Below are 125,745 nucleotides of genomic sequence, written 5' to 3'. Positions count from 1 at the left end.
GCAGGGCAGGTCACAGAGCCTCTGTGCTCAGGCCTAAGGGGGACCCACGCTCCTGAGGGAGATGCGCTGCCTACAGGGGGCTGGGTTGTGGCGCGACAGGGTGGGCACCCATGGGTGCCAGAGGGCCCACCCTGCACACTCAGCAATGTAAACCCACACAAAATCACCGGGAAAGTTGGACAGCATGGATGGCCACGAAAGCTCTGTGCGCTCACATGAGGACAGTGGTGTCACACACGCGCGAACAGACAGATGACAGGGACCAACAGCTGATGGCACGCAGTCAGGAAGCAGAGCTCACGCCGCAGCCGACGGCCGTCCGGGGGGACGGGGGAGTGCGCAGCTGGCAGCACAAATATTTAATCACTAGAAAGGCCCCTGTGGCAGCAGCTCTGGCTCGTCTCACTGTTTAGCCATGTAATGCTTTGTTTTTCCAGGTGCCCAGAGGTGGCCCTACTTGGAGGGCAGGCGTCCCCACCTGGTCACTCCAAAGGAATATCCACTGTTGACAGTGGACGGATTGAATTCCCAGGACATGTTACACGTACTTGAGCATGACGGGTGAGGATCCAGGTTCCCAGAGACCGGTCACTTCTGGGTGCCCTGACCTGGGGGTTTCTGACCAGATGAATGTCGAGCTGGGAAGGTCCCACAAGCCATCAGAGACCCAGCTAGAAACTAGTCCACTTCTCCTCTCCCACCTCCCACTGCCTCTCATTAACTGGATTTCCACCATGCTGTATCTGTCTAAAAAACATCTGGTCGTTTTTAGTGTAGGATGTAGAAAGTTGAAAAGGCATCAGCAGGGGTGCTGGGCATGCCCAAGAAATGACAAGAAATCCTGGGAACTGGCTACATGGAGACTGTCTTCAGCTGGGTGGAATGAGGATACAGCCGTGGGTAGAGGGAAGACACCCCAGCTGTGGAATGGGAGGGCTGTAAGTATCTGAGAATCCTGTCCTAAGGCTGGGTTTCTCCCCTCTTTTAGGAAAATCAAAACTTGGGAATAACTGACCACTCTCAGCTCAGCTCTGCCCTCTCTCTCTCCGGGGGTGAGCAGTCACAGACTGCCCGCGCGTCCTGCCCTGTCTCTCTGACGCAGTGCTCCCCGCGCCCTGCCCATCCTGCACACACATATGGCGGATGTCACATGGCTGAGTGCACTTGCTACTAGCAAGCCCACCTGGTTACCAGACCTGATGCTACATCCTCCAACCTGGCCTCTACCAGTAATAAAAATGACACTTAAGACTCAAGTTTTCTTTTATTTCTCAACTTACTGAGAATCTGGACAAGGAAGAGGTACGCTATTTATTGGGGGATCTCAACAGCTTTGGTGGAAAGAGCATAGGGTTTGAAGCCAGGAGCCCAATATCGGAATCCTGACTCTACCTCCTGGTTGTAACCTGACTAAGTCATTGAACCCTGCAGATCTCCAAGGGTGGCCTGTGGATCCTTTCAGGGCCCAGAGGAGTCAAACTATTTGAGTAACAGCACCAAGCTGTTCTCGTCCTTGTGCATTGTGTCAGCACGCACACCAACGGTGCAGAAGCAGTGTGGGTAAGCCGCAGGTGCCCTGGTGCTGACCTGTCCCATTGCCACCGAACCGCATACTCTCATCATGTTCTTCCCCAGCCCACACTCGCAGTAGAAAGGGGGAAATTACATGCCAATTTCATTTAAGAGTGTCTTTGATGAAGCAGTAAAAATGACTAATTTTTTAAATTTCAACCCCTGAATTCATGCTGTTTCAAGATTTCGTGTGAGGAAGTTACACTTAAAGGGAGTTGAGCAGTAGAGTACCCCTGGTGAGACACTTTCCCGTGAACAGCTTTCCCTGGCACACTAGAGGGCAGATTTCCAGCAACTTCCTGGCTTCACATTCCTATAGGTTCTGCCATATGGCATCACAGAGACTTCTCTGCCATTCATAAGCCACAGACGTGCCCTCTTCCTCAAAGTCTGGATTGGCTCTGAGAGGGCCAAGGGGCTCTCCCTTGGCCACCCTGCCTCAGCCCTACGGGGGTAGCACGTGACTCTATTCCTGCTGATGTTGCATTGTTTAGCTCTCTCATTATGCTTTCTCATCCAATCTCTCCTTACTCCAATCCCCTGTCACAGTTACAAAGTCTTTATAGGAAGATTTCCTGTTCACCATACTGTGCATTTCTATCTCTTGATTGGGCCCAGATGGCTCCTCTGATAAGACAGTTTCCTCCAAAAGACCATCCCCTGGAAAGGAAGTGTTGTGTTCAACAGCCCCCCAGAGTTCAGTAAGATTCCATGGTAGTAAAAAGCGATTTTTAAAGCTCCTGTCCAGAAAGTCTGGTCTTACTGTGTGAGTCTGGGTGGAAAATGCCTTGTCTTGATCACTGAATGCCCTGTTTGCTTCTCGGGCTGTGTCTGTTACACAGCTCACAGGATGGATGGAACATAGGGGCACCTGGGTGGCTCAGTCATTTGAGCATCCAGCTCTTGGTTTCAACCTAGGTCATGATCTCAAGGTTGTGAGATCGAGCCCCGAGTTGGGCTCCACACTCAATAGGGAGTCTGCTTAAGATTCTCTCCCACCCTCTCCCTATGCCCTTCCCCCCACTCGCATGCATTCTCTCTCTCTCTCTCAAATAAATAATCTTAAAAAAAAAAAAAGGTGGATGGGACAGAAATACCTTTCTGGCTGAGTGGGGAAAACCAAAGCTGAGAAGCAGCTGTGAAGTCGAGTGTTAGTCTCTTCTTCCTCCCCTTTCATCCCTACCTCCCTCAGGACCATCCTGACGGAGTATGGCCTGGCCAAGACAGCAGGGCTTGGGGAGGCCCCCTGTACACCCTGTCCCAGAGCTGCCCTGTCCCCATTACACTTTCAACCTGGCCTTTGTCTGGGTCTCGGAAACATGAGGTGGGATGGGGCAGCCTCCTCGCCCCACCTCCCTTCCCAAGAGTGGCTCATTCCTCAGCCATGAGGGTGGAGGTTGGCAGCAGACCTGGCTGGAAAGATACCTATCAGGACCTTCTGGGGTTCTAAGAAAGGGAAGAGGGTCCAGAAAGAGATAAGTCATGAAAACCTCCTACTTCCTTAGACCTTGGGTAGGCTACTGATGTTCTTCCCTTTTCTACCTCTGCCAATCTGTCCTCTGCTAAGCTACTAGAACAGTCTCTCCAAAACATGCTGTATTCTGCTACAGCCACTTGCCATGAGAGCCAGTGTCCCTCTCCTGAGGAGTCTGCTGTCTCATGCTTGGTCCTGTCCCATACTATTCCTCCGACGTAGATCATCCTTGTCTCCCTGGGTATGTCGCTGAGCATTCACGCTGAGTACAAGTCCTCCAGGAATGCTTCCAAGACTGAGTTCCCCAGTATGTTCCTTATGCCCTGTGCTGGGCTGACTTTCTGGCACTTTCCTCCAACTGCACTGCCACCTTCTTAAGAACAGGAGCTGAGTTTTCATCTCTATGCCCTAGGATCTAGCCTAGCCTATTCTTTAAAAAAAAAAAACAAAAACAAAAACTATAAAAGTAATAAAATCAAGTACATATGGTAAAGTAAAATAAAATAAAGGACTCTGTCTTATCTGTCCTTGGGGTTGTTGAATAAGCAGCTGTTACTAGAGCCTGGTCCTACTAACAAAGAAACCGAGACACAGAGTTTGACTCGCTTAAACCCCACAGCTAGTATGTGGCAGTGGCTAAACATTGACCCCGTTTTCTTTGCACTCTTTGCTGAGGACAAGGAGAGGGAGCAGCGGGGTCACTGGGAAAGGGTCCAGGTGGTGTGATCTTTGGCACTGCTCAGTGCTCTGCATGGCAGCTGGTCTGGGTGCAGTGGGCTGGTGGAGAGGGGGCACTGAGGGGTCCCCTCCACCCACCACACATGTAGATGCAGTAGCCAAGCCAAATCTCAGTAGCCAAGCTAGACATCGTCCTGCCCCTAGCCCCCACTTCCCTGCTGTGGCCCCAGTTGTCACAGGAGAGATGACCTTGCTGCAGTGGTAGCCTCCACCCCCAACACCAGCGCGCCATTCCAGTCACCACACAGAAGGGCTCAGGACCAAAGCAAGAGGCTGAGATCACCTGGTCGATTGAATCACTTGAAAACACAGTGGAAAGCAAGGGGAAAGAGACAGGGTAGTTAACGCACTTAAAATACCGGGGGAGAGCGTGAAGGACCACACTGCTGGGTCCGGTCATGCCTCTGCCACATCAGCCCTTCCAGCTGACGGTGGGGTCACAAGCACCAGAGTTGAGGCTCAAGCAAGGAGCCCACAGGGCAGAAGGGGCTGGAACCCAACGACACAGCTGTTCTGTCAGAGAGACGGGGGGCAGGGCTGGCTGGCCACAGCAGCTGCTCGCCAGGTACTCAGCTGGGAGCCATGGCTCTCTAGCTGCATTTCCTGGGCTTACAGTGGAACCATACGGGGGCACTGATGGGCGGCTGATGAAAGATGGAGGGCCTTGTGGGCCTCTTGTATGTTTGCTGTATATCCTTTTTTTTTTTAAATAATATATGTCAGTCACCATACAGTACATCATTAGTGTTTGTAGTATTCCATGATTTATCGTTTGCGCACAACACCCAGTGCTCCTTGCAAGACGTGCCCTCCTTAATACCCATCACCAGCCTAGCCCAATCCCCCACCCCCTCCCCTCTGAAACCCTCAGTTTGTTTCCCAGAGTCCATAGTCTCTCATGGTTCATCTCCCCCTCTGATTCCCCCCTTTATTTTTCCCTTCCTTTTCCTAATGTCTCCCATGCTATTCCTTATGTTCCACATAAAAGTGAAACCATAGGATAATTGTCTTTCTCTGCTTGACTTATTTCACTTAGCATAATCTTCTCCAGTCCCATCCATGTCGATCGATGCAAATGGTGGGTATTCATCCTTTCTGATGGCTGAGTAATATTCCATTGTATATATGGACCACATCTTTATCCATTCATCTGTTGAAGGGCATCTCGGCTCCTTCCACAGTTTGGCTATCGTGGACAATGCTGCTATGAACATTGGGGTGCATATGGCCCTTCTCTTCACTACGCCTGTATCTTTGGGGTAAATACCCAGTAGTGCAATTGCTGGGTCATAGGGTAGCTCCATTTTTAACGTTTTGAAGAACCTCCGTACTGTTTTCCAAAGTGGCTGTACCAACTTGCATTCCCACCAACAGTGTAAGAGGGCTCACCTTTCTCCACATCCTCTCCAACATTTGGTGTTCCCTGCTTTGTTAATTTTTGCCATTCTAACTTGTGTAAGGTGGTATCTCAATGTGGTTTTGATTTGAATTTCCCTGATGGCCAATGATGTTGAACATTTTTTCATGTGTCTGTTAGCCATTTGTATGTCTTCTTTGGAGAAGTGTCTGTTCATGTCTTCTGCCCATTTTTTGACTTGATTATTTGTTTTTTGAGTGTTGAGTTTGAGAAGTTCTTTATAGATCTTGGATACCGGCCCTTTATCTGTTGTGTCATTTGCAAATATCTTCTCCTATTCCGTGGGGTGCCTCTTTGTTTTGTTGACTGTTTCCTTTGCTCTGCAGAAGCTTTTTATCTTGATGAAGTCCCAAAAGTTCATTGTTGCTTTTGTTTCCCTTGCCTTTGGAAACCTGTTTGCCATATCCTGAGGATTTGGTTCTCCCCGTGCCTCATGTATATTCAGCACGAGCCACGAATATTGTGTGTCTACTCTGCTCCTCCTCCCCTATGTGTTTATACATGTGCTTCCCTTTATCTAGATCTAACGTGTCTCTCAAGCTGTCTGCTTCTACACTTAGTATGATCTATCCTCCTCCGTTGGTTTCTCTTATTTTCTAGAACACCCCGAGAACACCATGGTCCTCTCAGCATTAAACTCCAGGCCAAGGGCACTCTAACAGTCTCTGATTTCTCCCTTCTCAAGGAAGCTAAAGACCAGGAAAAGAATGTTCTTGTGAGTTAACCATCTGAGCTGCACCCCGGGGATCCCCTAATCGCACGCAATGGGAGTAAGGCTTAGCACACAGGCCAGCCTTGCTGAGGGGCCTGAACCGGGCCCTCTTCCCCAGTGTGTGCGGGACCAAGGGTGAAAGGTCAGAGGGGGCAGCCTAGGGGCCCACACCTGGCCTGCCCACTGTGCCTGAGCTGCTGGGCGCTGGGTGGCCTCCCCAGGGCTGCCTCCCACTGTTCCTGTTGGCGAACAAATTGGGCTAAGAGCTGTGTAGGTGGAATGTCAGGCTTGTTGAGGCTTCCTCTTAGGGGAGACTTGATGTGAGGTCAATGGGAAGTCAGAACAAAGACAACCATCATTTTGATCCCTTCATTCAGCCAAAATGGAAATGAATCTGGGAATTGGATCTTTTGTACAAAATCTTTCCAAGAGATGTTTTTAAGCAGAATGGAAGCTTGGGTCTCAGGCTTCACAGCCCTGTGGCCTCCGCTCTGCGCTGGTTCAGAAACCATTTAGCTTCTCCCCTAGGAGAGAGGGCACAGCAGCGGCCTTGCTCTGCACTGAGCAGTTGAAGTGTGTGATCCCATGTGATCCACAGGGCATCCTCTGGACTGTAGGTATGAACACTTGGTGACTCATGAAGGTAACTTACACCAGTAAATGGGAGAGCTGGACTCAAGTAGGCATCTTTTTTTTAAGGCCAGCCTGTGCTCTTGCAAATTTGTGACGTCCAGCCAGAGGCAGATTTAGAAGTTATACAACCCAGTCTCCTCCAACTGCATACATAACTTCCTAAAATAGTTGAATTAAGAAGTTCGGGAACTCATCTACAGCCCCATCGGCAGCTGGTCAGGGGAACAAAAAAACAGCCCGACTCCCTGACAAGGTGAGGCCTGCGCCTTCCGCCACCCCACCCCGCCTGGGCTGGGCTACACCACTTCCGGCCTCCTTTGCTCTTGCAAGCAGGAGCAGCTGAGCAAGCTGAAGATGGACACGGTGTCTCACCAGCCTGGCCTCACCTCAGTCTGGGTCTGGTCCAGGACCAGCTACCTCCTACTGCTCACAGAGCTTCCACGGGAAGTAACAGGCTCTGGAACTTGACCCAGTTGGTTTATGCTTCTGGGAGGATGAATTCTGAATACATAAGAGAAAACAATGTCCAAATGCCCGGAATGTCAAAATAAGAAGCTTGTCTTCAGGGAGAGTCTGATGAGCTTCTGAACGGTGGCTCGAACTGCCCCTGGGATCAGGGCATGGCGCATGGGCACAGAGTAAACTATCTTGGGCCACATCAGAGGGACCCTTTTAAAGGAAAATCATTATGTTTCTTTAAGCAACTCTTCTATGCTAACATCTTCGGTTAGCATCTCAAATACACACTGACGTTTTTGTGAAAGGATTCACCTGAATTACTTCAAAAATTGTTCATGCATTCAGTAAACCCCAAACATGAACTCGGCATTAAGCTAGGTGCTAAGCTAGGTGCTGGGGTTCATGGGTGAGAGGCCGAGGCATGGTTGTATCTCTCAAGGAGGTGCATTTACAGTCATGGCTTAAAAACATATTTTTGCTTTTTTCAGAAACAAAAAAATTATACATTACTTACAGAACAGTAGAAAACAAAGTACAGGGCATCCATTAAAAACTAAGCAGAAACAAAGAAGCAAGAAAAGTAAAGTGAGCCTGCGTGGGGCTGAAGCTGGCCTTTTGAGCTGGGCCAGGCTGGCAGGGCACTCAAGCGCCCAGTTTCCCAGGCTAGGGGCTGAAGCTGTCCCCTGCCAGCCCACACCCGGGAAGGAGCCCTTGTGTGGGGACAGAGCGCCATCTAGTGCTGGAACAGCCTCAGCACACGCCACAGATGCACGAATAAAGGCAACGGCCGCCACCAGGGGAATCAGGCGGAGCTCACATGTGCAAGGCCAAAGGCCGGAAATGCTGGTATGTTATATTTGATACTCGCCTTGTGAGGCAAGTGTTCTTCTCACCATCTCATTGGTGATGCTATCGAGATTCAGAAAGGTGAAGTCCTCGGACCAAGTTCCCCTGAACTAGGGCAGGGATTTGAACTTGGTGATTCCCTTAGACTCCCAGTGCCTGGTCAGCACCCTGCTGACTTCATGGCTTTGGGGGTGGAGAGGAAGGGTCTGAATGTCTGAGACCAGGCTTGAAGTTCTTGGATGATGTCTCAGACCCACAGGAGAGGATCCGGCTGCTGTGACACGACGGAGCTCACAGGGCCCTGGCCAGTGCCTGCCTGTGCCACCTGTGCCCCTGCTGCTCCCTCGAGCAGAGCTAAGCTCTGGCTCCTCCGACACACTAGCCGCTTTCCAAACATACTATTCCATCCCTCGCTCTGGGTCTTTTACACACACACACACACACACACACCCGCACGCACACAGCCGTGCAGTACCCTCCGTGGGGAGCTTTGTTGTTCTCCCCTTAGTGTCTAGTTTCCAGCCTCTTAACTAAGCATCACCTCCCAAGAAGCCTTGCCCCACCTGTCACAGTGCCAGGCCACCTGCAGTCATCTGCCGCCCCAGAAGACTGTCCCTCTGGTCCCCAGTGCCTAGCACAGTGCCTGACCCACCGTAGAAGGCTGCCAAGTGTCTTCCCACAGAGCGCTGAACGTTTGGCTGCATGGCTGGATGGACAGACAGATAAGGTGAAAGCTCACTGCCCAGCGGGCCCCCCCCTCATGCTGGCCAGCTGGGGTAGCCTCCAAGCCCATCAGGATGGGGCACCACAGTGAGGACAGAAGTCTAGGAGCCAGGGGCCGCCCTCCAGACCGCGGATGTGCCACACCTTCTCACTATAAGGCCAGCTCTATCTCCCAATGGAATTGCCCAGCAGAGTTTCTGGAATAACTGCTGGCCAGTCTGCAGTCTCAAAGAAGACTCTCCCAGAAGCCGCGTGGTCGGTGGTCCAGGAAACTACCAGCTCGCAACCTGGACTCTGATGCGTAAACTTGCTCTGCTCCTGAGGCACCAGGTGAGCAGAGGGCAGAACTGCTGTCTGCCTGACAGAAGAGCTTTCATAACAAGACGGCTACTTTCTCAGAGGTTCCCAGGAGCTGTGTCCCTGACACCGGAGACAGGGGCCGTCCTCCTGAGGCCACACTTCAAATCTTCAAAGACATGGTGTGAAGTGTGCAGAGAGGGGACACGAAGTGTGCAGAGAGGAGGACGAAGAGGAAAGAGGAAATGGACTCTCATGTCCTGGGTGTTTACAAAGAGCCATCACTATGAGGGACAATGTCGTTAGAAAGAAAAAGAAAAAGAAATTATAATAGTCGTAAAAAACACTTGTACTGCCTAAGGGAAAAAAAGAGACACTTTATTTATTGAGTGCCTACAGTATGCTGGCATTATTTATCGTCATAATGACCCAGTGATGTAGACGTTTTGGGCTCCATTTTACAAATAAGTAAACTGAGGCCCGATGTCATCCAGCTAGAAGGTTCCTTCCCAACGTCTCCTCACTTTTGTGGCTGTTGGACTTTGTACCCCTGGGTCCTCAGAGCACTGGAAAAGAGATGGTACTCAGGCCCTGGGGCCAGCGAGCCCAGATGGCAATCTTTCCAAAGCTCCCCGAGAGCTGGACACATAGCCTGCCCCAAAACTAAGCCCGGCCCAGCTGGCCCACTTTGACCTACCCACGACCCATGAAACTCATTTCCTCCTTTTTTCCCATTATAAATATAAATGCATATATTTCACTGGGGAAACATCAGATTGAGAATCCCAGAGGCTAAAATCATTTCTCTAACCCAGCGTGACGGTGGCAGGGAAGCAGAGCTATTTACAGCCAGCTGCTGACTGCCCTGCCCCAGGCTCCGACTGGAATCTAGAAGGTTCTCTTTGGTGGCTGAGTTTTTGAACAAAACTATGAGAGAAGGAAAAGAGTAAAAACAGGGGTAAAGAAAGGGCAGGTACTTTAGTCCTCTCTTGCAACTGTCCTTTTCTTTTCACCAGTTAGGGTCTTTTTTCCTTTTTTTCCTGAGGTTTTGAAAGCCTGCGCCAGTGCTCAGCCTGGTATGCTGTGCCTGCTTACGCTGGTTGGGTGGACACCCCGACCTTCCGAACTCTCTGACCTCACCTATCTTGGCACCCAAGGACCGACTCCTTGCTCTTCCTTTGCTGGGTTTGCACACTTCCTGCTTGGCTCGGTCAGGATCAAGCTTTTGGCTTTTGACTTCCAGGAAATGCAGATGTCCACCTCTCAGACCTTCAGCCTGACCTCAGTCTGACCCCTGTGCGGTCCATCCAGATCTTTACTTGCCTCACATGCCCTGCAGTGAGGATGGGGAAGGGATATTGGAGTGGGAAAACAGCTCTGCCCCTGGTCTCCAATACTCAGTTTTGGGGGGCATTGGAAGGAATGGGGGAGGAGGTCAGCACGGCGTGAGGCATCTGAGTTACCACAGTGACAGACTCAGGCACGAGTGACATAGGAGGGCAGGTCAGACCACTGAGAAGATAGAAGGGAGGTTCTATCAGACTTAATTAACTTCAATATAAATGCCATCGGCACCAAGCAAAACTATTACACTGTAGTCCAAGTGTCATGAACAGGATGATGGTATCACCTTCTCACCCCCCAAAATCTTCCAAATTGCCTTTTAATTAAAAAAAATATTTACAATGGCAAAATCTAAAGACAGAGATACTGACAAATAGACATAAAAATCTTGGCTATAATACATGATCATCATTTATAAAAGCAGTAATACCTCATGTCCCTGGAACTTTATGGAAAACCATTTTACACTTCATCACTTAGAATCAATACAGTTTTTTCTAAGTAAAATACTTTTCTACTTCCTTAAGCCATGCTTAGAAAGTATTTGCTCCTTCTTCAGTGCCCATTTATCCGACTATCAAGTTTCCTTTTGTTCTGCCAATGGACACCCTTTTATCCCATCATTCATTTTCCTCCTTTAGTCTTTTATGTCCTTGGAGGTCAGACAGTCACGTCTATTAGAACAGTTTGGAAATTAAGAATAAATAGAATTTTAACAAATGGCTCTGAGTTGCTAACCTGTGAGTAAAATATATAGACTTTGGGAGATGGCCTTTATTCTGGTTTTCCTCCAGGTTCTTGGTTGGGAGGGAGGCTGTGAAAGTGAGGCAGCATGGTAGTTCAAAAAATCAGAGATATGGGGTGCCTGGGTAGCACAGTCGTTAAGCGTCTGCCTTCGGCTCAGGGCGTGATCCCAGCGTTCTGGGGTCGAGCCCCACATCAGGCTCCTCCACTATGAGCCTGCTTCTTCCTCTCCCACTCCCCCTGCTTGTGTTCCCTCTCTCGCTGGCTATCTGCCAAATAAATAAATAAATCTTTAAAAAAAAAATCAGAGATATGAACCATCCACTGCTTAGCTCTCTGATACAGCATTGATTTGTTGTTCCTCTTTAAAGTAGGCACACAGAGGCTTTGGGGACTGATTTGAAATGGATCTGATAGTCCATAGGTCAAGTAAACAGACTGGCACCTATTATATGCAGGAAGCCCTTGGAGAATTCAGGTGTTTTAAATACACTGGTTCCCACCCCAATTTCAACCATCTGGAGATACTGTAGCAGAAGACCATCCTGTGACCTCAAATGCCAGAGCCAGCCCAATCCACCTGGACTCTGCCAATCCTCTCATTTTCTGTGTTCCTGAAAGCTCAATATAGCCCCATCCACCTCCACACAGTTGAAATTTAGCCTATGCTTCCACCAATTTCTAGAAGCTGGTACAGTTGTTTAAGGACATATTAATCCCTCTTCAGAGCCTGAAACCTAGACTATTACTCCAAATGGGATAACATTCGGCTAAGGTCATTTAAATTGGACAGCAATGGAGGCATTATTGTTAAAGGTTGAGACACCAATTCTGGAGTCTGATTGCTTAGGTCACATTAGGTCACATATCTGCTTGTGAAAAGGTTGCAGCCTGAGAATGACAGCTGGTCTTTACAAGTCCAAGGCAATCTTTCCTAACTCTTTTCTCTTTTTGCACACTGCCTATCCAAAGGAGATCTGCAGAAAAGAAATCATCTCAGCTGAGAAGATGATGACTGGAGACATGGTCCTGAAGAATGATAAATGGGTTGAGTGTGAACTGATCTCAGCCGAAGGCTACCTTTGAACCATATGCAGAGTCCTCGGTGAAGGCAGACAGGGCTCCAGCCTCCTCAGGAGTACAGAGTCATCATCAGCCACTGGACATAATGTGGAAGCAAATTACGGTCAGTTCAGGCATACCCCTGACATTCAGCTAAGGGTACTTCTTTTTTCGGTCACCAGACCCTGGAGCCTGACACAGGACTTGGGACCTCCTCCCCCTCGTTTCTGGGAAGCCATGGAGACAGGACAGTAATGGATGGTTTAGCCAGAGGGACCACACCATCTGGTAGTAAGTATAAATCAACCTGAAATATAATCAACCTTGACTTCTCCTGGTGCCTGTGAATGATGATACCCAAGATACAGGCTGATTCTGTATTCAATTCTCAATGCAATTTTCTGCCATGCATTCAATTTGGCGTGCTCATGACAGCAGCATGCAGGTGTGTGGACCAACTGGGTAGCAGAAATCCATTAGAGCATACTCTACATGTTTACACTTATGGGCCCATTTGTCTGACAGCTTTATGTGGGTGTGATGAACAGTCCCTCTGATTCACATAGAGGGGACTCTGGAGAAACCACTCCCCAGGCCAATTACATCAGAATGCTGCTGCTGCTGATGTTGGTGATGAAGATGACAATGGTGATTTACCAATGGCATCAGAGAAAACCAGCGTGAAATTCCAACAAGTGGGCTGCCACTCCCCGTAGACCTCCTTGGATGGCCCTGAGGATCTCCTTCTCATGGAGCCAGAGATGGTCAGAGCTGAAGAGGATCTTAGAGACCACCTAGCCCAGCTCACTCATTTCACATGTGGGGAAGCTGAGGCCCAGATATATTGAAGTTGATCTGCCTAGGGTCCCACAGCTAGTTACAAGCAGTGCTGTGGGTTCAACTCGGGTCTCAGTCCAGTTCTCTTCCCATGATGACACATTGCACTGCTGGAGTCTGCTCGGGTTGTGGGCTGCCCTGTTGCAGTTACATGTTCATATTGTCCTGCTCTCCCAGCTCGGAGCCTGCACTATGGGCAGACAGCCTGGACTGCTTGGGATCAGGGTGTGAGCTTGGGGATTTGTGATGGAGATGGGCTCGGAAGAGTCTAACTATTGCCCCTCCAGCTGAATCCAATCTTCACATTCAAATATGACTGTGATTGAGGCAAGACACATGCTGAGGATCTAAATATCTTGGAAAGATTACATAAAACGGACATTTGAGGTCAAGGAAGAAACCTGAGTTTTTACCAGAACCTTTTTAAGCAGCCCAAAGAGAGGATGTGTTTCCTCTCTTTGGGCTGCTTAAAAAGGGTCTAGTTCTCTAGAAAGAACAGATCATTTAATTCCAGACTCCAATGTCTTTGCAGCAAACACTACCTAGGGCCACATCTGACATATAGTGGGTGCTCAGTAAACCCGCGCAGTTGAACCATCAAGGAAGACCATCAGTGTCAGGCACAGATTTGTCTTGTCGGCATTTCATCTCATTCACTCAACAAACGTTTGTCAAGCTCCTATTACGTGCGAACCACCATATGAGGTTTGAGAAGACACAACCCAGACAAGATCAGAATCCCTGCCCATAGTGGGAAGGCTAGGCCAGCTCCTGAGAGAGATCTGACCCTGATCTTCTCAGACTCATCTTGAGCCAGTTTTGTCACTCTCTCTACTCTAGCCAGGACCGCACACACTGTTCCCTCTAGCCTGAGCCTTTCCTACTCTCCACTCTGCCTCCCTGGCTCCTTCTGATCTTTAAGGTTTCAACTTCGATGTCACCTCCTCCAGAAAGGCCTCTGTGAAATGGCCTAGTCAGACCAGCTCCCCTATTACTGTCTGTGCTGGAGTTCATTGCTGGCCTGGGTCTTCACCCACTCTGTGTCTGTGCCCTCTGCAAGTGTCTTTGAGGCACATTGCACGACAGAGAAGAAGGCTATTTCCCCATGTGTTGGAAGTGGGTTTGGCCATGTGACTTGCTTTGGATAACAGAGTAAACTGTAGAGCACGACATGCCTGATCCTGGAGACCCTGCATTGTAAGCTCGCTCCCTTGTACTTCTGCCATTGCCCAGAGACAATGAGACCAGCCTGGTCAGAGCTTCCTCAATGATGGTACCCCAGCAAAGCCCCAGTTCAGCCACCAATCACAAGCCACCAGATGAGACCCGCTGACCCCCAGACACGTAACCAGAACTCAGTGAGTGTTGTTGTCACGGCTGAAGTTGGGTGGATTTGTCCCACGGCATTATTGCAGTCACAGTTATTGGGTCCACTGAGTCAGGGTCTAGGTCCCTGCATACGTGCCCGCACAGAGTGAGTTCTCAGTGAAGAGCAGACGAATGAACGGATGAGTGCAACGAAGGGCTACATCCCTAACTCAGTAGAACGAAGGCCCCAGAACTGCTCCTTCACAAGAGCCTGGAGCTGCTGTGGCCACCTCTGCCTAAGATGATGTGAGTCCACCCCATGACCAAAGGCTTACCTCTGGCTTCTGAAGGTATATCCCCTTGCCATCTTGGGTTAAGTTCTGGAAGGCATCTGTGAAAATGCAGCAGAAAGGAACACAGCTAATGTGTGCGGGAAACATTACGAACTGGTTTCCCCCATCCAACCCGTCACCTGGGAACCTGGTTTCAGCCCCATGTGGCCACACTTTACAAGGGTAAGTGAGCCGCCTCAGACCTTTGCCCCCAGGACAGGCAGGGTGTGTATGAGTTTGGGGTGATGCAGCTGGGTTTCTCGGGCACAGAGCCAGGGTGCCCCATAGCTCCTGGCCTGTTGTTTCTGCACTGGCAGCCGTCTACCCTCCTGCTTGAACTGGGGACAGGTGGGCAATCCACAGGGAGTTTAGAGGAAGCCCTGGCCCTGCCTCCTTCCCAGCAGCTCACCTTCCATGTTCTCCGCACGCAGCATCAAGTGGACAAAGCTGACGAAGTCTATCTGGAGGTTGGGGCCGCCGTACCGAATAAGCATCAGGTGGCACACATCATCACTGAGCATGATTCCTGCATCCAACACAGATGCCCGCCATGGGGGCTGGGGACTCCATGCCCCCTCCCTTCCCCTTCCAGGACCTGAATCCTGATAACACAGGGGTCTTCTTTCGTGGGGTTCAGTATGAATTGTTTAATTATTTAGTCCATTAACTTTAGCTCCATCTTGACTCCCCATTCCTGACCCCTTAAGCCACCAGCGTGAGGATCCTCTTATCGAGTGCGATGCTGGCCTTCAAAGCGAGGCAGTCTGCTCAAGAGTCGTCAAGTACATCCACTTTGGGGCCTGATAGTCCTGGATTCAAGCTCCAGACAAGTTACCTAACTTCTCTGAGCTGTAACTTCTTCCTCTGTCACGTGGGGATTATCACTCGGCGTGATTACACGAGAGTGTGCCTGCCCCAGCCCTCCATAATGTCGGCTGTGACCACAGTGATAGGGATAATAAATGTTTCCGTGATTTGCAGATCCACAACTTCGGGCCTCCGGACTCTGGGGGAGCAACTCTGCGTGCTAGAATTACTTCGGAAGTGACGCAGTGACGCAGCCCCGCCCCTCCCCGCCCCGCGAGCATGCGCCGCAGCAAGGTTCGGCCTGCCTACCTGCGTCCCTCATGGCGGCCCGCAGCTGAATCCTGTTCAGGTATCCCGACTGGTTACTGTCGTGCTTGTGGAAAACCTCCTGCAAAGAACCACTCCAAAGGCTCAGGAACCAGGCGTTTCCAAGCACTACCCGAGAACCCCTCCGTGCCCCAGCATCGATGCTGCAGCGGACCTCCGGCCCCCGTGAGACCCCGCCGGCAGGGCCTGCTGCCAGGACGTGAATAGACAGAGGGTCCGGGCTTCTGAGAAATGGCGTGGTTTTGCTGTCATGAGGATAGACAGTCTGGGTGTAAAGAATGTACTTGACTTGGCCACATTCTCCAAACCTTGAAGGGCTGCCAACTTTCGGACTCAGGAGACGAGGGGGATAGTGGTGAGTAAGAACTGGACAAATAGGAAGAAGCCAATTGATCCAGGACTGTAATTGCCACTCTAAGCAGTTCAGACCTTATCTGAAGGCCAGGGGGAGTCTTGAAAAGCTTTCAGTAAGGAAGCAACATGATCAGCCATGCCCTTTAGGAATCCGGGAGACTGTTGCAACAGGCTGAGTCTGGGGGAGCGAGAAGGCGGGCCCACGGAAGGGAGGGGAGAGCCGATGGGCGGACAGTGGGGTACATGGGGCTGACCTGCGCCTCCCACCAGGAGGTGTGGTTAAGACTTAGTTCTTACCTGATAGAGCATCAGCTGCTTCCACAGGTCCCTGAACTCCTGGATGCTCACGGTACCAGATGCATTAAGCTGATAGAGGGTTAAGGTCAAAGCTGCCAGGGGAACTGCATTCACACCTCTGGGAGCAGCAGTTGGCCTTCCGCACAGCAGGGTGCAATCTGCGGACAGCCCTGCTCCATGTGGGATGGCCCTGCTTGGCCTCTGCTGGCTTTCAGTCCAGCCCAGTGCTCCCTTGCCACTGCTAAGAAGGGACAGAAGGAACCAGAAACACAGCCACACTGGGAGACATCCAATGACGGCGAGGATGATGGTGATAGAATTCAGTGAGAGGATATTTTGACACAGCCAATGTGATGTGATTTAAGTGAAAAACAGTCACTCTCTTTTTCATTATTGTTAAAACCAACTTCTGGAGGGAGTCTGTCACAGGGCCGCTCTTATATTTAGTCCTTTTATAAAAAGTTAAAAGCTTAATGATTGGCCTTGTAGATCATATCATGTACAAATACCTCTGCCTCAGAGAGACCGGGTCAAAATACTACCACACACACCTCTATTTGAGCCCATCTGGTGGGTCTAGGGCCGAGTTATATGCTTGGCCTACGTTACTTCATTTTCACCTCCTAGGTGAGGTCGGTGTTCACTCCCCCGCCCTGTAATGGATGATAAAATGCAGGCTCAGGGAGTACGCTCCTGTTGAAGTTCATGCAGCCGGTGATAAGGTCAGGACCTCCTCCAATGCCTGCACACCGGCCCACCGCTGCACGCTGCCCTCTGCAACGTTTCTGCAAAGACCGCTTTTGTATTTACAATCCCCTTGCCCCCCACACATACGCTATCCATTCCATGTGCCTCTCTGTACTATGGATAATTAAACAGTGATTAAATCGTCCACTTAGAAAGGCAGAGGGTTTGCTAGAAACAGCACAGGGCTGAGAGCCAGGAAAGCAGGGGCTGTGGCATGCCCCTGAGCTTACTAACTTCTGACTTCCTGCTCTGTAAATGGGAGCAGCCACTGCCTGGTCCCCAGCTGGAACACTTGGGAATCTGAGGCTCCTGTAACAGCTTCTTGTTACCCGGAGGATTGCTCCCAACCACCACCCTCCAGTGGCCTCATCCTTTCGGCAAATAAGATTCTTGTTATTTGTAGCTAATATTCAACACTCCTTGGATGACAGCACTAAGCACTTTGCCTCGGTTACCCCACGTGCATTCTCCTGCTGATACTACAGAGTAGCTTTTAATAGCATCTCCATGCTGCACAGGAGGGCCTGAAGGCACCAGGAGGCTATGTGACTTGTCTGCGATCACGCGACTAGGAAGCACTTGGGTTGGGATTCAAACCCAGGCAGCCTGGTCCGATGCGAAACTCTCCACCAGCAGCAGCACGCCTCCTGCCACAAACCTGAAAGGATACGTCCAGCAGGGCCAGGATCCCCTGGCAGGCGTCCAGGCTGAAGAGAGGCTGGGCACTTCCCAGACCTGCAGAGGGACAGAAAGAGTGTGCATGGGAGTGGCCCTAGGATGGCATGGCCCTTTTCTGAACGGGAAGAGGCCAAGCTGTCTAGGCCACCTGTAGCCTCTAATGGCCGTCATTTATGGGGGGTAGCAGGGAGTAAGAACAAGAGGGCAGTGGAGAGAGAGAAGGCTCCATGGTGGTTCCTGCAGAGCACCATAAACCCTGCAGAGACAACCCGGTTACAGCCCAGCTTTGTCCCCACCATAGGCAGGTAAACGTGGCCCCATGTACCTAGGACATGGGTACCTCACAGAGCCATGGACTCCCAAATCTGAAAGCGAGCTGAGAGATCAGTTTGTCCAAGTTCCACCTAAACTGGGGGATCCTTTCCTCAGATGTTTGGTGGACGGTCTCTCAGTTACGGGTGTTTGCTTTTTCACATGGATGAATAGCTCCAATCAGGAGAAATTTATGTTAATTCTAAAGGAACCTTCTGCAAAATTCAGTCCTGAGTCCAAGTTCTGCTTCCAGAAAGGCATAAACTGGCATATGTCTGCTCTTCAACATCTCCCCTCCATGCTAAACGTGGCTTCTAAACACTCTTTGCCTTCTTCTGGACACTGTGATTTGCCATCTTCTCTCTCAATGTGGTACCAAGACCAGAATGTACTCCTTCAGCTGCAGTGTAAAGCAGAAGGGTACAAGGGGGCTATTGCTTCCCAAATTTTCAAGCTGTATTTCCAAAATTATGTTCTGTAGAGAAAGGTTTTGAGTTCAACTGTATTTGAAATATTTTGTATTTATAGACCCTTTTCTCCATTCACCATGCATCTTAGCATGTAATAGGTTATGAGAAGTCAATATTGAAATTTTGTTTTTGTTTAATGCAGAATTTCCCGAGCACAATTGACCACAGAGTCTAACCCCTTTTATTTCATGGAACACTTCCTGAAAACTTCATAGTGTCTAATACTCCTTGGAACGCAATTTCAAAAATACAAATCTAAACATTTCCATTAAATATAGCCAGAGTTTCGATTCGCTTATTTAGCAGCAACTTGAAACTGTGAGCTTGTGTTAAGCTCCAGGTCAACTAAATTAACCAGATACTATTCACATAAACTGCCACAAAAATGAGATCTCTTCTGCCATGAACTTATGCAATCAATTTTTAAGAAATAATGAAATGGCAATTTTTAATTATCATCTTGACTCTGTTTCATCTTTTTGGTTTGGGCACAGCTTGTCGTGAGCATTCTGAATTTCAATTCTGCTATCTATTATATTAATGACTCCTTCCAGCTTGGTGCCATCTGCAAATCTGATAAGCCTACCTCCCATGCCCGCTTCTGAGTCACGGATAAAAGCTGAGCATGTGAAGGGGACCAAGGGTAGAAACCAGGAACTCTCATCTATGATATAGAATTACCCCTTTGGTTTCATATTTATGTAACTCTTGGGAGTGGTAATCAGACTTGTGAATACATCTCATATTGCTCCTTTCCAACCCACATGTCATCATTTACTATCAGATTACCAAGTATTTTGCCCAAAACCACAGTAGTTCTTTGATCTGTTAATCCAAAAATTCTCTCATAGGACTAAATGAAAGCAATTTGTCCACACGTTTTTTTGGAAAATGATTTTGCATACTTGTGCTCAAAACATTTTTAAAAATTGTAAATGTGCTCGAGCTAACTCTTCTAGAGAATTTCCCTCGGATTTATTTTCCGGGGTGTGGGGGGGATTCTTATATTCTATAATTTCTAGAATCTCTCCTTCTGGCTCTTTTATGATACCTGAATTTGGCTTTGAGGAACCATCTGGAAATTATTTCAAGCCCTGCGTTATACAATACCCTGGACTATAATTTGTTTGGGGTTGAAGTCTTGGCTTCATATAAAGGAGAACCAATCACATATGTTAGGTGGCAAATACCCTTTAATTATTTGGTTTATTTTTTTTGTTTTGAAGTTCATTCTCCTCCTTGAAGAAATCATGTTCTTCCCACTTGAAATATACATATAAAAATTTTTCCACAGACTAAGTTTTCTTAATAATTTATCTCAGGCTTCATATGAAGGCACCCACACTGGCCATTTGCAGCCCTCTGAGGGGATGTGCTCCCCTCCTTCAAATTTTTGTAGGTTGGTCAACTAAAATTCAAGTTCATGAGAAAGCTCCCTGGAGGGCTAGTCAACACTTATATTGTATATAAATACAATATTTATATGCCAGCCTGGGTACAGTTCTTCCACATGGAATTTATATGCCAAGAAAGAAGTACTCAGATAGCCTTCTCAAACTAGCAAATCATCAGAAATCTTTATTTTCACAGCCATATCTCTACACACCCAAACTAAGCAAAGCAAAAGCAAAACAAAACAAACCCCCCTCCAAAAAACAAAAAAACTATTTTCCAAGCTGTGTAAATTTCTCTGCTGCTTCCTCAGACCACATGACCCACCCTGGTGTAAGACACAGCTGCTTACGGGACCCTCGTGCAGCAATTCACATGTCCCACTGGGGAAAGAGAGCAGACCCGGAGTTCAGAACAGCTGTGCCCCCTGCGTCCTACAAGATGACTCTGAAATACTCACTTGACCAGGTCATGTGGTTCAGGATCTTCTGCAGCTGCACTGCATTTATTTCTGGATACTGAAGTGGGAGCAGAGTGGCAGGAGAAAATTATCATTACCGAAGGCTCATTAGATGCAGAGGGGCTGCAGGAGAAGAGGGCTGGAAAGTCACTCCTACACCCGCTCAGCACGGGACATACACCACTTCTGGGCAGAGTGAGTGAGCCCAGGTATCGAGTCCAGGGAACCTGAGCAGGACAGGATTTATAGGAAGCAGTGCAATAATGGGGTTTTCCAAACTGGGCTTTATCAAGATGCTTCAGGAGTTGACAAACAATATGGTTTGAATTTTATTCTTAATAAGATATCTTTAGCCAAGGCTCCAAGTTTTAGAGTTTATGAGAAGCAACCCTTTACATTAACATTTAACTTTAAAGGGGCCCTCGAGTGACTCACTTGGTTAAGCATCTGCCTTCGGCTCAGGTCATGATCTCAGGGTCCTGGGATTGAGCCCCACATGGGGCTCCCTGCTCAGTGGGGAGCCTGCTTCTCCCTCTGCTGCCCCTCCTACTTGTGTTCTCCTGCTCTCTCTCAAATAAATCTTTTTTTAAAAAAGATTTTATTTATTTATTTGACAGAAAGACAGCCAGCGAGAGAGGGAACACAGGCAGGGGGAGTGGGAGAGGAAGAAGCAGGCTCCTAGTGGAGGAGCCTGATGTGGGGCTCGATCCCAGGATTCTGGGATCACTCCCTGAGCCAAAGGCAGACACTTAACGACTGAGCCACCCAGGCGCCCCATAAATAAAATCTTTTAAAAAAATTAACTTTAAAAAGCATAAATGAAATGTTAAGTATCATCAATGTGAGCTTTTAAAACAGATACATATTCATATCATTTTTATCTGTTTTATATATATTGGGGTTCTCAGTAAGATTCCATTTGATAAAAGGACTGCAACAGAAAATGTTTGGAAACCCCTGGTATGGAGAAAAACATTTATGAACAACACATGTAAAATTCTGACTATCCTCTCTGGCTACATTAGGCAGAATGCCAGGGGTGAATAGAAGACGGGGGCAGGCACATTGTGAATTAAATCCAGAGTGTTACTAACATAAGGAGCTCATGCTCCTCTAGTTTTAATGACATCACTAAGCTGTCAGACGCCAGATTTCTAGTGTATTTCTTGTCCTATTCCTCAACGGATCTAGCATCCTGCAGCCTAGGGACACAGTGGCTTCCAGAGCCCTACCTTGCACCACTGGCCTCCTGATCTGGGTCAGTGCAAGGAAAGGCTGCAAGGGGACCAGGTATGCAGCCCCAGGCCCTCCTCTTCCCTAGTGCTCTCTTCCCAGCCCTATCCCTTCTCTAGATGACCACTCAAGGGGGCTTCCTCCTTGGGCCCCCTCAGACCCCTAGAGCTTGTCATTACTATGCTCTGTGCCCACTGCCAACACAGATTCTAAACTCTATATTCCATTTTCTCAGGGATTAAAGATTAAGGTTGTTTCTCCTACAACTAATCAATGTCGCTTTGAAGAACAGATATGCATTTTATAGGGGCCTTCTGGAGACAATCCACTTCTACTTATGTGTCTAAAAGCTTGAGGACTTGGATAGAAAGTGGCAGTCTGGGGAACAGTAACCTTGTATCACACTTTGTACCCAGGGTCAGGCAGCTGTAAACACATCCTCCATGGAATTCTGTGTTCCTCTTTGTCCCCTGCTTCACCCTCTGCTCGCCACCACACCTGGTCAACTTACCTTCTCGAAGAGTTTTGTGAAGAACTCATCCTGCCCTTCATTTTGGTCCACTATTTCCTAGAGGAACAGACACATGGAAAGACCTTGTCGTTCTCCTGGATGAACAGGTGCTCATGCACACACTAATGTCTCACAACCCCCAGGCCCCGGAAGTCCGTAAGTTAGACCTTGAGCACTGCCTTAAGTTTTCTACCACAGCACTCACACATCCTTTGTTTCTCCACTTCTCACTGCCTTTGGGGGAGTAGCAAACAGCAAAATGGGTAAAAGAAATACCAGGTAGGAAGAAGCAGAAGCAAGTCAATGTGTAACTCATACATCTAGGGCCCTGGGGCGTCCATGACAAGGACCTGACCAGAAGGGCAGTCCTCCTGGTGCAAAAGCAGCAGGGCCTAGGGGCTATCAGGGCGCAGGACAGAAGGTAGTATGGGTGCCACAGAGGAGGGTCCTCAGGATCTACAGACTTCTTCCCCCAGCGCCTGAACATGGGGGGAGAAGCCCACCATCCTGGCTTCGGAAACAGGCCCAGCACGTGGAATGCCACCTGCCCACGCACCTTAGAGAAGACAGCGCTGGCGCCGCAGCCAACTTCACTGAGGGAGAACAAAAGGCAGAATTACTTCGTGGGCACATCTTGGCCAATATTCTTCCCCTGGAACACACTTTCCAAGTCCCTTAGCTGACGTGCCACGTGGGCTCGCCCAGCTCTCGCGCCTTTCCCCCCACTTCTCCTTGCACTGGGCAGTCCAGCCACGTGGCCCCGCACACTGCTTGTCCCTCCCACGTGCCCGGGGCTGTTGCTCCTGTGCACGCCCAGCTCGCCTTGCACTGTCCCCACCCACACCGAACCGCTCCTACTCATATATGTGACTTGGCACTGCTAGACTGTGAGGCTCGAGGTCAGGTCAGACTACATAGGGACGAACCACGAAATAAAAAAGAAAGAGAACTGGATTCTAAGCATTGGAGGGCTGTCATGTCAAAACAATCATAAGCAGCAGAAGCTGGGCTGGGATGTGTGTCTATTGATTCACTCGCACACGCTTACGGCATCTGAGCCTACTCATTGATGACAACCTCCTCTCGTGTGCACAACCCCATGCATCTCCTAGAAATTAACAGCTCCCCGAAGCCACCCCTGCTGCCCCCAGGACTGTGGGAAGTTGGCTCAGATGCTCCTCCTCGATGTTCTGCTAACACCCTGTGTAGATAAATGCTTGCGCTGAACACAGTATAGCATAAATCCTTGCTCATACGTCTCTGTCCTTTCCAGGCCTTGAGCTTTCAGAGCACAGGGGCCAGGTCTGTTCTAGCTTTTTCTCTCACATGTCTAGCAGACTGTTCATTTCTTAGGAGGTGGGGAGAAAGAGGGGAAGGGTGCTCTCCACGCAGGGAGCTCCCTGCTCTCCCTACTCCTCTCCTGTGTTGGCCATACAGACCCCGTCCTCTGCCATTTTCACCTCCTCCTCCATACCTCCCCTCCCAACCTCCAGGGGAGTCCTGTGCCCTTACTGGAAGATGTGCTTCCTGGAGAAGACTCTCAGGAGAAACTCCGACTCCTGGCCGGCCTCCGAGGTACAGGGCACGACGAGGTACGTCCCCGGCTCCAGCTGCAGCTCCTGACTCACTTCTTTCTCTGTGAGAAATGCTTCAGGCCAACTTAGCGGGGCATTTTTCCAGAAGAACTCAGGAGGCAGTCTCCTCTGGTCACCATAGTACTGTGGGTGGAGGATGGAAGAGCCCCAGTTAAGGTGATACCCAGGGCTTGTGGCCAGCCCTGGGGCCCTTGGCCAGGAGACAAGATGAAGGTGGTCTCTGATTAGCCAAACCCAACCTGCTCCAGTGGAGGGATAAAGGGGTGAGGAGTGGAGAGGAAGAAACACAACGTGTCAGGAACGGGCACCATAGCTGGAATCCTATGTGGGGCTGAGCAAACACATGTCAATTCATGTAACCTTACATTAAAAACAACATCGTATACAAATGACGTGAGAAATGTCACTGTGTCTGCACTTTCCATTTTACGGCTGAGGGTCTGAGGCTCAGACAAGTTAGGTCATGTGTCCAGGGTCACCTAGCTGGTAAGAGTCCCAGCCAGGGTTGGAATTCAGGGCAGCTGAGCTCCAAAGTCCATGTTCTTCACACTCCCTGATGCTTCCTCCATGTATGTGATGCAATTTCAAAGTTGATTATGACGTGACTATGGTCACAGATACGGGTGGACCAGCAAATATCTCCCCACCTACATTAAAACAGCTGTGTACAGATAAACTGGACACTCTACATCATCTCAGTGAAAGGGAAAGAGAAATGGACCAAAGCTCAGAAGACCTCCTTTATTTCCCTATCTTTCCCTATCTTCTCTTTCGCTGCTTCTTCCCTTTGCTCTCACTCAAGGGTTGTGGAGGACCGTATGCTGCTTCTCCATTCCAGTTTATATACAGATGACAAAGACGTGACCCATCCACATAAAAAACATTTCACAGGTCCCACCCAAGGCTAAGGAAACAAAATGTAACTCCTGATGATGTATGCTTTCTTTTATCAGACAATGAGAACTAGAGAATCATCCTATTGCCATTTTTGCCTTGGCTACTAGGAATCTCAGAACTAAATTTTATGATCAGCCATATTAGCTGTCCTAGGTTTAGTGTTCCTGATAGACTCAACTGCTTACCTTATCCATATATGACTTTTTTCTTGCCTTTTAAATTTTTAACTGGCTTATAGTTTTGTTCTGTTTGCAAGTTTATAGTAGGCTGACCCAAACTTTACTTAGAAATATGCATGATGTAAATAACTTTTAAAAAAAATTATAGGCAACTTTCGGAGCCCTCAGTGTTCCTACAGGAGGAAAAAAAAACAAAACTGACCCAAGATACCCAGTGCAGAAATGGTTTCTTTTACAAAAACCCTTTTACTCGATTCAGTCTAATCTGAGAAAATTAAGTTTCCCATTCCTGTTTGCTTTGGGAAACAAAATAATAGCTGGCACGCTTGCAAAGACTGGGATCCCTCCAACCTTCTCAACTGCTCCCGCCAGGCTCCCACCGCACGTGACATCCACACTTGTTCTTGTCCACTGCCTGTGTTTCTGTCCCATTTTCCCAAGCCTTTGTCCCTTGTCCCCAAGGAGGTGGGCTGAATGGTCTCCTGATGTCCCATATGTTGCAGATCTGTTTTACGATGGGCTTCATAACTAAGGCAAGACTGTGATTTACTGTTCTTCTGACACTGGGAAGGTCATCAATATCAGTGCTAGGTATTTACACAAGGATTTAATAAATTCTAAAACGTTTTGGGTCTACACCAGGCTCACAGACCGCCCCACAGAGGCAGAAGGATTTCTCTGGGTCCTTGGGTAAAAGGAACGGCAAGCGCTCGGCACTTCGGCACTGTTGGCCGGACATCCTCACAGCTCCGTACACAAGGCTGCTACGGTCAAGCTGAACCTCACATGTGACATCACTCCAAACCGGGGCCAGCTGGCCAAGTGTGGCACTCACCTTGCTCAGCTGAAAAACAGAAAAGAGAGAGGCCTCATTAGGTAAGGAACACAACTCTTCCACAAGCACAAACTAACAGGGGCTGATATGTAAGAAGTCTCCCCCGAGGGGCCCCCTTCTCTCCCATAAGACTTGCTGTTCTAGTCAGTGACATTTTAATCCATCATCAGGAATTCTGGAAAAGGGTGAGGGAAGGCAACCTTGACTTTCTGAGAGAGGAAAAGAACAGCGGTATTGATTATAGGAACTGTGTGCCGGGCACCATGGGGAGCACTGGCACGCCATGTCCTTCTGGTTTACCCTTTGCCTAAATATCAGTGTCCCTACTTTACAGACGAAGAAGATGCTTAAGTGGCAGCAGGTGGCGTGTTCTAGATCACATGTTCCTAAGGGATGGAGCCAAGGTCACCCAGGTCTGCATGTAGACAGAGGCAGATGGTGAAGAGGACAGGACACAGGAAGGAAGGGTGCCCGGCGGCGGGAGATGTCCCACGCGGCCGCAGCCCCAGAGGCCCACTCACCCTGAAGAGGTAGAAGCCAATGGCGTGGTGAGGCTTCCGGTTACGGTGCCTGTGCCTGGGCTTCTGGAGCAGGGACACCAGCACGCTGCAGGGCATCGGGGACCTCCTGCCCTCCTGAGGGCTCCAGACTGACAGCAGAAACTGTGGGTTCTTCCAGAATGTGTCTGGAGGGGAACACAGTGTGGTGAGCCACACTCCCGGGTCCCTTAGCATCACGCTCCCACAGACCCAGGGCAGCTGCCCTGAGATGCCCACTCAGAAGTCCATCTGGACAGAGTGGGGTTCTCAGCCTCCTCTCTTTCACCCCCCCACCCCACCCCTGCCACCCCATGTTCTACAGACACACAGACTGAGAGCTCGTCTCGTCACTATAGCCCCTTCGCACACCACGGTTCCTGGCACAGACTTTGTGCCCCATGAACACTGACTATCTGAAGAAGGGACTGTATTAACTAACTGAGGAGACCAGGTCCATGATCCCGGGGAGATCTGCATTTTAACAGGGACCAAGCCTTAGCTTAAGGGCAACTGCAGCCTGGGGGGGGGGGGGGCTCTGTTGCAAGAGAGGGAAGCCAGAGCCAAGGGCACCTGGCCCACTGAGATCATACCCCTCAGGCCTTTCCTTCCAAAGAGAGGGCTCAGCACCTCCATCGTGGAGACAGGGACACAGTGACCAAGTCTCTCCATTTTGAGAATTCAGACATGTTTGTCTCCTCTAACTGCTGAGCTGGGAATCCTTGATTTTGTTTCACCACCAACCTCCAGGCAAGGAGGGCCTGATACACCTGACAAAATTACTATTTCAAGCCTGCCTTTAAGGGGTGGTTATTTCAGGTTGGAAATGACCTTGTCCTAAAACAAGGGGGTTTGACACCCCCCTCCCATGCATGTGTGCCTGTGGCTTCCCAGGGCTGAGGAGGACACAGCCCAGGGGCAGAGCCCTCGGCTCAACCATCCACACCCCTCACGCTCAGCCAGATGCCCCGTGCAGGGAGCAGGCCCCCCACCACCCACAGTGGCCGCGCCCGTATCCCCGCCCTCACTGGTAAAGCTGCCACTCTAGCCCCAAGAGCCCCAGCTCCTGTGCACGTGCTTACCTCGTGGCGACTTCATCCGGCCACCAGCCGTGCTCCCCTTCTCCCATTTCCCCTCCCGCATGGTGCATGCCCACTTCTGGCCCACCTCCTGACTCAGCAGGCCTGGGGTCAGTTTACAGATGACCAGAAGCATGAAATGTGCTTTAAAGTCCCTCAGTGTCATCCTGTGGAGAGGAAGGGGGCACAGTCCAATGTCAACTCATCAGGACCAAAGTGGGGCTGGAATCAAGCAGCCCCACCAGCCCCACCAGCCCCAGCCCCATGACCTCGCCCTTCTGTCCAGCTGAGCCGGCCTGGGACACAGGAGAGCGGCGTTGGCTAGATTGGTGTGAGGGTGCATCAGGGGAGGTGGGCCATCGAGAAACCACCCCCCACCTCCAGCCCATCGCTGGAAGCAGCCTGCTGCAATGTGTGCCTGGGGGAAGTGTTCTTGCTTTGCTGATGGCGGTGATAAAGCTGAATTGAGACATTCCTAGCTAGCCAGCTGAGAGATAAATATTCAATAATAATTGTGCAAGTCGGTTCTCAGCTGTTCATTGATGAAAGTCTTAGCCCCTTCTCACTAACTTTGCGACCCAAGGGCAGGCTATCTGCCCCGGCTGATGCTCAGTTTACTTCTCTGTACGATGGAAATGAATAGTAGTTGCAGGGCTGTTGAGTTCAGTGACCGCTTCCAAAGAGAGAGGGGTCGCAGCAGTCTAAAAAGAGTGCAGGGTTGGGGAAGAGGGGCCCATGGGAACAAGGGTGGAAGGTGGAAGTTAATAGTAAGGGCCAAAAGCGAAGGGAAAAGGGAGCAGATGGGGCTCGCCTCAGACACCCAGGAAAAGCTTCAGTTCAAGGCATCTTGGTGGCTTTTCATAAAAGGGGATGAGCGGCTTTGGGGTGGGTGGGAGTGGTGCCACGGTGCTCTGAGGTGGCTTATAGTTGTAGTGCCTTCTTTCCTCATCTCCCTTTCAGGCCAAGAAAGACAAAACCTTGGGCTTGAGTGTTTTGAGTGACAGTGACAAGAGACAGGATGGAAGTCAGGGAGAAGAAGGTGGCTACCCCCATGTTCTGCACTGAGCGCCCACCGAGCGCCATGCCAGTGGCCACTGCTCTTATCATAGGGGCCATGGCTGTTTAACGGGTCTTTGTGATCTCTGCACACGCGGTGCCGAGCATACGTGTGGCACCCAGTAAATATTTGCAGGCTGGGTGTCCAAATGTAAGCCAGGGCATTTGTCCCAAGTCCCCAGGTCAGATACCAGAATTCTCCATCATCACTTTTTCTCAGCAGTAGAATCTTCTCCTTGGGGCTCAGTAGCTCCCACGTACTTGAGCTGAAAACAGAAAAGGGGTGTTTCCAGGGGGAATGAAGGAGTGTGAAGGACGTGGGGGAAACGCGCTAGGAAATGCTCAAGGGTATCATTATTTCTCTCCTCTTCGTGCGGCTTGGCAAACAACTTAATCTCACACCCCATCTTCTAAAAACGACATGTAACGAACTCATCCCTCACTGGGCCCCAAGCTCTGGGCCAGGCCCTTCACATACTTTATTTCACCTTAGACTAATAACAATTTTGCAAGGTAGGGATTTTTGTTGCCATTTCAGAGATTGGGAAACAGAGGTTAAAAGAGATTAAGTCACTTTCCCGAAGTTACAAAGTTATGAAATGTCCGAGCGCATTGGAACCTATGTTGGTACTATGTATTTTCAAAACCCTTCATTTTGAACTTCTGTGCCTGACCATGAGGGAATAAGGCTTTCCTGCATTACTTTCCCACCATAAACAACTAAAAATGGGACAAAATATAAAAAACAACTATTTTCAGACATTAGAGAGCAGACAGCACAGGGTTATGACCTGGGGGGTGGGGAGTAAATGAGGTGAGCCCTCACGTCGCCCAGACTCCTGCCCAAAACTAAGTCCCTGGAAGGTGACACAGGGAATCACATTCTGATCTGAGCAGAGCTCCCGGAGGTCACGACATGGAACCAGGAGGTCGGGGCCAAACCAGATTCGTGTACCTCTCACTCAACGGGCCCAAGAGCACACTGAACCTGCCCAGGAAAGGACATTGGATTCAACTCCAAAGACCTTAAGTAATTCATTTACTAAGCATCAGTTTCTTCATCAGTAAAATGGGGATAAAACTCCCTACCTTGTAAGAGCACTGTTCAGAGGATTAGAGATAATAAATATTCAAAGTGCTTGAAGGAAATACACCAGACTACACATAAGGGGGGGTCTCTGCACATTCGAAGTCAAGGTAATTTTTACTTTTAAATAAATAAGGGCAGGAAAAAAAAATCAAAGTGCTTAGCACAGTGCTGGCAAGCTCTCAATAAACATTAGCTCAATTATTATAATGAATGAGGAAACCATCTATATGTCATTAAGCATCTCATAAATGCTAGCAGTTGACCTTCACAATCGGAACGCTCTCCCCATCCAGCTGGAGACCAAAGAACGCTTTTGAATTTGTGTGCAGATGGCAGCCTCCTTCGCAGCCTTGCCCTCCCCGTCCTCACCCCTGCCAGCCCGTCCCGGGCGTTCACCTGTCACTCCAGTCTCCTTTCCATTCCACTTTGCCCCAGGGGTTCCGCAGCTTGACGAGATATTCTGGTCCATGTTTGCAGGTCACCTGCACAAAATGAGAAGCAATTTAGGGGGCCGGGCTGAGCGCCAAATGCAAATGTTGCAGATAGCTGGGTGAGATCCGTGCCTGCCAGATGGGACCTTGAAGTGGAAGACCAAAGGCCCTGAGCGTGGGGAGAAGAGAAAGCGGCTCTGCCTCTCACGAGCTGCTGAGACCGAGCACCAGGGACTTACCTCTCTGGGTCTGCGTCCTCATCTGTCAAGCAAAGCTAATAGCGTCGTTGGCTGTAATGGGTTGAATGGTGGCCCCCCAAAGACAGATCTACCCAAAATCTGTCAGTGGGATCCTATTTACTTATTTTTAAAGACTTATTTATTTATTTCAGTGACAGAGAGAGAGTACAGAGGGGAGGCGCAGAGGGAGCGGCAGAGAGAAACTCAAGCCAACTCCATGCTGAGCACAGAGCCCAACGCGGGGCTCAATCCCATGACCCTGAGATCACGACCTGAGCTGAAACCAAGAGTCGATGTTTAACCAACTGTGCCACCCAACTGCCCCTGTGTGATGCTGTTTATTAAAAGGGTCTTTGCAGATATAATAAAATTAAGGAAGTTGAGATGAAATCACGCTGGAGGGGAGCCGGGGTGGTTGAGTCCATTAAGTGTCTGCCTTCGGCTCAGGTCCTGGGATAGAGCCCTGTGGCCCAGCTCCCTGCTCAGCGGGGGGCCTGCTTCTCCCTCTGCCTCTGCCGCACCCCACCCCACCCCACCCCCCATTTATATTCTCTGGCTCACTCTCTCCTCTCTCTCAAATAAATAAATAAAATCTCTAAAAAAAAAAAAAAAGAAAAGAAAGAAAAGAAATCACCCTGGATTAGGGTGGGTCCTAAACCCAGTGACAGAGAAGGTAAAGGAAGTGGGAGAAGACACATAGCAGAAGGTCATATGGAGATGGAGGGAGAGACTGGAGCTCTCCATCCCAAGCTAAGGAACGCTGGGAGCCACCATAAGCTGGAAGAGGCGAGGAAGGATCCCCCCTAGAGCCTGCAGAGGCCTTCATGACAGCTTGAGTTCAGACTTCTGGCCGCCAGAAATGTGAGAGAATGAATTTCTGTTGTCTGAAGCCTCTCAACTTGTGGTAATGTGTTCTGGCAACCCCAGGACGCTAACATACCACCTCACTGGGTTCTTGTGAGGATTGAGTTAACATTTGTGAAGCAGTTGGAACACGACTTAACACATAGTTAAGTGCTAAATTTTGCTAATTGTGTTAAATAAATATACAACAAAATATGGACATAAACATATAATTTTAAATATTAATAAAATCTTAATTTGTTAAAGAAATATGAAAATACATGAAAAGCTCTCGGCACACACAAGAACATGACTGATACAGATCTGGGAGGAGGAGGAAGACAGGTGGGAGCTGAGTTCAAGAAATTTCAAACAGTAAAAGGGAATTGGAGGACGTGGGGACATCAGACTCTACAAGATGGAACGTGCAGATTTCTCACCTACATGCTTTTCCATGCAGCCCCGTCCACCAGGAGTGCCACTTTCTCTCAGACAAATCTACTGACCTTTCCGGGGCCAGCTCAATGCCACCTCCTCTATGAAGCCTTTCCTGACTTTCCCCAAGCCGACCAGGCAAATGTCTTCTTTCTTACCTCTGAGCCCCTAAAGCCTTTCATATTCTTTCTTCCCTTCACTTTCTACTTTGTTTCCTTCCCACTTTTATGTATGGTTTGTCTCCATCCCTGACTGTGAGCTCTGTGTATACAGGGTCCCTGTCTGATGCATCTTTCCCTCAATGCTTAGCATAACTCAAAAGAACAGCCATGGAAAGAACCAGGAAGACTGATGAAAAGCAGTGTGTGAGAAAGAAGTGGGAATTTGGGCGGGAAGCCCCAGACATGAAGGTCATCAGCGGCAGCCCAAGTGAAGGGGGCCTCAAGGAAGGGCAGTGAGGCCCAGCAGGGCTGGATGGCTGATTGGCAGGGCTGCCCCCAGGCAGGAGGGGCTGGGATGGTGCCCTGCAGGTGGCCCTGATCACTCCAGAACACAGGTGCAGGGAGTCCACCCCCTTCTGTGGCAGGCCTCATAAAACCCGGCGAAGAATTTGCCCCCTAGAGTGGGCACAGCTAGTAATGCTCACCAAAGCCTTGGTGAGAAGCCCTGGGAGAGAAGGGGGAGCCCAAAGGGGCTGGTTCCACCCACCTTCCTGATTCCTGTGAGGGTATAAGCATGGCCGCCCACCAGCCCGTTCTCCAGCACCCTCTCCTTCTGTGGAGACAAGAGAGCTCCTGTCAGCCTGCTGCTCTGCACAGCGTATGCGGGGGGGGGGGGGCATGAGGACCTGTGGGGCTGGAGCAAGGGCTTATGGGGAGGGCTGGGAGAGACCCATGCTGTGTCCTCACAGTTGTCAAAGCTCTCCAGCACCCACAGTCTCATTGGAGCCTCTAAGTCAGGATGCCATTCTGCCATGATTCCCATCCCCCTGGACAGAAGACGAGCTCAGATTTGGAGCTCTTAAGCCATCATGTGGGGTGACATGGTGGGTGCCTGCAGAGGGAGGGCTGAACCCAGGGCTCCTGACTCTACTTCCACGTTCTTGGTTGTGACTAAATTAGGCAGTAGAGACCAGTTGTGCTGGCAAACACCTTGCACCTGGTTGACACTTAGTCACTGTGAGCTCGCTTGTCTGCACACCTTCTGCATGTGACTGTGGCCTCGCCTGCCCTGAGGGCTCAGCTTGGCTGCTCTGGTTTGAACATCAGGACTCTAGGAGTAAGAGCTGGGTGGGGGTCTTGGGGCCCACACTGAGGTGAGAACAGAAGCTGGTGGATGAAGGGGATGGGAGCAGGAGAGGACACTCCGCCAGCGCACAGCCCAGTCGCACCCCCGAGTGGGTCTGGCAGCCAATGAGGGTTCTGCTGTAGGTGGCTCGGGTTAGGATATCCCACAGGTTGCCGGGGGCTTCTCCCGGCTTGATGGTCATCGTCACCCCTCCAGTGAAGTCCACAAGTGCTTCAGACACCTGCCCACACTGCAAGTCTTCGTAGGAACCAGAGAGCCTGCCCAGGGAAGGAGTACATATGGGAGTAAAAGGGAAGGGGCATTTATACTGTAGCCTGGGATGGTCCAAATGAGTCTAGTGAACCCCCTGCTTGGTTCTTCCCTGGGCACATGCGTGCTACTCCTTTCTTTCATTCCGGGGCAAAGGAGAAAATGTACACTCTGAGTCCCTATCCTTGTTAAACAACTCCACCCATTAGGGAAAAGCAAAATTCCCAAATGCTTGTTCAGATGGGGTAAACTCAGTACCTAAGAGATTCTGAATACATCTCTCCTATATTCACTGAGCCATGCCTCAGTGTCTCACTTCATAATATTTACCTGCCTCCTCTTGCACTTGCCCAGCATTGATGAGAGGGAGACAGAAAGACAGAGACGGGGAAAGGGAAGGGGAAGGGAAAGGGAAAGGGAAGGGAAAAGATTTCTGGTGGTTGTCTTACTTAGCATAGGCCTTTTCCAGAAGAGCTCCCCAGAACAAATTTTTGTAGGTGGAAGAGACAAACACCAGCTGGCCAGCTGCATTCACAGGAAGTCGGTCATCTATCACCACAGGCACCCACTTCCCAAAGTGCCAGAACTAGAAGGAGAAAGTCCCCACTGGTGAGTGAAGATTTCCGTGGAAGATGGTCAGCCCAGGAGACAAAGACACGACTCTTCCAAGAACCCTCTTTCCTATAGCTTCCTCCAGGCTGGGGCCCCAGGAGCTTACTCACCCAGAACTGGAAAATGCCGGCATATTTCTCAGTGAAATTCTGATTCAGGGGGACAACACGGCTCAGGATGTCCTGGTGCAAAGTCAGGGCTTGCAAAGCAGCCAAGAACCAGCAGTCACCTAAGCCAGAGAGCACATAGCGCCCGCGTGGGTGTACTGCCTGCATTCCACAGGTGTCTGCATGAATCTGTTGAAGACTTCTTACATGCAAGAAATGCCTAGTCCCAACTGCTTTCCTCTCTGGGCTTGTAGCCTAGTTCCGCAGCAGGGAAAGATACACTGAGGAGGAAGACTGTGAGTGCGCAGAAGGCAGGGAGGAGCCTTGGCTGGAATCTCAACTTGACATCAGGAGTTGAGCCAAAGTCCTGGACCAGCTTTTGGCTTCCTGAATGCCACATCTTCAGGAACTTGGACCAAACACAACCACATTTTTCTAAAGTCCTGCCTCTGTAACTGATGTATGCTCTTCTGGGAAAGCCTCAACACTTCCGGGTTCCCTTTCCCCATCTGTGAAACAGGTATCACTACATTGGCACCTTCCCTTTGTGGTCAAGGGTTTTCTCTTTTCGCCTAGAAAGAAAGTCGGGATGAGGACAGGCTTGCTTGGACTCTATCTGGGGCATCTGGTGACTGATGGGCCTAAAAGGACCCATCATGGGGACCAGGGCAGAGTGAGCACGTTCTCCCAAAACAAAACCTAGACCTGCGAACATAATGAGGATTGTCCTAGGGCAAGTTTTGGCATTCCCATACATCCTCAGAGGACCAGCTGTTATCATTTTCCTGGCAAAGGACACAGACTTCAAGGTGGGGTTCAGGGTGGCCATTTCCCCCACTGGTATCTCTCAATTCCCCCTCTTTCCCACCCCACTCAGCCTTGGCTGGGCCAGGCTCACAGCTGCCAGGTCTGTGTGTCCAGGGGCTGGACAGACTTACCTACCACTCCCTGGCACAGGTCCGGCCTTTTGGCGTTGGCAGAATAGAACTGGGGATTGCTGTGTAGCTCCTGGGGAGACAGACGGAATTGTCCTTTTGACCAAGAAGAAGCTCCTTGAGCTACAGAGACCATAGTTTCTCACACCCCAAGACTGGACTTACAGGGACATAGATATAGAATATATGTGAAATCAGGGCTGGCCCAGACAATCTGGCAAACAGATTCAGCCCGTTGCATTTCTTGTTCCTTCTTGCAGCACACGTAAGCCAGAGTCCGGAAGAACTCTGTGTGGATACTGAGAAATAGCGCTTGTACCAAAATGCCTTTGCTTCGAGTTTCTGTTAAAATGGAAGTATGTCTTTTAAAGGGTGTTCGTATTTTTCCTAGAGATCTTCCTGTTGTCCTTATTCTCCTCCTACTCCCCCTTCCCATCCCGCCCTCCCCCCCAACATAGAGGCCTCTTTGCCTTTCCATGCTGAGATGCGGGTGGGGTGGCAGTGGGAGGTGGGGCGGGTGGTCTCTGCTCCACGGTGAGCACTGAAGCCCCCATGTCCTGCACAGGCACAGCTCGCCCAAGGTCAGGTGTGTGACAGACTCTACGTCAGCAGTGCCCGAATTTTCTGGGCAAAGCGGAATCTTGGCTGCTATCCAGCCTGGGAGGCCCACTTGGGAATTTTGCACCCAGAGGAGACTTAGTCTGGGGCCGTATGGGGAAGGCTGAACAGGGCCCAGAAGGGCAGAGAATCAACAGCACAGGCTGACTCCACTTTGTTCACTAGCCGTGTTTGGGAAATCTATCGTGTAAATCAATTTGGCAGGGGCTGGATTGCTTTTGAACACATTAAGTTGCCTTTAAAAGGAATTGTCAAAGCACTTTAAAAAGTGAAGAACATTGTTGTAAAGTGATTAATCGCGTCTTAATTTATGTGTTCCATGGGCCTGATGTGGGGGTTAGGAGTGAAGGTATGTGAGACTGTGTCTCCCTGGCCGATGGCATCCGTGGCGGCTCAGGACACCCTGCCACCTTGGAGGGGGCCCAGCAGTACTTTGGCTGCAGCTGCCCAGCGTATTTCTGGGTAGGGGCTGAGGGAGACCACATCTCAGACCCCTCTCCGTGCCACCCCTGGTTTTCTCCGTCTGGAGAATGGGAATATGGGCACTCACCCATTGCCCTCACGTGGGGATCACTGGCAGTGAGTAAAACCTGGCATTTAGAACACCTCCCAAGGAAGGTTCTGGGTTGACCCGTGTGTGTGTCTTGGGGAAGTACCCTCCTCCCTTACCGGAGGCCTTCTCCACCGCAGGCCGGGCGGCAGCTTCCGCAGCAAGGGCCCGCTGCCCACCGAGCGCAGGCTGGCTGGAAAGCTGTCATCTTCAAAGAGGCGGCCTTCCATCAGGCACCTTTCCCTCAGGGCCTCATAGTCCTGCCTGGGGAGCTGCGAGGAGCCCCCCAATGAGTTCTTCCGCCCCAGCTTCCATCTGCCTCGGAAAGGCAGCCACAGAGACATAGCCAAGGGGATCTTCCTGGATGGTCTCTGTTGCTCCTGGAATGGAGAGCCCATGTTCACTTTCCTCGATGCCTGTCGACACTGTGCCATTCCCCCAGGGAGCAGGAGGATGGAGACGTGAGACGGACTGCAGCCCCTGGTCCGATTCTCAGCCTAGACACCGGGCGTCCTTGAGCACTTGTTCCAGGGCTGGGGTTCCGACGGGGGTTCTGGGCTCCCACGGCCGAGGCCGAGGGAAAGGAGGGGTCTCTCCAACGTCAGGGCTGTGTCCTGGGCCCCTGAGCATGCCAGTGTCACAGGGACACTTTTGCTCGGGTGGGGGGTGGGGAGAGCAGCACAAAGCTAAAGCTTAGTTCGTTGGGCTTGAGGGTCCCTGTGCCAGACAAGGAAGGAGCAGTGGCTGCCCCTTCTGTCCTCCCTCGCAGGACCTACCTGTGTCACCCCCAAGCTCACACGTGTCCTTTCACCTGCTCTGACGTCCTCCTCTGTCTTCCCTGCAAAACATGGAAAGTCTCTCACTTTCCTCTTTCTACATAGTCTTCAAATTAACTCCTTCCTTACAGACATTTTCGGCAATGTAAAAAAAAAAATCACATACATATTATGCTGAATACTGAGAGTTGTCTGTACCTACCCATTCCCTTCTTCACTTTATTAATAGGATCCCAGTTTTGATCACTCAATAAAACTTGGTTTCCCAGAGCTTCTTGCAGGACAGGTTGGCCAATGAGAGGAAGGTGGCAGTCTACCAGGTGGGGCTTTTGGAAAAGCTGCAACTTTCCCAATTTTCCCAGTTGACACCACTTTTGACTTTCCCCCTTCCCATTCCTGGAAAGCAGATCCAACACCTAGAGAGGGACCACTAGGAAAAGCCACGTGCTAGAAGGAGTCTGGGTCTTGATGACTTCCTTGAACGAATGACCCAGCCTGGGTGGTCTGCCTCTAGACTCATTACATGAGAAGGATAAACCGTCTGCTTCCTGAAGCCATGGTAGTGGCCAGACCCGGCAGTGTTCTCTGTTGGCCAGTGTTAAGGGACTCTGTTACAGGCTACCACAGCCCTCTCAAGTGATACTCTATGGTATGTAAAAGTTTACATACACTTTTGGGAGAACAATGGATCCTTCTTCTGAAACGCAACAACAAGCTTCACATTAAAAGCTCTGCCAGCCAGTTGGACCCCACCAACCCTAATATAGCATATCCTTATATCTCCTATGCCTGTTTTTGTGTAGTAGTGATTCATTAAGTCAATGACTTTATGGCCTCTATGATTTGCACTCCCATCTACTTAGAATCTGAAAATGTCAGTTAAAAGATGCCTTAGAATTCACCAAATCCAGTATTTCCCCAAAATTATTTTAACAGTGGAGTTCCTTCTTCAAATGAAATCCTATAGAAACTCAAGAGTAGAAGCTTGAGTTTGTAGGTTGGACCCCAGTGCAGCTTTGCAAGGTTTCTCATTTTATGGTTTGAAAACCACCCATTTTATCTAGCCCCTCTCATTTTTCAAGTGTTAAAACCGAAACCCATTCATTCATTGGCTCACCAAAAGTTTTATTGGGAATTTGTCATCTGTCTGACTTGAGCTAAGTACCATTCATCAGAGACAGTCCCCATCCTCATGGCTTTTCCAGCCTAGTGGGGGTCAGGTGATCTTCCCAAGGCTCCCCGGGGAAATTTCATCAGAGCCTGATCCAGAGCCCAGGGCCCTGATTCCCATAACAGTGCTCAGCCCTCCATGCCAACAGCTCCCATTTGTGACAGTACAGTGCTTGGGACAGACTGTGTATGCACTGAACGCAGCCTGCAAACAAGCCTGTGCCAAGTATGAGTACTCCCTCCCAGCTGTCCGAGTGATCTGAGGGGCCTCTTCACTCATCAAGATCCTGTCTATCCTCCAAAGTCCAACTTCACCCCTCCACCAGGAAGACTTCCTTGTGCATCTGGTCTTCACTGAATTCCCCCCGTCCTGTCTACTGACCCACTGTCTACCACCCAGGACACCCTACCGCCTTCTAATTGGTGCTTCTCAAATTATCACTAGTGAAGCACCTGTATTCTTTTCTTTTCAGCTTGTCACAGAAATTAAAGAAAATAAATTAATAGAAAAAAATAAATTAAAAAAGATACAGAATATACAAGCCCTCCTTTAAAAATTTTTTTTCAGATTCAACGGAAATAAAATTATTTGATCAATTACTGTAAAATAAGTTTCTGAACACTTACCTTTGGGTTTGTATTTAGCCTGCCATGCACTGCCGGTGATCAGTTCATGAATGGTCTTGTTCTTGAGACCCATTGCGGGCTCCGCTCTGAGTGATTCACACACGGAAACCTCCTGGGCCTGACACCCATTTTTCCCCCAGGGATTAACACCTGTGGAATGCTGTTTGTCTCACACCCTTACCTCTCTCTGACGTGAGGGCAGTCGGATTCCCGGCTGTTCTTACTCGTCACAAGTGCACGCACACTTCCTGGGGACGACCCGGCACTCTCCTAACCTGGGTCACAGGGATCCAAACGCTATTACTGGGCTCTTGTGCTTTCCCCCGACTTTCTTCCCAATATAGACTACCAGGCAATGCTTCCTCCCTAACTCCTTCAACCACATTTACACCTGCAAACAAACAAGGCCACATAGAGGCTGTCTTACATTTTCGCCCCTTCAAGCCTGAACAGCAATCCTTCACAGCTTGCGATGCGACCAATAATAGCAGTTCCCTTGGCTTCAGAACCAGACCCAGGCTCACGCCCTCCCTCCTGAGGCCTGGGTCACACCCGGATGTCTCTCCATGCCTGAAAACACTGCCTCTCAGGATGAATCTTGGTGCCTTGTCGGGCTCAGAGGACAAAACGCCTATCACAAGATGCTTTCTCCCTCCAAATTTCAGAACGAGGCCAAATACATGAGTATCTTGTCTTTAAATAAGTATTCCTAAGGCACCTGGAGGAGAGTCTGGAGCCGGATGTGGGCTGTTGGCAGGCCTTACGTGCCTTCTGTACGTTACAAGCTGTGGCTGAATCGGGCTCTTTCTCGGAGGGCCACAGCGCTCTGCAAAGGGCCGGGGGTATCTTGGTTGTATTTGGAAACTCATTTTAGCTCTCGCGAGTAAACAGTGTCAGATCAGGCGCATACATTAGACTATGCAAATGAATAAGGAAAAGCCGATGGAGGCACGTGATATTGGAGTGTGCAGCCTGAAGACACACTGCCCGAGCCCCAGCGTCCTTTCCTTGCCTCCCCTGAGAGGGTTAGACTGCTCTGGCACGTTCTCCGTGTCAGGATTCATTTGTGCTCAGCAAATAAGTGGTCAGAGCCTCCGTTGCACTTTTCTCCATCGGCTCGACACGCCTTCTCTATAGACGCTGGGTGCCAGGGGGGGCTCTGTGATGGTGAGGGATGTCCCTGGGGCTCCTAATCCAGAGGGGGCCATTTGGGGCTCGCTGGCTGGTGAGCACTGAGGGACACTGCCAGGTGAGACACCTGAGTGCTCCACGCCTGGGGTCCCTGCCCAGGGTTAAATCACACGTGTGCTGAGCACTACCACGTACCAGACACCGTACCCATGCTAAACACACACACATAAGGGTAGAATTGGGGCTCTGGAAAGGAAACAAAAGAAGTAAGTACCACATTCTCATTCGCAGGTGCTACGGACCTGTAGAATCCTCCTAGGGGATGACTGATTTCCAGAGAACTCTGGCATCCTGCCACACAACCCACCAAGCTGTCAGAAGTAAAATTGGAAAAGAAACCTAGGCTTCTTGTGCAATGGTCTGTCTGCATGATAACAAGCATTGGATTGGAAACATGGTCAATTCCAGCCTCTCGACAGCTGGAGCAAAAGAACAAGACTAACTTCCGGCCCTGCCTGATTTGTCTTGGGCTGGGACCGTACTTCTTTTGTGTCCTAGGCAGTATACAGTGGTCATGGAGCACGAGATTTGGAATCAGAAACCCCAGGAGGTGGCTGGGTTTGTCCCCTCCTACCTGTGTGACCCTGGGCAGACCCCTTGCCCTCTCTGAGCTGGCTTCCTTACCTGTAAAATGGAGACGCATGTACCGTGTACAGTCTCAGGACTCAAAAGAGCTAATGATACGAAGTAGTGTGAAAAACCTTTAGTCTAAAGCAGGAGTTGGCAAACCATGGCCCACAGGCCAAATCTGTCCCATTGCTGGTTTTTGCAAATAAAGTTCATTGAAACACAGCGACACTGCCTGTTTATGTGCTGTCCACGTCTATTTCTACAACACATGTTACAACAGCAGAGTTGGGCACTTGCAACAGACATCATATGGCCAACACGCCTGAATATTTATTGGCTGGCCCTTTACAGACAAATTTGCTTAAATCATGATCTAACTCATATAAATTGTCATGGCACAATGCTAGACACAGTGGTAGACTTCAAATAGGAATTCAGAGAATAAAATGTGATTAACTGGGTCCATCATCAAGAGTTTATATGTTAATGCAACAGAATTTTATCTCTAATTGACTCATTAGTTTTTTATAGACTCCACATTTACAGTTATATTCATGTCTCAAAAAGACTTGAAGATGTGGCCTGCCATTTCCCTCTGCTAAAGTCTTGTCTCTAATTCATTTTTTAGATATGATGGCATCAGACATTCCTGGGAAGTTTTCAGGTGGTTTTGTGGTTACTGATTATGAATAGGAAAACCCACATGTCTGTGTACCGCTCATGACCTGTTTGTAAAGGAGGAAGTTATTCTGCAACGGAGGGGAGCAAAATTTGCCACCCCAAAGTGCGTTTCTTTGGCACGTGGATTATTTTAGGCTGTTTATTTTTAAGAAACAGAAGATTCAAGAAGTTTTTCTTTTTTGCCTCTCTCCTAACTGCCTATAAGAATGTTTAGATAGAGGACTTATTTCAGAAAAGAAACTACTACCACAGACAAGCTAGGTGTGGTAGAGAGGGTGGGACCTAGAAAAGTCTGTCGTTAAAATTCTTCTCTATCTCCCATCGTTGCTATGGGCCCAGCAAACATTTGTTTACTCTTTTACTCTTTTTCACCTCTGGGTGGATTGTCCTCCTTTCCTTTCAAGACCCAGACCTCTGCGTCCTTTTCATTAGTTCTGGCTGGCATATAACCCTCAATTGTCTGACTGCCTGTGGGCCTCATAATCTTATGGAGCCCTCTTGCTTACATAATTAAATTTGGTTTTCCCCTGTTAATCTGTTTCAGGTCAATTTAATTCTTAGACCAACCAAAAGAAGCTGGAAGGGTAAAGGAAAATTAATGGTTCGAAAGGATCATGAAAGTTTTTACTATTTAGATATGTCTGATTTAGATATGGTTTGTCACAGGAGACCCCAAGCACTCCTTTATTTATTAGGGCAGACTTCTGTCTTTGAGGAAACAGTGAAGAATGTGGCCCAGCCATGAGCTACAGAGGATAAGAATGGCATATGTTTTTCTCTTGGAGTCACAGAGCCAGGCAATACATCATGAATAAACAGATGCTTGATAAATGCTTGCTGACAGGCTGACTGAATGAATGAACAGAGGGTTCTTAATTTGCAAAATGTAAAGAATGACAAAGCTTGCCCTCTCCACCCCTCTTGATCTGAAGCTGAAATGAGATACGGGATATGAAATATTTTTGTGAGCTGTCCATCATTCGGCTGTTCTTCTGTTGCTCTGATCACATCCCTGAGAACTGTTTTAGGATGAGGTTTGCTTTCAGGAACCTCATTAACAGCCTTCCCTTCTAACCCATGCTGGCTTTGGGGTTACTTGCCCGGGGAATTATGCAGGTTCCGGGGCAAAGCACCCTGGGGAACAAAGTCAAATCAAGGTCAGCCTTCAAGGAGAAGAGTCTCCAAAGGGAATGTACACCTTGGGAGTAGATTGGGGGGTGGAGGGGCAGGAAACCCCCTGCCTTTGCTGGTGATGCTAGATCGGGGTTCCTATGAGCTGACTGCAAGTTTATCCGGAGACGTTAAAATTTTGTGGAGCCCTCTACCCACTCCCAACTGCCCCATCTTTCATCTGACTCCATGGGACACTGAACAGCCACAAATCTGTGGCTTTGTAGAAGTACAGACACTCCCATAGAGATAACTGTCCTTGGGCTGAGGAATATTTACTTAGCCGGTGTGAAAGATGTCACTCACTGTATATGAACCAAACATCAAGCTAGAAGGAATTTGGTGGTCCCCTATTCAGCCACCCCTGTGTACAGATGAGACTTCTGAGGGGGTCCAATGGGCTCTCAGCCTGCTCAGCCTCATAGGGGTGAACCCCTCATCCAGAACCCCAGTGGGGTCACTCTGTTCCCTCAAGCCTGCTTCTGGTCTTACAGCTCCCACCCAGGAGATGGCCAAACCCTAGCCTCGGGTTGGTCCCTGCTCTCATTTCTCCACCACCTTCTGCATTTGTAATGGACTAATCCTTTTAATTTTCTTTCTTCTGAACATTTCAAAACACATTTGAATAGGAACAAGTTTTAAAACAGATCTAAATTTGTCACTCTTATTTTTTTCAGGAATATTTTCGTCTTAAAAGAGTCACAGACTTCGCACTACATTGCCTGGTCCAACCGAGGTAGCTTTTCTTCGGACTGACCCTGCATTTACCTTCTGAGTGGCCATTTCACACCACTCCCCTCAGACCCACACAGCCCATGGCCTCAAACCAAATGGTCAGGCTCTTGGTGTTTTGGCCCCTTTCTGTGTAAACAACCTAGGGCACACGCCTCTTCTCTATCCCAACTTATCTTCTTACGTACACACAGGTACAAGGGCTTCTTGCTCTCTCTGCTTCAAATGCATCCAGACTTCAAAGTTCAGCTCAGTTTCCCTTCCTCCCTAGAGTCCGCTCAGCCCCTCCGGCACGCTTATGTTCTCCTCATAGCTAAGTCACCTCACTGATGTACCGATGTTTTCACCTTAGAAAAGGTATCCTAAGGGTCTCTGATCTTGTGTGACAGGCAGAGACCATTGTAAAAGGAGCTGTCCAGAAGGAACAATCCTGAAACTGCTGTGACCTAGCACTTGCTTGCCCATTGTTCGACTGTGTAAACGAGGTAGGAGGATGCTGGGTAAGAGCATGCCCTGTCCCCCGGAAGGCTCGGTCCTGGACCTGAAGAATGCCGGCTTTGCATCTCGGGCTAGGATTTGCATGACGCTAGAACGCCAAGCTGTGCAGTTAGAAGCTAAGACAAAACTTTGGGGAAAGTAAGGTAATCAAAAACATCTTTTAGGAAAATGATTTGGCCGTGAATACTAAAGCTAAACGTATATACACCGCATGACACAACCACCCCTGGGCATTACCCAACAAAAATGCTTAAATTTATGCACCAAAAGACAGATACGGTAGTATTCATAACAGCATTATTCAAACTAGGCCTGGACCGAGAAACCACCTGCATACCCATGAACATGGATTAATAGTATCAGGCTACATTCATACGACAGAATACTATACAGCACTGAGACTAAGCAAACAAGAACTACTTCCTACAATACGGACGGAATCCACAAACGCCAGTACTGAGAGAAAAAAATCCAGGCACAGAGACCCTATGACAACATTTATGTAACTTTCAAAAAAAGGCAAAACCAATCTATGTGTTAGAAATCGGTTTACTGGTTACCCTCGGAGTGGACACATTTATCACAAAGCCACTTAAACCACTAATATATGAGTCTATTCTACTCCTTTCTATTGATCGTTTTGATGGTCAGGAGAGAGATTTATAGGGAGACTGGAAAGTGGTAGATTCAACTCACAGAAACAAGGCTTTATGAAGTGCCTCCCCATGGGCCAGGCATCACCCTTGATGATAGGAGTACAGGATGAATTAGGGTTTCTGCCCACAAGGAAATTACGGTCCAGTGACCAGGCTCCCACTCTAGAGAGGGCTTTCTTCTCTTCACTTTGAGGTGCTCACTCCGTGTAATAGTCGACACCTACCAGTCTAAGACTCCTCATTCTAAAAGTCAAAGACATCCTCTCACCCCATCTGGTCAGGGAGAGTCCCCAGATTGTAAAACCTAGGTCTGCCTCACCAGTTCAAGGTTAGGATTGCTGTTCCAGCCCTGAGCTGCCGTAGACTATACCTGGCATTTCTGAAACAACAATGTCTAACCCATATCCAGGCTACCTTCCACCCAAACCACAAAAAGGATTATGAGCTGAGCTGAGAGCAGCCTGCCTTCCTCCAGAATCATCCAGAGTCCCAGTTAGTGACTTCTCATGTCCAGAGGCCAGCAAATGGCTCCAACCATGGTGATTTCTAGATTTCTAGCCTAAATGAGTCCTAGCGCCATACTGATAACTACTATATGAGAAATGGAGCGGAGGAAACAAATTCTCCTTGACCCTTTCGGGGTCCTGGCTGGGTCTGAAAATTAAACCGACAAAGACAGATTAACAGGAGAAAAGCACACACATTTTACTGAATTTTTACACGAACATGGGAGCCTTGACAGGAGGATGAAAACCTAAGTGGCCAGAGCAGGAAGCTTTCATACCTTTTACACAAAGAAACCATAAATCTGTGACTAATTGACATGACAAAGGAATTTGGCTAGGAGTAGCCCAACTAGAACTAAGCAGCCCTTATCTTCCTTAACTAAGACAAGAATTTCCTTCACTGGGACAAGAACGAGAAAGACAAGCATGGTCTTCACGAGGTTTGTTTGCAGATTCCCCTAGTACCTTCTCTGAGCCTGCAAGAGTATATCTCCAATTAAAGGAGAATTTATTTCCTGCCTTTAGGCAGAAAAGGGAGAACTTTTTCTGTGTTTACCGCTTCTCAAGGGCCTTCAGCTCAAAATGATTTTTATAACAAAGAGGCATATTTTGGGGTGACGTATTCTGGTTCCCTTCAGGAACTATCTCCCTCTTACAGAAGGTGAGCGTCATCACTGGTGTCTCCCTCACACCTGATTTCACGGAAGTCGAAACAGCCTGTCTATCGGCGCCCAGAGAACAGCCTGCCTCCCAGAACATCGGGATCCCACAAAAGGCTCCGGACAGGAACCGGCCACATCCAGACCCCTTCCAAAATCGAGGAGGCTCAGAAAACCCCTGGACTGGTCCGAGCCCTGGGAAATGACAGCACCTAGTGACTTCAGTTACTCCGCAAAATAACCACTGATAACAATCAAACCTGGAGGAACCTCAGAGATCCCCTGGGAGCAAAGACCCCCTGAGTTTAATGATGAGACTGAGGCCAAAGGGCTGAAGTCTGTTCCTTAAGGTCACACAGATTTGGGACTGCAGAGTTGAGAACAAAAATCAGGCCTCCAGACTCCAGGGCTCTTTTCATATACACTCTGACCTGCAAAGTTCAAACCAGGAGAAGCAACTACCTCTTTCTCATCGTTTGAACCCAAACACTCCAGAGGCCCCCAGGGGCTCTGGGCTAAACTGATCCCAACCCTGGAGCTAAAGAAATTTACCTGCACTGAAGATCTTGTTTCTTTAAGCAAATGGGCAGGCTCTAGTCCCAGTGCAACTAGAAGCCTCCTGCCCGAGACCAACCTTATATCTGAGCCTTTCTAAGCACATGTGCTTGGCCGGGAGTCTGCGTTCCTGGCTCCCCAAGCCTCGGCTCCTCCCCACGGTATGTTTTCTGGAAGGGAGGGGAGCACCCAGGGCTTTGTGATGGTATTGCACAAATCCAGTGATTTTCTTAGAAAAGCAGGCAGACAGAATTTGCTTCAGAGTTAGTCATCTTCTCACTTCCAGATAAAGGAGGATTGTTGGAGATATGACTTAGAACATTATTTCATTACAGGAAATAATGCAATGTTTATGTTCTTTTGCGGTCTTTGGAGTTTGATGCAGCACTCGGGGATGTTCTCTGCTGAGAAGGAACACGGTGATTCCTCTGTGCTGTTGAGAGATCTCCCTTTCCTTTCCCAACCCTACTTCCTGAATCCCCTTTCCGGTCTATTTGTCTTCTTGTTCCTTGCATTCCACACTGGCTCTTCTTCCCCTAAAGCATTTCCTGGCACTCATATGGCGGCTCTTTGGAAGGTTTTCTTGGCTCTCCCGGGACCTTTGTGCTAGGCTCCCAGCCGGGCTTGTGCAGAGCTCAGCACAGAGGCTAAGTCAGCTCTCACTTGCCTGACTCCATGCTTGTAATCTTTGGGTCCCCAGGACATGGAGCAATGCCTGGCACCCGGTAGGTTAATACCGCCAGTGGAATGAATGAGTCCCTTACTTCTAGAACTTCGTCCTCCTCTTCCTTCCTACTGGCTTCTCTGCGGTGGCCTTTGCTCTGACTCTAACCTCTCGTACCTTGATCTTTTTGTGCAACTGTCTATCACCTCACTCATTGTATTAGTACTGACAAGGAAAATAATACTAGTAGTAACAGATGTGATGGACTGACTGTGTGTCTCCCCAGAAATGGACGTGTTGAAGCCCCAACCCCTCGGTGTAGCTGTATTTATATTAAATGAGGAAACAAATGAGGTCATAGTGACATGTAATCCTAAGGATTAGTATGCTTATAAGAAGAGACAGCAGAGATACCGGTGTGTGTGTGTGTGTGTGTGTGTGTGTGTGTGTGCGCGCGTGTATGCGTGTGCACGGGCACACACGCAGAGAAAAGGCCATTTGCAGGTACAGGGAGAAGGCAACTGTCCACATGTCAGGAGGAGAGCTCTCACTAGAAACTGAGCCTGCCAGACCTTGACCTGGGACCACGAGAAAATAAATTTCTGTTGTTGAAGCCCCCTAGTCTATGGTTTTTTCTTACGGCGTCCTGAGTGGACTAAGACAATAGCCGACATTCCAACATTTGGGGCCTTTGTGACAGGCCAGGTACAATGCTAAGTACACCTCAAGCAGACTCTCGCTGAATCTTTGCAACTCTGTGAGGTGACTATTATCCCCATCTCACCAAAACGAAGCTGAGGCACAGAGCAGTAACCCCACCGAGATACCCACAGCCAGTAAGACTGGAACTCAGTCCCAGATCCATCATATTCCACTAGCTTTTCATCGTATCAACCAAGAAACCATGTCTTTCTGTCACCGGTAAGTCAAATCCCAAGCTTTCCTCCTGCGTCCAAAGCTCTTTGAATCCTTGCCCCCACCTCGTGTTTAAACGGCCTGCCCTCCTTACGCTATTTGATCTGAGGGTGTTGTGTGGGTGGCAGGAGTAGTGGATTTAGGAATCAAAAGACAGGAGAGAGGATCCTACTTAGTTCAGAAAACTTTAATGTTCTCTTCTGAAAAATTCAGCATAGTAATTCATCCCTATTAATAATACATCATGCCATGAACACGAAATGTTTTCTAAGAACCGCAGGGATCTATGCGCATGTGGAGGACTGCTGTTATGATTGGTCTCCAAGCTATCCGTTTTTCTCCTCTCGCCCTGCACTGATCTTACCTCTCTCGTATCGGTCATTGTTTCGGGAACTTCCAGCTGGGGCTGCTTCTCAACCCTGGGTCCCCGCTCCACGCCTAGTGCAGGGCTGGGACTGACTTTACGTCAGAGCTGTTTTTGTCAGGTCGTCACTGGGCTTGTCATCAACTGTGTGGAAGAGGGCAAGGCCCGGTGGTCATTTCCTCCTTTGACCCTCCTGTGAATTCTTGTTTGGGGTGAGGGAAACCAGGCCAGGGAGGCTCCCTGGCCTCTCACATGAGCCCTGTGACTTACAGTCGTGCAGAAGTCAGATGTCCCCTTCTCTCTTTGCACAGCATGGGTAGTCCTTGCCCCAGGAGTGGGTTGTGAACCAAAAGCGGGTTAGCAAATTTGTGGTTTATGACCAGGAGTTCATTTTCCAGTGAAAACAAGGCTCGAGGAGTGGTAAAGTCCCCAGCAGGGTTCTGGTGGCCTCTGTAAGCTCCAGAGCAGCTCTACCTAAGCGCTTGCCAAGTTCTGGGTCCTAGAGGAAAATCCAAAGGGGAATGGAGTGCCTCCTTACCTGCGCTAGGCAGCAGAATATTGGAGAAGGAGCACTGACACGACAGTTAAGAAACGTGGATTCAGGTCGAAGTTCTGCCACTGACTCTGTGAAGCTGGGCAAGTCACCTCCTCTCCCTGGGACTTGGTTACATAAAACGAGGAAGTTGTACTCGACCATCTCTCAGCTTTTTGTTATAACATTCTATGACCCTGTTTGGGACCTGCCTTGAGCAAACATTCGAAGGAAAACACGTTTGTCTCTGGCATCTTCTTACCCCACTCCAGGGACTCTCCAAGGGCCCTACACAAACCTGAGTGCTCTCTCCAAAGTGACTCCTTCCTTTTCCTCCAAACAAAATTCTTGTTCCTTCAGGGCACGAGAAAACAATCTGATGGAACTAGTTCTCATAAATGTGCCAAGAGCTCACACCTCCTTAACCTTACTATAAGGATTTGCATTTTTTTTTTAAATAGGGAGCTCCTTATCCAGACAAATTCCTGATTGCTGGAATTTCAGGCAGTGAAATAATAAGTGAAAAAGTCTGGTTGAGGATGAAGTTAAGATGCCAAGTTCAGGAAATATAACTGCTCACAAGTGTTCATTCATGCTCACATGGGTCACTTCTGTTGCTTAATTCAACTCACATTAAAAAACAAGTTAAAACTATAAGGTGTCCAACACAACTATAAATGGGGAAAACTACTAAAATAGTTATGGACAAGCTCTAACCATTTCTTGCATTGATTCCCTTCTGTGCAGATTTAAGAGTAAAACAAGAAAATCATGGGCTGTTCGTTACAGCTCTGGCAAAGGTTAGTGCTGGCAGCCCTCTAGATAAGACTTCAAGGTCTGGGTAGTAATGGCAGCACCAAAGCTTCACGAAATCAGTTGACAGGTTGTACCATTCTCTGATGTTTTTCTTGCTTGATTTTTGTTCAGTTGGTTACATGTTTTCAAAACTAGGCTCAAACAAGGTAAAGAGAAGGGGTTTGATTTGTGAGGGGGAGAAAGGACCACATCAAGTTCAGAAGAATGAAAGGAAAAATTGGTGATTCCATATATAACTTTTAAACATTAGAAATTTATCCAAAACCCAAGATTAAAAAAAGAGGCTTTGTGGGCTAATTCATCGCCAAGATTCCAATGTAAATTCTAAGACCCAAGTTATTAATTTCTTTATGCTCAAAATATTTTCAGAATGTCATAGGAAAATACCCTTTAAGGAGTTCACTACAAAGTTGGGAAATAAAAACAGAGAAGTTTGTTTGTTTTCAATAAGAGAATGTTTTCCTAAATTATCAGAGAGCTCACCAGAATTTCAAGGACACTTATTTTAAACTCATAACCTAAGTGAACTTGAATTGACAAGATTTGCTGTACCTGGGAAGGGCTTGGGGGTGCACGGGGAGCCATGCAGGTTAGGGAGCCAGGGCCGGATGGCCTAGGATTGGAGAGGTGAAGAAATGTAGAAATACACTAGGTTAAGCACCAGGCAGCATCAGAGATGGTTCAAAACAGCAATGGTGACCTGGCCACAGAGCACAACTGAATTCCTAGACAGGCGGCAGAAGCACATCTGATATCTGTCTAATTGGAAAGCAGCTCCTGGGTGGGGAGCACCTTCGTGGTATTAGGACGCAAGGAAATTGCTTGATCTTAGAAAGGCAAACAAAGTTGTTGAAACAGACTTCAAGACCCCACAAAATCTCAGAGTTGGGACCTAGCTATTTCCCCAGTGTTGGGGCAGAATTGGTCACTAATTCTTGGGTGGAAAGCAGCTAAAGGGAAGCAGAAGCAAGAGCCCCTCTACCGGCCTCCACTCTGGTTATGTCTTCTCCGCCCCCCTTTCTCTAATCTACTGTGGGTCTAGGGGAGCAGGCTGGATAGCACTTGGAGTCATACTGGGGCAACACCTGGGACACATATATGACAGGCACCCAACGTCTCACTCAGATGGGTAGTACACGTTGGCATTTCTGTAACAAGTTCGGGTAACATCCATTCATCCAGCACTCCTGCCTTTTTTTTTTTTTCACATTTTCTCCCATGACTGTTGGAAAGAATCTGATAACCTAATTCATGAAAAGATGGCTAATAATAGTTGAATTGTCAAGTGCCGATGATTCAGTTACAAAATACGGACCTTAATTGGGGCAACCGGGGGTTAAGTATCTGACTCTTGGTTTCGGCTCTGGTGGTGATCTCAGGGCTGAGATGGAACCCTCTGTCAGGCTTTGCACTCAGCGCAAAGTCGGCTTAAGACTCTCTCTCTCCCTGTTCCTCTGCCCCTCCCCCCCATACTCATCCTCTCTCTCTCTCAAATAAACAAATCTTTAAAAAATAAATACAAAACATAGACTTTGAAGCATAGACCTTCATCTATTAACAATAAGCCACTAGGGGAGAACCTTTTCTCATGATGGGCCTTCCTAGTATACCCAGAAATCACACAATTATGAAACTACTGATTATTCCTTCAAAGAAAGACTAAGGACAGAAAATTATTTATTTATTTATTTGGCAGAGAGAGAGAGCACAAACAGGGGGAAAGGCAGGCAGAGGGAGAGGGAGAAGCAGAGGGGCTCAATCCCAGCACCCCAGGATCATGACCTGAGCTGAAGGCAGATGCTTAACTGACTGAGCCACCCAGATGCCCCAAAGACAGACAATTTTAAAAAGGTCTACAGCATAATTTGTATTCTTTTTGAGCTCTTAGTCTGGTTCCCTAACAGATAAAAATGTTGTCTAGACTTTTTCTTTCAATGTCTCATTGTGTACACCTTGTTTTCTCTCTCTATTCTTAATTGTGTTCTTTGCATTATTAAACTTGTCCAAATCAATACTCAACTATGGGATGCGTTTCTAACCATTCTTCTTCCTGACTCTTACTTTGTTCCTGACATCCTTTTCCCCTGAGTGTCTTACAATTTTACCTCTACTTATATATTTGTTTTGGTTGGTTTGTTTGTTTTCCTTTTGACTTGTGACCTAGCCTATCTTTCTTGGCAAAAAGTTTGTTTTGCATTATGATGTTCATAACAGGGAAAATCAACTGCTGGGAAAAACAGCACAATTTCCATATTTCCTTCCAAGAGGTGGTGGCAAAGTTTCTGTTAGGAAAGAAGTCCCAATAGCCAATAAACCATGACTAATCCCAGGGGTACAAAAATGAGTAAGACAGGTGCCTAACGCCCAAGAAAGAAGATCCAAGATAGGAGGGGAAGAGCATCCTGAAGTCAGCAGCATCCCAGCTGGGCGATGACGCCAGCAGAATTGCCAATATGGCAGCTCCCATGCCTGAGAGTTTTGTCCTGCATAACCATCTAAAGCGGTATCTCTAGCATGCAGGCTGCAGGCTATGCAATCAAAAGAATTCCTAACCTTAACAAGTACGTCTGTTAGCCATCCTCAACCCTGCATTCTCGGAAAATAACGGATTTCTCTGCATCCAGGAAACAACAGACTTTTATGGAGTTGTGTGGGCGAAAGTCTTCAATGGGAACATGGCAGGGATTTGTGTTGAAACATGTTGTCCTCCTACAGTTCCATGGAAGGGTTTGTGTGTGCCTTTCAAAACATAAAAAACCCGAACATCCCTTTAACTGAAAGGCATAAATCTGATAGGCTTCTGGAACGAGGCAGCAGCTGTGAAAACATCAGTCACCGAGAGGGCCCTCCTGTCTGGGCCTCCCCAGTGCGTGGTACCTTTGACCTTGTCTGCCCGCTCTGGAAATGCGGCATTTGTGTCCTACAAAGAGCTTACCTTTGGAGCCAGATGAACCTGGAAGCTTGAACCCAACTCCACCATTTATGGGTTGTGTAACTGAACCCAAGTTCAACTGCCAGCTGCACAGCAGAAACAATCACTGGGACCTGGAGCACACAGAAAGGAAAGAGATTATTTGAGAGGCAGCCAAACGCGGAGACAGAAGGGCAAAGCCCCACCTCCTCCTCCCCGAGGAGAGTCAGGCAACTTTAAAGGCAAATGAGAAAGGCCTGGGTAAAAAGTTGCCACTCTGCTTATTAGTCCCATAAACCCTTTGGATACCGGTTTCAGGCGGAGAGCGTGAGAACTAACTCACCCCTGAGGGTCTCACTCTAATCATCTACAACATAATGATCAGACACACTTGGGAAGATTAGCGGAAGAATTCAGCTAATACTGTGTTCAAGGAATACAACATTATTTAGTTCAGGGGCTGGTCATAATCACCACTCAAAACATTTAGTTAAAATAATGATTATGATTATTCCATTTGATTGGATTCCGTGCTCACAGAGAGGTCTTTGAGGACCCTCTAACCCCCGGGACTGAGTGTGCGCTGCCCACAGGACATCCAGGGAATGTTCACGATCATCGGCCTGAAGGAGATAGTAATTGAAATCTGCAAGCGGGTAATACCACAGTAGTAGATTGATTGTTTTTGGCTCCCCCTATATCCATAGTGTTTGCCCTCCCATGTGACAGTCCTTCAAACATAACTTAGAATTTTTTAGTTCCTTAAATTCTTCACAATACGATTTGGGACTGGCTCCCTCACTGTTGAGCGTGCCACGTGAGGCCACATCTGGGGTATACCGTTTCTGCTCAAGACCTTGCACTTCACAAAAACTGTGGCAACGTCCCCTGCTCTGCTTCATTTTAGGGACTAAGCTGCAGTTTCTCTCTTGACACTCTGAACTGTCCTCGAGAAAATGACGTGAGGAATCTGTGCGAGAACGCCCAGCACCATGCCTGCGACACCGGCCGTCACCATTTCCTGTGTGTGTCCTCAGGCAGCTAGAACCTTAGAGCTGTCTTTGGCAACTACATCTAAGTGTTGACTCACATCGAGTTTTCCGGAAATTAGATCTCATGTCTCTTTAACGTGTGAATTCTGTCCCATCCGTTAAAGGACGACCCTTTGAGAAGATACTGAGAAGGGCTGCGGTATTCTGGTGGCTATCACTGGATAACTCCCCAAGCCCCTCCTGCGGCCTCATTTCTATGAATGCATCACCAGCTACCCCGGCTTCCAAAAAAGAACACTCAGAGTACAGAACGTATACATGTAACTACGTATGCAGGATTCTACATACACACAAATATATGTATGTTAAATCTGAGAGGACTCTATAGACTAGATGCTCTGTTTTAGTAGAATATTTTTTATCTGACAAAAAAGAGAAAAGTGTTGACAGAGGTCACAACTCCCAAGCCAAGGGAGCAAAGAAAGAAGAATCTAGATAGGCATCTAGAAATTGGGAACAAAATAAGAATGCTCCTTTTTAAAAATTTTCAACATTGTTCTGAAAATCCAAAATATGAAATATAATTATAAACCAAAATAGTATTAATGAAGAGGAAAAACACCAGCTGGATGATCCTCATATAACTAGAAAACATAAGAATAAACTAGAAATTATTATATTAATCAGTATGAAGTAAAGCAACTATACTTGAGACAAATCTTATTAAAATAATGGCATTCCTATATATAACAATAAGCAGTTAGAAGTTATCATAATAGAAATATCTCAACCAGAGTAACAATAAAAATATAAAATAATAATCTTAAAGGAAATGTTTTGACCTGTTTGATGGGAACTACAAACAGTTTATAAAGATGTAGAAGATATTTGAATAAATGGGAAGTCATGACATCTAGGATGGAAAGAGTAAATATTAAGAATATGTTCATCCGGGGCGCCTGGGTGGCGCAGTCGTTGGGCGTCTGCCTTCGGCTCAGGGCGTGATCCCGGCATTATGGGATCGAGCCCCACATCAGGCTCCTCCGCTATGAGCCTGCTTCTTCCTCTCCCACTCCCCCTGCTTGTGTTCCCTCTCTCGCTGGCTGTCTCTATCTCTGTCAAATAAATAAATAAAATCTTTAAAAAAAAAAAAGAATATGTTCATCCTCTTGAAATTAATGTATGGCTTTAGTGAGATTCTGATTTTAAAAATCCCAATGATCCCATTTTGCAGAGGGGGGAAGGGACAGAGAAGGTAATTGACATATTTCTTTAAAATTAATCTGGATGAATAAACACATGAGAGACTAATGTCCTTATTGTTAATAAGGAGTTCCTTTCAAAACAACGAGAAAAACATTAAACATTTTTAGAAAAATTAAGGATAAACAAAAATAGACAATCATGGAAGAAATATACATGGTTAATAAACACAAGAGAATTTTCAAACATTTTTTGTAATGATGTATCTACTAATTTTAAAAAATGAGATATCATTGCGCACTTCCCACATTGGTGAATATTTTTGATTAATAACATACAGTGTTAAAGGGAAAAAAAAAACCCTAGGAACTCTGGTAACATTGTGATAGGGATATAAATTGATGTACTTCTTTTGGAAAGCAATTTGGAGATAAGTACCAAAAGCATTAATAATGTTCCCAATAATTCCATTTATATAAAACATATTACATAAATAAGGCTATGGATGAAGACATATATACAAAAATACTCATTTTTCATCCATGATCTCTATAAAGAACAGATAATTTTGAAATAGAGCTTTTATTATTGTTGACAATTATTTCGCAAATGAATTCTATGTCCACCTTTGACTATGGCTAATTCAATTAATGAAATATCCATGTAGTTGAATATTAGCTTTCATTCCAATTTAATCATTTGGCTAGCTTTCTAGGATATGTGAAATACTCATGGTATGATGTTGCTTGGGGACAATGGCGTAGTTACTTTGCACAATGACTTTTCAGTTAGAAGAAACGAGAGAGAGAGAGAGAGGAAGAAGACAATGAGGACAAGAGGAAAGAGAATATCTAAGAAATTTAAAAATCACTTAAGTAAGGGAGGGGGGATATTCATACCAAATATTAAAATGTATCATAAGAGCACAGTGATTTTAATGGCATGTTACTAAAAATAGACAAATCACTTACTGCAACAGAACAGATAATTCTGAAATAGGCTTCATGTTCTCCAATCATTTGTACTAATTTATCTTTAAGAAGACTTCCATGGAAAAGAGAATGGAAGATTATTTAACAGAAAACTGCTCAAGCATCTGGAACCACCCCATAACTTTGTACAACAACAACAATAAAGATAATGTTGAATTAAAAAGTTACATATAAAAATGTCAAACTACAGGACAATTTTGAGAAAACAATTCTCAAGTATCTGAGCAGAGGAATTCTAAGTTCAGTGTAGAAGGAATCATAAAGAAGAGTATCAATAGCTTTTACTATAAAACAATGTTAAACTTCAGTAAGTAAAACAAATCTAGAATCAGAATTAGAAAGCAAATGCAAAATAAATAAAATGAAAAGACATACAATTTTAAAATGGAGACAAATGAGGTAGCAGCTGACTTTTAAAGATGTGAGCAGGCTGTGACTTCCACTGATGTCTGCTTCTGTGTTTAAAAAAAGAAAATCCTCTGCCTTATCAGGTTCCCTCTGCCCATGCACTTTTCAGGATGGTCATGGCCTTCCTGTCTTAAAATCATTGGCCAGCTGTAGGAAAGTCACATTTCCAGTCTCTGCCCATCAAGAACCAATTCAGCCATGAGTGAAGTTTGGGGGACAGCACTAGCCCTGAGCTAGGGATCTTTTTTCCTTTTTAATTAGTCTCTGTGCCCAACATGGGGCTTGAACTCACAACCCTGAGATCAAGAGCTGCAGGCTCTAAGGACTGAGCCAGCCAGGCGCCCCTGAGCTAGGTTTTAAGAGAGATGAAAGTCCCGCCTTCCACAAAAACAGACACATAGGCCAATGGAACAGAATAGAGAACCCAGAAATGGACCCTCAGCTCTTTGGGCAACTTATCTTTGATAAAGCAGGAAAAAACATCCAGTGGAAAAAAAGACAGTCTCTTCAATAAATGGTGCTGGGAAAATTGGACAGCTACATGCAAAAGAATGAAACTTGACCACTGTCTCACACCATACACAAAGATAAACTCCAAATGGATGAAAGACCTTGATGTCAGACAGGAATCCATCAAAATCATTGAGGAGAACATAGGCAGCAACCTCTTTGACATCAGCCACAGCAACTTTTTTCATGACACATCTCCAAAGGCAAGAGAAACAAAAGAAAAAATGAACTTGTGGGACTTCATCAAGATAAAAACTTCTGCACAGCCAAGGAAACAGTCAAAAAAACTAAGAGGCAGCCCACGGAATGGGAGAAGATATTTGCAAATGACACTACAGATAAAAGACTGGTATCCAAGATCTACAAAGAATTTCTCAAACTCAATACACGAGAAACAAATAAACAAATCAAAAATGGGCAGAAGATATGAACAGACACTTTTCCAACGAAGACATACAAATGGCTAACAGACACATGAAAAAATGTTCAAAATCATTAGCCATCAGGGAAATTCAAATCAAAACCACACTGAGATACCACCTTACACCAGTTAGAATGGCAAAAATGGACAAGGCAAGAAACAACAAATGTTGGAGAGGATGTGGAGAAAGGGGATCCCTCCTACATTGTTGGTGGGAATGCAAGTTGGTACAGCCACTCTGGAAAACAGTGTGGAGGTCCCTTAAAGTTAAAAATTGAGCTACCCTATGATCCAGCAATTGCACTACTGGGTATTTACCCCAAAGATACAGATGTAGTGAAGAGAAGGGCCATATGCACCCCAATGTTCATAGCAGCATTGTCCACCATAGCTAAATCGTGGAAGGAGCCGAGATGCCCTTCAACAGATGACTGGATTAAGATGTGGTCCATATATACAATGGAATATTACTCAGCCATCAAAAAGAACGAGTTCTCAACATTTGCTACAACATGGACGGGACTGGAGAAGATGTGGTCCATATATACAATGGAATATTACTCAGCCATCAAAAAGAACGAGTTCTCAACATTTGCTACAACATGGACGGGACTGGAGGAGATAATGCTAAGCGAAATAAGTCAAGCAGAGAAAGACAATTATCATACGGTTCCACTCATTTATGGAACATGAGAAGTAGGAAGATCTTTAGGAGAAGAAAGGGAAGAAGAAGGGGGGGTAAACAGAAGGGGGAATGAACCATGACAGACTATGGACTCTGGGAAACAAACTGAGGGCTTCAGAGGGGAGGGGGATGGGGGATTGGGCTAGGCCTGTGATGGGTATTAAGGAGGGCACGTATTGCATGGAGCATGGGGTGTTATACGCAAGTAATGAATCATGGAACTTTACATCAAAAACTAGGGATGTACTGTATGGTGACTAACATAATATAATTAAAAAATATTATTAAAAAAAAAGTTTACACTACAATACAAATTCTCACACACACACACACACACACACACACACACACACAGAAATAGAAAGTCCCTCCTTCCCCCTCCAGAAGCTTCCTGTGGCTCCCCCTGGTGGGCAGACGGGCAAAACTTAGGACCTGGGAAAGACGCTTGTACTTGTTGCTAGTACCAGGCTCCTTCCAGCTCTGGATTCTTGCACTTTTGGAGTTTCACTGCTTTGTAACTTTTCTCACCCAAGGGAGGTTGTCTAGCAGAATGGTGCAATCCAAGACTGCTGGCAGGGAAAGATCGATCTATCTGGGTGGGGACCAAGAACTTGTTTCTGTTTTGCTTTGATCCAGAAGCTCGGACCCACCCAGGCTGCTCACTTCCAAGGAGCCCCGGGTGAGCTCACCTGCTCTGACATTCTCACTGCACCACCCACCTACCAGCCCATTCCCCTCCTATCTACTGCCTCAAGGATTAAATTATTTTTCAGAATGCTGGAGATTTTGGTAAGCTGCCTCAGCTTTTGTGGATTGAGGGGAAAGTAGCTAGTTCCACAGAAGATGTCTGGGTGGGCAAAGCTTTCAACCTCTCTGTGCTTGATGTCCCTCCCCGGGAAACATCCCCATCTTCACTTCCAGGATTGCTGTGAGGACCAGATGCTGCAAGAGTAATGGCCCCTCCTGCTCTACTCCCTCCCCCTCCCCCAGAATCAGAGTCTGAGGTTGAAGGTAATGGTGGGGAGGTTTTCTAACTATAGCTTTCATCTTGCAAGTTACATACGTCCTGCCTTTGGGAGATGGGGTTCTTGGAGAGAAAACTGAGCCATGGGGGCTCATCAAGCAGGCATTTTAATAAAACCAGACATACACCACTGCCTTCCTGGTGTGGGCTTTCTTCTTTGTGATGGTGGACTTTCCAGGTTAGCTCTGCTCCTGGTACAACGCGGGATGAAACTAGGTTCCTGCCCATGAGAGCTGCCATGCACAACAGACACATGTCCCAGCAATTACGTAGATGTGGCAGTAATGGCATGACTGGGGAAAGCAGTTCCTAGACACCTGGACAACTGAACTCAGCCTGACCCTGTTTCTTCATCCCCTTTCCTGTTTATACACTTCTGCAGCACAATTTGCTAATCTCCTCATTTTTATTGCAGACTTCCCTGTCCTTAAGTGCATTCAGTTGTCATTCATTCAAGGGGAAGTGAACCACTATCTACTGAGTGCTCTAGATCTAGATAGATGTAAATACATAGACACTGTATTAGGTCCCGACCTACACTGTTTTATTCTATCCCCACAATAGTATTCTAAGTGTCATTCTCAGGTCCGGTGTCACAGATGAGGATGTTGTCATAAGGTGGTTAAATAGGTTAGCCTTTTTCTCAACGGTAGGAATTGGCTGACTTGATGCACTTTCCCTTCCAATGGAGACCAAGAAATGAGTAAACTATGGCTTACCCAGGCGCCAGGCTGAGAGGGTTCAGGGGTGGCGGACACGGGACCCCCACTGAACTCTCTTAACTCCCCCAGCCTCCCTGAACCAGGGCTCAAGCTTTTATTCCAAGTTGCCTCCGCAGTGTCCATCTCTCTCCCTCTACTTCTAGCCAGACCTTGGTGATCTTGGTGAGAAAGAGGAAGAGACGGGAAAGTCCCCTATTTCATTGTGTCATTCCCGAGGGCCTTTTGCAAATGCCACAAATTCTATTAGCAATTATATTCTTTAGAGTCAGTGAGCCATCTTTGATTAAGATACAAAAGAACCGGAAGAGCTACCCCCTGACTCATGCGCTAGCTTACCAAACAGGTCCAGAACCCGGGGCAGCGCACACGCCGTGACGGAACGTCACGGTGATCATCACATGCAGAGCTAACAGTCACACTGAGCACTCGCAACGGACCGGGCATGGCCCTAAGCACGGCACACTCATTGTCTCCTTTCATCCTGAACAATCCTGTTACTCTCTCCATTCCAGAGACCAGGGAGCTGGGGCTTGGAGAATGTAGCCACTTTCCCAAGATCACACAGCCAGGATGTTGGGGGACCAGGATTCTATGTTGCAGGATGTCTGACTGGGACCCTCCGTGAGCCAGCAGGGTGACAGGTGCTGGGTTCAGGAGAGGCACCTGGCGGGAGAGAGGCGCCCCGGAGCCGCGGAGGGCTGAATAGCAATGCTGTGACACAATGTTGAATAGGAAAAAATGGAGTTCTAGGAGACTGTGTGCCGCCGGTAAGCTGTTTATCAAGTCCCGAAGCCCGGGCCCCCACAACATGTTGTTCCGGCTACCATGCATATGTGCTAACATTAATTTAAAAAGCAAGGGAATAGAGCACACTAAATTCCAGGTGGGGTGGAAGCAGGATAGGGGAGGAACACATAGGTAGATGTAAATTATTGCTTATTTTTCTGGTCCTTGGATTGGATGATGGGTTCACCAGGTGCTCTGTAATATCATTTTAAAATGTGTTAAGAAAAAGAAAGAAAAAATGCAATGAAAAAGCCAGGCACAGGGGCGCCTGGGTGGCTCAGTCGGTGAAGCGTCCAACTCTTGGTCTCAGCTCATGTCTCGATCTCAGGGTCCACGCTGGGCACAGAGCCTACTTTAAAAAAAAAAAAATAATCCAGATACAAAGAGTTCATCTTGAACCACGAATTATGAAAAAAATCTAATTTCGTGCATCGAAGCACCAGATTTTTTTTTTTCAAAGGATAGGGTGAATTATAAATGAACAGCCAAGTATCCATTATCAAACTTAAAAAATAAAACTTGCAAATACAGTTGGAGCCCCCAGTGTAACCTCTCTCCAGTTCCGTTTCCCTTCTTCGTCCCCGGAGGACACCGCTTTCCTGATTGTTTTATATTCCCTCACTTTTCAAAAATTTCTATGCATCCATGAACAACGCACTGTGGTTTTTGCAAGATCTCAAACTTGAGGGAAGTGGCCTTAGGCGACACCTCGCAGCCTCCCCCCCGCCCCCCCCCCCGCTTTATTTATTCAGCGCCCTCTGTCCTCAGTTGCTCTATTTCCCTCATTTTCTCTTTTGCATCGTATTTATTTTATTATAAGAAATTTATTTTGTAAGAAATTTATTTTATGATACTAACACGGCAAAATGTATTTATCTACCTTCTTGGTCAAGGAAATTTAGTTGATTTAGTATTTGGCTGCCACGCACAGAGCTGCCATGAACACCCTAATCCTGATCTCTCCAGGCGTCTGTGCCGAGTTTCTGCAGACCACGCCCAGGAGCGCAGGTGCAGAGTGGAGGACGGGCACATTTTCAGCTTCCCGGATCATGCCAAATGGTTTCCCAAAGTGCTTGTGCCAATCTACACATCACACAGTGTGTGAAAGTACCCACTGTGCCACATCCTTGCTACCACTTGGTATCATCCAACGTTTTTTATTTTTGGCCACGTTGGTGGGTGTGAAGTGTTATCTAATGGTGGCCTGGTGCTTCTCTAATACTAACAAGGTTGCATGTATTGTAAATATCTTTTCACTCTCTTTGTCTATTCAGTTGAGCACTACTGCTTACGTTTAACAGTGCCAAATTCATTAATCTTTTCATTTGCAGTTTATGCTTTCGCTATTTCGTTGAAAACATTCTTCCTGACCTTGTAGCAGTACACATGTGATACCTCTTGCAGTTTTTCTGTATATCAGGTTTCCACATTGGCTGGCTCTTTTACCACATCAATGTTCTCTTGGTCTAGCTCTGCACCAAAACCACACCATCTTAACCACTGCAACTTGATATTGATGTCCCCTGGGGCAAGTTCCCTTTACCTAGTTGTTTCTATTGGTGTTCCTGTCTTCTCCTTCTCCCTCCTTCTCTTCCTCCTCCTCCTCCCCCAGTTCCTCCTTCTCCTCTTCCTTCTTCAATATCTTAGCTATCCTTGGAGTATTGTTAGAATCACCTTGCTAACTTCCAGGGAAAACCGTATTCAGATTTTAATTTAAATCCTATCAATTATTGAATCTAGCAATTATGTTGTAAAAAATTCTCATCTTTGAGACCTGGAATCTTTTCATAATTAAACATGGTATGACTCTCCCATTTATTTAGCACTTCTTTAATATCTTTCCATTAAGTTTTATCATTTTCTTGAGCATCTTTTGTTAGATTTATCCCTAGGGTTTTGGTTTTTTATTAACCATATCTTCAAAAAAATTATTTTTTATAACTATTGCTAGTATGTAGGAATGCTGAACTATTACTCGGTTCCTTTCCAAAGAACTCTCTAGGACTGAGAGCTAGAATTTTACGTGACAGAAGGCACTCCATAAATTAGACACTCAGGGCTGACACTCACTGGTACATAACACCACGGCTGTACTGGTTACTGTAATACTGAAATATTTCCACGGTGGAATCCCCTGATTTCTTCCTTGACACTCTGGCCATCCTGGCCTCTCCCTCTGGACAGACTCAGACCTCCCCAAGTTCCACATACTACTACTGAGGTTTAACATCTTTTCTTTTGTCTCTAGGACATTCGTAACACTTTTGTAAACACTTTCGTAAAAGGAATTTTTGGGTCTTCAGGCATTTTTTTCTATTGGTTTTTCTATTGGAATGTTTTCCTTTTTCTTACAGATGTACAGGCATTAATTATGTATTTTGGAGGCTGTTTTGTTGGTTTTATGTACTGTAATATCTTTTCACTCTCTTTTATGTCTCTACACCCAGCACAGCACAGGGGCTTAGGCCCATTCCCCCGGGAGGGCAGGTGTCTGTTCTGATTGCTTGTTCCCACGCCATGTGAGTTGTTATTTCAAATGTTACCTCTTGTGCTCAGATGCTGGTGCTAACATAAACACCAAGGGTGAAATATGTGCGCATATATATATATATATATATATATATATATATATATATATATAGTGTGTGTGTGTGTGAGAGAGAGGGAGTGAGAGAGAGAGGGAGAGCATGCATGTGCGCTCATGCGTGGGGGGAGGGGCAGAAGAAGAGGGAGCTATCTAGCCACCACCCACCTCTGATAACCCCTACCCAAATCCCTGCAGCTTCACATACTCTCCCACGTGGCGCTCCCACAGCTCTCCCCACCACCACATGTTTCAGACTGAACACCTCAGCTATACTTATTTTCATTGTTACTCTTTCGTTGTGGAAGTATAATTAACGTACAGGGTTATCAGAGTTTCGGGTGTACAATATAATGATTCAATAATTCTGCATGTTACTCGGTGCTCACCATGAGACACACAGTCACGTGAAAAGATGCTCGACATCACTAATCGGGGAAATGCAAATCAAAACCGTAATGAGCTACCACCTTACACCTGTCAGAATGGCTAGAATCGAAAAGACAAGAAATAACAAGTGTTAGGGAGGATGTGGAAAAAGGGAACCCGCGTGAACTGTTGGGAACGCAAACTGGTGCAGCCACTGTGGAAAGCAGTGCTTGGGTCCTCCTAAAAAACTTAAAAATAGAAATACCATATGATCCAGTAATTGAACACATCATCTTTAAATGCTAAACCTGCCCTCTTCCTGACTCCCCTGACTGGTGGACCAGTGTCTCCAACCATCTTGTCTCCTGCAGTAGAAAATTCAGAATCATCCCAGACTCTGCCTTACCTTCACTTCCTCTTTCTTATTGTTGACCAAGATCTGTCAATTCTACGCCATAAAAGAGTCTCTTGAATACCACCTTACCCCATCCTAATTGTCACTGTCTTACAAATTTTTGAATAGTTTCCTAACAAGTCTCTTGGCCGCCAGCCTCTTTGGCCTCTCCAGTCCCTCCGCGACTGTCCCCAGCATCAGCAGTCCAGCCTGGACCAGTCACATACTGCGTCCTCATCCGTGGAAGGCAGTGAGTGGGAGCCATCCACCTCGGTGGGGAGGACTTTTATCACTGGCACGGTTTAGAATGGTGCTCATATAAAGCAGATTCACTTTGAGTTGGTTTTATTATTGTGTTTAAATTCCCTACAGACAATGCCACCCCTTTTGCCTACACCTGGCCAACTGTTCCCACCCCGTTCTCCTTGGTGCAACACTGGAAAGAAAATGTTCTGCCTCAGAGCTGCCGTGAACGGTGAATGGAACATGCCGGCTGAGAGCTCAGCCCAGCCCCCTGCACATGCTGAGCGCTTAATGGTAACAGTTATTAGTAATACCAGTACTATTGGTTCCTTATTCCCTATATGACTCCTGCTCTGGGAGGCAAAGCCTTTTGCACTGGCCTCGCTCACTCCCTTCCACCCTCCTGAACCCTATACTCTAGCTATCGAAACTGTTTACTCTGACTTCTTCCAACTTCCTGAAGCTTTGCAAATGCCCTGTACAGGGCCTGGCATGTCTTCCCTGTTTCTCTGGAGAGTCATCATTTAAGACCCAGTACACAGTCACGCTTTCTGGGAAGCCCTCCTCGGATTATGCAGACAAAAAGAATTCCTCCTCCCCCTGCGCACCCAGGGCCCTCTGCTCATGGCTCCTCCTTACAGCTCGCCAGGCATGGAGCTCCTGCAAGGGAGAGTCTGTGTGTGCTCATCTTGGGGACTAACTTTGTATCCACAGTCACCATAATTGCGTCTGCCCCATAATACCCACTCACTACTTGTGGGAGTTTTGCTTGCTTTGTTTTGTTTTACTGGAAGGAATGGACAAGTGAATGAATGAATGAATGAATGGGAATGGTTTTGGTAGCGACAGTTGTGGTCATTTCGTGTAACCTGATATTGGACTCTTCTTTCCATACCCCAAGGAAAATGTCTCCAAGATGCTAGCGTACCTGTCTGAGCGTACCTGAGGACTTGGCCTCAGTAACTAAAGGAAAGGCTATTTAAAAGCGGGAAGATGGTGGAGCGGGTCAGCTCAGTTGTCTTCACAACTGTCCCTGCGAGGGCGCTGTTCCCAAATCAAACCTCCAGAGGCCGGAGCTGAAATACCCGAGCGTTCCCACAGGACTCAGCATCCCTCCCTTCCCAGGCTGCGGTCGCGGGTCCCCAGCGGAGCGCCTGCCCACACACATGGCGGCGCCCTGCTCAGCTTCTCGGCGCCGGGACCGACGGGCCGGGCCGGCCTTGCCAGTACTCGGGGACTTCCTCCGCGAGCCCGCTTCCTGCACGGCTGGCATTTAAACCGGCACTTGGGGCTGCGGGCTGCGGCTGCGGGTGCTGAGCTGTCCGCGGGCACGGCGACGCCGCCTCCTCTCCGGAGCCGGCCCGCCGCGCAGGAGCCGAGCCGCAGCATCCCCTCGCGGCACCCGGGCCAGGGCAGGAGAGGTCGGGGGCCAGGTCGGGGACCCGGCATCGCACCCCGGCATCTGGAGGTTTCATTGCAGGTTTGACTTTAATTTCCGAGATCGCAGCCCTTCTGCCCGGCGTAGATTATTTCTGCTCCCCACCCCGCCTTGGTCGCTGCTTGCGGCGCGCGCTGGGCTGGGCCCCAGGAGCTCGGGCAGGGCGCGTTCCCGCCGCCCCTGGGACCCCGGCGCCGCGCGCCCAGCCATGGTGCGGCCGAGCCCGGCGCTCGGGTGAGGCGGCGGCGCGGCTCGGAGCGGCCGGCCGGCCCTGCGGGGCCCCTTCCCCCCCGGGAGCTGAGGGCGCCGAACGCGGGGCTGCGCGCGGGAGGCGAGCGGCGGCCGCGATGTTCAGCTGGCTGGGTTCCGACGACCGCCGGCGGAAGGACCCCGAGGTCTTCCAGACGGTGAGCGAGGGGCTCAAGAAACTCTACAAGACCAAGCTGCTGCCCCTGGAAGAGCATTACCGCTTCCACGAGTTTCACTCGCCCGCCCTGGAGGATGCCGATTTCGACAACAAGCCCATGGTCCTGCTGGTGGGCCAGTACTCCACTGGGAAGACCACCTTCATCAGGTGAGCCGATCCCGGGGCTCCAGCAGCCCAACCCCCGCCCAGGGCGTAGGGCCTCCGTTCACTCCCGGTGGCCCCTCCTGCCTGGGGACAAACGGGAAGACTTCCGTGGAGGGCGCTGAAGACATTCTGGTGTTTGTGTGTCCAAAGCTTGCCCCACCATTTCACTGCTGGTCCCCCACCCCTTCCTACCTAGTGCCTCGCTGCTGGCTCTTGGCTCCAGAGGTCGGTTTGAAGTGTGAAAGTTCAGAGCCATCCGTATTCTACCCATTTTATGGATGATGAAACTGAGGCCCAGGAAGTACAGTGAGAAAGCTCCTGGTCACAAGAGCACCTTATGCTGGTTGGGGATGCCTCACATTCTCACGTTTTAGGGGCAAGCCCTTCATGGCCAGGACCACCTCCCTTGCCTTTTAAAGGGCTCAGCCATTCACGTGGGGGCTTGGCAATTGCAGCTGACCAGGCGGGCTGGGGACTCTGTAGCCCCTGCTGGTGTGGTGGCAGGTGTCCTTCTTTTTATCAGTTTCCTTCTCTGAGCAGAGCTCCTACATAGATCTCTTGGAGACTGGACAGAAGCAGTGTCAGAAGCAGAATGCTTTTTTTCTTTTCCCTTGTTTGATCTTAATGGCGCCGTAATAACATTAACTAGTCTTTCAGAGGTGGAGGGGACATGGGCAGATTGTCTCATCCAGCCCCTTGACCTGGCAGGTGAGATGACTGAGGTGTAGAGGGGTTCAGTGACTGCCCCAAGCCCCGTAACTGAGTAAGAGGCCCACCTGGGATGCTGAGATGCATGGGCGGAGATCCTTGGCTAAATGCCCGTATTGCTCTGACGGTGAGTCATCTATTCCCTTGAATTACAGAATCCTAGGGCCGGAGGGATCCTCAGGGAGTCAGCTTGTCCAGAGAAGTCCGTACACTGTCCTCCAGAGTGATGACCGTCTTTCCTGTCTTTCCGGGACAGGCCTCTCTCCGGTCCTCAGTCCACACGACCCTCAAGGCCAGGCGGTTTCCTCTGGCCTCATTTATAGCCATTGCCAAGCCTCTGCAGGTGCTTTGTGGCCCTCTGTTCAGTCAGACTTCTGTAGTGTGGCAACGGGGGCAGTGGCCTCCAAAATCAGTGGTGCTCATCTCCTGCAGAAGTTCTCAAAGCAGGGTGCTCTTGTTTCCCTTCAAATCAAATCTCATTTCCATTCCAGTCAAATATTGACGAGCTGGGCACCTGCCACATGCAAAGCACTGCGCTTGTTCCGCAAGGAGAGCAGAAAAGTTAACAGTCTGGTCACTAATTTTCTAGATACTAATTTTCTCCAAGTCTAAGCTTGTACCCAAGCCTTCTGGGAGCAGGGCTGCACCACGCTGTCTAAACGGAACACCAGATGGGCTTTGCCTTTGTGGGGTGGACAGCCTTGGGTTCAGCAGCTTTGAGGGGCTGAGTGATTTCTAAAGAAGTTAGGTACCTGGGCTGGGGAGTGGGGAGCTACTGGCTTTGGATACCTTATGTTGATAGAATGACAAGGGCTCTTAGCAATGGATCTAATCCATTGCTTTCTTAACTTTTTAAAAGGTTAATAATATATCCTTCGAAAATCTGACAAACGCTGTGGCCCTATCTTTAGAAAAATGCACGTCCATATACACAAAAATGCACAAATTCATATAGAATCTCAGAGCGAGAACCCCTGATCGAATCCATTTCCCTTAGTTCATTCAGCACCCGTTGCTCCCTAGGTTCTGTACAAGGTCTCCTTTGTAATCCCTGTCCTCCACCCGGCCTGGTTTGTGCCCCACGGGAAGTGCAGGCCATTCACAGATGGCTCGTGCCCTTACGCGGGCCTCCCTAGCCCTCTGGACACACCGGGTTATAACTCCAAGGAAATTACGTGGAGCTTCTCCTTCCGGTAGCACCAGAACTTAACAACCGTGCCTTAGCTCCCTGGGGGCCTCGCCTGGGGTCGAGGCTACTGGAGCCTCCCAGGAGATGTTTACAGAATGGGAGGGAAGATGGGGAAAGGCGAGTGTCTCCTGGGGGCAGGATCCTGGAGCGGCAGACAGATTGAAGTACCTCTTGCCTGAGAAGCTTTCCTGGCTCTGCCTGAGTCATGCTGGCGGGTAACTGGGTCTAAGAGAGTGGCAGAGTCGAGTTGCCATAGATTATTGCTTATCTGTGGGAGACAGGAAGGCAGGGAGAGGCAGATCCCTCGCTTTCTTATTCTCCGAGTACAAGAGTTCTCCCTCCCCACTCCCGTAGTAACTGAATTTAGCTCCTGCATCAAAAGCCATCCGCCGCGAGGGAGAGTCTACCAGCAGGGTAGGAGGGGTCCGAGCGCGGGGAAGCCCTCCAAAACCAAATTACGTCTTTTCCTCCTTTTCATGAAACCCACTAAACAGCTATTTTTCCCCCACTGGAAAATGTAGACAAGAATGAATTTGAGGAAGAAGAAAATAAAATCACCCATAAGCCCACGACTCGGGGGAAACCATTTTAAATATCATGTATACATATATATATAGAGAGAGAGAGAGATTTATATTTTTTGTATATGATTTATATACATTTATCTTTCCATTATTTTTAGCTATTTTGTAACACAAGTGAGATCGTGCCATAATGTAATTCTGTATGCTAATTTATTTCACTTAGAGAAGGAGCATTTTTTATGTAACTTTAAAACTGTCGGCATTATTCTTAAGAGCTGCATGATACTTCACCCTGTGTGTATACGATTACTCATTAACCAGTCCGCCTCTTTCAAATGCTCTAGGCCGTCTCTAATTTTGTGCCATTGTAGAGTCCCTCTGAATACCTCTCTGCATGATATTTTTCCACATGTTGGACTGTTTTCTCAGAGATTCCCAGAAGTGGAATCACTAGGCCAAAGGTTGTACCGTTTTGTTGTCTTTTTAAATTTTTTCTACTTTTTTATTTTGGTGTCAAGAATCCTATTTCTGAGTTGCTCTGCAAGAGGGTAAGTTGATACAACACCCCTTCCCCAGAGCGAAGCAGGCCCCCCTTGGGGTAGCCCAGGGTGCCTCCCGCCCTCGCTGCCCCTGCTGCTTGCTTCGAGCGCAGTGATTCCCAACTCCGTCCCTGACCCGAACCTGTGCAGACGTTTCCCTCGGAAACAAAGACTTGCCTCTTCGTTTCCTGGCCCTTGGCCCTTTGCCTCCTGAGTGCCCATCCACTTTCAGTTATGTGTGCTTGCCACGGCGTCCGTGTCTCGTCTCAGGAAGAACATGCAGTAAAGTACATTCTTCTAATAACTAATTAATGTGCTATGATCACTGCCTGAAATAACTTCCCTGGCCTAAGGCCTGGCAACCCAGAGTAATAAAATAAACAATAAATTGGCCTGGGGGCTGCTCCCTCCACACAGGCTGCCTCTTTGGATACAGTAGCTCTGTGTCCCTCTGGCCCTGGCAGCCTTCCTCCAGCCTCTGCTGTGTGCCTCCCTTCACTCTTCCTCTCACTGGCCCGCAGCCTCCACCCCCTGCTGCCTCCAGCCCCCTGTTCCCTTGCACGCTTGGCCCCTGGTCGCCAAGGCACATCGTGGGCTGCCCCGGGGGCTGAGACAGGCCCCAGCGCTCTGGTGGGCTGGGAGGGAGGCCTGGCTGGGCCACAGCAGAGGTCAAGTAGAGGACCAGGGGACGGAGTGTGGGGCCTGAGGCTGCCACAGCGAAGCTGCCAGGGCCTCCACAGAGAGATCCGGGCTGGTCGTGAGAACCTGAGGCCCTGCTACAATGGGACTCGGACCCTAAAGTATGAGCGCGTGGTGGGGCTGCAGGGCTGAGGTGGGGGGCTCCTCAGCGGGCCCTGTGGACTGCCCCCACTTCTTCAGGGAGCTCTTTGTGTCCTCCCACAAAGGTGACTCGGCATTTGGCTGGATTGTGCCGTCTCTCCTCACAACCCCAGCGTCCCCACTGCCAAGGCCTGGCCCCTGGCTTTACAGCATCTCTACCACACGGAAGATGATCATCCAGAAAGCCGAAGGACTAGGGAAAGGGGCCACCTTTCCAGGAACACCCACTGACCTCTGCAGGGTCTGTCCTGCCAGCCACAGTCCCTGCAACACCTCACTCCTGTCCTCCCGCTGTGGTCAGCGGACACCCTTCTCCCGTCAGGGCTGTGGTCTGCTGGTCCCTAAGTGGGAGTGGGTGGGACTCTGCCCACCTCTTACAAGGCCCGAGTGTTACTCAAGGGAGCGGACGGCCCTAGGCCAGAGGAATGAGTCTGCCTGCCTCAGGTGTGGCCTCAGATCTGCCTTGAACGTCAGGTGTGCGGAGGTCCTCAGGGGAAGCATTTACTGGCAGGAGGGAACCTCTGGAGAAGGGCCTGCATCCCATTCCCATTGACAGTGAGGTAAGGCCATGGAAAGAACTCAGGCTGGCTTAGCAGAATCTAGGCTCTACGCTATGGCCAAGAGACCTTGTCAGGAAGGCCTAGCCTGTCCAAACCCCAGCCTCCCCATCACTGACCAGACACGAGCAACAACCACTTTGTGGGGTGTGTCTCCGGATTAGGAAGGGAAAGAACCAGTGTAGCCCCAGTTATGCTGCAGGCACTGGCCTTGGGGCTTTATCATTCACTCTCGTCTTTCTAGCTGATTCTCTAAGCAGAGGCTTAGAAGCTGGCCCTCAGGCGAGTGGGGGAAGCCCTTGTCCAGCTCCGCCCACAGTTGGGGGGAGGGAACAGAGAGATGTGAGGGAGGTGAGGAGGATCTTGCCTCTACCTCCAAGGGCTGGAAGAGGAGTGGGAAGGGGACTGTGCGCGGTGCTGGGTGGGTCGTGGACTGGGCAGGCCGGCCTGTAGAAGGGTGAGTGCAGGAAAGGGAGGCTAGCGGGCGGCTTGACAGCCTGGCTGCCGGCCTCCTCCGTGCTGAGGTCACTTTGTCCCGTGGCGGAGGCTGCTGGTGCCAGGGACAGTGGTGGCTGCTCCGTTGCCTACAGAACTGATTCAACTCTCAGCGTGGCCATCGAGGGTCTCCCATGTCCTATCTCACTTTGTGATTATAGGGTGCTTTCCAGGGTCCCTAAAACCTCCTGAGGTAAGTATTACCCAACAGAGCAAGTATTATTTTGTTTTTTAAGATATTATTTGAGAGAGAGAGAGAGAGAGCACGTGCACACAGGGGAAGGGGCAGAGGGAGAGGGGGAGGGAATCTCAAGCAGACTCCCCACTGAGCGGGGAGCTCAATGCTGGGTCCATCCCAAGACCCTGAGATGACGACCTGAGCCGAAATCAAGAGTCGGACGCTCAACCGACTGAACCACCCAGACGCCCCAGTATTATTGTTTTGACCCTGTTTCAAAACTAAGAACCCAATGCTTGGAGAGACCCAAGGTACAGGTGTACAACGCAAATACCTGTAAGAGCAGAGAGCGAGCCGTGCCTTTAGGGTCTAGAGAACGCAACCCACGAGCCCGGCCTGCGGTCCAGCCCCGCTGTGGCGGACGTGGATTCTTCGGAGGCAGACCGGGTTAACGTTCTTGGCTCCACGCCTTTACCCTGGGTGCTTAGGTCACCAGTAAAGCAGGCCACATGCCTAGATTGCCAGCCAAGCAGGACACACAAAAAAATGAGGAAAGTGTTAGAAAACAATTTGCTTTAAAAGATATGAAGAAAAATTGTCCTCACGGAAACATCAGAATTGCGTGGGACTTCCTTACACCTATATTATGTTGTAGTATTTATTAAATTGCATTGGATGGCCAGGGGGCAGAGGGGCATACCAAAATCTTTTCCACTCTTAGGCCCTCTAAATATTGTTCTCTGGCCCCAGAGTTGGGCAACCTGTCTCAGTTTGCTCAACGGCAGCATGGAGAAACGCCGCCGTCCCATGGCGCTTCTGGGACTGACGCGGTGGAGGAATTCGGGGAAAGGTCCCGGAACGACACCTGCCACACAGCGGGTGCTCAGCCTGCCCATCCCTCTGTAGTCTTGTGTGTCCCCATCTCCGCCGTTTCCCACCCAGGCTTGAATTAACTTTTCTTTTTTTACACTGCTGTGGGAATGTTTTTGCCTGGCAACAGAGGCGATCTGTATCACTCCCCATAGAGAAGCAGCCATGAGATTCCTCAATAGCTTTTTCCTTTCTGGACACAGTGGTGGCTTTGTTAAGGGGGCACTCAGTGCTGTAAGCCATACCCAAATGTCCCTGAGAATTAACCAAGCCCTGGGTTCTCTGCCCAGCCCGGCTGTGTCCCCGGACCCGCTGGTGGCTTCGCTGGATTCTGTGTTTCTCCAGACCCATGTGTGGTCAGCAAATTGGGGGTCATGTGGGTTTAGCCGAGAGGGCAGGACAGCAGACCCAGCCGCCAGGCCCTTGCTTGGCCACCTGAGGCTGCGGCTCCAGAACATCCTGGAAAGTGGCCCCTGTTATGCTGGGAAGAGTCACCCTTTGTTCATTGGCTGGTACGCCGCGTCACTCCCGCGGCTGGGATCTGAGGCGCCCGTGGCAGGAAGATACTTCGTCACTGCGTTTGGCCTTCTGCAGGCTGGGCATTCTTGAGGCTGCCTCAGGCCTGTTTCTTTCCACCCGTCTGTATGTCAGCTGTCCCCGAGGCCTTTGATGACATCCAGCACCCTGCTCCAGGCTCAGAATTCACACTTGCCACATGCTCTGCCAGGAGGGCCCTGCCAAGGCTTATATCCAAGCACACGTGGGACAGGTGCCCCCATCCCAGGCAAGAATGCATGGGGTTCCCCGGCACAGCCGTGATCTCATGAGGCAGCTTCACGTTCCAAGAAGGGCCTTGGCGAGCCAGTGGGGCTGGACCTGCTCTGGTCACCCATAGCAACCACTTCTGTGGGCCGCATCCCCCTCACGGAGACTGAGCTTTGAACCCCACGGTGGGTGTTTATGGGGATGAGCCCATTCCTGGGTTTGTGGGCACCGAAACCTAACTTTCCCCCAAGGCCTGGCCCCCCGGCCAGCCTCCTGCCAAACCGTGCTCCTCTGTGGCCTTCCTGTCCCACTCCTCCTTCTGGTCTCCTGTGGGGCTCAGCCCCCTCCCGTTTCCTGGTCAAAGGACCTAAGGCAGGAAAGGAGACAGTGAATGTAGTGGTGAGGAGCGTGAATTCTCCAGTCCAAGTGCCACAGTTCAAATCCCAGCTCTGCTGTTCACTGACCGCATATCCTTTTTTACAATGACGGTAATCTCGGTGCCGGTACTGGCTTAAGGGCTTAAGGTCTGTAATGGATGGCACGCTCAGAACGCCCTTCGAGGTGGGTTTTCTTATTAGGCCCATTCGATGAGAAGGATCATAGCGCTCACATCCGAGATATGAAGAGGAAACGAGATAATCCATGGAAAGTCCAGAACAGCGCCTGGCACATGACTGGTACTTAATAAATCAGAACTATAATCTCCCAGGTCATGGAGGACGGTGGTGAGGTTCGCAGAGCGTACGTACCTTCTGAAGGGCGTATTCCTCATGGTTAGAGAAGCAGGTTTCTGGCCCCAGGCTGCTGAGATTCCCTGCCTCTACACTGAGGCCCTGAAGATGTGTTTGAGAAAGCCAGACATGCTGTCCAAGTGCGAACCTGCTGTCATTTATTCTCATCACAACCCAAGTGCCAGATTTCAAACTGATCCTCTGATGGGAGAAAATCCTGCCCTCACACCTGGGTTATTGGGCTGTCCTGGAGGAAGATGAGGGCCTCCCAAGGCAACTGAAAACCCTCCAGTGTGGCCAGGGGTGACCTCCTGGGCGGCAGCCCCTCCGCTGGCTCCTTGGGGAGGGAGCCCATAGCAACCCCATTTCAACCGCCCTGTGCCTCAGAGTAAACAAATGGCTCAGAACACTTCCTTAAGCACAAGCAGGATGTCGATGAGCCAGAAGAAACCCCATCGGGTCTCCCCAGCTACCAGCCTGTGGGGCAGAGCAGGACCAGTGCTCCAGGCCTGTTCTGGGGAGGCTTAAGACAGGCAGAGAGTTCAGGCCCTGGAGGCATGGCCTCCTGTCCCAGCTCTGTTCTGACCTGCGGCGCCTTGGTCAGCTCGCTGTCAGGGCAGAAGACAGGTGAAGAGCCAAGGATTTGGGGTTAGACTGATAGGGGTTTGGGTTCCCTAGCTGTTTAACTTGGAGAAAGCCACATAACCCTACTCTGCCTCAGTTTCCTCAGTACCTGCCTGTAGGGCCGCTGTGAAGCCCGAAGAAGATAACGTTCTCCTGGGGAGTAGTGTCGTGTCTGGCCGGTGGAAATGCGACTGAGTGTCACTGGATTTATCAGTGACATGGGAAAACTGGTCTAGAGCAGGTCGTCAACCTGCGGTGCCCCTTAGAATCAACGAGGGAGTTCCTAGAAAGGACCAGTGGCCAGTCCTCCCCCCTCTCCCCCGGCCAGCAGGGCAGGACCTCCGGGGTGGGGCCTGGGCACCATCTGCTGGAGCTGCACGGAAGCTCGAATGCACTGCCAGGGCGAGGACAACCGGTCCAGGAGGCTTTCACGTTCCTTCGCATCATTCTCGGGCTCACCATGTTTGCTCTTGACTTCTAACAGGGCCTGGAGAGGAGCAGTGGCCTTGGGCTGTCCCTGCCCGGTCCTGGAGAAGAGCAGAGAGGGGCAGCTGCCACGTCAGGCCACAGCCTAGTCCTGACGCTAGAGGGTGGGACTAACATTCTTAGACTTTTCGCAGTGTGCCCTTCACACCGTATGGTGTGGGAGCTGTTTTTATATTTTATATTAAGTAACTGAATAACCAGATAAAGAAGTCTGGACCTGCGGAAAGCCAGCAGGGTCTACGGACGGTCTCATTCTAACCTTGTCTTCGTGCAAGTACTTGAGCGGGCGACCTTCAGTTGTAAAGTCTGCTGTTCTCTGTGCAGGATTCAGTCTCAACCCCGTGCTTATGGCGGAGCTCAAATCCTGCTTCTCCCCGCCCCCCAACTACTGATTCAGGGAGAGAAAAAGATAAAGGCCAAGAAGCACAGATTAGATACTTGAAGTTCGGCTAATATCCCACTTCCTCCACGAAGGTCTTTCAATTCCCCCTCCGTGGAAATCCGTCCCTGCCGTGAAATGTCATTGCTGTCCACCTGCCCCTCTGCCGTGACTCGCATCACCGCCTGCCCGTGGCAGACACGCGGCTTTGCTCTGCGAACAGAACCCTTGTGTGACGACTGTGCTCCCTTCCGCCAGGTACCTCCTAGAACAGGACTTCCCCGGCATGAGGATTGGGCCTGAGCCGACCACGGACTCCTTCATCGCTGTGATGCACGGACAGGTGGAGGGGATCATCCCCGGGAACGCCCTGGTGGTGGATCCTAAGAAGCCTTTCAGGAAGCTGAACGCCTTCGGCAATGCCTTCTTGAACAGGTGCGTGCTCCAGGAACACTCATCCTGAGTGTTCTCTTTTCTTCTTCTTGGAGTTTGAGAAGGAAGGGACGGGGTCTTGGGAGGCTCACTGCCTTCTCCATACCTAGAGTCTCTCGATTGCCCCTTTCTTGCTGGGAACGTAACTGAGTCACCACTGATCAGGGATGTAGGAACTGGGCTAATTCCTCCTGATCGTGGAGCTGGGTAGGGGACACCAGTTAAATCACATCCGCCTAATCTGCACCTCCCTCCAATAAAAGCAGAGAGGGCTGTACTGTGTCTTTCCCAGCTATTGTCTATCCAGTTGACGCTTGAACAACACAGGTGCGAACTGTGTGGGTCCATTTATACACAAATTTTCCAGTGCGCAGGCTGGGACGGGGTGATGGACGCCTCTAACCCCTCATTGTTCTCGGGTCAGCTGTGCTACAGAGGGGATTTGCCTCCAACTGGAAGGAGGTAGAGGAAGGTTCCTCTCTGTTCCTGGACATTGTCCTTACCAGGTGGACGGAACCCGGGGCTGAAGGCGGGAGCCCTGAGTTTGAGCACTGTGTGACCTCGGACAGGTCACATCTCCTCCCCTGGGACGAGTGTAAGCCTGCAGACACCAGGGTCATTGGGTCAGTGTGAGTGACGAAAGCTGCAGGGAGTGTGTGGCAAGCTGACCCGCATTCCCGTTACTAGTCCACGTAACCAGAATGCAGGCTGACCCCGATCACCCTTGTGCTACAGACCCACACCACGAGCTCGCATGCGTATCGCACCTAAATGGTGGGAACTACTCTCTCTAATAGGAGGTATTTAGAGTAAAGGCAAAGACGCATCAGGTGGTCCTGGGTCACAGTCCTACCAAAGAGCACCATGGATCTTAGGCAGATTATCTAAGTCTCTGTGCCTCACTGTTCCCATCTGTGAAATAGGGTAAAAGTAATATCCTTCTCTGGCAAGAGGACTGATGAGGCCTCTGTGGAAAAGGTGGCGTTGGACATGGGTGTTCAATGATGAGTGAAATGATGCTGGAAAGGTCGGGGGAAGGGACATTTCAGGTAGAGAAAACTGGGGGGAGAAAGACGAATCCAACAAGCAGAGAGGAAGGAAAGAACATGGCTTGCTGCAGGAGCCCTGGGAGCAGAGCACAGGGCACTGTGAGGCCTGTGCTTTCCTCCAGGAGCACAAGAGCTGCGCGGACGGGTGTTTAGACTGGTGTCGGGCGTGTCTGCTGGAGGGACAACAGGGACCCGGGGGTGGGGGGGGGCGCCTTGCAGCTGCCTCCAGCTCCACGGCAGCCACACCCGGGAAGGCTACACCTAGACATCCGACTCCCATCTCCGAGCTGCCCAGGGGTCCTGTTACAAGCGCTCCAACCACCTCTGCCTCCTCCTCCTTCAGCTCATGCCCTTGCCTCTATTCTGGAGAAAACGGAAGCCAGGATCCGTGGAGCCCCTGGAGTTGGGTTTTCATCTGTCCATGCACTGAGGTCACCTGCCCCCGTCTGCAGAGAGCTGCGTTCTCTCTTTCCCCTCCCTTCCCCACAGGTGCTTTCGGGCCAGCCGCTCAGGGACCGCTCCCTCGGGGACTCCTTTTTCTGACAGCAGCTCCCGCCCCTGCCCCGCCCCTCACTTCCCTTCACAGCCAAGTTTCTGGACTTCACCTCCGCACTTCTCCCTGTTTCCCCATCACAGCTGCCCATGTGAAGGTCACCGTGACCTCTCAGTGATCATGGGCAGTGGACAGTTCCCTCCCTTCCCTTACCCTGCCTCTACTTTGCCATCAGTCCTTCTCGACCCTTGTTCCCTCTCAGCTACCTGGCCCTCGTCCTGCCTCCCTGGCCAGGCCCTCTCCAGGCTGCTCTGTCCCCTTTCTCTTTGGCTCCTGTGACCTGGTGTCCCCCTCAGTGGGGCCCACCCTCAGCCCCCTGCCCTTGTCACTCCAGGAGCTCAGCCTGGGGGAAGCTTCAACCATAGCCTCTGCCCCAGACACCAGCCCGTGCACCCGACCTCCTGGTCACCAAGTGTCCGAAACCCAAGTCATGCCAGCTTCAGCAAAATGAGGAAGTTTTCCTAGACTGCTTGAATGGGCCATAGAGCCTAAGGACCAGAATGAGGCTAGGCCTCAGGAATAATGGAAGCCAGGGGCCTAGATCGGACAGGGGCTTTGTCACGGACTTTCCCACCCCATTACCTAGTCCAGCGCCAGGCACGTGGCAAGCCCCCCACATACCTGACGAGCCGAACCAGGCTTGCTGCCAGCCATCCTCTCTGAGTCATTCTTTTGCTTAAAATGTTCTCAGCATAAATAGGGTTCTGCTGCCCTCAGTATAAAATCCGAATCTCAAGGCCCTCGCAAGGAGGCTGGAGGGTCCCCTGCCCCCCCCTCCCCAGCCTCCTCTGGGCAGCCCTCCCTGATGCCCCCTTCCGTGTGTCCCTGGCCTCCTCACTTCCCTGGCATCTCAGCTGCCACCTCACTGGGCAGTGGAGGCCCAGTGTACCTGAGAGAATAAGACATCTTTTTGACTTCCACCAAAAACAGCATCTAAGAGAGAAGGCTTGAAGTAAGAAGGACCTAAGTTACGTTTACCAATTTGTATTTTGAGACTTCAGGATGTAACCCTAGAAATATTTCCTTTAGCAAGGCTTGACCACTATCTTGATAGCAGGGCATCTGGAAGCCCAAATAAATGTTCCTGGGTGGCATGAGCCATTCATCAAGGCCAGCTTCCGTGCCGCCTCCTCCAGGAAGCCATCCCTGGAAGCCATCTCTCTACCTTGGATTTCCTGAGCCCTTCACCTGACCTCCCTCAGGGCACTGGTCCCATTTCACCTCACGTGTGGTTGCCTGTGCCCACACCTCCTCTCCCCGCCAGGCTGTGCTCCTTGGGGGCAGAGATTGAGGTTTGCTGTCCCTGACAGCAGGGGTTCGCAAGTGGAGGACCACGGCTGCCTTGGGATCACCCAGGGAGCTTCCTCAAACTACAGGTCCCGGGCCTAGTGCTGGGGCTGAGTCAGGCCCGGAGCCTGGGAATCTGCTTTGGAAGGCAGCCAGGCTTCTGAACCTCCATCCCAAGCCTGGGACTTGGGAGGGTGCGTGAGAGCCAACGAGAGGACAGCATGGGCTTGCTCTTGCCCCATGCAGGTTCGTGTGTGCCCAGCTGCCCAACCCAGTGCTGGAGAGCATCAGCGTCATCGACACTCCGGGCATCCTCTCTGGGGAGAAGCAGAGGATCAGCCGAGGTAAGCAAGGCACCGGCTAGGATTGGCTCTGGCTCTGTGCTGTGTTCTTTCTGGTATGTTCTCTTGCTTCCGGCCTATGAGACAGACCCCCCCCCCCCACATCCTTGCTGTACCTCGATGAGCTGGGACTGCCTCGTGTGCTGTGTGGGACGATCCAAGCAGGGGGCCAGAGGACAGTTTGAGCCCACTGTTGCTCAGGAGACAGCTGGCCTCAGTCTTCTCATCTGTAAAAGGAGACGTCAACATCTGCCTTACCTCATTGGGTTTATTCATCCTCCAAGAGGCCCGACTGTGGGCCAGACCCTGGTTTGCTTCTGAAGTTCCCATAGTCCCTGGCCTGGGGAGCTTGCCGTCTGCGGGGAGGGCAAATGCCTGCAGACAACTTCAGCCCAGGAACGTGAGGATGGGAGCACGCGCTGGGGCGTGAGAGTAGGGAGCTGGGTACGTAACAGCACTTAGAAAACTGTTCACTCCAGACAGATATGGGGCGACTGCTCACCGGGGAGGTCCCCGGGCACGGCAGCGAGGAGACGGAACGCTGGCCCCGACTGCGGCGAGCTGAGCCTGCCTCTGCCACGTCCTAGCTTAGTGAGCTCGGCAGGGATCTTTACTTCAACGATGCATCCGTAAAATCAGGGAAAATGATTCTGTCTACCTCATAGGGTTGTTTGAGGATTAAAACAAAAATAATATAGATATGAAGCCTCTGCCTGGCACATAGCAAGTGCTCAGTAAACGTGAATGACAGATCATCACCATCACCAGTCTTTTCTAGCTCTAAAATGCTCGATGATGCTGTCCAAAACTCAAGTCCGCTCCCGGCCCCCTACCCCAGCCTCTCCTGCCACAGCCTGCTGTGTGCCCCAGGGAGCTCCCTGCCCTTTCTGCGTCTCTGGCAAGCAAAGCAGAAGAAGCCGCTCCCGCCCCAGTACTGGAGCTAGGAGCTGGGCTGGAGCCAAGTCTGCACTCAGAAGGCAGCCTCCGGGAAGGAAAGGCTTGGGACTGGCAGGTGTTCTCTGGGCAGTGGCCTTAGGGGACTGTCTGCTGCCCTCCCGCATGTGCATTGGCCCCCTGTGCTCTGCAGCCAGCCGAGATCTGTCTGGGCCACCGTGGTGGGGCCCAGAAGCCCCTTCCTCCAAGGGCATGGCCCCCATGGGCCGGCCCCTGCTGAACCCCAGGCTCCTGGGCCCCGGGGAGGAGAGCCCACTGTCTCACGGGCAACAGGCCAGTGCCCCCATGGCTGTACCAAGGAGGCCCAAGTGCCCCCTGTGCTGGCCTGGGTACAGGCCCATCGCGTCAGAACTGGGCCACCGTGAGCACTCCAGCCAGCTGCCCCAGCTTCCTCTCTGAGGAGAGCAGCTCTCTGGAGTGGCAGCACCCAGCTCGGCCCGTGGGGATCCGCCATGGCCGTGTGGGTGGGTGCAGCCAGCCCTGGTATTGGGTAGACGGGGAAGACGGCGGGAGAGGTGGTCAGGTCCTCAGCGCACTCCAGGGCCTCAGGACCCTGGTCTGTGCTGCAGGAAAGACAGAACCTGTGCCTCAGGGCCTCGTTCACAGCAGGAGGGAGGAGGGCTGAGGCCCGGTGGGAAAGCCAGGCCTCTCCCTCCGTCTCATTTCACTGAGGAGGTGACACCTGGGACGGGGGGAAAGACGGCAGCCAGTCAGGAGGGGCCTGTGTTAACACACCGTGTAATCGGCAGGACATCGGTGGAGAGAGTCTGGGACGCCTGGGCTCGGGCTGCCTACCTCTGGGCTGTTCGGTGGTGCAGGGGCTGAGGAGGACCTGGTGTGGAGACACAGAACCACGGCCCTGGGAAGAGAGGCTCGCCTGCCCTCTCCTCCGGGCCTTCGTGAGCAGCTCGGTACTCGGGCGAGCCTGTGGAGCTGCTTGGGCAGCTCTGTCTCTGGCTTCTATGTGTTCCCCTAAATACTCCCTCCCTCCTTACCAGACCCTCCCTACCATCGCCCCTGTTTCATCTGGGCTCCCCCTGCATTTAGACCTAAAGGAGATTTACTGCTTCACACTGGCAGCCTGGGTCTCCTCAAGGAAGGCTCAGGAGAGCCACAACTTCTCCATCTGAACCACCTGGGGTCTGGGGTGGGGGGCAATCCTGCAAGGCCGTGCAGCCTGACAGGTGGGTCCAGAGAGGACTCCGGCCTCTAGGATTTCCGAGGGCACTGGACTGTGAGTTCGGAGCCCTGCATTTTCGAACTAGGATAGGTCCCAACAGGTCACATTTTCTCCTGGAGCCTGTGTCTTGTGTAACAAGGGATAATGATACCCATCACATGACCTTGTGAGGTCGACAGATCGTAATGGAAACACAGACATCAGCTCTGAGACTGGATCACAGTGAGCTCCCTTCTTTCCCCATTATCTGCCAGCCAGGGCTGCCTGTTAAACAACGCCAGGCTGATCTATGTGAATGGCCTTCCTCGCGGTTGTACAGTGCACAGCCTGTGCAGCTGTATGTGGCAGCCCCGTTTGCAGGGACTGCTGCCCTCCCTCCTCAGCTCCTGTCCCATTCCATTCTTTTCATATTCTTGTATCTTCTCTCCTGCTTTCATCTTTGGACCTCAGGGGCTGCCCTTGGCAAATTAGGTGCTTGGTTTTCTCGCCTGTCCTTCCTATCCCTTCCTACCCCTCACTGACTTCCAGAAGCGATGGCCCCATGAATGGTTACATAAGCCAGTTTGTTCTCTGCCTTCCCGAGTTCATACTATAAATGCAGTTGCTGGCAAAAGCAGCCTGTGATAAAAACCAGAGCTGGAGCTGGACTCTGGCACCGTATCGCCAGCCTAGGACAGTGTCGCCTGCTGCACTCCAAGGAGACTGGGAGTGGGAAGGCACCAGACACCCTGAGATGTTAGGGAAGTTTCCAGTGTGCAGAGCCTCTCCCATTCTTGCTCACAATCAGCCATAGGACCTGGTAGTTCCAGTTTCTGTCTACACACGTGTATACCTTCTCATCTACACACACACCCCCCCTTGCTCCACCCCCCCCCCACACACACACAAGCAAATGCATGGAACCGAACGCTCTCTGTATGGCTTCTGGCCTGGGGCCCTCAGAGCTCTGGGTTTGGCTGCACCACAGATCTGGCGCTTCTTCCTTTCCTCCAGCCAGCTCAGGACAGGACGGGGCCCCATGGGGAGTCTGGCGACTGCGCTCTTTGCAAGAGCACCGGGCAGAGAGGCGTGTAGAGCCTGAAATCCAGCCCACGCTCCACCCCCTGGGCTTCACACCGGGCACAGTGCCATCTCCCCAGCAAAAAGGGGCAGCCTTCTCAAATCGGCACAGAGCCACCTCTGGCTGGTGGCCCCAGGGTGCCACATGCTGGAAAGTGAGCTGCTCCCGAGGGCTCCCCAGGCCTCAGCCTTCATGGGAAGGAGCCCTCCAGCTCTGGGCTAGAGCTGGCAAAAGAGTGGTCCTTGCTCAGGGTGGGGCCTCTCTGCCCAGGCCTGGGGGAGGGTGTCTTAGGGGGAGAGAGGAAGCAGGGGACATCCGGGAACCTGAGTCCAGGAGGTCCCAGGCCCGCACGTGTCTCTGGATGAAGATGCACTGGGATGGGCAGCAGGCAGGGAGCCAGTTCCAGGAAGTGACAGGATGTGCCCAGCCCCAGGCTCATTACTGGGAAGAAGCAAGGATGCAGCAGAAGTGGGAGGGCTCCGGAAGCCTGAGCGTCCTCACACCTGGGAACCACATTTCCTGGCTCCTTCTCAGCTGGAATTCCCCACAGGCCCCACCCTAGAAAAGCAACCCCTTGGGCATGGTGCTCCCATCCGTCCAAGGGGACCTCTTCCTGTACAGGTGAGCTCAGCGGGGCCAGAGCAGGTAAAAACCACGCCCAGGCCGTAAAGCTGGAATGGGAACTCGGGTCTCCTGATTCCCAGTGCAGCGGCTTCTGAGCACATTATCATCTCCTGCCCAGGAAGAGTGCAGGGAGTGGGAAGGCAGCAGACTCTCATCTGCAGTCCGCTGGGGGGACCTCGGAGGGTCTGGGCTGGTCCTTGCAGCCTCATGTCCCTGGCCCGTCCCTGGACTCTCCCTGGAGTGGGGCCCGCACTTAGGGACGTCTGGGCCCCAGACTCTATGCCCTCCACATGTGGCTGTGTGGGCATCCCGCGCCGGGGCGGGGCAGCGGAGTCCTGACACGCGTCACAAGGGCTTGCTGGCAGCCTTGGGGTCCTCAGAGGCCTGCGATGTGTCTGTCCGGCCACTTTCAATGTTACCTCTAGGAGGCATGCAGTGTGACATTGTTTCCCTTGTCATCCGAACTCGTCCCACATTTTGAAAATTGATGCACTCTTATTTCTCTTTTGCTAAGATGTCTTTAAATCTCAAAAGAGATCTTTTGGGGCAAGAGAGGACCTTTCATATGCCCAGTCCTCTGAGCTCCAGCCTCACACATGGCTCTGCCTAAGAAGGGAGCGTGGACAGGAGGCAAGGGTCTGCGTTCCAGTTCTGCCCGTGTGAGCTTGGCCAGCCCCTCGCTGCCCTGTAAGATGTGTGTGCCCTGTGTACCTCCTGGCATGCAGACACTTAGGAGGCCGCATGGAAGCTGGTTCTGTAAATACAGAGAAATGCGCCGTCAGCTCCCTTGTATTACACTGCAGACTGCAGGAAGCCGGTGGGTGATTAAGTGGTTGCCTTGCTTATTGTGTTTGTCTCATTGATTTCCTCCTGCCTGGCATTACTTAGAAATGCTTTCTTTCCAGTCCTCCGGAGCCTGGGGGTTAGTGGGGAGAGCCTCAGATCCTGCAGGCTGCCTGGTCTCTGGGCCTGATGCCTGCAGGTCAGATCTCTGGGAGCCAGCAGACTGGCTACACGTAAGCCCAGGGGTTCCGGGAAGGCTAGCTTCACCGCTCAGGCCCTTGGGACTTAAGTGTCCCTCGAGCCACTAGTTTGCATGTCCTGAGCCCTTGCACAGCTGCAGGTGCTCAGGGGCTCTTACTGGGGGGTCTCAGCGCCATTCCCGAGACCACCTGAGGACAGGGGGCCTGTCACCCTGGAGGTTAGGGCAGAGCCTCCAGACCGATCCAGGCCCTCCCTCCGCTCTTAGATCCTGCTGCCAGGGCTCTGCCACTGACCCCTCATTGGTCAGGTGTTATTTCCCCCATTTTACAGCTGAGAAAACTGAGGTTCAGATTTGCTAAGGCCACACAGACAGTAAATGAGACACCTAGTCCCATGCCCTTCTCCAGTCTGTGCCTTTCAGATGCTCCCATTTCTGGATGTGCATAAGCCCAGTCCCAGAGACAGTGACCCGTCCTGGAGGCTGCTAGGTTCTCAACAGCTGGGTGTGGGAGGCTGAGCTCCAGAGGAAGCCCACACCCTCACTGCTCGATCCTCAGGGTCCTCACAGCCAAACCTGGGGAGAAGGCGCCTGGCGTTACTGACTTTGCAGTTTGACGGCACCGGTCAGAGCGTGCAGGATTCACAACCCCAGGAAGATGGATAGGAGGTCTCTGTGCTTATAAAATCCCAGAAAAAGTTCCCAGAAGTTGTCTGGCTGTCCTCAGGCAGGAGCAGACTTCACACAGGCACTCCATGGGGTTGAAGACAGAGGCCCCCAGCCTCCTATCTCCCTGTCCTGCAATGGCTTCCTTGTGTGTCCCCAACATCCATCCTGCTGTGCACTCCACCCTCACACCTCTAGTCTTAGAAGCAGGGAGAAGGGAAGCTCAGAGATCTTCCAATCCAACCCCCTGCTTTGACAGGCAGAGAGACCAGGGAACAGAGACTGAAGGCTATCTGCCCAAGAACACATAGCAAGTCAACGGCTGCCCAGAAGCCAGAGTGGGCTTACCCCATCAGTGCTCCTCAGGGTGACCCCTTTGGAGCACATCCTGAGAACACCGAGGGGCATCTCACCCAGCCACGGGGACAGGAACGGGCAGGGGGCCGTCCTCTTCCAGCAGCACTGACCTGGTGCTGCTCTTGCCCCACCCCACCCCGAACTGGGGGCGGGTCAGCCTTGCCCCTACTCCCCCTCAGGCCTTTGCAGCTGAGCCCCTTTTTGCATGGCTGGTGCCATCAGGCATTGGAGAGAGTTGGGGTGGGGGGGGAGCCTCTTTGCTCTGCAGCTTCTCTGGCCTGTGGAGGGCTACTAAGAGGCCTGACTCGGGATGGGGAGACATGAGCTCTGATCCCGGTTCTGCCCACTCCCGCCACATGGCCCTGTGCACTCCCGGAGCCTCCACCCCCTTGTCACTAAAGTGCCCGGCTCCGGCCGCGCAGCCGGTTAGGAGTGGCTGCTCTGTGACTTTCTGGCAGAAGCAGCAGCTCTCGGGGCCGCCCTGCGAGCAGCCCGCACGCCACAGCCACAGTCCTGTCAGGCCAGAGTTGAGAATGAGCCCTGCTGCCCTCCCCAGCTACCAAGGAGGGCAGGCTTGCTGGGTCTGGACTCCAGAGGAGCAAAGCTGTGACCCGCTTGCTAGGATGGGGCTTGGGGCAAGGGGATCAGGTTGTCCTTGTTTTCTGAGCCCTCTGGCCCCCTTCCTGCCCACAGCTCTGAGGGTCTGCTTTGGGAGGTGAGAGCAGCCCTCCACCTGGCTGTACTGAAGGGAAGATTAAAATAGCCAGGCCTGGGAGGGAGGGACAGAGGGGAACAGGTACCAGCCCCAGGGAGGGAGAGGGAGAGGGGAGCAGGGTAGGGGGTGGAGGCTGCAGGTCATCTGAAGCAGGAAGGCACAGGCCTCCTGGACTCTGTGGGAGCTGCTGGCTGGGCCTGGGCCGAGGGCAGGCAGGGAGGTGGGGAGGCAGGGAGGTGGCTGGTGCAAGACTGCTGCCCTCCAGCCTGCAGGGAGCCCAGGGCCCAGGTGGTCCCGTCCAATCCACTCCTGGTCCTGCCCCTCAGTGGCTATTTGACTGTCACCTCATCTCTGAAACTGTTTCCTCCGAAAAGTGGGAGTGGGACTCCTCACTCTGCCTATCTCACAGGTGCTGTGGGGGTGACATGAGGCCGTGATGTCAATGTCTTGCCAGCCAGAGCAGGCACTGAACTTGGGGTTGGAGAGCTGGCTACCGTGCCCCAGCGGCTACCCCCTACAAGCAGGGTGGTCTTGGCTGAGTCACGGTGCCAGAGTCTCTCGGTGACCTGACCGAGCCCCTACTTCATTGCTGGGCGGAGCCTGGCCCCAAAGCACTTTCCTGAGCCCGGTCCCTGAATGGGGAGCACTCCTCCGCCTGAATAAAAAGGCTACATGGGAATAGTGATGTTAACAGCAACTATGTGCTAGGCCCCGAGTGTGTCTGGTCCTTAGAATTCCATGAATTAGGTGCTATTAGTATGCCCGTTTATGGGTGAGGGAACACTGGCTCAGAGGCACTGAGTGACATGTTCAAGGTCAAATAGTGAGCAGTAGAGACGCTGGGATTGGAACCCAGATCTGACTCCCAAGACCGTGTTCTATGTACGGTGCCTGGCTGCCTCTGCCCGAGGGCCCCCTCCTGACTGTCCCTCTGCCACAGGGTACGACTTCGCGGCCGTCCTGGAGTGGTTCGCCGAGCGGGTGGACCGCATCATCCTGCTCTTTGACGCCCACAAGCTGGACATCTCTGATGAGTTCTCCGAGGTCATCAAGGCCCTCAAGAACCACGAGGACAAGATGCGGGTGGTGCTGAACAAGGCGGACCAGATCGAGACTCAGCAGCTGATGCGGGTGTACGGGGCCCTCATGTGGTCCCTGGGCAAGATCGTGAACACCCCGGAGGTGATCCGGGTCTACATCGGCTCCTTCTGGTCCCACCCCCTCCTCATCCCCGACAACCGGAAACTCTTCGAGGCCGAGGAGCAGGACCTGTTCAGAGATATTCAGAGTCTGCCCCGAAATGCCGCACTGCGCAAGCTCAACGACCTCATCAAGAGAGCCAGGCTGGCCAAGGTGAGGCTGTCCCCCCGGAGACGTGCAGGCTGGGGGCGGGAGGGTCAGCTGCCAGAGCGGGGGGCCGCCACCCACAGCCCTGAGCTCTCGCCTGCCCGCCTGACACCATCCTAGAGCCCCCGCTTCACGGACATCAGCTGTGCCCGCTCGGGCAGTGGGGGGCAGGATAGTGTGGTGGTTATGGTCACAGGCCCTGGCGTCAGGTGGCCAGACTGGAGCCCACCTCCACGGTTCTCAAACTGTGATCCCAGCTCTGGCGAGGTCTCTTTATGCCTGTCTCCACGGCTCTACAATGAAAGGATGGGAGGATATAGCAAAATAAGGAACGTAGCGGCCCCCATCACAGTGCCTGGCACCCTTAGAGTGCTCCAGAAATGTGAGCTGTCGTTGCCATCTTCCTCGTCACCAACCCCAGCAGCAGTATTACCGTCCCTCTTACTGCCTTGACCTTACTCTCCCCATAATCCCACCCTTCCCTTATGATCTAGGAAAACAGCTCCGCCCTGGAAGTGACCAGCGAGGGTGAGGGGGTGAGATAGGAACGATCGCAGAAGCAGCAGAAGCAGGAGGAGGGATTCATGGGAAGAGATGGGTGAGAGCCACCCCCTGGAGAGAAGGAATGGGTCCGAAGGTTTCTCTGTGCCCCCATGTCTCAGGTTCACGCGTACATCATCAGCTCCCTGAAGAAGGAGATGCCGTCAGTGTTTGGAAAGGAGAATAAGAAAAAGGAGCTGGTGAGCAACCTGGCTGAGATTTATGGCCGCATCGAGCGGGAGCACCAGATCTCGCCTGGGGACTTTCCCAACCTGAAGAGGATGCAGGTAACCGGGGCTCCAGGGCTCCAGGACAAGGGACAATGTCATATGAGCTGGCCGAGGAGAAGGCCAGCCCTGGATGCCCCGATGGAAGCAGACCCAGAGTCCAAAGGCGAGGAGATGGCCCCATGTCTGCCTTTCCTACTGAACTGCCAGTGGCCCAGCAGATATCATATCTGGGTGTGGGGAGAACACGGAGCCCCAGTGCTCCCAGTGAGACAGGGTGATCCATGATGTTTGGGGCCTGATACCTCCAGTGTAGGACCTCCCCCTGACACGAACACCACAGGCTTGGAGTCCCCACCATGCCATGTGAAATGGGACGTCACCTGACATGGGGTCTCCAGACTCTCAAGTGCTTATATTTACCCTAGAGCTCCCACTTGGGAGCAATTTGGGACACAAGCCACGGAGAAGCAGAAGTCTGCATGGGAACTTGCCATCTCCAGGGTACACCGAGGACCTCTGTCTTGGGCCAGGGACCATAACACCTGGTTTCTCACATTATTCCCCAGAGCAGTCCTCTGAGGGAGACCTTTTCATCCTCCTTTTACAGATGAGCAAACCGAGGTTTACAAAGGTAATTAACCTTTGTAATTAATTGCTGGCAGTTTTCTGAGAGTAGTGTTCACACAGGCTGCTAGTGGGAGAGCCGGGAGCTGTCCCCACAGTCCAAGCAAGAAACCACCACACCATACTAACTGGATCCTCTCTGAGCCTCTATCTCTTCTTCTGGAGTCTGAAGCTCCAGAAACATCCACCTTTCTAGATGTTACGAGCATCAGTGAGATCATATTTGCAAGGTGCTTAGCACAGAGCCTGGGACAGACTATGCTCTTAAAATGCAGTGTCCCATTCGGTAAGACATCACCACGGGGGGGGGGGGGGAGCTGGGTGATGAACACAAGGGACCTACCTGTACGCACAATTGTTGCAACATCTCATGGTTCTATGATTATTTAAAATAAAAGGGTTCTAAGAAGTAGGGAATTTTTAAGAATAGCAACAGACGTAGTAGTAACATCGTTTGTGCTCCTGTTGCCGATTTTGATCTTGGCCTTGGCAATTTGTTTCTCAGTTTAAGACCGGAGGTTCAGAATGTCAGTAGAGGTGCAAATAGGCATTTTTAGTTTCCCATGTGCTAAGAGAAAGAGAAAAAAAAAATAGACGTGCAAAGTATGCTTTTGTTCATGTATCCCTTCATTCCCATAACTACCTCCCAGGAGCTAGTTACTGATTTCAGAATCACTTTAACATAATTCAGGTTTGCCACTCAGCTGTGGCTTAGAATATTTACAACTTTTAGCCTCTCCTTCTGTTAAGAGTGTCACGATCTGCAAGCATTTTGGAAGATAACATTTGAAAGGGCCCATACCACCCCATTTCTAATGTGAGGAATCCTTTCACATTATAAATTATTTCACCTTCTCATCTGTTTGCCCACCTTAGGCCCCGTTGTTAGGGACGCTGAATCAATCACGTAAACGGCGGTCCTGGCGGGGCCTGTGTGCCCCCGCAAGACATTAGGATGCTGTTTGGAAGCCCACCAAACACACCTGGCTGTGGATAGGCTGGGAGAGATGCCAGGGACCTTGGGAGGTTATGCCCCGAGGGCAGGAGGAAGGGCTTATCTGCTCTTGCCCTGCACACCCCACCCCTCCAGCCCCCTTTCGCCTCCCCGGTGCGGCCCTGCCTTGGAAGGGAGGTGAGAAATGCACAAGCTAACACTCACTCTTGAAATGTAGTTGTGGGTGTTTTCTGAATTTTTCTGCAGTGAACTCGATGTGCTTGTCCCTGAGGCTTCCCCTGTGCACTGGTCTCTGCCCAGTGTCCTGAGATTGCTCTGGCCAGAGCCAAGGCAGGAGCAGAAAGCTCTCACCTTGTCACTGAAAAGGCCAAGGAGCTGGGTGTTCTAGACCCGGGACCTCTCAAAATCGCAGAGATGTGCGAAGGGGAGTGTATTTCTTGTGCCATGGGGTGTGGGTGTCAGGGGAAGGCAGGGAGGGGAGCTTTTCTAGGATCTGCATGCCTCCCTGCGTCTCCTGTGTCCAAACCCACAGGGGAGAAGCCAATAGTTGAAAACTCTCTCCAGGTGATTCCGATTAGCATCCCAAGAGTCACTGGTTCGGAGATGAGCCACGGCTTCTATGATGATTTGTGTTTTGTTGCCTCTGCCTCAGTCTTTCGTCCCCTAAATGGGGTAGAATGTGATGTTCCTCCCTCAGAGAGTCCCTGGGGGAGCGAGTGAGATCACCCATTAAAGCGAGCAGCTGCTGTGCCCTCAGGAAATAACCCTGAATAAAGCAGAGAGACGCACAAGCTCGTCTCAGAGGACAGGGCATTCAGGAACCACCCTTCGGTAGCCAAAACTAGCAAAAGAGAAATTGGATTGTTTTCCAGAGCTGTAAAGGGAGTCCAGATAAATGGAGCAAACCAGTATTTGTTCAATTTCCTTTTCTCCCCCAGACCCTGCACCTGTTCTCTCCGGAAAAATTCCACCCAGAGCCAGTGCCTTTTTTTTCCTCCTCCTCTCTCACATCTTTCTTATTTTGTGATCGGCTTTTTAGCCTCCAGGGCTGGGAGTATTCCAGCATTTGCAGAAGGCAGCATCCCCAGCAAGGGGAAAGATCTCCTTCCGGGGTCTTCTACCCTCACTTTCTTTTCTCTCCCTCTCCCCAGGACCAGCTGCAGGCCCAGGACTTTAGCAAATTCCAGCCCCTGAAAAGCAAGCTGCTGGAAGTGGTAGATGACATGCTGGCCCACGACATCGCCCAGCTCATGGTGCTGGTGCGGCAGGAGGAGACGCAGCGGCCTGTCCAGATGGTGAAGGGCGGAGCGTTCGAGGGCACCCTACACGGTCCCTTTGGGCACGGCTACGGGGAGGGGGCCGGGGAGGGCATTGATGATGCCGAGTGGGTGGTAGCCAGGGACAAGCCCATGTACGACGAGATCTTCTACACCCTGTCGCCGGTGGACGGCAAGATCACAGGGGCCAACGCCAAGAAGGAGATGGTGCGTTCCAAGCTGCCCAACAGCGTGCTGGGCAAGATCTGGAAGCTGGCTGACATTGACAAGGACGGCATGCTGGATGACGAGGAGTTCGCGTTGGCCAACCACCTCATCAAGGTCAAGCTGGAGGGGCACGAGCTGCCCAACGAGCTGCCCGCCCACCTGCTGCCCCCGTCCAAGAGGAAAGTGGCTGAGTGAGGGGCAGAGGAGGCTCAGAGCAGGCAGGGGTTTGAGGAGATGGGAGAGGAGGACACACACACACATACACACACACACACACACACACACACACACACACTCGCACACGCAGATCTTGAAAACTGCATTGCAGCTGAGAGGGGCAGGGACCCCCAGGCTTCTGGACTGGTCTTTGGACACATCGCCAGGTTCTCGGCATTGATAGAAGCACAGGAGCGCTCCCGGGACCCCAGGGTCAAGCCCAGGTCTCCATGCCTCTTTCCCTCCCCTCTCCCACCACCCAGAGACCTGCCTTCTCCCTCAGAGGCAGTCCACTCCCCCACGGGTAGCCCACCCGCCTCCAGACTCCCAGGCTCGGAGCAGATGGAAAAGGCTTCTCGCTTAATAGGCACTGTACTGTTTTCGGTGCTTCGTCCCCCTCAGTGGCTTCCCAGTGGTAAGCAAGGCTCCAGGGCCGAGAGAAATGCCAGAAGGGGCTGCCACAGGGGGGCGGGGGTTAGGGGGTGTAGAAGGAAGCATCCTCGGCTGGGTCCTGAACCTGAAGAGACATAGCCCTGAGCTCTGTGCCCCACCCCCCCAGGCTCAGACTGTCTGCCTGCGTGGACCAGTCCTTGAACCCTACCCCTACTTCACTGCAAAGAACCCCAGACCCAGAGAGAAAGAGAACAAACTGTCAGGAAAGAAGGCAAAGAAATTGCCTGAAATCCTCAACTCAGAGCCAAAGTGGCTTTGTTCCACAGAGACTGTGAGGTTCGTGTTTCTCCCACCCGGCCCTGACGTTTGGATGCTCGGACCCTTCTGCCATCGGTCCAGCCCCGCCGTGCGCCGGGAGCTGTGGGGGCACTGCACATAACGATCCCGCTTGTCCCCCCTCGGGAGGTAAGCATCAGTCCTCCCACTTTGCCGATGAGGAGCTTGAGACTCAGAGGAGTTGAGGTGACCTTCGCAAAGCCACAGAGGCCACGCGTGGTAGAGAGAGGATTCGGAGCCAGGGCCTCAGACCCTGCCCGTGCAGGATCCCAGCATCGCTGGCTGCCACCGAACCCCGGAGAACAAGCCGAGCATGCAGGGCACACCTCAGCCGCCCAGGGCAGGCTACTGAGGCAGAAGGGCCAGCCGGCATTGGGTGGCCGTCAGTCTGGCCATCTGTCCCATCACAGAAGCAAACCGTGCCGTCTGGCTACGCAGCCCATGTTCCTAAAATCACCCAAATCCGACAGCGCCAGCCGGAGAGTGGGCCGGCCTGCTGGCTGCTGTTGGCGCCTGAATCATCCCGTTCAAACGCAGCCACCGACCCTCCTCGAGGGGAACCTCGTGCTCACTCCCAGAAGGCGAACGTGAGGGTTCTGAGGTCTGGTTCCCTGCAGGAGCCCCGGCGACTCTGCGGCGGCCTTGGCACCTCCCTACCATTGTCAGTGCCCTACGCCCTCCTTCACGCTCTCCCTGCCCCCGGCTTGCTTTGTGGCCACTGAACCAGTCACTTTGTATGCTATACTCCTACTGTGATGGAAGATAGAAACCAGTATAACTTATTTTATATCTATGTTCAGACTATATCGAGAATATTCTATGTATCTCTGATGTGCTTACTACTGCAGTGCATTTGTCATTAGGATTCATGTTAATACAGCACATTTATCCTTTGGTACCTGCTTGGCCACAGAGCGTCATTCCAGAGGAGGCTGAGGGAGGCCGAGGGAGGGAGGTGGGTTCTTACTGGGCTCCTGGGGGCATCCTTGGCAGAGGGTCGGGCTGCACTCACACACAATCCCATCGGCCTGATGCCTCCAGGCTGACCTCCTGGAACCACCGCTTCCAGCCACTCTGGAGTGGAGAGGATCCCCAAACCTCCGGGTTTCCTTCTGTACCCAAAGGTTTCTCTTTCTCGTGAAATGAAGGGCAAGAGAAGACCGAGGCAAAGAGGTCACATGTCCCCTAAGTTGAGTGCAAAGCCCAGCCTGCTCTATGCCTTGGAGACGAAGGAGACAGCAGTGAAGAAGAAAGAGAGGTATCCATTGTCCCCTTGCCCCACCACCACTTGGACACATGCATGTCTTCCTGCCCCACATGTCCCTCCCTCTTCAAGACTCCAGAGATCAGCGAGGCCCCGGGAATGTGTGGTGGCACTTTTCCCATCTTCCGAGAAAGAGGAAGTAGTGCTTGAGGCCCCTCTCAACGGGTGAGGGAACAATGAAGGGACACTTTCTCTGGGGCAGTCCCTCCGGCTCTTGCTGCCTCAGCCTCCTGACCTCTTACAGGCTTCGGGAACCTGGGGGTAGATCGAGCCTCTGCCTGGAAAACATTTACTGCAGAGAGCAGGAACCCAGCCAGGCAGTTTCACAGGCAAGAATGCCTAGGGACTCCACTGTCCTATGGCTCCTTCCCCCACACTACTCAGTTTGGACCACAGAAACCATCAGATAAGAGCAACACCCTACACCCCTGCCCCGGCAAATTTTGCCCCCTGTGCCTTAGAGTTAAGTCATGACCAAAGTCTAGCTTTGTACAGGTGCAGGGGACACGGCGGGCCATGGCAGGGCCCAGGCCTCAGTTGGCAGAGCGGTGAGAGGTTGCCTTGCGTCACCCCACTTCCATCTGTCCGCTCTGTTCCAAGAGCCTACATTTCTGCATTCGGTGTTCAGAAGCAGCAGAGCTATCCAGGGAAATAGGCTAGGAGAGGTGAACTGACTCTGTACGTATTCAGTCCTTTGTTCATTTGTGTGTCCGTTTGTCCGTCCATCTGTCCATCCATCCATTCATCCATTCTTTCTTTTACTCAGAAGACACTGAGATACTCCTGCAGGAAAGGCTCTAAGGTAAAGACAGAAATTCATTCTTTAACCTATTCAGAAATACTTAGTACATGCCATCTGTGTAGCAGGGATAATTCTAGATGGATCAAATCAAGTTCTGGCTCTCAGAGCTAGTGGGGTAAGTGAGGCATTTATACAAACATTGATAATGCAATGAGGGACCATTCTGGGAAGGGGGGTGAGGGGTGAGCACAGGCAGAGGAGGGACTCATGAGAGCAGATGGCTTCCAGCTGGGAGAAGGTGGTCAGCACAAGCCTGGGTGAGGCACTGGGGCTCAACCTGAGAAACATCTGGGCTGTGTCTCTAGTGCCAATCACCTTCTCTCCCTAATTCAAGAAAGATAAGCAGGGCTTTTATACAAAAGTAAACACGCAGCATTCCCAGCCCACAGAGTCATGACAGACTGAGAACCACAGATATATTTGAGGAAAAGCATGAGGAGAATTTTGCCTCTGGGGACCGAGCCTGATTTTTCACAGGCCATTTTCAAGTAAAAATGGTATCAGTATCTTTTAAAGCTGAACTTGTCAGGGCCTGAAGGAACATGGTCATGGGGGAATGGTGAGTGGCCCCTGCTGGAGTGATGAGGCTGGTGTAGGGGGCACAGTGTAGGGGGCACAGCTCTCCCCTCCACCTCCCAGCAGAGGTCATCAGTGCTGCTTACCGCACTTTGGTTCTCTGGTCCCTTCAGCCCAGGAATGGTTGCCATTCTATACCCTTGACGCTGGGCGAGCTGGGGAACTTGCTTTGCTAGTGAAACGTGAGTGTCCCTTCCTTGCACAAACAAGCGTGTAGTTAGCCACACTTTGTTTTTCCTGCCTCACCAAGAATGCTCGTGGGAGCAGGTGTGAAGATGGAGCCGTGGTCAGCCCAAGGCCCCGGGGCCCTGTGAAATCCCTTACCAGTCCGCAGGGGCAAGGGGCACGAGCCAGGGGTCAGCCCTCGTGTTAATGCTAACGCACTGATGGCCGTGGGCTATTGATCCACGGCATAACCTGGACTACGGTGACCAAAATACCTGGTAAGCTCTTCCAAGAGTTGAGTCTCCTGATACAGGGGATTGACTGAGCATGTGTCTGCCTAGAGCCACACAGAGGCCATACGGGTTGGACAGAGAAACACTGCCAATTCCCAGACCCCCTTGCAAGCAGGTTCAGGATGTGAATTTAGGTCCTGCCAACCAGACATACTCATGGGAGAGTTTGCCGAAGCGGACGGTGCCAGAGGCGGACCCAGCAGCTAACCCAACAGCTTTCTGGCTTCACAGCTTCCTTTCTGTGCTCAAGAAGCTGCAAGTTGTGTTTGTGAGGTCAGACAAAGCAGTGGCCTGCACCAGCAGACAACACAGTAAGTGGCCACGTGCCATTGTGTCTGCCCAGCTAAGCGTGTTGCCTGAGCTGTGCTGTGGTGTGCAGAGGGGACCCGGCCTCAGCAGGGGAGGCTTCCTGGAGGGCTTGGGTGTGTGTGAGTGCGTGTGCGTGTGTGTGTGTGTTGCGAGGATGCACTGAAGTGGATCTTACTGGATAAGTGAGGAAGAGAGGGCAGGGCTCTCCAGACGGGCTGATGGGAACTTTCAAAGCAATCATCCTTTTCTAAGCATCCAGTGGCTATAGTGTGTGCGCTTAGAACACTTGAGCCTACAGAATAAGGAAATGTTACAAATAGCAGTTCTGTCTCCTCGCTCAGAATTTCACCAGGGGCAGGTCCACAGCCCGCCCCAGGGGACGGCACTGAAGCCCGAGGGTGGAGCCGTGGCCTGAGGCCAGGTCAGCACGGCTGACGGGGGACATCCGCTGCCTGAATTCTAGCTCAGCACAAGCTGTGTGGCCTCTGGGCCTCCCTTCACTTTCCCCGCAAGTGGGGGTCATCTCAATTTTTCCGAGATATTGTGAGGATGCTGAGAGAGGGGAAAGTTCACCGAGAGCCTAACCACCGCGCATGTGAGTGCTATTGGCGTAGCTAGAAGAGGCTCGGTTCTGGGAAGAGGTGAGAATCCCGTCTCTGGGAAGGAAAGCCCTGGAGAGGCACAGAGGAAAGACCCTGGAAGAGCAGGCGTGTGGGGATACCCCAGCCCGGCGTGCGGAGACTGTCTGTGGGCACCTGCAGGCCCTGGCCCAGTGTGGCCCCTACACAGCCCGGAGACCCTGCCTGGCCTCCCAGCCACAGTGAGCTGGTGCTGACAGCAGGCTCAGAACCCTCGAGAAGCGCCCACTGGGGTGGGTTTGGTGGGGGAGGGTGGCAACATGACAGCCTGGCTCCGATGCAGGCCACCTAAGACTTTCACAGGTAATAACAGATGCTCCGATGTCCCGCACGCATGACCTAAATGGCGAATGTTTATCTCCGTTCACGAAGTCTCAGAATCACGCTATCGTGTAAGGCAAAGCCTCATTTTCTGCCTGCCAGTGTCTTTTCACAGCATCTCTCAATCCCTGTTTGAGTAGCAAAAGCCAGCTCAGTGCAGAGAGATGACCCTCACCGCACCCCAGTCCCATCTTGGGGTGGAACTGGGATTTGGTTCACCTCTGAGAGAATCGCAGACATACTGGCACAATGATGACCCTGGTGAGATCAGGTCTCCTTTCTCCGAGGCCACTGTCCCTTTGATCCTCCTTCCTCCTGCTCTCCTTCCCACCCCCACCCCAGGAGGCCAGAGGATCTCCCTTCCCCTGACTGGGCCTTCTGTCCTCCGTCGGCCACCAATGCACACACGCACGCACGCTCGCGCACAGGCACACGCACGCACCATTCCCATCACTCGTGTCTGCCCACCCCACGGAGCTGGATCTCACTATGCTGATCTGAGGAACCAAGAGTCTGCTTGTGTGACCACGGGATCCGCTGCTGTTGCTGCGACTGTGGTCACAGGTAAGTCACAGCGAGGAATGAAGCAGCAGCCCAGCAGGAGAGGGTCCTGGCAGCCTGGCAGAGAAGAAGGTGAGAGTTCAGGGTCAGGCAGGTGTCGGGACAGGCCACCACACAGGCACCTGCTCGCATGCGGATGGCCGGGCCCTCAGGATCTTATCTGCTTCCTGAATGCCTGCACAGCTTTCTCCGCAGGACAAAGGAATTCCCCTCCTTCCAGAAAATCCTACTCCTCAGGAACATGCCAGGGAACGAAATGCTAGAATCCACTGCGGGGAAGTCAGTGGGTGCTCCCTGCCCCGAGCAGAGTCTGTCCAGGCCCCAGACCAGATGCAGCTTGTCCTCTTGATACCCCGGCGTGGCCGCGGTGACAGGAAGTGAGGCTGGAGATAACGGGAGCCCTGAACTCCTCAGCCACATTTCCGGAACTTCTTGAGATAAAGCGAAAACAAGCAAGCGGCCTCTGAGCTGCGGCACTTGACCAGCCGGCCCTCGTCGGCCGCAGGGACTGACCGAAGCTCGAGCGTGGAACCCGGGCCCCGTGGGCCGTGTGAAGGAAGCCCCGCTCGGTGCCCCACGCATTTCAACCAGGCTACCTTGACTGCGTAAAGACAAAACCGCTCAAGGCAGTATTTTCCAAGACCCAATTCACATACTGTCCCCAAGCGAAGGCGACACCTCTAGCTCCACCATCGCCCTCTGCAACCACAAATCCCTAGGGGTCTGGGATCTCCACCTGCCTGCTGCCACCTTACACTCTCGTCATTCACATTCGTGTTTAATTCCACCATCCAGACATTACGCTCCTTAAGGGCATAGAGCGGGCTTAGCACGGTCCCGTGGACGCCTTGCTGTGCCGCCGAAATTATCCTTGAGGGGTTATTGCCCGGTTGCAGGCAGTACGGCCAGCTGTCAGTCCTCAACCTCCAGCTGACTCTAGAAATTGCCCTCGGCTGCAGAAATCTGCTTCCGCCAGCACCACACCCTTCTTCCTGAAGCAGCTGCAGCCTTGAGCATTCCGTGAGGAAACAGAAGGCCTGCTCCCCTCGTCCCCACCTGGAACAGTTCTGATGGGCCGTCCCATGGCGGGTGAGCGGAGCCCTCGTGACCACAGGGCAGCTCAACTACTCCCTCTGCCCACTCTGCCTCCTTTCCTTCCCCTGCCCCAGTGCTGAGCCCAAGAGCACTAACACGCTTCCCGCATGCTAACCTCCATCTCAGAGCCAGCTTCCTGGGTAGCCCACCTCCAACAGAGGGCCTGGCAAATAGGAGCCGCTCAGTAAATCCCAGCTGGCATCATCGAACAGCCAACGCCTCTGTGATAAATTCGATCAGAGGACGGCCTCAGCTGTGGCCTTGCCAGGAAAAAAGTGCCATGTGGCACCAGACCCTGCTTGGCAGGCCACTCTGACTTACTGGGAGAAGCTGGAGCCGTGCGACACACGGGAAAAAGGCAACAATGGTCCCAGAGTCACACCTCAGGCAGCTCCGGCCAGAAGGTTGTTTCATATGAAGGATAAGAACGACCACAAGACCTGTGTTCTGTGCAGAATGAGACCATTTTGCTAATCACTCTCAATCCATCCTTTCTGCTATTCTTACCAAAAGAAAATCCCTGGCATTCTGGGACATGCCACAGCTCGGAGAGAGACAGAGAGCCATAGCTGAGGGAGAGAGCATTCTTTCCTGGGTTGCAGCTCCAGCCAGGGTTTCTCAGGAAGTAAGCATTAGAAGGACACCTGGGGGGCTGCGGTCGGTTTAGTGTCTGACTCTTGATTTCTGCACAAGTCACGATCGCAGGGTCATGAGATTGAGCCCTGCATTGGGCCCTGTGCTCGACCTGTAGTCTGCTTAGGATTCTCTCTCTCCCTTTCCACTCCCTCTCTAAAAAAGAAGAAGGAGGAGAAGGGGGGAAGGAGGAGGAGGAAGGAGGAGGAGGAGGAGAGGGAGAGGGGGAGAGGAGGAAGAAGTAAGCATTAGAGGGAAGGATGCTTCCTGAGGAATGAAACTGAGGAAGACGCTCTCCTTCAGCAGCAGCCTGGACAACTGCGTGTAGAGACTGACACATTTCTACATACGGTATAAAAGCCCTGGTGATGAGTTGGGTTTTGTTTTGTTTTTTTTAATTGCAGACTTGCAGGCTTTGAAAGATCAGTGGATCTTACAAAGAACTGGTACAACAAAGATCTGATGGGGATCAGATTCCCCCTGCTGCTTTCCACATCCAGTGGCCACAGATTGGTAGCAGCTGTGGGAACACCGATGGGAGGACCCGAGTCCCAGTGTGGCCGCCAGGGCCGTTCAGCAATGTCTTCGCTGCCACCAACACACGGAACTGTGGCACATTCGTCCTAGGCAAACGTGCCCGCAGGTCCTCAGTGAAGAGGAATCGAATTTAATCCCAGAGCCATACCGTATATTATATATGTGACTTATTATATACATCATTAAATTATAATTATATATGCATAGTTAATTAAGTTTAATAAACTGTGCAGATCTTATTCCATGTCCTCAATCATTTTATCGTCTTTGAAAAGTGTGGAGACAAACAATCCTCTTGAGACCCCATCAAACAAACAGAAGCCCGAACACCGTGAATCCCGACTGATCCTGTCGGCCGCAGCGGGCAGACCGGGCAAGCAGCACCCCCACGGGATAGGGCTTCCTAGGCGTGCTCCTCACAGTGGACGGCCAGGTTACAGAAGCTCGGGTCTTGGAGCTGAGTGGACCCTTGGAAACCATCATGTCCCCCCAGCCTCAGACTCCCGCCAATGGAGTTCTATCTCCTTATGACTGTCCCTGGCCACTCACATGTCAAGACCCCTTTCTTCTGGATGCAATGCCTTCCCATAGTCACTCTCGAGTTATTACAATACTTTGTCTTATAAATACACACACAGGGCCGCATCAGAAAAGAAAGTAGGGTCAGCACACATTTGTCAAAACCCATAGAGTCTATCACACTGAGAGGGGGCCCTAATGTAAACTGTGGGCTCCCGTGATAATGACGTGTCTGCCAGGCTCCTCCCCTGTAACAAGGGACCCCTGCTGTGTGGGATGCCTTTGTGGGGAGGATACATGGGACTCTCTGCATTTTTTTTTTAATTTATTTGAGACAGAGACATAGAGAGAGGGGGTGGGGAGGGGCAGAAGGAGAGGGAGAAGCAGACTCCCTGCTGAGCAAGAAGTTCAATGTGGGGCTCGATCCCAGGACCCTGGGATCATGACCTGAGCTGAAGGCAGACTCTTAACCAACTGAGCCACCCAGGCGCCCTTTTTTTTTAAAGATTTTTTTTTAAGATTCTCTTTATTTATTTATTTGACAGAGAGAGTGAGCACAAGCAGGGGGAGTGGCAGGGAGAGGGAGAAGTGGGCTCCGCCTGCGCAGGGAGCCTGACTCGGGGCTTGATCCCAGGACTCCGGGATCATGACCTGAGTCGAAGGCAGATGCTTAAGGACTGAGCCACCCAAGAACCCCTCTCTTCACTTTCTGCTCAGTTTCTCTGTGAACTTAAAACTGCTCTGAAAATAAAGTTTATTAACTTTAAAAAAGGAAGAAAAAATCAGGCCCTGCCTGTGCGTGTGGAGCTCAGTGTTCGCACACAGTGATGATGGAAGGGCTGCAGGCATGAGCTTGGGACTCACCCAGCTGGGCTCCCTGGCTCTTTCTTGCCCTTCTCACTTAGGCAAAATAAAATCCACGACTGGTGGGTATTGCGAGGGACTGAGTTTTGAGCTGGAGGAACTTGGGTCTAGAAAAGAAGATGTAAATAGATACTCATTTAATTAATTATGTGCAATGTCTTCATCTTTATAAGGGCAGCTTATCTGGGGCACACAGGGGTCCCTTGTGCCCAGATCCCCTTCTTCAGCTCTTAGAAGGCCTGCCTTCTACCCCAGCTGAGCTTTGAGATCAACTTGTCCCATCACTGCCCTTTGTTGTTGGTCTCATTTGATCTAGGCATGGAAAAAAAATAACCCAAGATGACTTATTGTTGAAAGAAAAGGAGATAAGTTTCAAGAACGGAAAGAATTTTTTTTTTCTTTACAGCTCAGGAAATGCAGCTCTCCAGATAAGTTTTAAAAAAAACCCTCTTAATTTCTTCCAATGCAAAAATAAAATTTCCTTTGAAACCTAAATGTATCATTCATGTGTCTCAAACCACAGTTGTTTTTTTAAATAAAAAGAGCAGATTTGGTATGGGAGGGGGGTGACTAATTTCAGTCTGCTCCCTTTCTCTTCAAGCATTAAACAAGCATGAAGACTAAGATAATCCTTCTCATGCCCTTCCCTGGCTCTTCCCACTGCCCCCAAGGGTTTCTGCCGAAGTTATTTCAGTTATTGTAGTTTCTGGCCCTAAGCCAACATTTTTGGCAAAGTATGTATTGGGAGCACTGCAGTGTCTACAGGGCTTCAACATCTGTGTGTGTGTATGTGTGTGTATATGTGTGTGTATGTGTGTGTATATATGTGTGTGTATGTGTGTGTATATGTGTATGTATGTGTGTGTATGTGTATATGTGTGTATGTGTGTATGTGTGTGTGTATGTGTGTGTATGTGTGTATGTGTATATGTGTGTATGTGTGTGTATATGTGTGTATATGCGTGTATGTGTATGTGTGTATATGTGTGTATAAATGTATGTGTGTATGTGTGTGTGTATATGTGTGTATATATGTGTGTATGTGTGCGTGTATGTGTGTATGTGTGTATATGTGTGTGTATGTGTGTGTATGTGTGTGTATATGCGTGCGTGTATGTGTGCATGTATGTGTGTGTATGTGTGTATATATATGTATGTGTATGTGTGTGTATATATGTATGTGTGTGTGTGTATGTGTGTGTGTGTGTGTGTGTGTGTGTGTGTGTGTGTGTGTTGTTAACACTTCTCGTCCTGCTTCTCTAGTGCTACAACAGTTTAGGGAGAGTCCTCGGGAATTTGCAAAACGCCGTACCAGAACCTTCCTGTCCTGTTTCTATGAAGCAATTTCAGCTTTGGAAAGACCGCACTGAACAGTGCCTCCAGCGGAGCAGTCTGCAGATTCAGGACAGTCACCTCTCAAGGCCACCAAGCCCATGAGCAGTGCGTCTGTAGCATATCATCCGGACAGGTACTTGAACCCATCTTTGAACCGCATCTGTAAACCACACATAATGAAACCCACTGTCACAGGGTTGGCATGAGACTAAAACTGGACCATGTCTGCAGTGGACCCCGTCACCCTCCCCCCTCCCCACACCGTGGCTCTAGACCCTGTCCTCCTGGCATCGCCTGCCAACGTGCTTCCACAGAAAGTGGCCAGGCGGTGAGCCCATTCTGACTGTCTCCACTTTCCCCTCTTTTCAGCGCCGGTCACGAGTCCACAGTGACTCTCCCTTCCCTGAACTTGATAGCACCCACAAAGTCTGCATCTCATCACAAAACACTGAGCAGCTTATTAAGGGTCTCAAGTGTCTTTGTTGTGTCTGCCAACCAGACCATAAGGTACCAGAAGATAGGCTAGGGTTTCCTAGTCCTGTTGTTCCCTCCCAAACTACCTGCACTAACCCGGGCGATCCCCTGGTGTTCGGTGCTGGACAAATTGGCCCAAGCCCGGTGAACACGGTCCCCAGAGGGTCGCAGTCAGAGAGGCTTCCAGCCTGGCATGGCTGTGCGGGTCACACGGCAGAGCTGGGAGCCTCAGGTTTGGGCCACGAGAGGAGAGCTCTCCAGCCCTCCCATTCCCAAAGCTTGTGCCTCTTCTGTCCTCTGAAATTGAGGCAGGCAAATGGTGATAAGGACAAATCTTGGAAGGCAGGCATGTGCCTGATGTCGGCAGTTCCGAGGCTCCCCTATGCCCACCAGACCCCCCAAGACCTATGTAACCTCAACTTCTATAACCATTGCTCACTTTCAGACCAGTTGTGAAATTCACCTCCTTGAGCATTAAGCTTTCTATTTTGTTTTCTAGAAGCTCTCGGTGTTATGGGGGGGGGGGGAGGCACTATTACCCTGCACAGTAATAATGTGTAAATGCTGATTCTAGGAAGTCAGAAGCCCAAGCTGGAAGCCCAAATCCACCTTGAGCAACTAAATACCAGTGTTCTTCACCTATAAAATAAAGGTAATAATGCTTCTATCAGCAGAACTTCTGTAAGAATTAAAGTTATTAATGATCGTTAACATTTGTTAATACGTACTGTATACAGCCTGGGCTGCTGACGAGCATTTCATCCGGACCCCAGAACCACCCTGTAATCTAAGCGCTGGTATGACGGGCGAGACACTTAAAGAGTAAGTCTCAGATGAGACATCGGAGTTACTTGCCCAACGTTGACAGCCATTACGTGGCAGGGCCAGGAGAAGCAGCAAGAAGTCTTTGCAAGAGTTGTTATTCTTATGTATACCTTGTCTTCCCATCTGTAATTGGAGACTTCTCAAGGATAAAAAATATACCTTCCACCTGTTTTATATCCAACTGTATAGTTTTTTAAAACACCCAAAAAATTCCTAATAGAGGAATGAAGGAGGTTTTTTTGAGGGGGGTTGTTTTTTAAAGGAACATAGGGCACAAACTCTTCAAGGAAATAAAAAATTAGAATATAGAAAATTGGAGATTATTTACATAAAGTTCCACTAGAGACAAGAAGAATAGACAAATTATTCTTCAAAGTCCTTTCTAGACGTGTGACACTGGTACTAAGAATAGCTTAACTAGTCAAGCTGTTGACCTTGTTCAGGTCTGCAATTTCTTGTGATCTCCCCGCTCATTAGTTTCTGACCATCATCGCTCACTAGAGGGCCACGCTCTGCCCCTGAATTCGGGTGGAAAAATGAATGAGCCCATGATGAGTGAAAAGGCCTTTATCAGCCAGGAGAATTGCTTTCCACACGAACAGAGCTCCCAGGATTCGCCTAGCTGGTTCTCTCCTGTCCCCATCAGGGTCCTGACTGCACTGTGAGAGCCTTGTGATTAGGAACTTGATTACCTGCCAGGGGGTTCGGGGGGAGGCACAAAGGCAGGTGAAGAGAGAGCCTTCTCATGCCACTGTAAGGAGGAGAACTCTTCTCCCAAGTCAAGACAGGATATTTCCAAACACCCTCAGAATTCTTGCCGAAGATATATCCAGACCCCCTTCTATGCCTTTGTGTGGAAATACTCCAGTCCCAGGCTGGATGGTAAGGCCTCCTTCTCCTTACCTCCTGTAGCAACTGAAATTCAAAAGTCGTGCACTTGAACCAAGGGTAGCCAACTGCTGTGAAAACCTGCAAAATGGAAACCTCTCTAAATGGAGCCCCTAGTCTCTGGTTCTTCCCATCCTTACTCTGCCTAATGGATTGCCTTTCCTGCCTGACTCTTGTAGGCATCTGTGCAGATCAGTGACGGCGCAGTCCAAGACCTGAGCCTTGAGGGCCATTGCAAATAGGCAGAGAGAGAGCAGAGGCAGCGCTCACGCCCTAGACCTGAGACAGAGAAACAGCCACTTCAGAGCTAGAAGGAGAACGTGGGATCCCAGAACCCAGCGGTTATCAAGAATGAGGGCTGGTAGTTAGAATGGCAAAAATAGACAAGGCAAGAAACAACAATTGTTGGAGAGGATGTGGAGAAAGGGGATCCCTCCTACATTGTTGGTGGGAATGCAGGTTGGTACAGCCACTCTGGAAAACAGTGTGGAGGTCCCTTAAAAAGTTAAAAATTGAGCTACCCTATGATCCAGCCATTGCACTGCTGGGTATTTACCCCAAAGATACAGACGTAGTGAAGAGAAGGGCCATATGCACCCCAGTGTTCATGGCAGCAATGTCCACAGTAGCTAAATCGTGGAAGGAGCCGAGATGCCCTTCAACAGATGACTGGATTAAGAAGTTGTGGTCCATATATACAATGGAATATTACTCAGCTATCGGAGGGAACGAGTTCTCAACATTTGCTACAGCATGGACAGCACTGGAGGAGATAATGCTAGGTGAAGTGAGTCAAGCAGAGAAAGACAACTATCATATGATTTCTCTCATCTATGGAACATAAGAACTAGGATGATCAGTAGGGGAAGAAAGGGATAAAGAAAGGGGGCGGTAATCAGAAGGGGGAATGAAACATGGGAGACTATGGACTATGAGAAACAAACTGAGGACTTCAGAGGGGAGGGGGGTGGGGGAATGGGATAGACCGGTGATGGGTGGTGGGGAGGGCACATATTGCATGGTGCACTGGGTGTTATACACAACTAATGAATCATCGAGCCTTACATCGGAAACCGGGGATGTACTGTATGGTGACTAACATAATATAATAAAAAATCATTAAAAAAAAAAAAGAATGAGGGCTGGTGAAGATTGATAGGGAAGGTTCAGGAGTTGTCTGGAAGGTGAAGGGCCATAGTGAGATGGATTCCACATACAGGTCTAGTAATCCATAGATGAAAGAGGGTGGACTAGGAGCTCAAGGGGAAGCAGAACTGTTTAACAAAGAGGAGTCAGGGGCCTGTCCGCAGGGGAAGGAGTCACTGGAGGGAAAGATCTTTAGGGGGACCTGCCATCCAGTTTGCCCAGAACTGAGGCGTTTCCTGGGATGTGGGACTTTCAATGCTAAAACCGGTAAGGTCCCAGGCAAACCCAAACAAGTCGGCCATCCTACAACATGCCAATAGGACAGTGTGGGGACGGAGAGAGATAACTGCAGGATCCTGGAAGAGGTAGAAAGGCTACCTAGAAAAGAAGAATGAATTCTCTCTATATACCAATTTTTATGCCACTGAGAAACACCTTGGTGCACAGAGAACACTTGGGTTCACAGATTATACAAACACATTCTCAGCTGCTCAGTGAGTTTGACACAGAGCTAAAGTCTCAGTCTCCATGCTGGTCCTCATTTCATGCTCTGGCTTAGTTCCCTTCACTATCTAGAGCCTTCTGGTCACTGACCTTCCAGCTCTCTGCTCTCCAACTCAAAGTCAAGCTTTCACTCTTAAGTCCTCAGCTTCTGACAAATACATCTCCCAAGAGCCAAGGCCCTAGGCCAGGCCTCTCCCACTCAGGCCTGCAGCAGGTGTGTGGGCTTGCTAGAATGTCCCCCAACTTATCCCCTCCCACCTGGCCACATCCCTACAGAGGCCACATCCTCAAATCCCCTTTTGACACTGCCTCATACCCAGCCTCCCCCACCCTGGCCCCACTTACTTCAATAGTGGCTTCACAGGAGCAGGATTTAAGCACACAATTCCTTTCTAGGGCATCTTCTCTTAGAATTTAGGAACCTCTCCAAAGCTGAGAAAGCTCTCCCCCTTATATCTGGCAAGAGTTAGAAGCAAACAGGAGTCTTGAAAAGATGGTGCCAGAAGATCAGGGAATAGCTGTGGCTCTGGGTATTAGCCACATCAGACTCTGGGTAAGTAATTCAAGATCTCTAAGCCTCCATTCCCACATCTGTAAAATGGGTACATAATGCCTACCTCCCAGGGTCAGCCTAATTGAACTAGAGGGATGAACAAAATTCTTAGACACACTATAAAGAATCGTAAATTCTTAGATGTGCCATAAATAAGCTAACAGCACAGAAGGTAATCCTCAAGTTAAACAGACACACTGGCAAGCCAGCAATAAACATTTATTGAATGGATGAATAAATGAATGAATCAATATGGAATTGCTAAGGTCCGTCAGACCTGTGGAGAACCTAAAAACCAGTCCGTGCCAACCTAGGTATAAAACCAGGGTGAGTGTGCCAAGTTCATGAAGGTGGAAGTTTAAATGAAGTCAGAGGTGTGAAAACAGACAAGGTGGCAGGACGCCAGGTGCCAAGCCCAGCCGCAGAGGAGGCCTTATGGGGGTGGGCCCGGGGGGGCCCCCCCCCCGGCGGTGAGAAGCCTCCTGGGCCTGAGGCCAAGCATGGGGTAAGCTGTGTGCTAAAGCATCCTAGAATCCCATAACAGAGGCTGTGGGAGCCAGAAGTGGTTCAGACTTTAGTGTAGATGAGTAAAGCAGACAGGAATAGGACCTTAGGCACACTGGCTGGTGGAGAGCTGGAGAATGTGTGCCCTTTACAAGGGAGACATTTAAAAATCAGTTCAAAACAAAACCTTTGCCAGCCAAACAAATATGGATGAAGAAATGGGCGGAGAGAGTGGAGCCTGCCAGTTTATGAGAGCAAGTAAATCATCTGACCATAAGCAATGCATTGTCCAGACGACAGGGGAGAGCGGAGGGTCTGTGAGCAAGACAGGTGGACATGATGCCCAAGAGCTAATGAGGCACAGAGAGAGACCAGCTGGATTCATTTGCTGGGGCTGCATAATGGCCTGCCCACAGACTGGGTGGCCTAAACAACAGAAATGTCTATCCTCAGAGTCCTGGAGGCTACAAGTCCAAGATCAAGGGAGGATAGTCTCTTCTGAGACCTTTCTCCTTGGCTTATCTTCTCCATATATCTCCATATGGTTTTTCCTCTGTGTGTCCCTGAGCCCTGATTGTTTCTGGACACCAGACACACTGAATTAGGACTCATACTAATGATCTCATCCAACGAAATACAGTCATATTCTCAGGTACTGGGGGTTACACTTCAACATATGAATTTTGGAAGGGACCCAGTTCAGACCATAACACTAGCCCAATGATCCTTCAAAATTTTAATGAGATGTGTTTTCTTTGGTGCTATAGAAACCATCAAAAGACCCTATGGGAACAGAATGAGGGAGCCTAGGCATAGGATGTCACAGTAAAACTAAGAGAATCAGCCTCCCCATTCCCCTCACACCTTAATTCTTTCATTCAAGAACTGTTTTTGGGGATGGAGGCTACTGTATTCGAGGCACTCTGCCAGGCTGCGGACACAGTGGTGAGCAAAGCCGGCCTGGCCTGGGCCTTCAGGTAATTCAGAGTCTACTGAAAACACTATTCTCCTCGTTCCAAGCTTTCCTACTTATCTGACTTAGGCCACATTACTGCACCTTGGTGAACCTCAATTTTCACATCTGTGAGATGGGGAAAATAATGCCCATAATTAGAGAAGATAACATGACAAAGGATCTGTCACAATATGTGGAACTTATGTGTCCTCAATAAAGGTAAACCTTCCCCCCTAAGTCATATTATCTTGGATTCCTCATAAAATAATACATACATAATTAAACTTTCCAAATTTGAAATGGAACACCTTTATTTTGCCTAAATCTGGCATAACCCATTCCAGGGACAAGATGAAAACAGGACCATAACTTATTAGCGCAGACAATGAACATGTTATCAACAGAAATGCACATTCCGAGATAATGCAGGCCCTGCTTCCCAGGGTCCAGCTTATCCCTCCCTGTCTACCCTGGTGGGATGAGGAAGGACTGGCGCCATATTGAACCATAAATCATTTTCAGGCAGTTCCTGGAGGGCACAGACCCCCAGCACAGCACCTTCCACGCAGCTAAAGAATTTCCTGCCAAAACGGATAAGAATTTCCTGTTTTGCTTTTCATTATTACTTTAAAGAATCATACTCAGAGTCTCGGAAGATCATGTGCAGCAGGGGCTAAGGGGGGTGTCCACATCTTTTCTAGATTAACTCAGGACGATTGCTTTAGAAGCAGCAGGTTGAGATCTGGACAAAATGCACAAAATGACGAGCCAGGAATGAGACAGGACCTCTGACACCCAGGCCTCCCCTGGGTTTGGCACTGGACTTTGCCCATGCCTTTGACCAGGACCCCAGACCAGGCAGGAATATCCTCCCTGTCCCTTGGCCTGAATCTCATTTTCGAGTTCAGGAGGGAGCCCCCACAAGCCCTCAGGTTACCCCGTCCCTTCTCAGAACAGCCCCGGCTGCCCTTCGGGACGTCTGCACCTTCTCAGACGACACAGCTGGATGGCTGGGGGATCCTCTCTGGGGGTTCTGGGAATACTGGCTTGAAATTCCACAGCCAGGAGGATGGCTCAACACTTTTGACAACCGTCTAGGGCTCTCCACATGCTCCCTTGCCTTCTGCCTTCCCCAGAGAACAGCCACCCCCTGGTTTATCTCCAGCACTGAGCGCAGCTCCCCCTCCCTCACGCCAGACCAGCTCCCCGTCCTGACTTCCTTCTTTCCATGGATGCCACCTTCCTTCCAGTCGTATGAACTCAAAACCTCCTGCGTATCTTTATTCCTCCCTCTACACCATCAACTGTCACCCCCTTATCACCTCCAGCCCCAAGGATGGCAGTGGCCTCCTACCTGGTCTCCCCCACCCTGATGCCATCCTTCCCCCCCACCCCATGCCTGGAGCTGCCAGTGCCATCCCCACACTGCCTTGTAAGTTCACAGAATGTTCAGAGCCCAGCAAATAAGGCACACACCCCTCCTCCTGGCACTCCAGGCCCTGAGTGATCTGGTCTTGGATTTCTCTCTGGTTACTCCTGCCTGGTATACCCACTCTTCTGCCAAACCAGGCAGATCCCCATTAAGTTCACATTCTTTGTGCCCTTTGCCAAACCCCCTGCTTCTGCTCTGCCACCCCTTCTAGATTCAAGCTTTCCATGCTCGGCTTCGCAGAGTGCAGCCTCCTCCAGGAAGCCTTCCCATCAAGTCCACTGGGGGATAGTGCTCCCAGCGCAGCTGCCCCACACAGCTCTGTTGTTTTGTCACAACGTAAGTGCCCTTAGGGGTGGCAGGACTGCTTTCCAATATTTCCAGTCTCCTCTCCTTCTGGCATACGGTGGATGAACTTGTGACTTGCTCTGGCAGACAAAATCTAAGTGAAAGTGACGTGTGTCAATTTTGGTGAGAAGCAAGCTTTAAAAGCCAGTGTGTACTTGCCACGTTCTCTTCCCCATGAAACACGTGTCAAGGTGGAGCCTCCAGCGGTCTGCGTCCCCGCTGACCTGCCGCGATCATACAGTGTGAGTGAGAAATAAGCCTTCTTCCTAAGCCACTGCGATCTGGAGATTGTTCGTTATCCCAGCAAAATCTAGTCTGTCCTGATGGTTATTAAACCAGAGAGACCAAGAGGCCATCGCGTTCCATCCTCTGCTTCACAGGTAAGGAAAAGAAGGGTTGAAGGAAGTAAAATGACCTGTCCAAGGTCACATCATTAGCAGTGGCTCAGATCCAGCACCAAGTCCCCCTCACATATGGTCCAATACTTCCCTCAGGACACCATCCTGTAGGATCCTTGAGACCAGAACCTAAAACTGCGGTCTGGGATCCCAGCGCCTTCTCCCACCGTGATCCCCTGACTTAGCTCTGCGATCCTAGGTAAGTCACTCCTGCCCACAGGCCTCCGTTTATCCTATTCTAGAACGATCACATGGGACAGAAATCCCTCGGAGGCTGTCTTGCTCTGTGCCTCTCTGTGTGCATCCCCTGCCCCACAGGGTTCATTATGGTGCCTCCCACAGAGGAGGCACTCGTGATGTGCTGATGATCCCTAGTGGTCCCAGGCATATGCTAGCTTTCCCATGGGAACGACCAACACTGCGTTCTTCAGGTGGGGCAAAGGCCGGGCAGGGGCGCTGACCGACTCTCGCATCTCCCTTCCCATCTCCTGGGTCCTCACACGGTTGCCCTACCAGACCCTCCCTTTAGCTGCCCCTTCATGGACTTAACACTCACAGACCTCGGCTGATGCCACAGAAGCGTGGGCTCTTATGACAGGTGCAGCCTACAATGAGAGGTGTGGGCTTGCTTCGTCCTGGGTGTACTGCTTTTGTTTTTTCCTATCACATCCCAGTTCTTGAGTACTCTAAGAGCCTTCAGCCTTTTTACCTGGTCATTGGGTTTCTGTCCTGCACTAGCTCTTAATGCCTTTTACTTTGTCTTTTGATCATTCTTAGGCTGCCTCTGCATGGAAAGAACCAATTCTTTATTTTTATTTTTTTTAAGATTGTATCTTTTTATTTGAGAGAGGGAGAGAGAGAGGATGAGTTGCGGGGGAGGGTCAGAGGCCAAGGGAGAAGCAGGCTCCCCGCTGAGCTGGGAGCCCTACACGGGGCTCGATCTCAGAACCTTGGGATCATGACCAGAGCCGAAGGCAGATGCATAACCGACTGAGCCAGGCGCTCCAAGAACCGATTCTTCTAAGTTAAGACAATTATCAAGGTTCTAAAATGTGGCAGACTATCTCTTACTCCTGGACATCATGGCAAAAGTTGAGGCTGCCCTTCAGCCATTAGCCACCTGCCTGACTTTCTTAAGGGGGTGGTTAACCCCAGAGCTGGAAGGATCTCAGAGTACAGGTGGCCTCTTCTTCTTATTGGGGGCAGAGAGGACAGGCCATGAGCTGGTGCAGTGCCTGTCAGGACGAACATTTTGCCACGGCCACCAGTTCGAAAGGACCCTGACACAGCTGTGGGGTCTCCCCTTTCCGCGGTGGGCCAGCTCTGTGGAGGACATCAGCATGACGACAGAGGAGTGGCCAGAGGAAGGGGGACCTTGCAGCCTCGACAGCCTCTGTGAAGCTCCCCGGCCACCTAACCCTGGACAAGTCACCTGACCAGACCTCAAATGGAAAGGAACCTAGAAGGTCCAGTTGAACCTGTCCATGAGAAACATAATCCCGATCACGTTTATATTTCTAATGTTCTAATAGCTATGTTAGTACAAAGAAACAGGCAGGGAAATTAATTTTAACAAGCTATTTTATTGAACCTGTTACACCCGAACTATTATCATTTCAACATGTAATCAATAGAATTATGACTCATGAAAAAGCTTGCATCCTTTCTGGGGGTTATCTTCAAAATCCAGGGTGTATTTCACATTTGCAGCACGTCACAGTTTAGACGAGTCGCATTTAGGGTGCTCACGTGTGACTCGTGGCCTCTGGACTGAGAACACGGGTCCTAGTCAAGCCTCTTACTCCCACAGACGAGCAGACTCAGGCCCCAAGATGAGAAGTGAATTCCATCAAGATCCCAGCTCCCGAGGCAGAGCTCAAACCTCGGTGTTGCACAACGTTCTTTCCGCCGCACCGCTAAGGAATAAACCAAACCAGAACAAACCAAAAATGCCACTCGGCAAGCAAATAAGAGGTTGGTTTACACAAACCCCAGACAAAAGGCTAGGGGTACATTAGCTGGGCTACAGGACGGAGTCACGTGACTTTCAAGTTCAAGCAAGCGGCACGTTGAGAGAATGTCTCACCGCCCTCTGCACACGGTAGTTATTCGTGCTAGAGGGAAAGCCAGGCCAAGGCAGCCACCCTGCAAACAGACCGACGCTCCTTCCAGCAGACGGGAGCCCACGCTAGCGGCCACCAGGTCCCAGAGCTTTGCTTCTGACCTGCGGCCAGATGTTGAACGAAGTGTTGAAGGTAAAGAGAAAAGGGTGTGGGTTCTGGAATCACGTTAAGCCAGGTTCCAGTCCTCGAGAACTTCTCGGAGCGTCTGCTCTTTTCTCTGTAAAACAGGGAAGGTGCTGATGCTATTCTCCCTTGATGGCTTCTGGAAAGTTCGAAAGGCCCGGCCCTGCCAGCACCAGCCAGCATGTCCTTGGCACACGGTCAGGCCTCAATAAATGTTGCCTTTCCTTCCCTGATCTTCTCGAGGCTGGTGTCTCACAGCCAATCGATGCCGTTCTCCTGTTTGGGGGAAACGGGTCCTCTGCCTGAAAGGCCACTCTTGGCCAGGACCTCTGAGGTGGCTCTGGACTGCGGCCAGCTGCAGCTGGCTCAGCACATTCGTGGGTGTCTCTGCGGTAGCTCCCGGGGCCTGACCGTGACCTGCATGGAGCACGGCCCTCCTGCAGTCACGTGTGACCCTCGCGGCAGCAACCCTGCTGCTTGGGATCAGAGAGGAAACCTAGTCGGGAGGTCACAGCTCCTTGTCTCACCGGGCTGTCGGGGCCAGTCTCGGAGGGCGCAAACCCAGGACTGAGCTTTGGAGGGGAGCACCTCAGTGGGGGTACAGCTAGTGCCCCGCGTGGACAGGAGAGTGTCCCTCTCTCCCTGGGGTATTTTTAATTCTAACATCAGTAAGAATAGAATTTCCTGTTGATCTGATGAGAAATTCCTGTTTTCCCAGGAAGCGGGGCACCCTATCCTGGGGGGCATGGACCACAGGGGTTACCAACCGCTTCCGACACGGATGATTAAAGGGCCTCGGTTCACATTTATTTATTTTTAAAGTGTAAAGACAACTCATACCAAGAAGAATCGCAGGGTGTGATTAATAGTTTCCTACATACATTGAGGACCTTGGCTGGCTTTGGAAGACCTCTTTCTGCTGATTCCCTGGAGCCGGGATATTTTTAGTTGCATATTTTTAGTTGCCAGATGCCCCTTGGTCCAGGCCTCACACAAGGAACATGGCACAGAAGGGCGGCACCTCCCCTGGGATGTGCGGGTGCCAGGCCCCAGGCTTCACCCCAAATCCCTTGTCACCCCGACTTGTGCTCTGCTTCTATGACAGACCCAGAGACTTTGACGCCAGAGCCCCCGCTGAACTTACTTGTTTTTTTTTTTTTTTTTTTAAGATTTTATTTAGTTATGTGACAGAGAGACAGCCAGCAAGAGAGGGAACACAAGCGGGGGAAGCGGGAGAGGAAGAAGCAGGCTCATAGCGGAGGAGCCTGATGTGGGACTCGATCCTGGAACGCCAGGATCACGCCCTGAGCCGAAGGCAGACGCTTAACCGCTGTGCCACCCAGGCGCCCCCTGAACTTACTTCTGCACGAACAGGGCAAAGAGTGTCTCTGGTGGACATTTGAGGTTCTGGGGCCTCCCAGCACCCACTTCCTCTTCCTTCCATTAACAGCTCTCTTATTGGCATTTGGAGAAGCACCTCCCCCCCGCCCAGGGTGCAGGCCCGGTGGAGCTGCCAGTCGGGGTGTCTTGCCCTCCCCTAGTCTGTGGCCCATCGTCCAGACCCTCTCCTGGGATCAGGAACCTCGAGTGGAGCCACGCAAGGCAGAAAAATGACCATTGCTTCGTTGGCCCAGCAGTCAGTCCCCATCCCTGGCCCCCCAGCCCTTGTGCGGTCCTTGACCCTTTGAGGCAGATTATTCATGTCTCCAATTCTGTGGGCTACCCAGTAGCCTTCTGAAGATTTTCATTTTCTAATACTTGCAAATAACACCCTGTGACTAACACACACATGTGCTGAGAGTGACTCAGGGGTGTCAGCTTGCGTGTCTTCTAACAGGGAAATAACAGTCACAGCACAAATGTGTGACCTCTTGCTGCCTGAGAAGCTCCCACGGAAGACAGGTCCTGCAGGCTTTCCACAGCGCTGTGAGGAGGCTGGCAGGGGTCAAGCACATTCTGAGAAAGGAGGAGGTTGAGCTTCAGAGACCTACCCAGCCTGGGAATGGCCTGGCCATCCCTTAAACACCACCCTGCCTTCTGACCCCAACCCAGAGCGTTCTCCCTCCACTGTCTCTCCCAGGCCTCTTGAGCTGAATTGAGCTGTTTCCCCAGGATGGGGGACAGCCAGCGTTTAGCTTCTTCTGCCTACTGATGCCTGTGTCCTGGCTCATCAGCAATCAAATCTGGGCACCTAACCTCTGAAATACATTTCACAGTCGGACTTGTCACTGCATCCAAGCAAAGTACACATAAAGACACAGCATCAAAGTCATCTTCAAAATGTCATCAGGATGGTACGCCTGTGTTCCTACTGACTATTTGCAATGGCCACCTTGCGTAAGGGCCCAAATGTCCATTAATGCTGAATGTATAAAGAAATTTGGTCTAGCCACATGATAGAATATTATTCAGCCGTTGAAAGGGATGAAGGACTGATGCATGCTACAATGTAGAGGAAACTCGGAAACACGCTGAATGAAAGATGTCAGATATCAAAGGTCATATATTGTATGATTCCATTTATCTGCAATATCCCGGAGAGATAAATCCATAAAGACAGAAGATAGCTGGTTACCAGGGACTTGAGGGAGGAGGAAAGGGGGAGAAATTCCTTAATGGATACAGGGTCTTACTTGCGAGGAATGGAAAAGTTCGGAACGTAATAAAGGTGGTGGTTCCACAACCTTATGAATATTCAAAGTGCCACTGAATTGTTCACTCTAAGATGGAATTCTAAGAAATTCATCTTATGTGAATTTCACAATGAATCATGTAAAAAAGCTTAAGTCGATAAAATAATAATAAAACTCATTTGAACAAAACAAAAAAATATCATCAGGACTATCCCTTCCTGTTTATTCCCGTCCATCGCCCTTTCCCTTCTTTCCCTTCCTTGTTGAAACATTCACACTCACCTGTCATCACAGGGCTCCCCTCACCCCGTTTTTAATCACCATGTTGGCTCTCTCAACAATGCCCAGTGGCACCCAGTGACCGCAGATGAAGGCTCAGTCTGGTGTTCAAAACCCTCCAGTCTCTGCATCTAAATGGCCAAGCATCTCGTCTGCTTTAGCCAGGCCGCTCTCCCCACTGTCACTGGTCCCCGAGGCCAGTGCGCTCTTCCTGACCAACCCGGGCAAGAGAAAGGATCCTCATGGACCTTTCATCCTCCATAAAGGTGGAATGAGGACAGCACCACCAAGTTACCACTGCTGTGCCACTAAGCGCCTCCGTTCGCCCATGGCCTTCTCTGTCCCAGCTCTCCTAGGTGTTGATAATGGGGTGCAGACGCGTCCCCTCAGAACTGAGACAGTCTTCCCAGCTCCCTGCTTGTGTGGCGGGCTCTGGTGTGAACTCCGCTGGGAGTTCAAACTTCCCGTTTCCCTTCAGCATTAGATCTCCAGCAGTCTTCTCTCACCCTGCATTTTGACCATGAACCCTACTCCCCCTTGTCTTCCATTTCCCCTTGACCTCTCCCCTAGTGGATAGGTACGATTTTTATGGTATTATTATGATCTATTAAAACCAGACAATGACATTGGAGTCAAGATCTCAGGACAATCACGGTCTGTCGGGAACTTTCTCATGGGGTGGTGCTGTGTGTTCACAGGCCAAGAGGTCCTAAGAAGAAGATAAAAATGAGATCTCCTGAGAACAAACATCTCTGACTAGAGGGCAAAGTTTCGTGGGCTGGCTGGCTTTCCCTGTCCACTACCGGACCGAGGATGTGGCTTAAATACAGTGATGGGAGGGGTTGATGGGAGAGAGTTGTCGAACGCTGCCATGGGGGTAACGGGTATTTGTTTGAGGTTTTGACTGAATGGTTGGTTGGTTGCTTGGTTCCTCCTGACATATGCCTTTGTCAAACATGGGCATCATGGAGCTGAAAAGAGCTAAGATTCTGAGAGCCAAATTGCAGGGACAAGGGCCACCAAAAGAAGAAGGGATGTTCTGGTAACACTTTACATATATCATTTCGCCTAGCATTTATAATAATTGTAGCTGGAGACAGAGAGAACTATCTCCACATTAGAGGTGAGGAAAGGAAGTTTCAGCAAGCTTAGCCAAAGTGCCTGAGCCACCCCGCCTATACCCATGGAGCGCAGACTGAGTTCCAAAGTCTCTGCTTTCCCCTCCGATGTCAGTGCTGCTTCTCCTCTCCTTTCCTACCCCTTCCTCGGGCTTTTCTCTCTGAGAATTAACTGCCCTCGATTAGCTCCGCCACCTTCGGGGTCCCTTTTCTGGACTCCTATGGTACATACGAGCTCTGTTATTCACTTGAACACTGATTTCTTAATCTTCTAATATATTCTGCTCTACCCTACTCTTCTAATACACTACTCCCTGTTTCAAGAGTGCGTAACTCTTATCTTCAGTAAAAGCACAGATCCTGGGACACCTGGGTGGCTCAGTCGGTTAAGCATCTGCCTCCAACTCAGGTCATGATCCCGGGATCCTGGGATTGAGTCCTGTATTGGGCTCCTTGCTCAGTGGGGAGCCGCTTCTCTCTCTGCCCACCTCTCCCCCTGCTTGTACTCTCTCACTCTCTCATTCTCTGATAAATCAATTAATTAATTATAGATAAATAAATAAAAGCATAGATTCTTTGAGAGGAGACAACTGGTCTGCTCTCCTTTCCCCAGCCCTGCCTAGCAAGATGCTGAACAAGCAGGGAGTGACCACAACATCCTGGGGTCTGGGAACTGCAATGGTCTTAAAAGATAGTTCTCATCCAGAACCAGACCCTTATAGAAACTCCCCAATGATCACAAGAGCAAAGAAGCAAGAAATGTATCATTTCAGCTAACATGCTTCCTGCCCTTAAATATCAACCTGCAATTTCTTTGAGGAGAAAAGGGTTAATTCCATTCCTTCCAGGGTTTTGGCTCTCAAGAGTTCCAGAGCTCACAGTCACTGCTGTTGAAAGTCGGTCAGAGGACGTACTGCTCTTAGAAGTAACCCAGGTTCACAATCCCTTATCCTAAACCCTGGGAACCAGGCGTGTTTCAGAATTCAGAATGCCTCACACTTGAGACGGGTAATGCGGCGTGTGTACAAGCCATCACGTAACAGCCCCAGCGGGCTCCAGAGCCCTGCCTCATTAGCGTTTCTAAATTTAGCTCTGTGCCACTTCACGATAGGCTTTGCTTCCAAATGAGTTTTGACACCAACCATACAATTTTCAGAGCTTTTCTGACTTCAGAATTGTAGACAACAGACTGTGACCTGTAATAGATGGTAATTACTGCGTGCTTACTCTACGGCAGCTCTGCTAAGTGCCTGTTGCAAGGTGCCTCATCTAACCACCAAGAGCACCATGAGCCAGGCTCCCGGTTTACTTCCATTTCACAGATGAGGAAACTGGCTCTAAGAGCTTGTCTAAAGATCATGCAGGGAATGGACATTAGAGCAGGACTTCATGGACAGTTTTAGCATCATTCCCTTCCGATGGGCGGTCCCCTCTGGGGGCATCTATGATGGGTGACCTAGAAAAGGCAAGTGATTCTCATGGGAGAGTGGGCTTAGGACTGGGCAGATTTCACCAGAGGGCATGGAGAGGTGGAACCTCAGGTCTTGTAAGCAAGAGATGAGAGAATATCAGCCACCTTCTTGAATTAATTGAATGACAGGTTCAGGGACAAACTTTAGCCTTAACCATGAATGAGACACACATGACATCACCTGTCCTGGAGGGTCTGCATAATGCAGTGATTGGGGTAAGAGATCTGAGGTCAGACCATGGGGGTCAAACCCTATAGCTGTTGGGGGATACTGGGCACACTTGGTTCCTTCACAACTTCAATTCCCTCTTCTGTAAATTAAGGTTTCGTGATGCTTCTTCACAAGACTGTTTTGAAGATTCCATGAAACAATGCATGTAAATGCAGCCCCCGGCATGGAGTGGGCCCTTGATATTCCCTTCAAATAAAAGCATGTGAGAGAAGAAGATGGGAGAGTGCACTGAGAAAATCACAGACGGAGGGAATCACTAGTCTGATCCTGTTCAGGGGTCCAGCCTGAATCCTTCTGATGCTGAAATCACCCCGTTGCATGGTTCTTTACTGCTTGGTCAGAGCAGCTGATGGCTTGAGGGGCAAAAGCAACACCATCAGAGCTGAAGGGAGGCAAGCGTGTCCAGGACAGTCCATGGGGAGACGGTGTGGCTGCTTCTCACTGGCTGGGGTAGCGGGTGGGCGGGAGGGGTGGCGCGGGCTGGAGCAGGGCAGCCCCGGAGCTGCCACTAAGGCCTTGTGTGATCCCTAGTCTCTGACCAGCTCCAATGCAAATGGATGGGTCATGATGCCTACAGTTCATTCTGCACAAACGTCCCGGGAAACGTCTTCGCTGCCTGTGATTTTCCTCTCGTATCCCTGAGAATATATGAAATAATAGCCATTCCTTACAGATAAAAGTTTGCCCTTCCCCCACAACACACATATGTGTGTTTGGCCATCTGGGCAAAAAAGAAAACATTGTAACTATGTGTGTTGGTAGATGTTAAATAGACGTATTGTGGTGATCATTTTTCTGTGTGTGTGTGTGTGTGTGTATACACATTTATACAATGTATATATATTTTTATATATACATATAAAATCATCATGTTGTATACCTGAAAGTGATATAATGTTATATGTCAACTATATCTCAGTTAAAATGTCTAAAAATAAAGTTACACTAGGGGCACCTGGGTGACACAGTCAGTTAAGCGTCTAAACTCTTGGGTTTGGCTCAGGTCATGATCTCAGGGTCATGATATGGAGGCCCACCTTGGGGGGGGGGGGTCCGTGCTCAGCAGGGAGTCTGCTTGAGATTCTCTGCCCCTCCCTCTGCCCCTACACCCCCCATGCTCACACCCTCTCTCTGTCTCTCTCTCTCTAAAATAAATAAAATCTTTAAAAAAAATTAAAGTTATACTAGCATCATAAAAAGAAGCAAGGCCTTGAACTTGATCAAGAAAATGAAAATTATCCCAATTTAGGAAAAAAAAAACCCACCTCAAGTGGAATAAATGAGGCACTGACCTCTGGCTTGAACACTAGTGAATTATCCATCCACACACATGCACGCGAGCGCACGCACGCGCACACACACACACAAATGGCCGTCCGAGGCCACATGAGCCATCGCCTTGTGACTGGCCCCTGAGGCTATCTGGGGCAGCCACAGTGTGCCTGAGGGGCTGCCAGGACCCTACTCCTTCCCTGGGGTTTTCTAGGACCAACACGGGAGCCACCCCAGACCTAGGCTAAATTCTACATCATGTTCAAGGAGACGGAGTCTCTAGAACCCTCCTTTGCTCTGTCAACTCCCAGCCAGGCACAAGCACCAGCTGGAGTGCCCTGGAGAACAAAAAGTTGCACGAAGACAGAGTGTTTGACCCCACACTGCCGAGCTTCACCATTCCCTATCAAGCCGCCAGGAAAGGACCGCAATTGGCAAACGACAGGTAATTGGTCACGGTGTGTGGAGTGGCTAAATGAAAAGGATGTCACAGTGGAGGCTCAGCTTCCCATGAGGGGCTGGCCCACCTCACACTGCCCCTCCTGGTGGCAGGCCCCACCTGGCAGGCCCCAGAGCTCAGCTCAGCACCACGCCTGACGCCTGAGGCAAGGACAGAAGGGAGCCGCAGCCAGAGGAGTCTGCCCGGACTGGCTGGTCTGACGTGACCATCAGCAGTGGCCTGTCAACCGCTTATTTAAAGCTCACAATGTCTGCTCTTGTTGCACAGACAGACCTGCCATTAGGAGCTTTCCAGACCAAACCTCGGCTGCTCTGTAGGGCAGTAATTAAATCTGAGGACCCTGATGTCTGCTTTCTGCTCTTTTCACACCTGTCTGCCAACACCTGGGTTACTGGGTAAAAGGAGATCTTGGCTGGGCCCAGACTGGTAAGCGCCCGTGGAAAATATCAAAAGGCCTGAGGCCGGTGGGGAGGGAGGTGGTGGCCAGCCTGTGCAGGCCAGCGTCTAAGACCAAGAGCAGCTGGCTGACAGTTCCTTGGGGGCTGCCACGTGGCCTGGGGGAGGCATAGCCAGGGCTGGCATGAAAGCAGCTCACATACAGAGTCAGCAATAGACCGCTGCCATCAGCCGGGAACAATCGCCCACATCCTGAATGTGTACTGGGCGATCCTAGGCCCCTGAGGCCACGCTGGCATCTCCATCTCTCAGGCCCCTCCTTAAGTGGCCCAGAGTTGAGCAATTTCCCCAGGCAGAGGAAAACACAGCAGGCACACAGGAGACATTCTGGAAATACCTTGCAGACCGGGCAGGAACAGAGAAGGATGACAGCCCAGATCCCAGCCAGGCCCATGGGAGACTGCTGCCGAGCTCTGCTCCCTCCCTGGACAGTGGCCTGGGTTCAGAGCACCAGGAGTGGAAAGGAGAAGCCTCTAGGCTCCCAGGAGCTCATCAGAATGGAGGTCAGCATGTCACCTTCCTCTCTGAGGATCCCTGTGGCCTTCTCTAAATACACACAGCCTGAAATTCCTGCTGCACTGATTGTCCAAGAATACGAGGAAAAATACTCACAGAGCCCCACTGAGCCCTGCCCCATTCCAGGTCCCATAAACATTCAGTGATTGAAAATACCCAGAGCCCTTAAAGGGGAACTTTCCTCACCAGAGCCCGGCGCTGGGGCCAAGGCCCTGAGGCCAAGGACAGCCCCTAGAAGAGGAAATGAGGCTGCTTCTGGCCATCTCCAGGGGGGGTCTGCATGCCTCTGCTCTGAGGGGCTACAAACAGAAGTTTCTCTAGGGTCTGGAAGGCCCTAGAAGAAATGATACTGGAGATCTGTTGATTCGTTCTTAGAAACCCAACTAAGATCTGTGTATTTCCCCTGTAGCTGAAAAGTTCAGTGAAGTAAAGAGCAGAAAAGCCTGTGTTACCACTAAGTGGGGAAGTTGGTACATTTTCTTCCCCAAGGCCTCCTCCACGACCCTACCTGCCAGAACCCGCCGTGCCTTTTCAGTGTGAGGACAGGCCTGGGTCTGTGTGTGTAGGGTAGAGGCAACCCTGGAGAGGGGCTGGGGCCAAGGGAAGTTTCTACCCTGGGAACTAGGCTGTGGTCCAAGGCTACACCCCACAGCTGGTATGTGTGTGTGGGAGGGGTTGAAGTCTACACCCCATCTCTAGGGTGTGTGTTTGGGGATGGCGTCTGTACCCCAGCAATGTACCCCATTGCTGATGTGTGTGCGAATGCATAAGAATGTGTGAGAAAGTGTGTATGGAGGGGGAGGGAGGGAGAGAGAGAATAGGAATGGGACTAGAGGGGGTGGGGGGACACACGGACACCCAGGAAGGCAGCCACGGACTCAGCAGAAGGGTGTCCCGGGGAGGGTGCTGGTGCAGGGCTGGAACGCCCCGCTCGCGGTGCACTCCTGGCCCTTCGGCGGGGCGAGTGTGGGCCAGCCCACCCCCTCCTCTGCACGGCCTGGCCCACCTCTCCTGTGAAACAGCCGCCCTGGGAGCTGCGACCTCCTGCCTGAGTCGTGGGGAACAAATGAGCTCTTAAGTATTGTAGTTGGAAGTGCATTCGAAGTGGCAAAGGGCTATGCAGAAATGTAAGAATATCGTTCCGAAAACGGCTGATGCACCGCGGTAGCTAACGGTCCTCGGGTCGCCTACTGCACTCGCAGCGCCCCCCCCCCCACCACCGTGTCGGATCAAATGGACATCCAAGGGCTGCCACCCCCTGCCCCGGGTGGCTCAGTTCAGTTAAGCCTCGGACTGTGGATTCTGGCTCAGGTCATGATCTCAGGATTGTGAGATCAAGCCCTGCCTCAGGCTCCACGCTCAGCGGGGAGTCTGCTTGAGATTCTGTCTCTCCCCCTGCCTCTCCCCCTGCTTGCACACGCGCTTGCTCATGCTCTCTCTCTCTCTCTCAAAATCAGTAAATAAAGTCATTAAATGCAATAACCTTCCCCCCATAAAAACAACAGCCATCTGTATGACCACCCTCGATGCATCCACCACCCTCCTCATCTGGTTCACCCTGAGACTCACACATGATAATGAACGTGTGAGCGCTTTGAACGCTGGCGGGAGGCCGCAGGTCTGAAGCACCGTGTGTGTGCGTGGGGGTGGGGCGGCTGCGCTGGAGCCGACAGAGAAGACCAGCTTCCATCCTCTCTCTACCGCTTACCACTCCGTGCCCTTGGGCAAATCACTTTACTTCTCCTCTGTTAAACAGGAATGGGGACCCAGGCTTTGTGCTCCTTACAGAGCTTTTCTGGTGTGTGTGTGTGTGTGTGTGTGTGTGTGTGTGTGTGTGTGTGAGGGTCAATGAAAATAGGTATTTGGAAGCATTCTGAGGTGGGTCCATTAAGGCCAAGAGACTTACAAAGTTGTTACCTCTTGTAGGTGGAAAAGTTAAGTTGGATGGAACCTGGGGGCCATGACTCCCAAGCTCAGCCTCTTTCCATGCCATGCCAAGCAGTATTTAGGAGTAAAAATAATAGTAATGCAGATTATGAACAGTGATCACCACAGCTCTTGAAAACACCTCAGCCCACCTGGCACTTCCGTGTTCATCAGAGACGCCCCTCTGCGCTGAGGGGGCACAACTTGGTCAGAACAGCAAGGTCTCCATCTCAGACCCCACTCACCACCCATCCCCTCCACCAGGCATCCTTGGACAGTGCACAACCTGTCCAACTCCACATTGGCAGCCTGGATGGTTATCACCTTAAGTTCTGAGCTCATTTTCTACAGCAGGGTAGCTGCGTACCCAACATTTTGCTGTCTTCCAGGTTCATAGAGCAGTGAAATCAATGGGTTAGAGGGTAGTTTTTGGCCAGGAAAGAGAGGTGCCAGCCTGCCAGCCAGACATGGGCAGCACGCTCCACCTTTCCTGAGAGAACAGGGAAGGAGGTGTGGCCTAGAAGCAAAGAGAAGAAAGACTAAAAGGAGAGGAAAACCAATGAGGTCAGGATTTAAATCAGGCACATTCTCAGCCCACAGAAGAGGAGAAGGAATTGTTAAACCTCCCTTGAAAGAGGAGACATAGAGAAAAAGGAGTCCTGAATGTTCCCAGTGTTTCCAAAGAGCCTCTCCACCCCTGTTACAAGCTTCCCCCACAACCAGGAGATCCAGCCAGCCCAGAACCCCATTACCCTCAAGGAAAGAAGAGCTGAGCCTTCTCTGGTGAGAAGTGAGCCCGGTTACCTCCCTTGCCCTTTTTCTCCATTTATCACACACCCCTTTATTCAGGGTGTGCACCAATGACAGAGCTGTTTTTTGTGCATCTTGCCCTGGTGAAGACATGACCCAAGTCCTGGGGTTCACAGGGCTTCCTCCACTCTCAGCAGCTGCTGGAATAACTCAACACAGAGCAAAGGTCATGTAGTACCTGGTAGGTGGAGGCAACCAGCCGAGACACCACTCTGTGTGTTTCTAGGCCAAATGAGCTTCTAGATCAGAGGGTCAATGTGTTAACCTCATAAGAACACAGAGTTTCGAGTCAACTGACCTAGATTCAAGTTCCCACTCAGCTACTCACCCACCCAGTTGGTGACTCGCGTGAGTTAGTGAACCTCTCTGAGCCTACTTCCTTACCTGGAAAACAGAATTAATGCCCACATCATGGACTCACCGTCAGTTAAGGTATGAAAGACTACGATGGGGCGCGACAGCACGAAAGTGAAGAACAGGGTATTTGGAATTAAGGAGCCATTGTTCACTAATGCTGGGACCTTAGACAGGTACTGACACATTTTTTAACATGGACTCTATTTCTTAGAGAAGTCTTAAGGTCACAGTAAAGTTGAGTGGAAATTACAGCAGCCCACAGACCACAACCCCCACCCCACCTCCAAACAGCGTCCCCCATCAGAGTGGCACATGTGTTACCATCAGCGAACCGACACCAACACGCTGTCACCCAGAGCCCAGAGGTCACTTCAGGGTTCACCTCTCGTGTTGCACATTCTACGGGCTTTGACAAAGGAATAATGACATGTATCCACCATCCCAGGACCACACAGAACAGTTAGACTGCCCTAAAAATCCTCTGTGTTCCACCCAGCAGCCACCGGACTGCTACTCTCTTCACTGTTCTGCCTTTTCAAGAATGTTGTGTCGTTGCAATCATACCACACGTAGCCCGACCAGATTGGCTTTTTTCACTTAGTGATGTGTATTTAAGGTTCCACCATGTCTTTTCATGCCTTGATAACTCATTTCTTGTTAGCACTGAATAATACTCCTCTGTTTAGACATACCACAGTTTATTTACCTTTCCACCTACTGAAGGACATCTTGGCTGCTTCCAAGTTTGGGCAACTGTGAATAAAGCTGCTATAAACATCCATGTGCAGGATTTTGTGTGGACATAAGTCTTCCACTCATGTGAGTAAATAGTGAAGAACACCATTGCTGGATCATATGGCCGCTCTCGCTTTTCTGAGCCTCTTTTTCTTCGTTGGTAAAGTGGAGAGAACATAGTCCTTCAGGCTGTTGTGAGATTTATTTGAGCTAATGCATGAGAGGCACTCAGCACAGGGCCCAGCACCTAAGCAGCGCTCAACTAACGACTGTTCTGCTCGAACGCTGATGGCAACACTAACAGCGGAGATGTGAATCCAAGCGTGGACTGGAGGAGATGACATGAGGGTATCATAGTCCTGGGTCATCTGTCCACAGTCCAAGAAGGCACAGGGCAACAGGGAACGCTGACAGGCCAGCAGAGCACCACTGCCTCCACCGAGGGGAATATGGCGGTCTCCTATGGGCTGTGGCCCTGAGTGCTGCAGGCCCGAGCAGCCTGAGCTGGAAGGGCAGATGGAGATAAACCTGTGTCACTGGCCACAGGGAAGCTGTCTCTTAGGTTCAGCATGTCAGGGCCCTGGAGGATCATGGACCCTCAGACCCCTGCTGTCCTTCATGGAGTCTTCCTCGACTTCCCAAGCCTGCTCTCAGGCACCTCCCCCTCCCCTTCCTCCACTTGACTCATCTGAAGCCGGGCCCTGCCCATAACCAGCAGCTCAGAGGTGACAAAAACAAGAGTGTTGTTTTTTTTTTTTTTTTTCTCTTTTCACCTACTTCCTGTGTACTCACTTCATTGTTCCCAGAATTACCAAGTCACCAGGAAGCTTTGCTAGCGCAGTTTTTTTTCTTATTGTTTTTCTTTTTGCTTCTCTGGAGACAAGGCCTACTTGAGGTCTAGACTCATACATAAAGTGTGAGCCAGTGGTAGTTCTTTGTAACCCATTTCTTTGGGATGTCTTTGGAGACACGGAGTGAGGGCATGGGGCTGAATGACAAAATGAGACCCACTGTGTGGTGTGTGGTTTCAGAAGGCCACTCTTTTCTGCAGAAGGGACTGGAGCCCCATTCCCTGGGCCTCCGGCGCTGGGCCATGCTAGCTGGAAATGGTTGCGTTTTGCTGTTTTATCTCCCTCTTCTTTCTCCAGACTACCATGGAATTATTAAATGATCTGAGTCCGAATCAGGCCTGAGCCTTCCGGGAAGTTTTGCTTACTCAGCCCCTGCCCGTAGCTCCTTCCTTCACCTTCCATCCAACAGGGTCATCAGGCCATCCGCTCACACTTCTCCGCTGCCCCCATCCCCCTCCTCACAGACAAACCCTGGGGAGAAGCAAGAGCTGCTCTGTCCTTGTTCTTGAAGCAAAGCCCTTTGGAAAGCTGGTGCTTCTGCCAGCAATGCTTACAAAGCAGACTCGTGGAGGAGGTGGCCATCTGAGGGTGTGGTGTGGGTACCGCCCTAGTGACATCAGCAGAGCTACCTCAGGCCTGTCACCTCCAACAAGAGGGGGTTTGACTTGATGACCTCTTTGATCTCTTCTAGAACCTATTTTAAATACTTTTCCAAGTGAACTCAGTACTATCCAGTAGAAGTTTCTGCAAGGGTGGAAGAGTTCACTAAAGCTTCGCTGTCCCATAATGGCAGCCAGCAGCCCCACATGGCCACTAAACATGTGAAATGTGCCTTGGGTGGGCAAGCGACATTATTTTCATTTTAATTAAAATTTATTATTAAAAATTATTAAAATTATTATTGGTAAAATTAATTATCTTAATTTAAATTTAAGCAGCCACAGTGGCTACCATATTCAACAATACAGATCTAGGAAGCCAGATTCTGTCTTTCAGACCATGGGTTCTGTCAATTCTACCTGAAAATTAGATCACAAATCCACTCACTTCTCTTCATTTCCATTTTCCACCTGCAACTGAACCACCGGCACCTCTTCCTCCTTGGTTTCTCTTCTCCCACTTTCACCCCCTATGAAGCTTTTGCCCCAGCCCAGAGCAATCTTCTTAAGACATAACATTGACCAAGATAGTCCTCTTCTCAAAACCCTTCAACGTCCCCATTGCAGTAAATCTGAAAACCCACCCGAGACCCGCAGGTGCCTCAACTCTGAACGCCGCTCCCTTCAGACCTCACCTGGCTCCTGCCTCCCCCTGGTACCCAACACCTTAGACTCCTGGAAGCCGCCAACCCTTTCTGAGCTCAGAGGCTTTGCATAAACTTTCCCTTGGTTCTAGAGCTGTGCTGTCCAATACAATGGCCACTAGACACACGTGGTTCTTTACATACCTATACTCAAATTAATTGATATTAAATAAAATTAGAAATTCAGGTCCTTGGTCACACTAGACACATTTCGAGTCCTCCATAGTCACATGTGGTTTGTAGCTACCATGTTGGATTGCACAGACATGGATATTTCCATCCCCACAGAAAGTTCCTTTGGACAGTGTAGTTCTTTTTTTATTATTATTATATTTTTTTATTATATTATGTTAGTCACCATACAGTACATCCCTGGTTTTTGATGTAAAGTTCGATGATTCATTAGTTGCGTATAAAGTGCAATACATGCCCTCCTTACTACCCATCACCAGCCTATCCCAATCCCCCACCCCCCTCCCCTCTGAAGCCCTCAGTTTGTTTCTCAGAGTCCACAGTCTCTCATGCTTCATTCCCCCTTCTGATTACCCTCCTTTCTTTATCACTTTCTTCTCCTACCAATCTTCCTAGTTCTTATGTTCCATAGATGAGAGAAATCATATGATAATTGTCTTTCTCTCCTTGACTTATTTCACTTAGCATTATCTCCTCCAGTGCCGTCCATGTTGTAGCAAATGTTGAGAACTCGTTCTTTTTGATAGCTGAGTAATATTCCATTGTATATATGGACCACAACTTCTTAATCCAGTCATCTGTTGAAGGGCATCTCGGCTCCTTCCACGATTTAGCTATTGTGGACATTGCTGCTATGAACATTGGGGTGCATATGGCCCTTCTCTTCACTACGTCTGTATCTTTGGGGTAAATACCCAGTAGTGCAATGGCTGGATCATAGGGTAGC

At 50.4% G+C, this 125,745-nt stretch overlaps 2 protein-coding genes across 3 annotated transcripts; one reads left to right on the top strand and one right to left on the bottom strand.

Moving 5' to 3' along the window:
- Positions 1 to 4,727: 4,727 nt before the first annotated feature.
- CAPN14 (calpain 14) lies at positions 4,728 to 52,971 on the bottom strand. The gene is made up of 24 exons (XM_045809135.2): positions 51,698 to 52,971; positions 38,435 to 38,528; positions 36,457 to 36,518; positions 35,800 to 36,060; positions 34,516 to 34,585; positions 33,581 to 33,699; positions 33,308 to 33,444; positions 32,692 to 32,866; positions 32,010 to 32,075; positions 29,750 to 29,835; positions 28,455 to 28,529; positions 27,211 to 27,374; positions 26,114 to 26,277; positions 25,593 to 25,601; positions 23,599 to 23,804; positions 22,643 to 22,679; positions 22,087 to 22,143; positions 20,343 to 20,400; positions 17,701 to 17,765; positions 16,284 to 16,352; positions 15,615 to 15,693; positions 14,908 to 15,024; positions 14,502 to 14,557; positions 4,728 to 12,118 (listed from the first exon to the last, which is right to left on the bottom strand). Exons 4-24 carry the CDS (start codon positions 36,022 to 36,024, stop codon positions 12,092 to 12,094), a joined length of 2,061 nt encoding a protein of 686 aa, XP_045665091.1. The 5' UTR covers positions 36,025 to 36,060; positions 36,457 to 36,518; positions 38,435 to 38,528; positions 51,698 to 52,971; the 3' UTR covers positions 4,728 to 12,091.
- Positions 52,972 to 64,324: 11,353 nt separating this feature from the next.
- EHD3 (EH domain containing 3) lies at positions 64,325 to 91,123 on the top strand. 2 transcript variants are annotated; one of them, XM_045809131.2, is made up of 6 exons: positions 64,325 to 65,018; positions 74,159 to 74,335; positions 77,468 to 77,565; positions 85,041 to 85,453; positions 86,110 to 86,274; positions 88,948 to 91,123. In XM_045809131.2, exons 1-6 carry the CDS (start codon positions 64,792 to 64,794, stop codon positions 89,473 to 89,475), a joined length of 1,608 nt encoding a protein of 535 aa, XP_045665087.1. In that variant the 5' UTR covers positions 64,325 to 64,791; the 3' UTR covers positions 89,476 to 91,123. The 2 variants fall into 2 exon arrangements, with proteins under 2 accessions (XP_045665087.1, XP_045665086.1); XM_045809130.2 differs by having other exon boundaries at positions 64,950 to 67,984.
- The last annotated feature ends 34,622 nt before the right edge of the window (positions 91,124 to 125,745 follow it).

The sequence above is a fragment of the Ursus americanus genome, chromosome 7 (assembly GCF_024610735.1).
Source record: "Ursus americanus isolate L20-20 chromosome 7, mUrsAme1.1.p, whole genome shotgun sequence".
Lineage (NCBI taxonomy): Eukaryota > Metazoa > Chordata > Mammalia > Carnivora > Ursidae > Ursus > Ursus americanus.
This window is presented reverse-complemented; position numbering and strand designations above follow the sequence as displayed.

Coding starts and splice junctions, on each gene's coding strand:
- CAPN14 (XM_045809135.2), bottom strand. CDS start 36,024: ATGTCTCTGTGGCTGCCTTTCCGAGGCAGATGGAAGCTGGGGCGGAAG. Junction 33,700..34,515: donor CCTGTGCCAGGGAGTGGTAG/GTAAGTCTGTCC, acceptor TCTCTGGCTTAG/GTGACTGCTGGTTCTTGGCT. Junction 26,278..27,210: donor CCGGATGAAGTCGCCACGAG/GTAAGCACGTGC, acceptor GTTCCCCTCCAG/ACACATTCTGGAAGAACCCA.
- EHD3 (XM_045809130.2), top strand. CDS start 67,716: ATGATACTTCACCCTGTGTGTATACGATTACTCATTAACCAGTCCGCC. Junction 77,566..85,040: donor GAAGCAGAGGATCAGCCGAG/GTAAGCAAGGCA, acceptor CCTCTGCCACAG/GGTACGACTTCGCGGCCGTC. Junction 86,275..88,947: donor CCAACCTGAAGAGGATGCAG/GTAACCGGGGCT, acceptor CCCTCTCCCCAG/GACCAGCTGCAGGCCCAGGA.